The following is a 142,934-nucleotide window of genomic DNA, read 5'->3' as shown; positions in this document are numbered from 1 at the left end:
CTCTGGTCTGCAGCAGATGGACAATCATGTCTGTTATTAAGGCCTGAAATGATCAGTCAGAGCTGAAACCACACAAAATCATTTCACAGCCCGTCTTTGTGCATTAAGCCCATGTTTAGATTTTGTAAATGGCTTTAAACTTTAATCGGATTTAAGATCTTTAGACTCGCTGAACCGCAGCTCAGACTCACGCTTTCATTACGAGACGATCGCTGCGCTCCGGCTCTGATCGTGTAATCGCTCCGAGAGTCAGAAACTGCTGCGGTTATTGATCTGCGTCTCTCTCCATCTCCTCCTTCATTTCTGCTGTTCAATTGTTCAGAGAGCAGCACTTGTTGATCACCGCACAAGAGTCAAAGCTTTCAATATTCTTCATATAACTGCTGAAAGTGCTTCAACACGTCAGTCGCTCTCGATAACTGCTAAACTCAGAAAAACTGAAGAAGATCTTGTATAAGAGTGGTTCTGTGTGATCTGGTGATAGTGAGGATCTGTTCAGCGTTTGTCTCTGAAGAGTTACTGTGATGATTTATGATAAAGCATCATCAGCGTCTGAGATCTAAACAAAGGGACGCATGCTTGATCATTGAGCGATAACGAAGCAACCAAACAAACAATTTATCAGTCACTCTTTGGGCTGTTTGAAGTCATTTCCCTGCTGAAAAAACTGCTAAAACCAACCCAGGCTGGTCTTAGCAGGTTTTAGCTGGTGGTCTCCCGGCCTGACCAGCTAAGACCAGGCTGGGAAACTGGCCCAAACCCCTCTAAAACCAGCCTGCTGACCATCTAAAACCAGCCAACCAGCTTAGCCTGGTTTTAGCTGTTTTTTTCACCAGGGTTGGTTTTAAATGAATCTTCAGATGAGGGTCTCTTACCATTCGGTGGATTTTCTCCTCCATGTCCTGGTTTATTCTCTGTAGAGCTGCATAGCTGCTTTGAATCCTGCAGGAGAGATGATGAAGATGATGAAGTCAGACACACACACATTTGTCTGTCATGAGTTTATACTGGGAATGATAGTTTCTGGACTGGTGCAAAGGGGTGGAAAATCTCTGATACATTTCCAGAAACTTCCAAAAACTTTCTGGAAGGTTTCAGAAATTTACTGGAAATGTTCCGCTTTTTGCATTCAAGAATATTTTTTTTCTCCAGGTCTTTAGCTTTCATATTTTGTGCATCTGGTTAAGACTCATGGTGTTTCTGAGCATCATTAATTTAGACTCACATCTTAAAACATCGACACTGTTATTGAACTGAATTGAATCACACTGAACTGACCTACGCTAAATAACATTCTTGCCATTGGTGAACTGAACTCATTTCAAATTGATAAACACTCCTTAGCTTGCATTGACTCCATGAAGAACCATTGGTTTCCATTGAGCTTTATCATTTTAAAAAGGTTTTTAGATTATCAAAATGTTCTTCACAGTACGAAAAAAGTGTTTCTTTTCAGAACTGTTTACTGAAAGGTTGTTTGGGGATTGGTTGTTTCTCAGACCTGCGCAGTTTCTCAGTGAATTTGTCCAGTTCATCTTGAGCTCGTCTCAGCTCCGTCTCCAGATACTGACGCGTGGACTCGAACTCGCTCTGCAGCTGCTGCAGTTTGTGTGTGGTGCAGCCCAGACGTCTGCGCAGATCCTCCTTCTGCTCCTGCAGCGAACTACACACAGATCCTCATTTACTCCTCAACAACTGCTCTTCGACTCTCAGAACGATTGAATCTTCATTAAAACGGGTCACTCGCTCCACAGCAAACACACTCTGTGATCAAAAGCACTAAACATGATTTATACATGCGCTCGTGGAATATCCATGAATATGAAATATTGGAGTTATACTTTAATGACCCTCAAAAACATCAAATGAAAGAGAAATAATTATGATTGAGCCGTGTTCTCTCAGTCTGATTTCATTCCATTTATATCACATTCAACTGTATGTAAACGCTAAAAATATAATTGTTCTTTAAGAATCAACTTAAAGATAAGAGACTCTTTATTGCACATTTACCATGGTAAAATGAGGCCAAAAGAGAGCAAATAACAGGAATAGTGATGATGATGTGTTTCCTAAACTTGTGTTCTTCAACACGTGAACAAAACCCCATCGCAGGATCGGAATAGGATTCAGCCTTGCAGTTTCAGTTGAGGTAAATCTGATTTTCTATCATCTTTAATGCTGAGAATGGCGATACGCATCAGGAAACGGCTGTAACTGGATTTGAGCAGCGTTCACCTGCCTGATGGGATCGATCATGAGCGGGTCTGATGGGGTCTAATGGTTTCGGCCGTCAGAGAGAGAGCAGATGACATTTAGATGTAGAGCCTGATGGATGGACTGATGATTCAATGACTGTTCGATTTCAGACTCTTACCTCCTCTTCTGATGCTTACACCCATTTCTTGGTGCTTTTAGTGCTGTTTTCCCAATATAAATCTTTTTCATGTTTTCTCAGTGTGTCTCTGAGTGTTTCCTGCAGAGTCAGAGACAGACACACAGACGGCTGAACGAGTCAAGACAATTCAGTTTAACAGTCAGTTTTATAATCCTTACTATTTGTTAGTTTTAAAGCCCTCATTTAAATTTCAATTGAACAAATGCACTGCAGACAGATGTTTTGCTCCGTATTTAGTCTTGATTTTTAGTACAAATATATAAACGTTTTTTTAAATCAAAATACATTTACTTGCAAATGCAAGATGCAAATAACAGATAAGACTAGAAGTCTCTCTTGTTAAGGGTTATGCTTGATCTGAGCCTCTTTAGTTGTTGTCCTTGAAGTGTCATATATGAATATAAATATATATACACTACCGTTCAAAAGTTTGTGGTCAGTAAGACTTGTAATAGTCTTTAAAGAAATCTCTTCTGCTCATCAAGGCTGCATTTATTTGATTAAAGATACAGAAAATAAATAATAATGTAATATTGCAAAATGTTTTTACAATATAAAATAATGTTTTTTATTTTAACATACTTTAAAATAGAATTTATTCCTGTGATGAAAAGCTGAATTTTTATCAACTGTTACTCCAGTCTTCAGTGTCACATGATCCTTCAGAAATCATTCTAATATACTGATTTATTATTAGAATGATCAATGTTGGAGAATATCAACAGTTGTGCTGCCAAATATTTTTTGGAACCTGTGATTTTTTTTTTTCAAGATTCTTTCATGAATAACAAGTTTAAAAAGTACAGTGTTTATTCAAAATATAAATATTTTATAACAATGTAAATTATTTATTATTAACTTTTAATAAACTTTTAATTATTAACTTAATACATCCTTGGTGAATAAAAGTATTAATTTCTTAAAATAATTAAAAAAAAAAAAAAAAAAAAATGTACTGACCCCAAACTTTTGAATGGTAGTGTATATATATTCTTTTCAATGCTTTTTGATCATTATTAAATTTTTGCATTTATCATTTAAGTTTTTGATCATTTTATTTCATTTTAATAAGTGAATATTTTTGGATCCAAAATGACTTAGGAGGCCTGAGGGTTGAAACCAAACCAAGTAAAGTGGCACAGGTATAATGCTGAGCGTGTGACTGCATGTGTTTGCGGCGTCTCATTCAGGCGTGATAATGCTGTTGTATTTGCTCTGATGGGTCTAAAATAACAGTCAAGGAGTCGCAGTTACTGTGACTTTCACAAAAATGTCTCATTGACATTCAGACTCACGTGAATCACGTCATCAGATTCGCTCGCGGCGCTACAGAGACGTCATGCTGCATCGACGCTAGTGTCGCTACAGGAGATCAGAGAACCATCTGTCACATGACTAATGAGAAACGACACCCGCTGACACACACACACACACACACACACACACACACACACACACACACCAATAACACAAACTCCTTCCTTTTCAAGTCAAAAAATAGTCGTATCTCTGACAAATATTGTCCTATCCTAACAAACCACAAATCAAGTCAAGATTATTTATACACAAATCAATGGAATGCTTATTTATTTAGCTTTAGGACAATTTAAAAAAAATGTAACATTATGACCAATGTTGGGGAAAGTTACTTTTAAAATTAAATCATTACAATATTGAGTTACTATCTAAAAAAAACTACCTAATTACATTACTTAGTTACTTTTTATGGAAAGTAATGTGTTGCGTTTGTTTTTAAATCTGGGCAGGGCTTGCTTGTTTTTAATATAAAAAGTTATATTTTTGGAAAATGTAAAAACCCTCTCACACCAAAAGCTTCAGGCTTAGAGAAAAGTGAATTGACGTCTGTACAGTAGACCGCAGAAGAACAAATGTCAACTCTTCAGAAATAAAACAAAAACAAATGTTAGATTATCTTGAGTCATTTTTGTTTAGTCTGGATGAATTGGATCATCGAAGGTCGGCAGCAAAGACATCGGTTAATAAAATGGGATTAAACACATAAAGGATAGTTGTATTTAACATTTAATTATTGCAGGTTTTTATTCATTTTGAGGAACACTGTATCTGTTTTTTAGTGAGTGAGATGAATTAATGCATGTTCACATTTATTCTAGAACTAAAGTAACATCTTACTCACGATTTCTCTCAGCATGAGGACAGGAGAGCTTTTAATCAATAAATGGGGGAAAGTAACTGGCGTTACATATTTGAAAAAGTAACTCAGATATTTTCTTGTCAATTAAAAAGTAATGCGTTACTTTACTAGTTACTTGGAAAAAGCAATATTATTACGTAACCTGCGTTACTTGCAATGCTTTTCCCCCAACACTGATCATGACTGGTTTTGTGGTCCAGGGCCACATAATTCATACCAATGTGCTTTCAATTTATTTTCTTAAGGCACACTTTAAGTGCTTCTTTGCGCAGTGTTCACTGTATAATTAAATGTTTGTCAAAACTGTGTTTAGTTGTATGATTAGCATTAATGTCAGCCGCAGGTGTATATAGACTGCTGTCCCTTTAAGAACTCTTGCTCGGATCCAATACAATGATACACGTCTGGGTTCTTTCTCCGCTGTTTTTGTTCACTAAAGACATTAGTGACTGTGTTTATGAGGATGATTGCTAAGACATATTTTGATATAATTTGGTGTGTATGTCTGTTGAAGCTCATGTATACACCAAACTTCACTTCATGAATGATGATTTTGGACGAATGTTCAATTGAACCAACCCTTCCTGTGTCTGTAATGCTCACTTCCTGTCTGTCTGACACACTTGCGGTTCTTCAGTTTGTTCTTGAATATTTTAATTTTAAAAAAGGCCCGCAGCAGAAGAAGCTCTGAATTGTTTGCATCAGGTGTGTTTGTGTTTGTTGCTCTGGATCTTTGGATCATGTTTTTTTATTAGTGGCTTCACTCTTGTTTTTTTCTCTTGGTCTGTTTTCTCTCATTCTACACACGTCAGTGGAACACACACTTTAGATCTCGATCCCGACGGGTTTGTGAGCAGCTGGAATATCAAATCAACATGTAGTGCAGTTGAAGAGCAGCGATACGACAGACGCCGCTGTCAGAACGACTGTCTGATTCACATCAGAAATCAGCGCCGCTACAGGAAGCTCTCAGTGTGCTCAACAACAGATGGCATGATGGGAAATCACTACTCGCTGAAGGTCTTTCTCTAAAGCAAAAGCTTTCATTCAGGCAGGGAAACTCAACTAGAACCAGCAGCTTCAGATGAACACAAGATCCGCTTTTATTCCGACTGTCGATGGATGCAGATATTTACTTGCGTTTGATTTTTTGTCATAGTGAACATATTTGCATCCAAGAAAATGAAGCAACAGGCTATACAGAGGTGGTCACCACTCGTCTCAATCACCAAAAGCAATAGATTTTACATTAATTTAGGGATTCACAATCTATTATTTAGCTGCAAACATTTGCTGAAATTTTAAGGTAATATTTCAGTTATTTAACAACACATTTGCCTGTTCATGTTTCTCTGATTTCAGCCCTGGTGAAAAAACCAGCTAAAACCAGCTACTTCCCACTTAAACCAGCTATAGACAGCCAATCAGCCTAGGCTGGCATTATCTGTTTTTTTCAGCAGGGAGATGAATGCAAATAATTATCTCACAATAATATCTATGCCTTTAGTAAATAGACAGATTGAACCTTTATATAAAGCAAAACTATTGTTTTACATACAATTGCAATCGAAATTATTCAACCCCCCAGTGACTGCAGTACTTTACAAATACAAGCTTTTGTGAAGATCCAGGACTTTATAAAAATTGCATCTATAACAGATTACTGGTATATTAAAAGTGATAATGTCAATATATAATGTGATGTTTTTGAGTTCTAGGATTTTTTAATAACACAACTATGTCATAATTATTCAACCCCTGTTCAACATTGCTGTTTTTTGGTCAGTTATTTTTATGGTGAAGAACAAAATTGTCTTAAAACACAATAAAGCCTTTAAAAACACTATTAAAAACAGAATGAGCTTGAGCTGTTACACATACATACAGTTAGTCCATGCATATGCTGAAGCTGAGTAGCAAATACGGTAAAGTCAACAGAGCTCTCACAAAATCTATAGAGAAGAAATGGTTTTATTATAAAGTCTAAGGCTGTATGAAGATTTTCAAGAGATTTAAAAGTTCCTAGAGACACAGCTGGCAGCATTATTCTTTAGTTTAAAGTGTGTTGTATCAGAAAACCTTTGAGGGCGTTGAACAAAAAAGCACAATATCATAAAATGTTTGATCAGAGCAACTGAGAAAAACCTGCAATGTACAGCCAAAGACTTTCAAGATGACCCAACGAAAGGAGGAAAAACATTTCAATGCAGAGTATAAGATGAACACAAGACAAGTATGGCCTTCGTGTTGAGACATCTTGCTGAATAACACTCTTGACCAAGAAGAACAAAAAGAATATCCTAAAATTCATCTGGGTAGACCTGTGGAGTTCTGAAAGAATGTTTTTTGGAGTGATCTGACCAAACTGGAACTTTTTGGACCCATGGATCAGTGGTATGTCTGGTGCAAAAAAAAGGCAAAACTTGTAAGCAGAAGAACATCATCTCCATCGTCAAACATTGAGGTGGATCAGTCCTGTTATGGGGTTGTTTTACTTTAGCAGGAAGTGGAAAACATGACCGTATGAAGGACATCCTGGATTCTTTAAAGTATCAGACCATTTTGGCAAGAATTGTGATGCCTTTGGTGCAAAAACTGAAGCTGATGATCAGTGGACTTTCTTGCAGGACAGTCATCCCAAAGTAAACATCCAAATCTACTTAAGCTTGGTTCAGGGATCAGTGATTGAATGTTCTTGAGTGGCCTGTTCAGTCTCCAGATTTAATTCTCTGTTCAAATCACCAGATTTTACTTTTGGGGGTTAAATAATTTTGAACATGAACATTTAGAGCCAATTTAATTTTCTTTCATTAGTCATCAACTTACATTCTCAAAATTACTCAAATATGTATGAATAAACTTTCTCTACTAGTGTTCTGATGCCTTTGTTGAATTGTTTTCACAAAATTGTGTTCTCTGCAGCAAAATGTCTTGCAGGTCAAGGGGGTTGAATAATTTCGATTACAACTGTACATGCAGCAGATTAAATACCATTCACTCAACAAATAACAACACAAAACTGAGCCTGAAAACCGTCATTTGTTCATGCCGCAATGCATGCTGGGATTCAGATTTTCTCTTTTTTTAAGGACTTCAGTATTTGGGCTCCCGCTGAACTGCAGCTTTTAAAACTAGAGCCCATTCATCAGCGATGTGCACAGATTCTCTTTAAAGTCATGATGAAACGGAAACAGACAGGTCATTTATTTCATATGATGACAGAAACAGATTATTGAAAAAGATAAATGTAGGTTAGAGACTTGCCAGTTGTTGATTAGATGTTCAAATGTGGGCATGGCATTTAAAAATGGAGGCGGATCTGAATGCTTCGCAGTGGATTATAAGAAAGCCACGGATTTAAAGAGAGCTAATGTTTTGAGATTTGAGGAGATCTACAAACGACACAAATGAGAAGATTCACCGGAAGATTCAGTTATATAGTAATTTTCACAATAATGTCTATAACATGCATTTAAAAGGGTGATTTTTATTTCATGCCAGCATTAAAATAGAAATCTGCAGATTTGATTTACAGACTGTGCTGTAATATTTCAGTCTGTAAATCAAAATATGCTCCGTGAGCTGCATGAAGCGCCACGTGTTCCTGACGAAAAACATCATAAAAACAACCTGAAAATCCAAATCCTCAAAGTCTAATGAAGCCCCAGGCATTTCTGTTCTCCTGCATCTGAAACTCCCATTAGATGCTGCTCGCTGTGACACACGTGACACTGTTTACAAGAGCTGATGATGATCAAAAATGTGCTTAACTGTAGTGTGTGTGTTTGGTTGTGAGAAGGAAAAACTTTTGAAAATGTCCTCACAAAAAATAAACACAGTAAAACCGACTGAGAAAAGTGAAGAGAGAAGTCAGTCACGAGTCTTTCTGAGATATCATCAAACTCCATCAAATGAGAAGCATTTACTAGCAGAGATCACATTATAATGAAGCACAGAAATGCTACTATCAATGACAGCTGTGTTAACCTCAGAATAAGCCATCATCTGTCATTCTCCAGCAGTTCACCAGTGAAATCTCAGTCAGTAGAGCTGAGAGCAGAGAAACACAGACTGACATCTTAAACACAAACATGAAATCATGCAGCACCTCACACGCGTGTCACTCACCGTCTGTGAAGCTTGTCATGATCAGATGAGCGCGTGCACGCGTGTTCTACCTCTAAACACACGGCACCAGAACTGACTGAGACGCTACAGAGGATCCAGAGACAGACGGAGGAGGAGGGAGGAGGACAAACACGATCAACACAGAGGAGAAGAGAAGAGAACTGAAGAGAAGGAGCGTCTTTACCTGCTGCTGCTCGCGTCTCCATCAGAGACCTGAAGAAACATGAAGGACACTGACGATTATTCACATGATGGACAGCTGTCATCCACACATCACAGAAACCTTCTGCATTCAGGAGCCACTAATCACAGCTCGTTAATTAGACTTGCTCGTTTGAGACCAGCGCACCACATATTTGCATACGTTATGAAAGAAAGAACGTGCAGAGAGTAGCTATTAGAAACTAATTTAACACAGAAGCTTCATTCTGTATGATTTATAAGATGTTTTCCTCATGAGGACTAAAAAAAAGTCCCCACAAGGTACACATTTTTTAGTACTACTGTACTTGTGAGGACATTTGGTCGCCATAATGTAGGGAATACCAGTATACACACATACACTCACACACTGTTTCTCTGCAGTTTCAGTGTGTTCACACCTCGAGCAGCATTAATCTGAGACTAGCGTTGTTTACAAACCAAAACTGTCAAGTGGCAACAATCCACTATATTCACAAACACTGAGTAAACACCCGCTCACAGCTGAACGCCCATCATTCCCTGTCACACACTATTTCCTCACGGCATTTATTTTTGAGCAATAAAATCCCGTCACGCACACTGCCATCCACAAGATCTGAAAAACACATCTGCCCACCAGAGCTGATTCAACCCAGACTCACTATGCTTTGCTTCAGTCTGGTCTCGCTGCTCGTAATGCAAGAGGGAGATTATGATGAATTCTTCTATTCAGATGCACACAGTTGCTTTGGCAGTTACTCGATCTGCGATTCGTGTCGTTTCTATTGTTTTAGCACCGCACAGCCTTTATGACTGGCATTTGAGAAGGAGCACTTCCATAGCGAAAAGATCAAATGAATTATTAATACGGCTGCTGTTCCCCAGCAGATGAGAGAAGTGTGTCCAGACAGCGGCGGCTTCAGTGTGAATAATAGGAAACGCTGATGTATTTTTAATAAGTGCTGTCACAGAGCAGCGATGGACTCGATTACTCCTGCGACCTCAAAATAATCTTCGATAAGATGCCTTGTGCATTGTTTTAAAGAACGACATGTTTTAACTAGCGTTGGTGACTTGTCATTCCATACAGCAGGAAAACAAGTAAACAAAGAGTAACAGTATAAATATTCTAATCACTAGATTGTTAATGACTCCTAAATTTAGTTTAGCCACTATGGGTGCCAGGTCTTTTAGCGTTGTGGCTACCAGGTTGTTTCTTTCAAGAAGCTCTTAATACTACTCTTCAGCTCTTGGTCTGTGAACTGTCATTTGGTATGCAGATGCTACAACACAACAAACATGCAATAATGACTTCTATAGCTGTTGGTGTTGAGCCACTAAACAGAACAGTGTTGAGTCCTCAGTTCAAGAGGATTCATGGGTTACTCACCACGATGGCGCTCACAGTTGGTCTCGGGAGTGAGGTGGAGCGGTACGGTGGCCGTGGTGCTCCATCTGAGCGCTTCGAAGATTCTCCACTCAGCTGTAAAGTTCTCTTCTCCAAGTCTCGTGGAAGTGTGGAGCTCACTTCATCATCTCTCCTTACTCTGTCTATGTCCGTCTCTAGATAGGTTCTTCCTGAAGTTTCCATGATTGGCGGTTCTTGAGTTCTTCTAAGGGTCTCGCTGGCATCCAGTATCTTGCAGCTCGGCATGCACTTGGCCCACTTGTACACATTGTTGTCTCTGGAATCACAGGCAGAATCCCTACTGGAACCAAACCAAGGACTGGAAACTGGGGTCAAGTTTAGGCATTGGAGAGATGATGTTTGTGGACAAGTGACAGGCGACTCCTTCTGACGGACGGGCGCACCGAAGGCTTGCAGACACTCGGGGTTCAGGACCCTACACGTTACCTCATCAAGAAACTGAGAAAACTTGAGCTTCTCTTCAATCTTCTGCTCGAAATCCGATGACGCCGTTGAAGCTACGGAGGTGTCCTGACTCGACGACGAGTCCCTATGTCCCGCCACAACCTGCTCTGCTCCCTCCTGGCTCTCTGATCCCACCACACTGCCCTGATAGCTGTCAGAGTTCTGGTAGCCGGTCTCGGAATCGCTCGTACCCTCAGGTCGACTCGCCGAGCCGGCGCGCACCCGGAAAACCTCCTCGCTGTGCTGCTTAATGGTGCTCCGCAGTAGACAGGTGGCCCCTGAGCTCCAGCTGTTGGTGTCCCAGCTGTCGTCCTCACTGGAGCTGGCGCTGCGCTGACTGGAACTGGAGCTCCGGAGGCTTGGGGTGGAACTTCGCAGGCTGGAACTAGAGCTCTGCAGTTTCGAGGAGGTAGAAAAGCTCTTGAAGCTGGTCACCGAACCCTTTAGACTTGACAAGGAACCTTGCAAGCTGGAGACGGAGCCCTTCTTCAGATTGGAGGTGGAACCAGGCCTGTGCAGGGTGGGCGAGGAAAGGCTGGACGGACAGCGTGGCTGCGGATCTTCATCCAGGTCGCTCGGGCATCCAGAGAACACCGGACAAGAGACCGTGGAAGAACAGGAGCCGCGTTCCTGCCTGCTGGACGCCGTACTGGGCCTCGGCTGCCTCTTCAACGTGGACACCGCTCCGTTGACCGTAACCCCTCTTCCCGTTTTCGACGAGCCGTTCTGCATTTTCGCCTCCATTATTGGTGTGCGTAGAAAACTGGACCATGATGAGCTGGGCCGGCCTGATTTCGACAGCTTTCACGCCCCAAATGCATTTACCTCCCGTGACGAGGGCGACACAGTTTCTCAAACGCTCGCTCGGCTCGGCGGGGACAAACGCATACAGCTGTGAAAACATGCAGACTCACCCGTCATTATTATTAATATGGACACGCATTTCAAAAGTAAAAACACCATCTTTCTCAGTGGAGTCATAGCTAATAATCCCTCCATATGTGTTCTGGTAGAGCCTAACAAGAGTCCTGGTTAACTTTCCAGGTCAGTTGCTCTTTAGAGCAGGACATTGATCATGGTGCCACATGATGGACGGGATGTGGGGCAGAACTTGAGTTCCATAAATCGATTCCTCATTGGAGTTGTTGTTTAGAGTGTTAGAGCCGGCTCTGTGTGATCAGTATGGCTGGTTAATGTTGTCTCTCACTTTTAGATTAAACTATAGGCTGAAGGCTGTAGGCTGCTGTTAATGAAGCATCAGAACCTATTGCAGATGAACTAAAGTGAAGAAATGGAAAACATTCAAACTGATGATGTAAATGACTAACTGCAATATATATTCAGAGTAAACCAGAGACTAGCTAAAGGCAATGGGCTACCAGGTGTGGAAAAGTGATGTAAAGTGAAACTACAGTAATTAAAAAATGTAGATAGAAACTGTAGACACACTTTCCTTTCTCAAAACTCAAAACACATACACTCTTAAAACTAAAGGTTCTTTATTGGCATCAATGGTTCTATGAAGAAACATCCATGGAACCTTTCAAATGCAGAAAAGGTTCTTAATAGTCGAAAAGGTTTCTTTAGATTTTTATAAGGTTGTTCAAATGGTACTTTTATGAACTGCTCACTGAAAGTTTCTTTGGGAAACCAAAAATGGTTCTTCTGTAGCCTCACTGCAAAAACACCCTTTTGTAACCTTCATTTTTAAGAGTGTAAAGGAAAACTGATCCACTTGTGTTGAAGAGATTTTTAAGAGATCCTGGCTGGTATTTTTACATTTCCAAAAATGTCCAGGTTTTAGTTTTGTGCTCCTATTGTTTTAATACTTGCTGAAGGTAATGACTGAAAAGTAGTTCAACCAATAGGATGCAGGTATTCTACATAGTCAACCAATCATGGAATGGGAGAATGTGGGATCTGCAGAGAACAGGCAAAGCAAATGAAACCCATATAGACTATAGAGAGACCATCAATAGGAAAGCAAAGTCAAAACCTGTATTTAGACAATTTAGAAATCCCACCCAGGACATATCTGGGAAAATAAAGGACATGATCATTCAGTCATGATTTACTGTCCATCATGTTCTTCCAAACCTGTATATGCCTCTCTTTCTTCTGTGGAACATGAAGATATTTTAAAGAACACTGGGAACTAAAGAACTTTGGAGCCCACTGACTGCCATTGTATGGACAAAAAAAAAAACAGTGAGACATTCTGTGTTGCACAGAAGACAGAAAGTCATTCATGTTTGAGCGACATGAGTGTAAGTGAATGTTGACAGAATGATTTTTTGAGGTGAACAATCCCCTTAAGGTGGCTGGTTCAGTCTCTGATTAAAGGAAATGTACTGCGGTATCGACTGATAACAGCAAGCTATTGAATCAGTGACATCCTGAAGGCTGAAACTAAGAAACATCTGGCCTACCGGGCATCTAAAACATATATTTTGTGGTCTCTCAGGTCTTTGAGTGCCTATGGAGTCACATAAATTTAACAGGCAATTAAATGGAACATTGTTTAGAATGAGTGATGACTGAACTGTTGGAGTGAGAGCGGCTGGCGGATTCATCGATAGACGCGTCAATAGACCCTTAAGCAATATGCTGAGCAGCACATGGAGAGTTCAACACAAAAGAGTCTGTCTCACAAACGCAAACACTGAACATCTTGCTGAGGATGATCTCGGATGACGTCTGATCCGTGCTGCTGTTTGCAGATGCAAGGCATTAGTATGCAGAGTCAAACACCAACAGTGTGTATAAAACCTCTGTAGACGGAGAACATTAATATTACACTCATTTTACCTTTTTGAATAGTTGGGTTTATCTGAGCATACATAAGCTGTACATATAGTTTTCATTTGCATTGAGTGTCGTAGGGGAATATACATATTTTCATCTGCCGCTCAACTGTATAAATCGATAGGGATAAGAAAGATTAGCGTGTGATGGGCATAGTGTCATGCACAGTTTCCCCTTGTTTCTTTCATTTTTCTATCTTCTATGTAAAAGATTTTGAATCTCGAGGGAAATTCAGCTGCGGCGAGAGCGATCATTAAAGTCAATGGAGCAAAACCTCCTGTAGTGCGAGAAACGTACGCGCATGATTGCTGTTTGTTTTATGCTTTAGTGACGATCAATAACTGTCTTAAAGAAGCAAATGAAGAGATTCAGAAATCAGATACTCAGAAACCTCTGTGCATGTGTCTTATCTGAGTCTGAATCTGTACGATCATTGCAATGTACACGATCATAATTCTGTGAATATCTCCCATGTTATTGAGACTTCAGATGATTTGTCTCATCTCAATACCTCATTTATATTACATTTATGCATTTGGCAGATGGTTTTACCAAAGCAGCTCGGTTTGCAATGCAAGGTTGAATATTTGTTTCAGTTCAGTGCATTAATTGAAGAAATATACGCAATGTATGCTTGTATCCAGGCTTGTGCACAATTCAGAATTGAATTGAGAATGACTCCTAAATTCCAGTTCAATTCTTGAATTTGAACTGAATTTGAATTGATGTCAAAAACAGGATCTAGAATTACAATTCGAATTTGAATTAAAGGAAGCAGAATTGCAATTCAATACAAATTCAAAGAAATTCATATACATAAATGAAGTGTTTAACAATGAAGCTTTACAATATGTGTCAGATATGATTTCATTGCATATTCTATAAATGATATTAGTTTGAACTACTTTTACAGATTACATTGTGTTATTTGATTACTTTGACATGAAAGTAACATTTTGAACAAAACTAATCAAACATTGAGGGAGTAATTTATTTCAAGAATTTGATCATTATTTATATGTTGAAACAAAATGTATGCAGGGTTGAGGAGTGACTAGTTATGTGTAATGAAATTATGCTATTAAATTACAAAATTAATGTAACTGTATGTGAGATTCAACACATTCTTTCTGTTGTATGACTGTGTGGAATTGCCATGAATTTAATTCCACTTCCTGTCATTCCAACTCCAATTCAAATTCAACTTCCTGTGGGGCGGAGTCAATTCAATTCAAATTCCAACTCATGAATTGAATGGCGGCCGAATCTGAAATTCTGAATTGTGCACAAGCCTGCTTGTATCCAATGCAATTCTCTGAGTCAAACCCTACGACCTTGGCTCTGATTAACTTGAGTCTCTCGTCAGAATGTTTAAAATTCACTGATCATCTCTGGTATTAATGAGTTTTCATATGAGTTGTGCTGTCTCAGTTCTTCAGTGTCAGTGCTAACGTCATTGTGGAAATTACAAGACCACTGACTTAGAGAAAACTTTGGGAAAATGACAGTGCTGATATCAGGGCCGTCCTCCTTGATTTGAGTGTAACCTCAACACAGAGCCAGCGTTCAGTTGTACTGCAGTGACTCCAAACTTGGGAACAAACTTGAGAACTCATTAGTCACCTTGGCAAATGTGATATTGATAAATGTGCGTCTACCTGATCACAATCTCATTTCGTCATCCACAGCGACAACACAATCATACTAATATACTTTTAAAATCCGATTACTCTCGATTGAACACGATTGAAGCAGTCAATAAAACCACATTTTGGATGTCAGCTGGAAACTGATCAATCACATCTGAAATACTGAGTTAGTTTAGTTTGTGCACTTTCCCAATATTTATTGCATCAAAGCAGCTTTACAGAAAATAATGTGTAGTGACTGAGCCAAAGACAATTTTTATAATTGTTTTATTTTCTGCACTTTGATGTTTTATGTAAACATGCAACATTCAGGTGGCACAATATCAAGATCTCTTGCATTAATGAATCCAGTCCAGTTCTCTTTTGGGATAATGCTATGAAATGAAGTTGTTTAATGAAGGATCTGTGGGGGTTTATGACCTTTCACACACCTCTCATTTGCATATCTTAATAGAGACTGAACTTTTGTCAGTGTGTTTCAGTGTCCTCTAGTGGACCACAGTGAATCTGCTGCTGCTTTCTAAAAGGAGGTGGAGGTGAAGTGACCCATACTAGGAATTTGTGCTCTGCATTTAACCCATCCAAGTGCACACACACAGTAGTGAACACACACCCGGAGCAGTGGGTTAGCTGCGGCGCCCGGGGAGCAGTTGGGGGAACGGTGCCTTGCTCAAGGGACTCACCTCAGTCGTGGTATTGAGGGTGAAGAAGGTGGTTATTCACTCCCCCCACCTACAATCTCTGCCGGACCTGAGACTCGAACCTGCAACCTTTGGGTTACAAGTCCGACTCTCTAACCATTAGGCCACAGCTGCACTCTGATGTCATTATATATGTCACATCAGACACTCATTAAACCAGTTTGAGATCAGAATCCTGAATTTTGCTAAATTTGCACTTTCAGTTCTTCTTTTAGTTTCTGCATATTCAATGAAATGTGTGCACAGTTTCTGCTCCGCCTCATTCTCCTTATATGGCAGTGAGCACTGCACTTCCTCCTGAGCTGCACAGGTGCTTCATACACTGCTCTACTGTGGTTTGCATTTCAGAGCAAGAAAATGAATATGTTGATTGTTAATTGCTTTTGGAACTTGACAGCAGTTGTGCTGTGGCTCTCACAATATCTAACCATACATTTACATTTATAAGAGGCAGTCAGGGCCTATTTGGTACATATTTGCATTTGATCAGTTCTTGCTTTCTTATGACCTTGGTGTTACTAGCAGCATAATTTAATATTTGAGCCACAGGAACTCAGATAACAAGGAACACACTCAAAACTTTGGCATCGTTCTGGCAAGGTTCTCTAAATATTACGAACAAACATTCTTCTGATAATGTTAATAGAATGTTCATTCAAAGTTATTTATTCTTTAAATGTTTAAAAAATGTTACATTAAGAGAACAATGTAACTTTGTTACAATGTTTAAGAAAAAACATTCCATTAATGATATGCAAAAAACTTTTTTGAGAACATTATTATAAAGCTGGACGTTTTGAAAGTCCAGGGAACGTTCAGAAATAATGTTTTCATAACTAAATGCAAATGTAAGCAAAACGCACTTATTTTGTTTAGCTGGGTAGGCCATATCAGATGAGTGAGCCAGTCACTTCATGTACAAAACTTTATTTTTAATATCTGACAGTGTAAAATATAATCTCAATCTTTACACAGAGACACACAGTGATAAAGTCAGTGCTGACAGACATCATTGTATCTGCAGCAGTGTGATGTTATTATTGTTATTACAGTAAAACCCTGTGATTCTGTGTAACTGGTCAATCTCACAGGTGTCATGAAGCTTCGGGCAGGTTATGGACGTGTTCAGACACCTGTTATTAGATCATGTTCTTCATGAGATTGTGGGTCTTATTCTCTGTGATATATATCTGTACGTGTCTGAAAATAGAGCAGGAGAATGTGGTCGCTCCCTCTGTTGCCATGACAACCGCTGCCTGCATATGTTTAAAAACTGGCTCGTATCCACCAGGACCCAATTATTTTTCAGAGGAACGGCACACAAAAGAGATGCGCTGATGAGCAGAATACAGCCACAACAGATTCATGAGACCACCACACGCACACCGCCGCATGTCTCTGAGAATAGAGATCTTCTCGTAGATCTGAATGAGCTCGGAGGTGTAAAAACAGTAACCCAGGTGAATATTAAAAACAGGAGGTGTTTTCAGCTGCTGCAGCTTCTTACAGTGATCAGTCCCTGAGAGTTGAGCTGTTATAGACCCATCTGAAGACTATAGTGTGTGGTGGGAATGACAAACTGTGCTGAGATCAGTTACTGGATTTAATAATACCTGCATGTTTATATCTTACTTTCTTCTGCGCACAATCAGGTTGCACTACATTACCACTGTAAATACTCTTCTATTTACTATCTAGACACTTTACCGGGGAAATTCATGTTTGCACTTAACTAGCACACTGTAAATACTGTTACATTTCTATTCCTTAAATTTCTTTGCCTATTACTAAGTGCCTTTTTATTTTATACATTTATTTATTTTATAATTTTACTATGTTTACTATGTTTATCTGTACTGCTTTCTTGTTTTATTGCTGCTGGCCAAACAAATTTTGTTGTATAAATACAATGACAATAAAGTCTCTTTATCTTTATCTTTATCACACACACACACACACATTTTACCCATGTATTTAAATCCACTTAAAAGAAATCATTTACAGGGACATAAATAATACAGATGCAGTTAAATACATGTACAAAAAATCGTGGAACATTAGACATATATATGTAGTCGTTCAATAGCTGTCTATTCTTGGGCTATGGTAAGACGTCTATTAGACGTATATATGTAGTCGTTCAATAGTTGTCTATTCTTGGGCTATGGTTAGACGTCTATTAGACGTATATATGTAGTCGTTCAATAGCTGTCTATTCTTGGGCTATGGTTAGACGTCTATTAGACGTATATATGTAGTCGTTCAATAGCTGTCTATTCTTGGGCTATGGTTAGACGTCTATTAGATGTATATATGTAGTCGTTCAATAGCTGTCTATTCTTGGGCTATGGTTAGACGTCTATTAGACGTATATATGTAGTCGTTCAATAGCTGTCTATTCTTGGGCTATGGTTAGACGTCTATTAGATGTATATATGTAGTCGTTCAATAGCTGTCTATTCTTGGGCTATGGTTAGACGTCTATTAGACGTATATATGTAGTCGTTCAATAGCTGTCTATTCTTGGGCTAAGGTTAGACGTCTATTAGACGTATATATGTAGTCGTTCAATAGCTGTCTATTCTTGGGCTATGGTTAGACGTCTATTAGACGTATATATGTAGTCGTTCAATAGCTGTCTATTCTTGGGCTATGGTTAGACGTCTATTAGACGTATATATGTAGTCGTTCAATAGCTGTCTATTCTTGGGCTATGGTTAGACGTCTATTAGACGTATATATGTAGTCGTTCAATAGCTGTCTATTCTTGGGCTAAGGTTAGACGTCTATTAGACGTATATATGTAGTCGTTCAATAGCTGTCTATTCTTGGGCTATGGTTAGACGTCTATTAGACGTATATATGTAGTCGTTCAATAGCTGTCTATTCTTGGGCTAAGGTTAGACGTCTATTAGACGTATATATGTAGTCGTTCAATAGCTGTCTATTCTTGGGCTAAGGTTAGACGTCTATTAGACGTATATATGTAGTCGTTCAATAGCTGTCTATTCTTGGGCTATGGTTAGACGTCTATTAGACGTATATATGTAGTCGTTCAATAGTTGTCTATTCTTGGGCTATGGTTAGACGTCTATTAGACGTATATATGTAGTCGTTCAATAGCTGTCTATTCTTGGGCTATGGTTAGACGTCTATTAGATGTATATATGTAGTCGTTCAATAGCTGTCTATTCTTGGGCTAAGGTTAGACGTCTATTAGACGTATATATGTAGTCGTTCAATAGCTGTCTATTCTTGGGCTATGGTTAGACGTCTATTAGACGTATATATGTAGTCGTTCAATAGCTGTCTATTCTTGGGCTATGGTTAGACGTCTATTAGACGTATATATGTAGTCGTTCAATAGTTGTCTATTCTTGGGCTATGGTTAGACGTCTATTAGACGTATATATGTAGTCGTTCAATAGCTGTCTATTCTTGGGCTATGGTTAGACGTCTATTAGATGTATATATGTAGTCGTTCAATAGCTGTCTATTCTTGGGCTAAGGTTAGACGTCTATTAGACGTATATATGTAGTCGTTCAATAGCTGTCTATTCTTGGGCTATGGTTAGACGTCTATTAGACGTATATATGTAGTCGTTCAATAGCTGTCTATTCTTGGGCTAAGGTTAGACGTCTATTAGATGTATATATGTAGTCGTTCAATAGCTGTCTATTCTTGGGCTATGGTTAGACGTCTATTAGATGTATATATGTAGTCGTTCAATAGCTGTCTATTCTCGGGCTATGGTTAGACGTCTATTAGATGTATATATGTAGTCGTTCAATAGCTGTCTATTCTTGGGCTATGGTTAGACGTCTATTAGATGTATATATGTAGTCGTTCAATAGCTGTCTATTCTTGGGCTATGGTTAGACGTCTATTAGATGTATATATGTAGTCGTTCAATAGCTGTCTATTCTCGGGCTATGGTTAGACGTCTATTAGACGTATATATGTAGTCGTTCAATAGCTGTCTATTCTTGGGCTATGGTTAGACGTCTATTAGACGTATATATGTAGTCGTTCAATAGCTGTCTATTCTTGGGCTAAGGTTAGACGGCTATTAGACGTATATATGTAGTCGTTCAATAGCTGTCTATTCTTGGGCTAAGGTTAGACGTCTATTAGACGTATATATGTAGTCGTTCAATAGCTGTCTATTCTTGGGCTAAGGTTAGACGTCTATTAGATGTATATATGTAGTCGTTCAATAGCTGTCTATTCTTGGGCTAAGGTTAGACGTCTATTAGATGTATATATGTAGTCGTTCAATAGCTGTCTATTCTTGGGCTATGGTTAGACGTCTATTAGATGTATATATGTAGTCGTTCAATAGCTGTCTATTCTTGGGCTAAGGTTAGACGTCTATTAGATGTATATATGTAGTCGTTCAATAGCTGTCTATTCTTGGGCTATGGTTAGACGTCTATTAGATGTATATATGTAGTCGTTCAATAGCTGTCTATTCTTGGGCTAAGGTTAGACGTCTATTAGACGTATATATGTAGTCGTTCAATAGCTGTCTATTCTTGGGCTAAGGTTAGACGTCTATTAGACGTATATATGTAGTCGTTCAATAGCTGTCTATTCTTGGGCTAAGGTTAGACGTCTATTAGACGTATATATGTAGTCGTTCAATAGCTGTCTATTCTTGGGCTAAGGTTAGACGTCTATTAGACGTATATATGTAGTCGTTCAATAGCTGTCTATTCTTGGGCTAAGGTTAGACGTCTATTAGACGTATATATGTAGTCGTTCAATAGCTGTCTATTCTTGGGCTAAGGTTAGACGTCTATTAGACGTATATATGTAGTCGTTCAATAGCTGTCTATTCTTGGGCTAAGGTTAGACGTCTATTAGACGTATATATGTAGTCGTTCAATAGCTGTCTATTCTTGGGCTAAGGTTAGACGTCTATTAGACGTATATATGTAGTCGTTCAATAGCTGTCTATTCTTGGGCTAAGGTTAGACGTCTATTAGACGTATATATGTAGTCGTTCAATAGCTGTCTATTCTTGGGCTAAGGTTAGACGTCTATTAGACGTATATATGTAGTCGTTCAATAGCTGTCTATTCTTGGGCTAAGGTTAGACGTCTATTAGACGTATATATGTAGTCGTTCAATAGCTGTCTATTCTTGGGCTATGGTTAGACGTCTATTAGACGTATATATGTAGTCGTTCAATAGCTGTCTATTCTTGGGCTATGGTTAGACGTCTATTAGACGTATATATGTAGTCGTTCAATAGCTGTCTATTCTTGGGCTAAGGTTAGACGTCTATTAGATGTATATATGTAGTCGTTCAATAGTTGTCTATTCTTGGGCTAAGGTTAGACGTCTATTAGACGTATATATGTAGTCGTTCAATAGCTGTCTATTCTTGGGCTAAGGTTAGACGTCTATTAGATGTATATATGTAGTCGTTCAATAGTTGTCTATTCTTGGGCTAAGGTTAGACGTCTATTAGACGTATATATGTAGTCGTTCAATAGCTGTCTATTCTTGGGCTAAGGTTAGACGTCTATTAGACGTATATATGTAGTCGTTCAATAGCTGTCTATTCTTGGGCTAAGGTTAGACGTCTATTAGACGTATATATGTAGTCGTTCAATAGCTGTCTATTCTTGGGCTAAGGTTAGACGTCTATTAGACGTATATATGTAGTCGTTCAATAGCTGTCTATTCTTGGGCTAAGGTTAGACGTCTATTAGACGTATATATGTAGTCGTTCAATAGTTGTCTATTCTTGGGCTAAGGTTAGACGTCTATTAGACGTATATATGTAGTCGTTCAATAGCTGTCTATTCTTGGGCTAAGGTTAGACGTCTATTAGATGTATATATGTAGTCGTTCAATAGTTGTCTATTCTTGGGCTAAGGTTAGACGTCTATTAGACGTATATATGTAGTCGTTCAATAGCTGTCTATTCTTGGGCTAAGGTTAGACGTCTATTAGATGTATATATGTAGTCGTTCAATAGTTGTCTATTCTTGGGCTAAGGTTAGACGTCTATTAGACGTATATATGTAGTCGTTCAATAGCTGTCTATTCTTGGGCTAAGGTTAGACGTCTATTAGATGTATATATGTAGTCGTTCAATAGTTGTCTATTCTTGGGCTAAGGTTAGACGTCTATTAGACGTATATATGTAGTCGTTCAATAGTTGTCTATTCTTGGGCTAAGGTTAGACGTCTATTAGACGTATATATGTAGTCGTTCAATAGCTGTCTATTCTTGGGCTAAGGTTAGACGTCTATTAGACGTATATATGTAGTCGTTCAATAGCTGTCTATTCTTGGGCTAAGGTTAGACGTCTATTAGACGTATATATGTAGTCGTTCAATAGCTGTCTATTCTTGGGCTAAGGTTAGACGTCTATTAGATTTTCACTGACCGCCCAAAATTAGCCTCGATTTAGCCTAGACGTCTGGGCTGTGTTTAGACGGCTATTAGACGTCTATTACACGCGAAATTGCTTGCTGGGTGCGTGCATGTCCTAAGCTGCCAAATATGAACACAAACAGACGACATCGATAACCTCTAAAGTAGTATTTAAGAGTGGTTGGTATTTAATGACTTTGGTCATAAAAGCTTCCTCCATACTAGAGTCAAAGGTACATGCAACCTCCAAAAACAAACACCTCTCTACACTCCTCATGAATCACAACAATATCTGGTGTATTTGCAGACAAATGTGAAAACATTTCTGAGTTACTATTAAGACACTGAAACATAGATGATTTTACACAAGAATGTTTGTATGTTTTCACTAAAGGTGGTAAATGCTTTAGCATGTCTTTCACTATAAGATCCACTATTCTATCATGGCGCGCTATGTACATTCCCTTGTAAGTCAAGTCAAGTCAAGTCACCTTTATTTATATAGCGCCTTTTACAATACAGATTGTGTCAAAGCAACTGCACAGTATTTAAACAGCACAATAGTGTGCTGTAAGCATGGCAGCCATTCAAGATATGTGGTAATGTTTCAGTAATCTGTTCTGTAGTGTGATGAAAACAATAAGGAACCTGAGTTGTAGGAAACCAGATAGAAAGGTTGAGTCTAGTAGGAAGAACTTGTAATCTAGCTTTTACTGTAAAAATAACAATGTCCTCACTGAGTGCAGTATTCTTAAGAAATGAGTGTGAAACAGAATGATCAGCAGAAGAAAGACATGCAAGTTTTCCCTGAAGTTTCAGTCCAGTCCAATGTTGTTTTTGATAATATTGATGTAGATCCAAGAGAGCTCGCCGGGCACTTTCAGATGTCAACGAGTAACTATAACCACCGTATGGCATATTGCCTTGACATAAGTCCGGGGTCAGTAATAACATCCTCTGAAACTCTCACGATCTCAGAGTCAGACCGCACCCACTCCAATGATACTCCAGTTTGTACACAGAGATCGTTCAGGTCCGGCCAATCTGATCAGACACCAGAACCAGCAGAGTGACTGTCAAGTTTCCCAATGGGTTTTCTTTTGAAACCAAGGAAGTGGGATTCTGACTCCCTGGCCAGTGGCACCTTGCGTCTCCTTAGATCCAAAAACAAGGAAGATCGAGCCAATTCCCTTACATCTTTGTCGTCGCTATTCAGCATATTCAGAAGATAGGAAATCCGCATGCTGGTATAGACCCATGTCACATTTGGTGCCCCCAACCCTCCTTCCCATTGGGGATGAAAAATAATATCACGGGTACTGTGTGCATTAAGTCCAAACCACTTTCGCACTAAGCTCACCATTTTGCATCCAACTTAGATGTGAACTCTGACAAAATGATGTTTACTTGCTCTTTCCATTCTCCTGCAATATTAATTTTGTGTCCAAGATAGGTATATGTCTCATGAAGGGAATATACCCGTAAAGGTTTTGCTGCCACAGTAAACACTGGACACCCATCAGATTTTGAGCGGTACCACCTGTTCCCTCCACTCCTCCTCTCATAAAGAACAGCACATTTTGTATCCTTAATCTCCAGGCCTGACCATTCCAGAAAAGCATCCGTTCGGGCCAGCATTTTTTAAATTACACCCTCTTCTCTGGAGGCCATCTGGACATCATCTGCATAGTCCTGTACTGGAATAGGAGATATAACACCAGGGGAGGCACATTGGCACATCCACTTTAGCAATTATAAAATTAATTGCACTCCAATGGCAGCCAGTTTTAATACCTATCTGAAGTGATATTGAGTGAGTGAGTTGTTCTCCGCAGATTACTTCAATAAAGGAGCCTCTATATACATCTTTCACTATATCAATGAACAGTTGAGGTAGCTGTACTTCCTCCAATGATCTGATCATGACATTGTGAGGTAAAGTTCCAAATGCATCTCTAAAGTCCAGGAAGACTGAAAACAGTCTACATGACTCATGCCTAAAATCATCTATCCCTGTTTTAAGGCAAAATACATCAGGTTCATTCATACCTTGCCTTTTAACATATGCCTTTTGCTTGGTGAATAAGATGTCAGCCTCCACCAGCCATGGAAGCACTCTGGCCAGTATGCATTTCATGAACACCTTATAGATGGTAGGAAGGAGGGATATATCCCTCCATGTTGATGGATCATCAGGGATATTGTCTTTTTTATTTTGGAATATGATGAATTAATGCTCCTTTCCATGAGTCAGGTATTCTCTTATTTTCCAAACAGACATTAAAGATAGTTGTTAAAATCTGACACGACTGCATAAGTCTCATATGTCACGCCATCTTTACCAGTTGCTTTATTATTATGGAGATTATTTAAAACAGTCTCTACCTCCTGATGCGTGAGATGCGTTGTTTTCGCGAAAAAAAAGTTGGCTTCGGTGACAGAAAGTTCAAATACCAAGGCGGGGGTGAAAAATCTGCCTCACACCTCTGATTTGAACATTTATTTTCATAATAAGTTTGTATAACTGTAATGTCGCTAGAGCAGGGAGGAGGGTCGGGATACTCGTTGTTATTTAGGATGATTTGAATCGCTTTCGATCTTCTATTCTGCCACAAATATGCAAGTTTGTTTCTGCTCACCTTTCTGTTTCGCTGGCTGTGAGTCGCTCTTGTCCGCAGAGACGGCACAACGGCTTCCCTCAAATAACGCAGCTGTCCACAGATCAGCTATTGAAGCCAATGTTAAATCTTCAGGATATGATTGTGTCGCCGGGAACTTCTTTAAGACTCTGGCCGCATATTTCAGAAATTGTAATCCAAAAGGTTTACCACTGTGGCTTTCCGCTGTAAAAACTCCATTCTTAAAGAATATCCCATTTAGCAATGTAGCTAACTTTATCCACTGTCCTGGATCACCGGAGCAAACAAAGTTCTTTTCGCGCTGGCGTTTGGTGTTCAGACGGCTTCTATAGGTTTTTTCATGAGACTGAAAAGCCATCCACTGATCCTCCGACAACATACTGCTGGAAAACCGTAAGCTCTTCTCCCAGTAGATGGAAAGAATCATGAGGTAACAGCGGCTGTTCATAAACTCTCCCAGTGGGTAATGCTTGTTTGTATGCAAGCTTGATTGTTGCGATCAAGCACATCGTCCACAAAATTTGCCAATGCATCTTATCTGCACCTATTGCATTAACGATGGCAATTACGACGGGTGTGGTTGTTTAGCTTTACCAAACAACATTTTGGCGTTCACCTGCACCAACAAGTGGCCTACAGCCTGCCGCCATCTTGACACACACACAGAACAGTACTGTTGAACGTCAATCAGCATAATGGGTGCTTTATGAAGCGAGTAATTAAACGCTTTAAGGCTTTGAATTAATGATCATCACAGACTGTAAATGCAGCTGATATTGAGTGTGTTTGACGCTTTACTGTGGCTTTGATCGGGTTTTTCTTTGTGATCCTTTATAAACCGGAGCTCATGTTTCTCTGCAGATCAGATTCTCCTATAGTTTATAGTACAGTAGATGCAGTTAAACCGCTCTAATCAATCTCTTGTCCTACTTTGATCATCATTTCTAATGACATATTGATGGTGTTTCCTTTAATGAACAGATGCTGTTTTGGACCCCATTGACTTTGTATGAACAAAAACAGTTCTCTAAAACATCTTCTTTTGTGTTGCACAGAGGAAAGAAAGTCATACGAGTTTGAGGGAGAGTAAAGATGACAGAATGAAGATTTCTGTGTAAACTATACCTTTAATATTCTTGTGATCTTATGCAATTACTTACTAGTAAATGCTTTTACTCTTATTTAAAGCCATCATTCACACTTTAGTCATTATATCACTGAAGGGTTAGTTCACCCAAAAATGAAAATTAGCCCATTATTTACTCAACCTCCAGGCATCTTAGGTGTATATGACTTCCTTCCTTCTTTCAGACAAATCCAACTGGAGTTATATTAAAAGTTATCCTGGCATTTCCAAGCTTTATAATGGCAATAGACAGGTGTTTCTCTCCATCAGTCTAAAACTTAAGTCCAATAAAGTGCATCCATCCATAATAAAAAGTGCATCACACTGCTCCAGGGGGTGAATAAAGGCCTTCTGTAGCGAATCCATGCGTTTTTGTAAGAAAAATATCCATATTTAAAACATATTAATCACTTTAATCTAGCTTGCACCAACTGGTCAACATGGAAGCAGCTCTGTAGTTATTACCTTACTTACCCAGTTGATGGATTACATTGATAATTGCAAACATTTTTTGTATTACAAGTTTTCTAAAATGTAAGGTTTAAATATGACATATTAGAGTCAAATGTTCTTATAGAGGGGATTTTGGGAATTTTCCATAATTCAGAAAATGCTTAGAACAGGCAGAAAACAATATGACGTCACGCTAGTCGGTCTCAGTCTGATCAAATATTGCGTCTGTCATTCACTGAACAGGTGACTGTAAAAACAGGAGCACATACTGGGTAATTATCTCCCTGCATGAGATTGTGTCATTCATCGCCGCTTTAACACTAATGTTGTGTGTGTTAATGAAGTGAACACGAGAAGCGCTGACCCGACTCAATCTAACTGCTCATTGTTAAAAGCTTTAAGCGTCACGACACGTTCTGAAGTGTTATGTGACTGAAATCACTGAAATCCTCTAAAATAGCTCACAAACAATTGGTGTACAAATGAACTGATTAGCATTGGTCTTTTGTTTTAGGGTTCTGAGAGACAGACGGATTGAAATGAGGTGAAATGATTCATGCGTCTGGAGCTCCTGAAGATGCTGAATACTGATCATTCCAGCGTCTGCTTCTCTTCTCTCTGCACAAAACACTTTCCTGCTCACGATTTTTGTCTTGTTTTCCAGTATAAAACATTAACTTGAGAAGCAGATCGACATCAGATATTAAGTTTTAATTTCTGAAAATGGGTCAAAATGAACTGAGTTATGGTTAATCAAAATAATTGGCTCAGTAAACAAACGTTATTCAAACAGAAAACAGAAAAGTTCAACTATTATTAATATTTTAAGTGTTTATTCATGCAGACATTTAAGTTTATACTCACTTCATTTTGGGTTAGAGTTAATATCAGTTTTATTATATATTATATAATACCAGTAAAAGCCATATAATTCCAATTTTTATTCATATGAAAAGTAGCGCATGTTTGCGCTTTTTGAAATAAATGTAATAAATCAGTGATTGTGAATGTGATGATCTCCCTCATGTCATTTGTAATTATTGTGAAACTGTTTCCAGATCAGCTGACGGTTGCAGACGGATCCTGTGTGTCTCGCTGAGCTGTTCGGAGAGAGACAGACGGAAGGTGAGACGGATTCAGTCAAATCCTCCAGACGGATCAGAGCCCGAGAGAGACGTGCGTACAGACACAACACCCAAGATCATCTCACTTTATCTGCTAATGAATTCATCTGTTCAACTGTGATGTATCTTTTTGTTCTGATGAATCCTCAGGTTTGTGATTCTGCAGGTCAAGCTCAATTTCACACAGACAGATTTTTGAGCGATGGGTTTTTATCATCATTTGGTGCTTACAGCAAGGGAACTGACCTGGAATGAGAGAAATACAGATTAAACTTGTGCATCAGAACAGATGATGTTGAGCAAATCTTATGGGGAGACACTGCAGACAACAACACTTTTTTTGAGATTTTGGCCTTTTTGGTGTTTCATAAAGTTTTTTTTTTTTCAGACTAGTGGAAAGAAAACACCCAAAAGACACTGTTAAGTATTTCTTTTATAGCACTTTATCCATTTGTGTCAATAGATTTCAATTACAATACAGATTTTTAAAGGCCAAGAGTTTTTTCTCCTACACTGAGCCATAAATCTCCACTTCAGCAGCACTTACACACACCACACTTTACATTTTTATTCCTGTCTATATCCTGAAGGTTTTTACAGAGGGAATTGTTCTTATATAATGAACTTGATTTTATACAACATTTGATTTCCCTCAGAACTGTAAAATAATATATTGTTTTCTGCCTGTTCTAAGTATTTTCTGAATTATGGAGTGGCAAAATGAGACATTTGACTCTAATATGTCAACAAATCTAAACAAGAATTTCAAAACTGACTTCATCCAGTGTTTAGATTTTTCTACTAGAAATGCAAATGACTGCATTTTTCATAAAATAATGACCTGAATCTAACATTTCGGAAAACTTACAAAAAATGTTTGCAATTATCAATGTAATCAATCAGTAAGGTGATAACAATTAGTTCTTTTTTATTTACCCTATTCACCTGCAGTGTCTCGCCTTTTAAGTGCTTGATTGTTTATATTGCAAAATGTAATTCTATAATCATCCAGCTCTAATCTAAAAAATGCAACTATAAAGGTATAAAGATATTATAAACATTTACATCATGATTTTCTGTAAAGCTGCATTGGGGAATGAGCTGTAGAAACCAGTTTAACGTGACTTGATGTTTAGTCTAACACTAAGTGATATAATGCATCATCATCATCATCTTCATCATCAGCTCACACACATGGAGGCACCTGCAGGACTACGATATCATCATCCTCATCATCTTCATCCTCCTTTGTGCATCGTTCCCATGGCAACGCCACACGGATGGAAGCGGCGAACGGAGCCGCAGCAGCGCTTTGCCCTCGTTCTGTCGCTTTCGCTGCTGAATCCTGGTGCTTCATTACAATCTATCTGGAAACAAACACACGTCTCGCATGATGAATGAGAGCCGGCTTATGAAATTAAGTATGCCGTCACGGCGGCTGCGTTACAAACACACACACAAACACGCGCCGCATTCTGAAGTCCCTCCACAGGAAGCTCCTCTAGGGAACAAAATCAATAGCTTTATATTCCTGCAATCAATGAATCGGCCCGCGGGTCTGAATAACAGACGCAAACACACTCAACGGGAATTAGTTAAAGGGCAGCCGTGTTCAGACGGCAGACACGCTCGTACAAATACGAGATTGACAGATGTCTGAGGTCAAACACTTTCTATCATTAGGGGTTCATTCCATAGACGTAATGGTTTTTATACTGTGAAAACTTTATTTTCTATCCCCTAACCCTAAACCCTACACCTAACGCTTCAGTCTGTATGATTTATGAGCTTGTTTTTTCATGGAGGCCATCAAAGGTCAAAATATTATACTTCACTCTATTCTCTCACCCCTATACCTCACTCTTAAAAATAAAGGTGCTTTAAAAGGTTGTTGACAGCGATGCCATAGAAGAACCATTTTTGGTTCCACAAAGAACCATTCAGTCAAAGGTTCTTTAAAGAACCATCTCTTTCTTACCTTTTTATAATCTGAAGAACCTTCTTTCGTCACAAAGAACATTTTGTGAAACAGAAAGGTTCTTTAGATGTTAAAGGTTCTTTATGGAACCCTTTAAAAAAAAGTTCTTCTATGGCATCGCGAAGCACCTTTATTTTTAAGAGCGTAACACTTCATTCTGTATGATTTATGAGGCTGTTTCTTCATGGAGGCCAAAAAATGTCCCCACAAGGTCAGAATTGACTGTTATTATACTTGTGAGGACATTTGGACCCCATAATGTACTGAATACCAGCACACACACAGACAGAGAGAGAGAGAGAGAGAGACTGATGGCGTTCTGCAGAACAGCTTGAACAGGTTTTACTCATGTAAAGGTCACACTGAACCTGAGAAGAAGAACACAGTTACAGCGGCGTTCATTAAACATGAATGTACTGACTGTTTTACTCTCGTCATTCTGCATTTCTCCAGCTGAAGAACAGCGATGAAGCTTCTGCTGTTTCTCTGAATGATGTAAGACTACTGTAACTCCATCATATTTAAGGGACAATGTGAACAAGAGCCTCCTAAAAGACCTACGTCTCCTCCTTCCTCTAGTTAGATTTTCATTCCGAGTGAGTTTTTGTCGATGTGACATGCTAGGTTATTATTTCTGAGGTGTATTATTTCTGTCAGCAGCTCCGGTGGCATCATTTGCATTTGGCAGAGGCTTCATCCAAAGTGACTTGCACTGAATTCGAGATGTAAGTTTGATCACTTCATGCAGTCCCTGACAATCAAACCCAGGACTATAATGCCATGCTCTGTGTTTCAGCTTCAGGAACATGTTTATTACTGCATTTCTGCTCTGATTTGTTTCCTAGTCTAGCTTTCTGCTCACTATGAACACTCTTGGCTCTCAGACAAATTGCTTATGTTTCTATTGTATGTCATTTTGCATAGAAGTATCTTTTAAATACATAAATGGAAATGCTATTTAAAAGCCAAGGTTGCTATTTGTAAAAGAATCACCACAACACATGGACAACAATATTCCGATTTTAACGCGATTAAGACAATACTCTGATTAAGAAGCAACCATGTAAACTGGTATTTTTGATTAATTTAATCCGACTAAAGTCATAATCAGAGTAAACACAAATCGAATTTAGACAGGTGGAGTATTCCTATTTTAGTCGCATTATGGAAGACATGTACACACCTTAATCACACTATTCCCCTTGCGTAGGACTTTTTGCCACATTTTGCGACAGGATGCACACCAATGCTGCGTTCCAGGCAGGTTTTTGAGCTCGTAAATCACGTCTTCAAACCACGACTCAGGGCTTTGTAGCGTTCCAGGCAAGTCACGCCAAGCATTTATTATTTTTATATTATTAATAATTTGATTGCAACGTTATATTGTCCTAAACTCAATTTTTCCACCGTGTGCCACTTGCATAAACACCGCACCCATAGAGGCTTTATTGTTTCGCGGGCTATGTCACCTCAGAACTCGGAACTGGGAGTACATCAATCTAGTACGAGTTCACGGGTGGGAATTCACGGGTTTGAGTGCCTTTCCAGTGCACTTTCACGGGTAGAAGTTTGGAAAAACACGGGTAACGGGTAGCCTGGAACGCGGCATAACGCTCTCAGTTGGTCGCACGTGCATGCTTTGGTTTCATTTTTATTTATTTATTTTTTTTGCTACAACATGGTATTAATCAATGCTCATTGCTGATAAATAGTTTGTCTGTTATCATAATTTATAGTTTTATGGAAACGTAGTTAACATTCAACCCGTTCTTTTTCATTAGTATTATTTGTGATTTTAATTTTGTGAACGGGATTTCCGCTATTGGAATGTCTTAGGATGCTTTTCACTTTTACTTTCGAATTCATGATCTTGGTTTTGCTTACATATATAGGTTACACCTATAAAACTAGCTTACATAGCATCTATTAACAAAAACTAATAAGACGAGGCATGGACTCCATCACATGCTGTTATATGCCAACTAAACAATTTATTACAGGGCACTCAAACACTGAGCAATCAAATTAATTAATAAAAAATATAAATGAAAGCCTCCAAAGCGTAATGTGAGGTAAACGGCAAAGATATCAGGGTTTTCAAAATGAAAACAAACAAAAAAGTAAAACTAAACTTGCTTTCGGTGACTGTGCTTGCGTGTTTTTTTTGTGTGTGTTTTTTTCCTAAAAACTGACTGGCTCCGAAACTGTATGGATCAGACGCTTTGGAGCAGCACAGCACGCACTCGCACAAATGCGACCACGGCAACTTTTAACTCACACATTCTAAAATATTTGTTGCAAATGTCCAGAGCCACTTCAAGCTTTTGTAAAATTAAAACCGAAACATCCAAAAGTCTATAAGGAAGATGAACTGATAGCGTCGCATGTGGACCTAATGATGTGCCATTAATCGATCTATGTACTATAACATGTAAAACGGGAACATGAAAAGAATATTCTAAAAGCAACTCATGTAAACAGCTTAACTGACAGGTTTAGATTGTTCTTATAGTCTCATCTCTCTGTGATTACATCCATGTAAGCGTGTTCATCTGCACTCAGTGCTGTGTCCTGCCATGAAAATTGCGCTTTGATTTGGTGTTTTTGTGAAAATTGGATAAGATGGAGTTCACAGCCCTGCGCCTAATGTGTGTACAAATAGAGCCCAATGAGACTGTTCTCACGGCCGTGTGTCGGAAATCATGATCACTGGAGGATCTACTATTCACTGTAGTCTGAGAGTACACTGAATTGTTTTGTCAGATTCAAAAAAAAAATGTTTAGTTCTGCTAGAGAAAGTTAACACTCAAGAATAAAGAACATCCTTTATGTTGCCTGAGGAAAACACATTGATCTGCCCTGGACTCATTGAGCTGATTTAGTGAGTTTTTCCTGCAGCGTTTCAATGGTGAGCTTCAATGTTCTTCAGTGTTTGGGTCAGGCGTGAGCTCATTAAACAAACTCACTTAACAGGACTGCTATTGATACCCAAGAACTCATTTTCCCTTTAAGTGTTCTTGGAAGAGTCCATATCTCAAGCAAGAGAGGCATCTTTTGGCTGGAAAGCAGGACGTTTGTTAGAGGTCACGTGTGATGTTTGGTGATGGCTGTGAATCTGCTGCCATTGATTTTTCATCACTCAAACCGTCTGACCTGCTGTTTTCTCTTTTTTCGGCACACCTGTTGAAGATAAACCTGTAGATCTTTCCACTGGTTTCTTATGATGGATAAATATTAATTACAGTAGTTTAATTAACTGAAGTGAAAGTGAACCAATGAGACTCATCAAACTAAAATTAAGTGGCATTTGGGGACAAACCTAATTATCCGTGTCATGGGTTTGATCTTTTATTACAGGTGTTTTCAGAATCACTCCAGAGACCAGATCACAGATGTACAGCCTTTTCAGTGAAGGTGTGGATTCTGTGGAATAACTAACGATCCGTCCCACAGCAGCTGGTTATTAAGAACCCGGCTGTAAATCTCCAGCAGAGTCCATCAAAATGTCAAGACTGAATAGACCTCTTATTTTATATGCATGTCATTTGTTGTCATCTGTCTCTCTGCAGGTTGATTCAGTGAATAACACAGAGCTCATGCGCTCTTCTCAGTGCTCCTGCACTGGGTTTCTAAACAAATTTAGCATGGAAAATTCTCTAACATCATTAAGGCGCCTGTCCTGCTGAGTTATAATTACTCCAAATGAAGGCCAGAGAGGCCGAGAGTCACCTTCTGCAGCCGGAGCTCTCAGCGCCGCTGTTCATTTTCCCCGTTCCCGCCGTAATCAATCATCACTGAGTGACGGCCGCTTGTCCGTGGCTTCCCGTTGAGCCGGAGAGACCCTCGGGATGGAGAAAATAACAGATCTCGAATGATCAAAGTGTCGCAGATCAATGGCTGATCCCTGTCCTTTAATAAGCGGAATGAAAAGCTGTGCTGGTTATAAAACACACTCAAATGAAGTTGGATTTATTGCCTCTACGACAAGATTGAATTGTTTTTATAATCCCCTCATGGTTTCATCTTTATGTTTTGGAGCTTTTTCACAGACGGCTCTGTTTTTCCAGCGAGGGCGAGGTTATCTGTGTTTACATCCAGACGTGTGCCGGAGCCGCGCCGGTGATAAGAGATGCAGCACATGTAGGTCATTGCTGAGAATAGAGATGCGCTGCCCTGCGCTTGAAGACGTGTGCCAAGAAATCTTTCCTAGGACAGCGATTCCTTCGGTGAGAGTCGACGATTTAGAGGCCGAACTAACATTTAATTGGACCTTTGGGTATAGAGGTACAGCTGAAATACCCTCGTGTCGAGCTAGGGATCAAATCATTCATCAAAACATATCATGAGAAATCGTTTAGAACAAAAATTCTCTCCACTTTCCAAAAAGAGCATGAAAACTAAGGCTGTGCTCACAATAGCACACAAATTTTTCCACATGTACAGCACGAATACTGGGCTGCTGCTCATTTTCAGACATGTAGAGGTCAGACATGTTTGATATACAGCTGCTGTAGACGTTTAAAGACACAGCAGAAAAACAGCCTCTGTAATTGTCAGGATGGGAGAACAGGTAGATGCTCATGAAAAACTAAACCATGATTGACAGGAAAATTAAATTAGAAAATAGACCTGGATTATGAGCCTATGTTTAGAGCTCAGACGGATCAGAAGGTGTAACTCTACTAGTCTGGATACTAGTTTAAAATAGCTGTAGTTTAGTGATGAGTGATGCTTGTTAGATGATGGTGTTGATGGGTGGAGTTTAGTTCAGTGATGTTTGGTGTGTAGTTGATGGTGTTGATGGGTGGAGTTTAGTTCAGTGATGTTTGGTGTGTAGTTGATGGTGTTGATGGGTGGAGTTTAGTTCAGTGATGTTTGTGTGTGTAGTTGATGGTGTTGATGGGTGGAGTTTAGTTCAGTGATGTTTGGTGTGTAGTTGATGGTGTTGATGGGTGGAGTTTAGTTCAGTGATGTTTGTGTGTGTAGTTGATGGTGTTGATGGGTGGAGTTTAGTTCAGTGATGTTTGTGTGTGTAGTTGATGGTGTTGATGGGTGGAGTTTAGTTCAGTGATGTTTGGTGTGTAGTTGATGGTGTTGATGGGTGGAGTTTAGTTCAGTGATGTTTGGTGTGTAGTTGATGGTGTTGATGGGTGGAGTTTAGTTCAGTGATGTTTGGTGTGTAGTTGATGGTGTTGATGGGTGGAGTTTAGTTCAGTGATGTTTGTGTGTAGTTGATGGTGTTGATGGGTGGAGTTTAGTTCAGTGATGTTTGTGTGTAGTTGATGGTGTTGATGGGTGGAGTTTAGTTCAGTGATGTTTGTGTGTAGTTGATGGTGTTGATGGGTGGAGTTTAGTTCAGTGATGTTTGTGTGTAGTTGATGGTGTTGATGGGTGGAGTTTAGTTCAGTGATGTTTGGTGTGTAGTTGATGGTGTTGATGGGTGGAGTTTAGTTCAGTGATGTTTGTGTGTAGTTGATGGTGTTGATGGGTGGAGTTTAGTTCAGTGATGTTTGGTGTGTAGTTGATGGTGTTGATGGGTGGAGTTTAGTTCAGTGATGTTTGTGTGTAGTTGATGGTGTTGATGGGTGGAGTTTAGTTCAGTGATGTTTGTGTGTGTAGTTGATGGTGTTGATGGGTGGAGTTTAGTTCAGTGATGTTTGGTGTGTAGTTGATGGTGTTGATGGGTGGAGTTTAGTTCAGTGATGTTTGTGTGTGTAGTTGATGGTGTTGATGGGTGGAGTTTAGTTCAGTGATGTTTGTGTGTGTAGTTGATGGTGTTGATGGGTGGAGTTTAGTTCAGTGATGTTTGGTGTGTAGTTGATGGTGTTGATGGGTGGAGTTTAGTTCAGTGATGTTTGGTGTGTAGTTGATGGTGTTGATGGGTGGAGTTTAGTTCAGTGATGTTTGTGTGTAGTTGATGGTGTTGATGGGTGGAGTTTAGTTCAGTGATGTTTGTGTGTGTAGTTGATGGTGTTGATGGGTGGAGTTTAGTTCAGTGATGTTTGGTGTGTAGTTGATGATGTTGATGGGTGGAGTTTAGTTCAGTGATGTTTGGTGTGTAGTTGATGGTGTTGATGGGTGGAGTTTAGTTCAGTGATGTTTGTGTGTAGTTGATGGTGTTGATGGGTGGAGTTTAGTTCAGTGATGTTTGTGTGTAGTTGATGGTGTTGATGGGTGGAGTTTAGTTCAGTGATGTTTGTGTGTAGTTGATGGTGTTGATGGGTGGAGTTTAGTTCAGTGATGTTTGTGTGTAGTTGATGGTGTTGATGGGTGGAGTTTAGTTCAGTGATGTTTGGTGTGTAGTTGATGGTGTTGATGGGTGGAGTTTAGTTCAGTGATGTTTGTGTGTAGTTGATGGTGTTGATGGGTGGAGTTTAGTTCAGTGATGTTTGGTGTGTAGTTGATGGTGTTGATGGGTGGAGTTTAGTTCAGTGATGTTTGTGTGTAGTTGATGGTGTTGATGGGTGGAGTTTAGTTCAGTGATGTTTGTGTGTGTAGTTGATGGTGTTGATGGGTGGAGTTTAGTTCAGTGATGTTTGGTGTGTAGTTGATGGTGTTGATGGGTGGAGTTTAGTTCAGTGATGTTTGTGTGTGTAGTTGATGGTGTTGATGGGTGGAGTTTAGTTCAGTGATGTTTGTGTGTGTAGTTGATGGTGTTGATGGGTGGAGTTTAGTTCAGTGATGTTTGGTGTGTAGTTGATGGTGTTGATGGGTGGAGTTTAGTTCAGTGATGTTTGGTGTGTAGTTGATGGTGTTGATGGGTGGAGTTTAGTTCAGTGATGTTTGTGTGTAGTTGATGGTGTTGATGGGTGGAGTTTAGTTCAGTGATGTTTGTGTGTGTAGTTGATGGTGTTGATGGGTGGAGTTTAGTTCAGTGATGTTTGTGTGTGTAGTTGATGGTGTTGATGGGTGGAGTTTAGTTCAGTGATGTTTGCTGTGTAGTTGATGGTGTTGATGGGTGGAGTTTAGTTCAGTGATGTTTGTGTGTAGCTGATGGTGTTGATGGGTGGAGTTTAGTTCAGTGATGTTTGTGTGTAGCTGATGGTGTTGATGGGTGGAGTTTAGTTCAGTGATGTTTGTGTGTGTAGTTGATGGTGTTGATGGGTGGAGTTTAGTTCAGTGATGTTTGTGTGTAGTTGATGGTGTTGATGGGTGGAGTTTAGTTCAGTGATGTTTGTGTGTGTAGTTGATGGTGTTGATGGGTGGAGTTTAGTTCAGTGATGTTTGTGTGTGTAGTTGATGGTGTTGATGGGTGGAGTTTAGTTCAGTGATGTTTGGTGTGTAGTTGATGGTGTTGATGGGTGGAGTTTAGTTCAGTGATGTTTGTGTGTGTAGTTGATGGTGTTGATGGGTGGAGTTTAGTTCAGTGATGTTTGTGTGTGTAGTTGATGGTGTTGATGGGTGGAGTTTAGTTCAGTGATGTTTGTGTGTGTAGTTGATGGTGTTGATGGGTGGAGTTTAGTTCAGTGATGTTTGTGTGTGTAGTTGATGGTGTTGATGGGTGGAGTTTAGTTCAGTGATGTTTGTGTGTGTAGTTGATGGTGTTGATGGGTGGAGTTTAGTTCAGTGATGTTTGGTGTGTAGTTGATGGTGTTGATGGGTGGAGTTTAGTTCAGTGATGTTTGGTGTGTAGTTGATGGTGTTGATGGGTGGAGTTTAGTTCAGTGATGTTTGTGTGTGTAGTTGATGGTGTTGATGGGTGGAGTTTAGTTCAGTGATGTTTGGTGTGTAGTTGATGGTGTTGATGGGTGGAGTTTAGTTCAGTGATGTTTGTGTGTAGTTGATGGTGTTGATGGGTGGAGTTTAGTTCAGTGATGTTTGTGTGTGTAGTTGATGGTGTTGATGGGTGGAGTTTAGTTCAGTGATGTTTGTGTGTGTAGTTGATGGTGTTGATGGGTGGAGTTTAGTTCAGTGATGTTTGCTGTGTAGTTGATGGTGTTGATGGGTGGAGTTTAGTTCAGTGATGTTTGTGTGTAGCTGATGGTGTTGATGGGTGGAGTTTAGTTCAGTGATGTTTGTGTGTAGCTGATGGTGTTGATGGGTGGAGTTTAGTTCAGTGATGTTTGTGTGTGTAGTTGATGGTGTTGATGGGTGGAGTTTAGTTCAGTGATGTTTGTGTGTAGTTGATGGTGTTGATGGGTGGAGTTTAGTTCAGTGATGTTTGTGTGTGTAGTTGATGGTGTTGATGGGTGGAGTTTAGTTCAGTGATGTTTGTGTGTGTAGTTGATGGTGTTGATGGGTGGAGTTTAGTTCAGTGATGTTTGGTGTGTAGTTGATGGTGTTGATGGGTGGAGTTTAGTTCAGTGATGTTTGTGTGTGTAGTTGATGGTGTTGATGGGTGGAGTTTAGTTCAGTGATGTTTGTGTGTGTAGTTGATGGTGTTGATGGGTGGAGTTTAGTTCAGTGATGTTTGTGTGTGTAGTTGATGGTGTTGATGGGTGGAGTTTAGTTCAGTGATGTTTGTGTGTGTAGTTGATGGTGTTGATGGGTGGAGTTTAGTTCAGTGATGTTTGTGTGTGTAGTTGATGGTGTTGATGGGTGGAGTTTAGTTCAGTGATGTTTGGTGTGTAGTTGATGGTGTTGATGGGTGGAGTTTAGTTCAGTGATGTTTGGTGTGTAGTTGATGGTGTTGATGGGTGGAGTTTAGTTCAGTGATGTTTGTGTGTGTAGTTGATGGTGTTGATGGGTGGAGTTTAGTTCAGTGATGTTTGGTGTGTAGTTGATGGTGTTGATGGGTGGAGTTTAGTTCAGTGATGTTTGGTGTGTAGTTGATGGTGTTGATGGGTGGAGTTTAGTTCAGTGATGTTTGTGTGTGTAGTTGATGGTGTTGATGGGTGGAGTTTAGTTCAGTGATGTTTGGTGTGTAGTTGATGGTGTTGATGGGTGGAGTTTAGTTCAGTGATGTTTGGTGTGTAGTTGATGGTGTTGATGGGTGGAGTTTAGTTCAGTGATGTTTGTGTGTGTAGTTGATGGTGTTGATGGGTGGAGTTTAGTTCAGTGATGTTTGTGTGTGTAGTTGATGGTGTTGATGGGTGGAGTTTAGTTCAGTGATGTTTGTGTGTGTAGTTGATGGTGTTGATGGGTGGAGTTTAGTTCAGTGATGTTTGTGTGTGTAGTTGATGGTGTTGATGGGTGGAGTTTAGTTCAGTGATGTTTGGTGTGTAGTTGATGGTGTTGATGGGTGGAGTTTAGTTCAGTGATGTTTGGTGTGTAGTTGATGGTGTTGATGGGTGGAGTTTAGTTCAGTGATGTTTGTGTGTGTAGTTGATGGTGTTGATGGGTGGAGTTTAGTTCAGTGATGTTTGTGTGTAGTTGATGGTGTTGATGGGTGGAGTTTAGTTCAGTGATGTTTGGTGTGTAGTTGATGGTGTTGATGGGTGGAGTTTAGTTCAGTGATGTTTGTGTGTGTAGTTGATGGTGTTGATGGGTGGAGTTTAGTTCAGTGATGTTTGTGTGTGTAGTTGATGGTGTTGATGGGTGGAGTTTAGTTCAGTGATGTTTGGTGTGTAGTTGATGGTGTTGATGGGTGGAGTTTAGTTCAGTGATGTTTGTGTGTGTAGTTGATGGTGTTGATGGGTGGAGTTTAGTTCAGTGATGTTTGTGTGTAGCTGATGGTGTTGATGGGTGGAGTTTAGTTCAGTGATGTTTGTGTGTGTAGTTGATGGTGTTGATGGGTGGAGTTTAGTTCAGTGATGTTTGGTGTGTAGTTGATGGTGTTGATGGGTGGAGTTTAGTTCAGTGATGTTTGTGTGTGTAGTTGATGGTGTTGATGGGTGGAGTTTAGTTCAGTGATGTTTGTGTGTGTAGTTGATGGTGTTGATGGGTGGAGTTTAGTTCAGTGATGTTTGGTGTGTAGCTGATGGTGTTGATGGGTGGAGTTTAGTTCAGTGATGTTTGTGTGTAGTTGATGGTGTTGATGGGTGGAGTTTAGTTCAGTGATGTTTGTGTGTGTAGTTGATGGTGTTGATGGGTGGAGTTTAGTTCAGTGATGTTTGTGTGTGTAGTTGATGGTGTTGATGGGTGGAGTTTAGTTCAGTGATGTTTGTGTGTGTAGCTGATGGTGTTGATGGGTGGAGTTTAGTTCAGTGATGTTTGTGTGTGTAGTTGATGGTGTTGATGGGTGGAGTTTAGTTCAGTGATGTTTGTGTGTGTAGTTGATGGTGTTGATGGGTGGAGTTTAGTTCAGTGATGTTTGTGTGTGTAGTTGATGGTGTTGATGGGTGGAGTTTAGTTCAGTGATGTTTGTGTGTGTAGTTGATGGTGTTGATGGGTGGAGTTTAGTTCAGTGATGTTTGTGTGTGTAGTTGATGGTGTTGATGGGTGGAGTTTAGTTCAGTGATGTTTGGTGTGTAGCTGATGGTGTTGATGGGTGGAGTTTAGTTCAGTGATGTTTGGTGTGTAGTTGATGGTGTTGATGGGTGGAGTTTAGTTCAGTGATGTTTGGTGTGTAGTTGATGGTGTTGATGGGTGGAGTTTAGTTCAGTGATGTTTGTGTGTGTAGTTGATGGTGTTGATGGGTGGAGTTTAGTTCAGTGATGTTTGTGTGTAGCTGATGGTGTTGATGGGTGGAGTTTAGTTCAGTGATGTTTGTGTGTGTAGTTGATGGTGTTGATGGGTGGAGTTTAGTTCAGTGATGTTTGGTGTGTATAGTTAGGTGATGGGTGGAGTTTAGTTCAGTGATGTTTGTGTGTGTAGTTAGGTGATGGGTGGAGTTTAGTTCCGTGTGTCAGACTAAAGCAGCAGTAGCTCTCAGAGCTTCATTCGGATTCAGCGCTCAAACTGGCTTTGTCCGTAGCGGAGTTTCTCAGAAGAGTTTCAGTGTTTCCAGCGCGTGTGTTTTGACTCTGAGTTCGGCGGCTAGAGAGGAGTAGTTTAGTGATGTCCTGCTCGTGCACTCAGCGGTAAGTGTGAGTGATGATGTGAACGCGATTATTAGCGGAGGATCGAGGATCGAGCTGCGGGAGGATGAATGTATTTCTCCGGCTCGGATTCTCATTTCTGCTGCTCTTCTGCGCGCCTGTTTCAGCTCCAGGTGAAATATTGATATTAATATCTACACTATATCGCTCTTATTTGACTGATTTACTGACGCGGATCAGCAGTATCTGTTGCGTTCCTGCTGCTGTCAGTCAACTTCATGTGTTAAAGTTGTGTGATATGATATATAAGAGACTCCGGACAGGCAAGTGTTTATTCATCAGTAATGTGTGTGTGTTTAGATCCAGAATGTGGAGCTGGATGTCATCACGGGTTCTGTGAGCAGTCTGGAGAATGCAGGTGTGTGTGTGTCATTAACCTTTTTAGAAACAATTGAACAATTAAATGCTGTCAGTGTGTGAGAGATTTTAATCTATCAATGGGATTCTCCAGAGACTCACGTGTGTTTTATGGATGTTCTGAGAAGCTGTTAAAGGTCAGTGACACATTAGGATGGTCGTGTGTGTTATGGTGTGAATTACAGGTGCAGAGCAGGTTGGCGAGGCGCGGTGTGCGATCAGTGCGTTCCTTCACCTGACTGTGTTCACGGAACGTGTGAAGAACCGGGGCAGTGCGTCTGTGAACGCGGCTGGACGGGCGCGCGCTGTGATCGAGGTCCAGCGTCTTACAGCACCTTATAAAGGACTATGAGCAGAGATGAACTTGCAGGGCCAGAATTCTTTTAAATACATTGATTTAATTTAGCATACTGTGATCTTTCCTCAAGATTCACCTTTGATGGCTCAATATTCTCAGAGAGAAGTGCTTTAGTATGAGGCAGCAGCTGTGTCTGTGAGGTGGAGGTGTTTCTGTCACAGTAACTGTGTGAATCTGTTGTTTTCTCTCAGAGGTTCGCCAGTGTTCATCAAAGCCCTGCTCAGGAAACTCTACCTGTGTGGAGACTGGAGGAGGAGGAGGACATGTCTGTCTTTGTTCTCCAGGATACACAGGGGAAAACTGCCAGCTGAAGAAAGAACTGTGTTCAGTAAACGGGTAACACTGATTCTCGTTAAAGCAGAGACAGAGACCATTCTCTCTGTTAAACGTTTGTGGAGTGAAAATCTAGTTCTCCCTCTCATAATGCTGCTATTGACCTGAGATCATCCAGCGATGCCATTCATTATTGATCACATTGATCATCCTTATTTGACCTTTACAAAGATATCGAATGCTCACTCATGAAGCCAGATCAACTGATCAAGTGTGCGCACCTCTGATTAGATTAGACAAACGAATAGACAGAATCTTTACTTTACAATAAGATCTATCTGAATTTTACTGCATTAGATGCAAAATATCAAACCAAGTGAGATCTGAGCTCAAATGATGCTTGAGCTGTTTTCATCTTCATTTTAATTTAATCTGGATCTGGAAGTGGTTTTTAATGGATATTTGACATCAGTTCTCCTCACATGAACAAATTAACTTGTTACACAAAGTTTGGCGTCCAACCAGAAGGTCAAGTCACCTTTATTTCTATAGTGTTTATTAAAATACAGATTGTTTCAAAGCAGAAGCTTCACAGTACACTCTTAAAAATAAAGGTGCTTTACGAAGCCATAGGAGAACATTTTTTGTCTAAATGGTTTTATAAAGAACCTTTAACATCTGAATAACCTTTCTGTTTCACAAAAGGTTCTTTGTGGTAAAAGAAGGTTCTTCAGACTATAGAAATGTAAGAAAGAGATGACTGAATGGTTCTTTGTGGAACCAGAAATGGTTCTTCTATGGCATCGCTAAGAAGAACCTTTTAAAGCACCTTTATTTTTGAAGTGATGCCACAGAAGAACCATTTTTGGCTCCCCAAAGAACCTTTTAGTGAACATTCTTAAATGAACCTTTTTGAAGAACTATTTTCAAATCTAAAGAACCTTTTTGGACAATGAAAACCTTTTCTGCATTTAAAAGGTTGCATGGATGTTCAAGGTTCTTCATGGATCCATCGATACCAATAAAGAACCTTTTTTTTTAAAGTGTAAACAGGAAAATACTGGAATCGGTGATGTAAACGTCATCAAATATAGGACAAACTCAAATTCAGCTCTACAGAAGACAATAGAATCATTATTCAGTGCAACTGAGTTCAAATTTAGTTCTTGAACTGATTTTATGAACAATATGTTTCTTGCTTCATGTTTATTTAGTGAAATATTTGAATTAAAAAGCATCAGTTTTGATATTTTGCTCTATAATGCACAGTAATTCATTAGTGGAGGTCAGAGTGTCCAAATGAAGCTAAAGTAAGAGAATGGTTGGAGTTGTGCAACTATTTCTCTGTCCGTCTGAAGTGTTTGCATGAAGCGTCAGAAAGTGTTTGTCGGTGAAACTGGCGTGTTTCCTCTCATCCGCAGCTCTGGCTGTCAGAACGGAGGAACCTGCGTGAACACGAGTGACTCTGACAGCCGCTCCTCCTGCCTCTGTCCACCTGGATTCACCGGCGCCGTCTGTGAGATCCGGCCTGACGTCTGCGAGCCCAATCCGTGCGTAAACGGAGGCAGCTGCGTTCGTCGGGACCTGACCTACACCTGCGTCTGTCCTCCGCTCTTCTCCGGCCCGGTTTGCAACGTCAGTCTCTCTGTGTGTTCCAGCGATCGCTGCGTGAACGGAGGCACCTGCTTCAACGACACACACGGCGGGATCCGCTGCACCTGTCCGCCCAGATTCACCGGCCCGTCCTGCGAACTCCACATCAGCAAGCTCAAGCCCAAAGCCAGAGTGAAAGCGTCAGGACCGGGTCACTACGCCGTACCGGCTCACGCCTTCCACAAGCTGCTGCGTCCCCCCGAGCGAGAGCCGCTCCGGCCGTCCGGTGCGCTGGTCACCCGCAGCCAGGTCATCTGCTTCGCCGTTCTGGGTCTCCTCACCTGTCTGGTGGTCCTGGTCACGACGGGCATCATCTTTTTTAACCGCTGTGAGACGTGGATGGCCAACGCCAAGTACAGCCAGCTGGTGCGGCAGCAGAGGGATTTCCTCCTGAGAGCGTCTGACCGCGAGGAGCATTCGGTCAACATCATCCTGCCGGAGAAAATCAAGCTCAGCAACTACGGGAGGCATTACACATCCATATGAAGATGATCCGTGACGGATGCTGTGCGTCTGGAACGAGGGATGTGGTGCTTTAGTCTCTCGTGTGAAGAAGAAGCTGCTGGATTTCATGGTTGCTGTTGTTGGAATACATGCATATATCAAAGTGTACAGCGAACAACACTCACGGCTCTCTCTCTTTCAGAAGGAGGAGAAATAAGGTTTTCAGTTGTCTCTAGTTATCATCAGTGCGTGAGGTCAGTGATTGTGATATTGAGTCAGCACTAGTGCATGAAGTAACCTGGTTTAAAGGTTAGGGATAAACAGATGAACCACGGCGTGTTGCAACTCGAGAAGAGCCGGCCATTACCTTCATGTTCTTCATGAACCATCACTTGAGCATTTTGTAAACGTTCATTTTCATGCACTTATTTACATGTGAACAAATGATTAATGTAGCACTGAATAAACCATTCTTTTTAACTCCGTGAACAATGCAGGCTATTAATACTCATTCTGAAGTGATGGATTGCTCATGCTGTCTTGGCAATATTGTTTTGCATCTTGTTTAGTTTTTTTGTGATATCTGTTTTCTGCAGGCCTTAAAGTCTTCATTGACTCTAACACAAATTAAGGCCTTAACCTTTAAATCAAAGCAGAAAGTCTTAAAGTGGTGGCATTAAATATTAAATGCACTGCAAAAAATTAATCCTCTTCTCAGTTTTATTGTTTTCTCAATACGAATATTTAAACATTCTTAAATCATACATTTACTGCAAATGCAAAATGTCTTGAAAAAAATTAACAAAAGTTTATGCTTAAAACAACAAATATCTGTCAATGATTGGGGAATGAAAACTTGTTTTCTTTTTGAATTATGTTGATTTTTTTGAGCCTAATGAAGCTTGAAAACAAGACATCTTCTGTCACTTTGCTTCTCAAGTAAATGAATTTTGATTTAAGAATCTTAGACATTTGCACTAAAACAAACAAGACAAAAACATTTTTGCAGTGTGATCAGAAGATCCAGTAAAAGGTGCTATTCAAGCCTCTTTTTTATTAAAACATAATGGTGATCTGTTTGAAGTTGTATTTTCAAAATTTGAGGTTTTGCTAATGTAAGATATTTAGATTCAGAGACCATATTACCATATTGTGTTGTCTTTTAATTATTTTTTTTTATTTCTTTACTTGGTCTTAAAAAGTCTTACATCTTCCTTTTATAAAACCCACAAAAACCCTGCATTTGGTCCTATAAATGAAACAAATAATGGCCTTTACAATATCTCACATTCAACCTGAATTCTTGTCAGTATCTATGTTTATTAATCATGGATTGTGTCTGAAATGCTCATGTATTTTATTCCTGGGCTGCATATGATCAGGTGACGGTCTTTGCTGCCATCTATAGGTTATATTCGGAATAACGTTGAGGACAGTGTTTCACATTCACTTTCCATGGGTGTTTTCGTCCCTCCTCTAAACGTTAAATAGTTCGGAATCAAATAAAGATGTTGGTCGTGGCTATATCAAGAATATATTTTAATACTTCTTTCAATCCTCTGCCGTTGTCGTCCTGCATCACGTGACGCGTCAGTGGTATTGGCGCTGATTCTCCAGCAGGCGGCAGCAGCGCGAGCGAAATCCGTCTCCGAGCAGCAAACACCGGCAGCAGGTGAGAGATGAATGATTGTTTTGACCATCCAGAATGTGTTTTATGACATTAGAGTGCTGAGATGTGTCAGTAGTGAGCTACAGCATGTGATGGACGGGTCGTCGGTTCTTGATTCAGTCGCGTGTTTCAATCAAACTGCAGGTGTTGAATTGACTCAGATTTACAGCAGCGTTTACACTCACCAGAGACGCGTTGTGTAGAGTATTTCCTTGTTTTATATGAAAGATCTAACGACTAAATTTTACATCTAGCCAATAATTGTTATTCTGAACGCGTGTCACTGTTTATTTCGCATAGGTGTTTAGAGTTTGATGACTAGGTTTGTATCTATCGGTGCCTTCATAGACATTTCATAGCCATATCATTTTCTAGTAACCCTTTTCGGATTCAGTAGGGCTTGTTGGATATAGTTTGAACAACATATTCGAGGAAAAAATAAATAAATATATATATATATATATATATATATATATATATATATATATTATATTATATTATATTATATTAAGGCCTTAAAAACCTTTAAATCAAAGCAGAAATCAAAGCAGAAAGTCTTAAAGTGGTGGCATTAAATATTAAATGCACTGCAAAAAATGAATCCTCTTCTCAGTATTATTGTTTTCTCAATACGAATATTTAAACATTCTTAAATCAAGATACATTTACTGCAAATGCAAAATGTCTTGGAAAAATTGAACAAAACTTTCTGCTTAAAACAACAAATATCTTTCGATGATTGGGGAATGAAAACTTGTTTTCTTTTTATACTGACATATTCTTATAAAATACAATTTAAAATATATTTTGGTATGTAGTTAAATCTAAATACATTTTCAATTAAAAAAATATTTAATTGAGCTTCACTGTTTACAACATAGATTTAACACATAATCAAAGTACATTTTGGACTCCTCATACGTTTCATGATCTTTCGTGTGCAAATATCAAATAAACCCTGACCTCATGATGCTTCACGCATTTATATTCACACTGGCCATTGACCGTTTTCTCTTCTGTTTTGAGCAATATAAATGCAATTCTACATTAGATGAGGAGTTTAACCAGCAGCTGCTGCTCAGTAGTTCATTGTGGACAGACATTAAATGTCTTTAACAGAGAGTTTAACCCTAACCCAGTGATATTAACACTCAGCAATAGAGACATTTCTTCAGTTTGGGTGTCATTCTGAAACAGAAGCTGCCTTCCTGCTCTTTGATTTGCAGTGTGTTTCCGTAAAGCGTCTTGAACGGGGCGTTTCGTGATGCTTTAGGGTGACGTCCTGATGAAGCGTAGAAAGATCAGAGGACCAGCTGAAAATAGCTGTAAACTCATTGACCCCTGTGTAGAAAAAATATTACACCTTTGTGTCAGGCTTCAGCGAATTTCCAGGAATTAAACAGCAGCGACACCATTCTGAATGTGTCTTTTGTTCCTCTGGAAATCCCTCCATGTTCTGCTTGCATAAAAACACACTGTTTTTAGGATTTATACTGTATATAATCATAATGAAGTGATTTTTACAATGTAAATCACACTAAAAGTCCTTAACCATAATGTTTTTTCATTGCTTCTGAGGATCTGGGATATTAGATTGATCAGAGGGAGCTGACAGTAATGCAGGATAGAAGCCATATTTATAAACAGTGTTGAATATGATTTACAGTTAAGAGGCTAATCCATCACCATTAGAGAGCTGTCAGAGCCTGTTAGAGTCATTTGTGAAGTGAGTTGCATGCACTAATCTTTCTGGGCAGCTCTGAAGTCATTGCCTGCACGATGACGGCGTTTAGAACTCAAAGCCATCGTTTCTCGTCTGTGGTTGTTCAGTGCTGCTTACCAGCGGATAGTGTCCAGTGTTTGTCTCAATCAGTCAGCCCAAATTCTGAGTCTATTGAGAGAAAGACCTGCAGATTAGTTCATAAAGCTTTCTATATCACCTGAGGAGAATCATTGAAAAGCGTTCCTCCAGTGTGTTTGGTTTCCTCATAGGGCTGGGCGATTTGGCCTAAAATCAAAATCTCGATTAATTGAACATTTTAACTCGATTACGATTAATGAATGATTATTTTATTTATTAATAAATTATATTTATATAATATTTATGTAATATTTATTTTTTTGCCCTCATAGTTCACTGACAAGTTTTGTACAGTAAATATACGCACATATTACAAGTGAGAGATTTTTGAATGAAGGGTGCATTACTTGATTTTAAAATAATTGAAGGAAACACACACTATCTACTATCTATGATTATTTATTGAACATCAGTGTTGAACAACTGAAATTCAAGTACTCATTGCTCATTGCTGACTCCACACGCGGTAGTGTTTTTAAAGGGAAAGTAATCGAAATAATCTACCTGGAAAAATTTGATCGATTATAGGTTCTGAATGTCGATTTCGATTACTTTTCGATTAATCGCCCAGCCCTATTTCCTCACGTTAAAGCCTTTTACGTTTGTACTTGGTCTCTGATTAACCTAGAAAATCATTTGTGTCTGCCTTCATCTTTTGACAAAACCACAGCTGAATGCTTCAATCTGTGTGTGTCCTGCAGGCCGTTTATGAAACATCTCCATGAATAAGTGTCCACATGCTTAATGACGTTAATTCTTCAAACGCCTTTCTGGTCCAGTTCTAGCAGATCAGCAAGGAACAGTTTACTCAAAAAGGAAAATGTTTTCACCCTCAGACCATCCAAGATTAGGATGAGTTTGTTTATTACTCACATTTGGAGAATTGTGTCACTCCATCATTATCTCACCAATGGATCCTCTGGAGTGAATGGGTGCCGTCAGAATGAGAGTCCAAACAGCTGATAAAAACATCACAATAATCACAATAATCACAAAACCACTCCAGTCCATCAGTTAACATCTCGAGAAGACAAAAGCTGAAACAAATCCAACAAGACATTTTTAACTAAAATACCAGTCCATATAATGCTTCTCCAGTGAAAAAGTCCATCTCCTGTTGTCTCTCACATCAAAATAAAGCCATATTTGTTTAGAACTGTTTGTCTGTGCAGATTTCTCTCCTGATTCAGACCAGACCACTTTTTCACTGGAGGCAGCGTTATTCTGGATTATAGACTCGTACTTGAGTTAAAACAAAACTTGATGGATTTTATTCAGCTTTTGTCTTCTCAAGATGTTAACTGATGGACTGGAGTGGTGTGGATAATTTCATTTATATTTTATCAGCTGTTTGGACTCTCATTTTGACAGCACTCATGTACTTCAGAGGATCCATTAGTGAGAAAAGCTTAGAAAGTTAAAGTGTGAAGGTTTGATCCAAACTCACTCAAATGAATGTAGCTCTTTGATTGTAAATGTTTTAAATGCAGCTGCTTCAGTCACAGATGTGTGATTTTTAATGCGACCCTCAGGGGTTTGATTTCACTGAAAACCTGCTCGTGATAAACAACCAAGGCTTTATTTTTATATAAGTGATGAAATACAGATAGACAAGATGACTGAACTGAATCAGGTGTTTTACAGTAGATCTCCCCTGAAACGCCTGATGGTATAATTGTAGGCAGATCTCATATCGACACAATGGTTTTATTTAGTATTTCGTTCACAAACATCAGAACACGACACGAGTTTAGCTCCGTCATTACACGAGCTTCCAGTGTTTGTTCAGATCGGATAATGACTTTGTTAAATAAATTTCGTCTCTCAGATCATTTCATGTACGAGTGTTGACGAATGTTCAACTACAGACTCGAGAAAGACCGTGTTATTTCTCTGTTACTGCTTATTTAGAATTAACATTAAGACGCAGTGACTCTTGAATAAAAACCCAAGAAAATAATATATATATATATATATATATATATAGCCTATATATATATCAGATTGGTACGAACACTGTGTTTGAGCAGAGACTCGTTCAGAGGAATAGCTTCATAACAGCATTGTTTCAAACAGAGTCAGTGAAGTGTTCAAAGTTGTGAAGAGGAGGAATTAACATACAGTTTTAGACGCACAGAAACCATCGGCACATGCACATCATCATATTAAAGAGCGACTGGAATCATGTTCAACCAGCTGTATTTGTAAGAACAAGAGCTGAACATGAACAGAGATGTGTGTTCGTGAGCTAATATTTCACATCCTTTTTGTCTGCGTTTGTAACGCGATCGACGGAGCGTCAGTGATGATCTGGAGCAGATGGAGAGACTCCTGCGGAGAATCACATTACAGACAACAGACACTTCACGATCTTCACAACACAGCAGATTGAGTCTGATCCTCTTCATCTGTCACATCGGGTCATGACTGTTCTGGTAGGGTCAAGCTCTGGGTTCGGTTCGGTCTGTAGTATGGATATTATGTCATTCAAATATACACACAAGTCTATTAATTGAGCAAATATCGTGTTTTGCACTGGCTTCTGTCGGGATTATTTTATTGGTCTGTTAGGATATAAAACATATTATTAAACTGACAAAAACAATGACAGCCTATGAGATGAACTCATATTTAGAGAAACAAACGTGTGTGAGATGAGATCACACTTTAGCCAATCGATCTATCCAGATAAAACGAATGCTACTATTCTTAATATTTTTATTTCAGATTATTCAAATATTTCAAACCACCGTCGTGTGCTTTTGCTGAGAGTCTTGCGTTCAGCACGAACTAAAGCCATCAGTAGGCCAACTAAAAACAGAAAAAACCTCTTTGGATTCCTGGGATTTTCTTCTAATTAGATTCTCTGTTATGATGTAGTTTCTCAAGTCTAGCGGTCTGACTATATATATATATATGCATATCCTGCTTTATCCGTTTATACACCAATATATATATAGCACATCTCAACAGCTTCATTGTTTATATCGCAAAATGCAACTGTATGATCGTCCAGCTCTAATATGATAAACACAACAAAAAGGCATGAAAATAATATAGCCTGACAAACATTAACAATATGATTTTCTGTAAATCTGTTTTGTAACGGTGTATCATGAAAAGAGCTGTGAAATGAATGTGACTTGCATTTTACATGCATATAAAGCGAGGGTTGGTTTGTCCTTATTCGACCTCAGAGCTTTGCGCATGCGCCTCGACCGTCTGTGTCTCACTGCTCAAACCTGTCTCACTGAGAGACACCATAGCGCTGAGAGTTTATTACAGAGGATCGAGCCAATCACACACACACACACACACACACACACACACACACACACACACACACACACACACGGTTTGATTGCATAAGCAGCACATAATAAAGCTGCTCATTTCCTCTGAAAATGAAAACGCTGATTTGCTGGAGAGACAGACTGGACTTGATCTCCCATGGCAACCGACATGTGACCAAATATCAGACACACTTCACCTGCACTAATGTTCTGACCAGCGTTGATCAACACAGAAATACATGTTAGTTAATATTACAAAGACTGAAAACACATTAGTTTGACCAGAATACAGTTCTGAATCATCAGTCATTCCGTCTGCACTTCTGATGCGGATTGTGTTACTCATGATGCTGATCAGTGAGTGCACTTCATAGGGCACACATATTAGCCTTTGACCTCCTGGAATCTGAAAGATGTTTGGCAGTGTGTTTGATGGAAACTCGTCCAAGTATTTTTAAAATATCTGAAACGTACATCCAGACATTTGACTTTAGCTGGAGAAGATGAGGTGTGTCACGATGTCATGGAGAAACACATGCTCCGTCATAAACATCTCTGTCTGAACTTACACAGATGATTTCTGGTCTAATTGTTATTATAGGCTCAAGTATGGAAAGTGACCAGTGTTGAGGAAAGTTATTAAAGTAATGCATTACAATATTCAGTTACTCCCTAAAAACCTGACTAATTATGTTACTTTTTATGGAAAGTAATGCGTTACGTTACTTTTGCGTTACCTTCTGAATCTGGGCAGGGCTTGTTTGTTTTTAATATAAAAAGTTGTATTTTTGTCAAATGTAAAAGCCTTTTCACACCAAAAGCCTCAGGCTTAAAGAAAAGTAAATTGATGTCTGTTCAGTCGACCGCAGAAGAACAAATGTCAACTCTTCAGCAACAAAATAAAAAACAAATGTTAGATTATCTTAAGTAATTTTTGCTTATTAGTCTGGATGAATTGGATCAGCGAAGGTTGGCAGCAAAGACATCGGTTAATAAAATGGGATTAAATACATAACGGATATTTGTATTATTTAACATTTAATTATTGCAGGTTTGCGTTGAATTTCAGTGCTTTTATTCATTGTGAAGAACACTGTATCTGTTTTTTAGTGAGTGAGATGAATTAATGCATGTTCACATTTATTCTAGAACTAAAGGAACATCTTACTCACGATTTCTCTCAACATGGGGACAGGAGAGCTTTTAATCAATAAATGGGGGAAAAGTAACTCAGATATTTCTTGTCAATTAAAAGGTAATGTGTTACGTTACTAGTTACTTGGAAAAAGTAATATTTTTACGTAACTCGCGTTATTTGTAATGCGTTACCCCCAAAACTGAAAGTGAGCGTATGAATCTGAAGGAGACACAGTGGCAATTGCTTTATAAGAGCATTAAGTCATTAGGAGCTGCTAGAATGTGAATGCGTGTGGCTTCTGTGAGGCGTGTTTACTGGCTCTCCGGCTTCACGTTGCTTGTATTAATATCCTGCGGTTGGAAGCGGATTGCAGTGGTGTTATATTTGCATTCCAGACGCGGTGAGAAACTCCACGATCACAGGGTTGCTTTGAAAGAGAATTTCACTGCTGTCTTCGTGAGGGACCCTTCAGAGAACATCACTCTACTGTGTCACAGCTAAACACACAAACCCAGCCCAAACACAACACACTGATGTCTGCTGTGGGATTGACTGGGCAATGATTTTCACTCAGAAATTGCTAGTGATTTATTTGACTGTAAAACAAGATCCAATGCCAGTGTGTTGTTCAGCGATATTGTTTCATTCTGTCGTGTCTGTTCCGAAAGCCTTCGGTCCGATTCCTGATTCAGTCTAGATTCAGCCGTGTGTGAGACGAGGGTCATGATAGACTGTACAGCAAATGTAAATACAGTCTGACAGTGAAGTAATCAGAATGAGATTGAACAGAACAGGTCTCTGCTGGAGCCGCTGGCACAGACACGCGTGCAGATGGACACGCCATCATCTCACATAACGCTCCCCTTCCTTCAGTTCCTCACATCTTCAGGCCTTTTGATATCAGTACAGAGAAGAAACACACCAGTAGTTTGGTCTCATAAAGGATTGGACATTACAGATGGAATGTGATGTGTTTGTTTCAGGGTCATGATGGAAATACTGTAAATACTGTGTGGAGGATATGATGCACCAAATTCTGCTTCTTACTAAACTGTAAATAACTTACATTATATAGCCCGAGCCCTTTTCAGCGCTGCTTTAAACATTACAACGCTCATGATCACTTTCCTAAACTCAACAATAAGGAAATCCACTTCAGCAGCTAGAGTTCATCTTCCACACGATGCTATAATAGACTAATACAATCACATACAACAATCATTTCCCTAATATTTATTACATTATACTGACAAATGTGAGATTGAGTTGAATGGTATGAGATGACTGGATGCTTTCAGCTGATTTCCTATTAAACTGTCAGCAACTGAACTGCAGCTCAAACTATTTCAAATCTAGTGAATTAAGCTACAAACTCCATCATAATGCACAATGTGAACATCTGACATGTGTTTGAGCTGCAGCTGGTCATATTAATGGAGTGATTCAGTAGTTAGCAGTAAACCGCTTACCTCTCCTCAATATGTTCACAGATTTGTGTTGAATGTTATCTTTGAATGGAAATATGGATATTTTATTTGTAAACATTATACTTGTTTGGCTTATATCAGTCAATGTCATTAAACTGTGTCGTGTAAACATGGCTGAAGATGCGAAAAGAGGAAGAACAGACAATCCGATTCAATTGAGTGAGGAACCGCTCAGATTGATTCAAACTCATGACTTCATGATTCAGTTGAAGCGATTCACTAGCAAAAACCAGATCAAATGAAAAGAGCAATTCAATTTCAGATTTCAACATGTTTGTAAAAAGCACATATAGTGATGGGTGAAATGGAGCTTTTCAAAACTCAGAATCAGTTAAACCGTTGTGTAGCAAAATGATTCACAGTTTCGAAGAGCTACAATTGGATTGAATATCATGAATCGTTTCCGATTGGGTCTTCAAATGATGGATTGTGTATCATTTGATTGAGATTGGGACTTCAGAGTGATTTGTTTGGAATGATTCGTAATCTACACTCCTATTCCTCATCTGAAATGATGGTTCACAAATCATCATTTACATCGGGACTTTGGAGCATGGATCACTTTGCATGTGCTTCGCTTTATTTTTGTCATTTTCTTATATTAGTATATTTATCTTTTTAGAATTTTAAAGATCAGGCATTGTTTGATAAGTAAGAGCTCTGTTTGAAGTTCAAAAAAATTAAAAAGTAGTGCTTGAAAAGTCCTTGAAAGTTCTGGATTTTTTTTTTACAGTATCTATATGAATCCTGTCAATGAAATGAAATGTACTTTATTGTAGTTTGATAATGCTCTTTATTTATCATTTTGTATTTTTAGGGGAATTTATGGTATTAAACATGTTTTACTCTAAAACTGCAAGAAAGTCAAAGCCATAAATGTAAACAGGTTGTGTTCCAAATTTGAGGTTGATATCTCAAAATAAGAGCATTCAATATGATTTTGTTTGAGTGCAGTACTAAACGTTTCCGCTAGATGACATTTACTTTCCATTTGTTTCCAGTGCATCATTTTTGACCACAAAAAACACAAGTCCATTTTTTGGACTAAACCCAAAAATATTAATGCTGGAGATCATTTGAGCAATTATGATTATTCTAACAGAAACATGTACCATCTAGCGCTTCAGTCCCTAACAATCATCATAGTGTTGTGTTGTTTTTCTGTCTAGACTCTTTAGTCAAAATGTGATTATGATGCAAGCCTGTAATTAGGAGTATGACTGAGACAGAGTGTTTCGTCCAGCTGGTTAATGCAAGATTATTCAAATGTTTCCGCAGGAAATTAAAGGCTTTGATTGTTTTGTGCTGAAAATCCGCTTACAGAGTTTGAGCTTCTGAACATCGGGCCCCAAAATGCTGAGTTTTCATCTGAACCTTACAAATAACAGTCATGAGGAAAATTAAAGAAACCACTCTGAAAGATGATTATTTACATATTTAGATCAGATCACTTCCAAACAATTCAGTCTCAGTATTACTCTCTCAGAAGTCTGTTTATTCATATCAGTTTATGACATTTAATAAGTGCTATATAAGCGATGTGCTCATTTGAAAATGTTTTCATGAGGGAAGAATGTAGATAGTCAATGTGACACAAATAAATCAGTGCAAATCTCCGGTCTGAGTGTTAGTAGCAGTCTTTCATTTCGGGAAAAACAATAAAAGCTGATGAGACTGAAATGACGGGTTACAGGCCTTTCATTCCAGCGCTCTGAGCTCGTAAAATCACGCAAAGCTCTTAAACAGAAGACGGATATAATCGCTCCTGCCTCATATAATCTATAAAAGTTTTGTTGTATGTGTCATCAAATTCGCATGAACTGAGATTATTTACTACTTTGCATTGTATTTTATCATGAACTGGTGCTGTCTTCAATACTGTTTCAAAACTCTTTCAGGATTTGAGTTGTTTCTATTCATAATTCTTAAAACTTTGCATTTATGCATTTACCAGATGCTTTATCCTTAAGAGCCAACAATAGTACTGTAGTAATGCACAATGGCAGATTCATTAGACAACTAGATGAGGAGGAGAGCTAGAGAAGAGCACAAATGCAGGGAAGAGTTTATTTCTGTTTTTATGTGAAAGTGGTTGAAGGGTGTGCACGCATAAATCCTGTTTGCATCCCATACTGCACTCATCACACAGCGTATAAACTGGCATACGAGAGTGACATATTTGACAGAAACGTGTGCATCTTTGTACGATTCACAGCCATTGAGTTGAGAGAAAAATGCACTGAGATCAAAGAGCCTCGTGACTGTGGGATTATCAGATGAGCGGCCGATAACACGCCGTCCTTTGTGACCGTGTTGCTGAGAAACGGCGGCCGGCGGGTAGTTCATGTGAGTCGAGCGGGAGCTGAGCGAGGGACGCTGGGAATCAAAGTCTGTTTATGAAATAGCGCACGAGTGACGCGTCTGCAGGATGAATCGGCGCGATGACAGTTATCGGTGACGGCCTTCATCGCGTTTCCTGAGCGCTGGACGTGAGCCACCTCAGTAAGCCTGCGGATCGCACTGGGTGATTTTCCAGCTCGCTGTCCTCGGATGAACCGAGCGCCGCTGCCAACATTCAGCTCGGTTTATAGAAGGTAACTGGGTTACGAGCCAACCGGCACAACAGAGAGATAGAGGCCCAGAGAATAAATCAATCAGTGCTGAAGAAACACACGCATGAGCACACGCTCCACTCACAGATCAGACCTAAAACTCCAGATCTGGATGGTGTTTGCTTCGTGCGCTGCCAAACCCGGCCGTGAAATCCTCACAGTCACCAAACGCACGACGAGAGCTGCTGCTCGGCGCCTGACGACCGGAGATCCCAGAAAAGTCCTCAGATGACATCCGCGGGAACAAAGGGCCGCAGTCAAGAGGAAGATGACGTGCTTCTCATTTCGCACTGATGTTTCTGTTTCAGACTCTTTTTGGAACAGCTAACCTTCTGACTCTTAAATTGAGTGAAGAAACCAAGTTAAGCAACACGCATTCACCAGAAGGAACTCATGACTGTCAGAAGAACAGAGAGACGCGGCGGCGGCGGAGAAGAAGCTGCTTCCATGGAAACGCCATAATCCGGTTTACAAAGAGACTTTCATCTGTAGACCGAGACGGCGGTCCTCGAGTGCCTCATCTAGACATGCAGTCCTGGTCCTCTGACATGATTATTTCACGTGTGATGCGTTCACTTCATCCTGAAGAATAACAGCTGATTTCACAAAGAATAGTCTAAGAAATCTTAAATATTGAGTATTCTTTGTATGTATGAACCTTTAAACTGCTTAAGAATTATAAACCAAACAAACAGTTATTTTCTTCTGACAGAGTCTTCAGAGTTTCATCATCCTCTGAATGCTCTGTTTGTCTCTTTTCAGCAGTTTATTCTGCGTTTGAGGTTACAGCTGTACATTCTGAAAGGGTTTTACACACAAAACAAAACTCCAAATGATTGAATAACAAAAGCTGCCACTGCTCAGTTCAGTTCAGATGCTCACCTCAGCCGGTTTTCATAAACGTAGAGTTTAAAGGAGTAGTTCACTTTCAGAACAAAAATGTTCAGATAATGTACTCATCCAAGATGTTCATGTCTTTCTTTCTGCAGTCGAATAGAAATTGTGTTTTTTGAGTAAAACATTTCAGGATTTCTCTCCATATAGTGGACTTCTATGGCGTCTCAAGTTTGAACTTCCAAAATGCAGCTTCAAAGGATTCTAAATGATCTCAGCGAAACGATGTTTATTTTCTAAAATCATTTACAACTTGTATATTTTTTTATCTCAAATGCTCGTCTTGCCAAGCTAGACAAGACGAGCATTTGAGGTTAAAAAATATGTAAATTGTCATTTTTTTTAAGAAAATAACCCATCGTTTTGCTAGATAACACCCTTCTTCCTCAACTGGGATCATTTAGAGTTCTTTGAAGCTGCATTTTGGAAGTTCAAACTCGGGGGCACCATAGAAGACCACTATATGGAGAGAAATCCTGAAATGTTTTACTCAAAAAACATCATTTCTTTTCGACTGAAGAAATAAAGACATGAACATCTTGGATGACAAGGGGGTGAGTACGTTATCTGTACATTTTTGTTCTGATAGTGAACTACTCCTTTAAGTGCACATTTACGAGAGATCGAATGTAATGCGTGACGTAAGGCGGCGTCCGAAGCCGTTTCTCCTTCACCGGTATCCGTCACAGACGTGCTCCTGCGCATATTCACATGTAACGTACACCGCTGATGTGAACGCTCCCTCTGTCTGTATTAATGGTGAGGCCTATTTTCGTCAGTCTAAATGTTGTTCGAACATAACAGAAAGCATTCTGAACTTATGAACTGAACTTGTGACATGTTTAAAGTGCAATACGATACGGTGTGCAGAATCCTACATATTTAGCTTGAAAGGTGATACAGTAATGCAGGGCTGTCACGTAAAGCAATGGCTGTTTTTAGATTAGCGCCTGATCGTATGTGAGACAATAACCACTGTGAAGTAGATTCTTATTCAAATAAGTAATGCAGAAGCACTGATTCGTTTAAAGAAGGAAACAAGTGACTGCCTTTATGAGTGAGTCATTTGAGTCATTCATTCAACCGGTTTCTTCAAAAATGTTGATTTACTGAATCTCAAATTCACAAGCTATTGATTCGATTTGATGCTGTTTTTTGAACACAGCACACGGGTTTAGAAGGACGGACAACACTTATATATTGTTACATAAACTTTTAGGGCAGCACCTCATACATAAATCATCTGGAATAACTACAGAGCTACTGAAGAACACAACTAAATCTGAAGTCTAAATGAAATGAACTTCTTGAAAGCACACTTCATGTATGTGTCAGCCTCCTCGAATTGAATAACCATTTGCTGTGCTACAGCTGTACTGCTGTAAAGTTGTCCCAAATTACAAACTATATAATGTATAATATATATTCTGTCTATTTTATAGGGTTATTTTGTCATCCAGCATTGGAGTGTTACAGACCCTCCCTACAGCTGAAAGTGTATGAACAGTTTAAAGTCCACTCTTCATTTTTCGGTTTAATAAAGCTGCTTTACACAGCTAAGTTAAGACTGTTCTGTGCTGCTCATGAATATGTGTAAAGACACAATGCAGCATAAAGCCAGACCACCTCAGCCCCAGTATCAAAGTACTGGATAAAGGTGTTTCAACAGCATGTCTGCATCAAGACACCCAAATGCACTTCAGAAACACTTCTGTGCTACTTTTACAGTGTACATTTATACTGCGCTTTTTCGTTTCTGAATTTTCAGTGTGAAAACACTCCTGAATGGGGGAGATGTACAGTCGTGGCCAAAAGTTTTGAGAATGACACAAATATTAGTTTTCACAAAGTTTGCTGCTCAACTGCTTTTAGATCTTTGTTTCAGTTGTTTCTGTGATGTACTGAAATATAATTACAAGCACTTCATACGTTTCAAAGGCTTTTAGCGACAATTACATGACATTTATGCAAAGAGTCAGTATTTGCAGTGTTGGCCCTTCTTTTTCAGGACCTCTGCAATTGGACTGGGCATGCTCTCAATCAACTTCTGGGCCAAATCCTGACTGATAGCAACCCATTCTTTCATAATCACTTCTTGGAGTTTGTCAGAATTAGTGGGTTTTTGTTTGTCCACCCGCCTCTTGAGGTTTGACCACAAGTTCTCAATGGGATTAAGATCTGGGGAGTTTCCAGGCCATGGACCCAAATTTCAACGTTTTGGTCCCCGAGCCACTTAGTTATCACTTTTGCCTTATGGCACGGTGCTCCATCGTGCTGGAAAATGCATTGTTCTTCACCAAACTGTTGTTGGATTGTTGGAAGAAGTTGCTGTTGGAGGGTGTTTTGGTACCATTCTTTATTCATGGCTGTGTTTTTGGGCAAAATTGTGAGTGAGCCCACTCCCTTGGATGAGAAGCAACCCCACACATGAATGGTCTCAGGATGCTTTACTGTTGGCATGACACAGGACTGATGGTAGCGCTCACATTTTCTTCTCCGGACAAGCCTTTTTCCAGATGCCCCAAACAATCGGAAAGAGGCTTCATCCGAGAATATGACTTTGCCCCAGTCCTCAGCAGTCCATTCGCCATACTTTCTGCAGAAGATGAATCTGTCCCAGATGTTTATTTTGGAGAGAAGTGGCTTCTTTGCTGCCCTTCTTGACACCAGGCCATCTTCCAAAAGTCTTGTCCTCACTGTGTGTTCAGATGCGCTCACACCTGCCTGCTGCCATTCCTGAGCAAGCTCTGCACTGGTGGCACTCCGATCCCGCAGCTCAATCCTCTTTAGGAGACCATCCTGGCGCTTACTGGACTTTTTTGGACGCCCTGAAGCCTTCTTAACAAGAATTGAACCTCTTTCCTTGAAGTTCTTGATGATCCTATAAATTGTTGATTTAGGTGCAATCTTAGTAGCCACAATATCCTTGCCTGTGAAGCCATTTTTATGCAACGCAATGATGGCTTCACGCATTTCTTTGCAGGTCACCATGGTTAACAATGGAAGAACAATGATTTCAAGCATCACCCTCCTTTTAACATGTCAAGTCTGCCATTCTAACCCAATCAGCCTGACATAATGATCTCCAGCCTTGTGCTGGTCAACATTCTCACCTGAGTTAACAAGACGATTTCTGAAATGATCTCAGCAGCTCCTTTAATGACAGCAATGAAATGCAGTGGAAAGTTTTTTTTTGGAATTAAGTTCATTTTCATGGCAAAGAAGGACTATGCAATTCATCTGATCACTCTTCATAACATTCTGGAGTATACGCAAATTGCTATTATAAAAACTTAAGCAGCAACTTTTCCAATTTTCAATATTTATGTAATTCTCAAAACTTTTGGCCACGACTGTAGTTTTGTCGCATCACTTTGCAGTACAGAAATATGAAAGCCTGTTTCTGTCAGTGAATAAGAAGTAAAAAATTTAAATGTGACTTATCTCACAATTCTGACTTTTTTTCTCAGAGCTGTTAGATATAAATGGACAATTGCGAGTTATAAAGTCAGAGTTGCTAGATATAAACTTAAACTCGCAATTCTGATTTTTTTCTCGCTATTGCGACTTTGTATTTCGCAGTTCAGATTTTTTTTTTACAAATGCGACTTTGTATTTTGCAATTCTGACTTTTTTTCAGAATTGTGAGATATAAACTTGCAATTGCGAGTTATAAAGTCCAGTTCTGAGGAGAAAAAAGACTGATATGTTCACGGAATTGTAAGTTTATATCTCACAATTGCTACTTTATTTATCAGAAATCCAAGTTTGTATCACGCAATTCTGAGAAAAAAGTCGCTATGACTTTTTTCTATTTTTAATTTTTTTTTTATTCAGAGGGGGAAATGACCTTCCATACAGAAACGGTTAGTTCCATTGAGTTGAAAAGCTTTCTCACTTAATGCCTGAAACTTTTTTCATTTCAGTCAACAGAATTCATCAATTACCTTAATTAGTGCAGGACTGAAATGCGCGACAGTGAATGCGCAATGATTTGTGTGATTTTGCGGCTCAGAGTTTGATCCCGATCCCGGATGATGATCAGAGTCTCGAGCGCCGCCTGCTGTCTCAGATGATGATCGACAGATTCACATGATCGACTCTCAGCGACTCAATCACTTCAGATCAGAGGAACTTTAGCAGCGCGTGCGGACACACATCCGTCTGCTGTTACAGGACTGAACACAACTTCTGAAGCCATCAAGAGTTTTAATGTCAACAGGAGACGCTTAGATTTGTGCTGCGCTATATTCCTCGACGGAGTGGCATGATGAGCAGGAGCGTGAGTGATGTGCCTCTGTCTGTCCGTGGTTTATTCCAGCATGTGTTTGGAGGCGGAGTGACTGACTGACATTCATTCATCATATAAAAGGCAAGTTGAGCCGCCGAGCATCACAAACTCTTGTGGGTTCGCCGGTATCGATCATGAATACGGCGAAGGCGCTGAAGAACGCGCTCGTGTGTTTGGTCATTCTGCCGCGGTTTCTCGTCGCCGCGTTCATGCTGTGGTGTCTCGATTTTCTGTGCGTGAGAAAAAGAGTTTTGTTCCGATTGAGGGACGAGGAAGACGACGAGGAGGAGGACGAAGACCCTCCGCTGTGCATCTCCGACAACAACCGCATGTTCAGCTGGGAGTCGCTCAAAGCGGTGTTCCACGGACACAAGCTGGACTGGATGAAATCGGCGCGCCTCGGCCACGACGCGCCCAACAGTGAAGTGGTTCCGCTCGCGGAGCCCAAGCGCAAACGCGTGCTGGACTTCGCGCGCGCCCAGAGGCCGCTGGTGCTGAATTTCGGGAGCTGCAGCTGACCGCCGTTCATGAAGCGTCTCAAGGCGTTCCAGCGGCTGGTGCTCCAGTACTCGGACATCGCCGACGCGCTGGTCATTTACATCGAGGAGGCGCATCCGTCCGACGGCTGGATCAGTTCCGACGCGCCGTATCAGATCCGCCAGCACCAGAGTCTGGAGGAGAGACTGAACGCGGCGCGGCTGATGGCGCTGGAGGCTCCGGGCTGCGCGATAGTGGCCGACAGCATGGAGAACTCGTCCAACAGCGCGTACGGAGCTTATTTCGACAGACTTTACATCGTCCAGGACGGGAAGGTGGTCTATCAGGGCGGCAGGGGACCGGAGGGCTACCGGATCTCCGAGCTCCGACACTGGCTGGATCAGTACCGAAAGCGGATGCGCGACGCCGTCATAAGCGTGTAAAAGTGAAGCGACTTTCACAGAGATCAGGGTGCGAATTACACCGGGGTTGGTCTCAGTAAATAAGGCTTGATTTCAACCCGATGGACTTCAAAACTAGACGGAGCGGCTCGGATAGAAAGTAGCCTGCGCGTAATGTCAAGATTCAAATGTGAAGGTTCTGTTAACTCTGACTGTGAATTGTGAATTTGTCTGGAATCAGTCGCACTGGCATCGCCTGAGAACATTCGCTCGCTCATGGACGCGCGTTTGTTGCTTGGACGGAGCAGGAACACCCAAGTGTCCAAATGCATGTGCGCAGTTCAGATGAGTGATAAAGTTTACCCTCTTTAACTTCATGCTGTTGAACTTAATATACGAATCAAGCGAGATTAACAACAAACACTGAAATAAAAAGCGCGCGGTTTATCTGTCAATCAGATGCGCGTGAACGTGGATATAACAACCCCCGCGCGCTTTCCTTCAGATGATGTTTTCTGTTTTAATTTCTCTGTTCGTTATATGAAATAATGTATAGTTATGAACTAACATTGTGTCAAATGAATACAATTTTAAATTAACATCACAAATATCAATGTTTTTGTATTGTCTTGAGTTTACCCATCAACCCCGCGGTGTAATTCGCGCCCTGTCAGAGCTGCTAGTGTTCGGGGAACAGCGGAGTTTCCAGGACTGAGTTCGTCTTCATTCGTGTCTCGAGGGCATCTTCGTGTGCTCGTGCTCGTGCTCGTCCATGTGTCCGTTCTGTAGAAAGGATGTTGTTGTGCGTCAATGGTCATTCTCTTTCCCTCCTGTATTTTTTGTGAAGGTCGATTTTTAAAAGGTTCTCAACCAGAAGATCGACACTGATGTCTAAAGTACAGGACGAATACATGTAAATTATTCCTTTTTATCATTTTGTAATAAAACATTTGAGCCGGAGTTAGGCGTGTGGAGGATATCTGTTGTGTATAAATGAGGAGATTGATCACATTCACACTTCATCTAATGCTTTAGATATAATAGTGGAGCTGCACATACAATATTTAACATATTTTTCTGTCAATTTTCTGTTCTTGAATTTTCTGATTCATTTTTAGGGTTTACTCTTAAAGATAAAATTTCAAAAAAAAAAATTTGGTTCTCTAAAGAACCTTTTAGTTGTAAAAGAAACGTCTTACAAGTTTTATTAATCTCAAGAAGCTTTACCACTGTAAAGAACCTTTTGTGAAATGGAAAGCTGCAATGCATGTTAAAGGTTCTTCATGAACACATTGCTGCCAGTATTTTCTTCATTTTGAAGAGTGTGCTCGTCTGTATGCAGTATCATCTCCATCAGCAGACAAATCACTTGTTTTGATGATTCATTAAGAGCTAGACAAATATAACAGTTAAACACAAGCATATTGACTATAACTGACACTGATTTACAGTAATAGACTTCAGTCAGTGCACACAACATTTATTAAAATCTGTTTATGTTTGTGTCTCTACAGTGAAGAAATGATCAGTGTTGCTATCTTAATATCAGCAATTAATGCAAACAAACACAGTAAACAAGGCTAAATTGCTATTTGTGCAAAACAATGTGTTCAATAAAAAATAATACAGATATTTCACATAAATGACTGTCCATCTCTCACACAGCAGTGAGCAACCAGAAAACAAGACCATATTCTGAAACACCATCTGAGACTGGCCATATTCACATGATTATGTGGAAATGTGTCATCATTTACTCGCCCTCCTGTTTTTCAAACCTGTATGAGGGTCTTTCTTCTGTTGAACACAAAAAAAGGCATTTTGATGAACGTGAGACACACAACTATTGCTGCTGGCCATTGACTTGTATAGTATTTTTTCCCCTATAATGTTGAAGTCAATGGGGTCCAGCAACTGTTTAATGGCCAACATTCTTCAAAATGTCTTCTTTTGTGTAAATGACAGATTTTTTTTTCTTTTTTTTTTTTTTTTTTTCTCTGAACTATCCCTCTAATAACTGGACGTGTCAAAGCAGGGCTCTGAAATGCAGGTGAAACATGATCTTCACGACGGCCTTTCGTGAAAAACTCACAGTTTGAACACACGTGGAGAACACAATCGGAAGGATTGTTTTAGTTTATGGAAAACAAACAGAGATGATTTGACTGCTTTGCCTCACATGACCTGCCGAAGCTGATTCTCGCTGAAGCCGCGTTTGACTGTGGTGCAGTTCAATAAAAAGCAAGTTTTTTTTCTCGCCATCAAAGGCAAAAAGTCTTTTCCAGTTGCTTGGTTACTGTTTTCCATGCAAAACTGTACAGATTTTTTGACTTGCTTGTTCTTTTATTGGAGGAACAGTTTCTGAGCTGAGAGAAATTACAAAGAGCAATGAATGATTGAGTTTGATCTTCGGTGCAGTTTGAGTTCTTGTATTGTCACATGTAAGAGATTTCAGGAGCTGAATGTTGTTATTGACTTGATGAATCCGTCTGGATGACCTGAAATCAACCCTGATCACACACACACACACACACACACACACACACACACACACTTCCACATAAGTTCTCGCCAAATCTACTTTCCAGCAGATCGTGACATCTGCCCATCAATCCATTATGTGTGAAATCTACATATTTTTTTTAGATAATCATCCACTTCCAAAAGAAAAAGACAGAGTTTAATACAGACCATCTGGAAGATCCCGCAGCACTTTATATTCAGGGTTTGTGGTCAGACGTGATCAGCGCTGCCAGGGAACCGCTTCAGCGTTTTAACATATTACTCCCATCATGCACTTCTCCGGTGAGAATTAGCATGAGTGCTACAGCCGTGCTCCGGCGTCATCGTTGCTTCCACATTATTAAACATGGACTATCTGAGAACCAGCTCTGCCAACAGACGCCCACTTTATGAAAACAAAATGAAAGGCGTGACGTTGATGTGACGTTAAAACGGCATAATCTGATCATCTGTTCCACATGAGCTGCCCTGCTGGAAATGTTGGACTTTAAAACTTGAAAAGTGCACTCAATCATTTTCCCCCATTAAAATGTCACATACAGAGAAAAATGTAGCTTTTGGAAAACGTGTTGAATCTCCAGACGTGTAAATGTGGGTCGTCTCCGGGAGGTCGACCTGCCGAACGTTACTCGATGTTTCTCAGCGGAACAAAAGAATCATGTTTAATTATTAATTCTTTGGATTTCAGACTTGTTCTTCAGATTTGGAGAAATGCATCACTGTCTCACCAATGGATCCTCTGCAGTGAACGGGTGCCGTCAGAATGAGAGTCCAAACAGCTGATAAAAACATCACAATAATCCACAAAACCACTCCAGTCCATCAGTTCACATCTGGAGGAGACAAAAGCTAAAACAAATCCGTCATTAAGATGTTTTTAACTCAAATACGAATCCATGATGCAAAATAACGCTTCCTCCAGTGAAAAAGTGGTCCGGTCTGAATCAGGAGAGAAATCTGCACAGATCAAGCACCGTCACAACAGCTCTAAACTTTAACACTTTTGTCTTCTCAAGATGTTCACTGATGGACTGGAGTGGTGTGGATTATTGAGATGTTTTTATCAGCTGTTTGGACTCGTTCTGACGGCACCCATTCACTCCAGAGGATCCATTGGTGAGACAGTGATGGAGTGACACATTTCTACAAATCTGATGAAGAAACTCATCCTAATCTGGGATGTCGGGTTGCACATCTTCATTTTTGGGTGAGCACCGATAGTATCCAGGTACTTGTTTCCAGAGTAAAGACCAGTAGCAGTCAAAACTAATCTACAGAATCTAACTAATCTACTGTCTGTCTGTTTTCCGGTTTGAGACTCTAAAGACTAATCAGAACAGCAGCACATGTTGTTTTTGTGGAGTAGGTCTGTCTGTGGGTCAGATGTAAGTTTAAGTATAAAGTGTGTTCACACAGGGACGCGTCTCCATTAGATTAGTGTCCTGCGGCCGCGGGCGGCTTTCCTCTTCCGCTCTCCACCGACAGCAGCGCCTCCTGCAGACACAAACTCTTCAGCTCATGTGAGCTTCATCCAGGTGTCAGCTTACAAAAAACACAGAAAAACACTGAGATGCATTCATCAGAAACATCGATCGAGATGCTGTTGGTAAGTGTGGGCTGTCCGCCATCAAAAACAGTCATGCATTTATTTATTATACACTGAAAAAAATATTTTATTGATAACTGGTGTATGTTTAACAAAAAAAATATCACTTTCAGCTTTTCTACTTCAAAATCATTGTTTCTTAGTCATTTCAGCGAAACCAAAATTTCTTCAGTGTGCATTTCTGAAGATTAGAACAAGAAAAGGCTAGAAATAGAAATGTTTCTTTCTCTCTGATGCCAGAACTAATGAAATTAGAATTATTAATTGCACAGATTCCCCAGTGTTTAGAGACAGAAGAAAGAGTTACTTCCCAAGACCAAGATTTATCCGAATGATTGGCGCAGAAACACGTCCACGTAGAGCAGATGTCTCCAAACTCGGTTCAGCTCCATCTCGCCTCGACGCACCTGTGTGGAAGTGTGTGGTGTGCCCAGTAAGAGCTCGATGAGCTGTTTCAGGTGTGTTTAATTGGGGTCGGAGCTAAACTCCGCAGGACGCCGGCCCTCCAGGACACCCCTGATGTAGAGAATGTGGCGTCTTCCATCCCGGGTGTGATTTCTGCTGTCACGCTTTACATAAAAACCCAAACAAAGTCCAGAAGGGTCTTCATTTAAAGTGTGAAATTAAATTTCTAAAATGTTCCTCTCAGTCGACTAGAAAGTGTTTTTCCCAGTGACTTCATAAGAATGCGTGAAAGAAAGAAACGGACCTGCTGTTTTCTCGCTCGCAAATGAGTGAGCCACTTCAATCAAATAATTGAATTATTCTTGGAATCATTCTTTCAAAAGTACAACGCTGTTTTGTATTTGGTACGAGGGTAATATTTCCCGGCCGGAGGGAGATAGTGCTTCTTTTCACTGGTTGAGCGTTTGGCAGCGGCCTGCGCTCCGGTTGGCCTCGCTTTCTCTCGTTCGGACCGCCGCTGGACGTCAGCGCGTTTCTGAGGTCAGAGGTCGCGCCCAATTAAGCGGGGATTTGCCCGAGCCGTTCATCTTCAGAGAACACGACGACCTCGCGGTGACACGCTCATCCCTGACGACGGTCGCCGAGGTTCGTCACAAACGACCTCCGGAGGCCGGGGTCACGGGACAGACGATCACCAGCGCGTCGGTGTGTTCGGTGCTTTCGTGTGATCTGTTTACTCCGGTTTTCCAGGCACACAATCAGCTTTCTGTGGATGCATTCTTCTGGGCATCCAGCCCTTTTTCCACTGAGGACTCAATCTGCCGTGGGATGTTTGTAGAGATCAGACGAGGTCACCTCATTGATATGTGCTCTCGTGTTGAACGGGTCACTGACAGGAACACGACACACGGGCATCTGAATCAGAATCACAGGAACAGGAAATTCTAAATTGCTATTCAAAGGAAGATCAAATGTGTCTTCAAGTAAATTTCTTTGAATTGCATTTCTACTTTTACTGTACATCCAATTCAAAGTTAAACTGCAGTTCAATTTATTTTCTCTGAAGATCAGTGTATATGAAGATCATTGAGATTATATGTGCCCCTGGACCACAAAACCAGTCATAAGAGTCCATTTTTTAAAATTGAGATGCATACATCATCTGAAAGCTGAATAAATAAGTTTGTTAGGAAAAAACAATATTTGGCCGAGATGCAACTATTTGAAAATCTGGAATCTGAGGGCGCAAAAAAATCTAAATATTGTCCAAATGAAGTTCTTAGCAATGCAAATTACTAATCAAAAATTTAGATAGATTTATGGTAGGAAATTTACTAAATATCTTCATGGAACGTGGCCTTTACTTAATATCCTAATGATTTTTGGCAAAAAAGAAAAATTGATCAATTGATCATCCAATGTATTTCTGGCTATTGCTACAAACATACCTGTGCTACTTAAATCTGGTTTTGTGCTCCAGGGTCACATATATGAGCATTAACATATAGCTACAGACATAAACATTTATTAAAATGTCTGTTAAAAAAGAGACATTTTTTATTAAAATTATAGTTAAAGTGTTAATAATTATTTATTTTTTATTTATTTATACATTTTTTCTTTTAAATTACAGAGCAACATGACTTTTAGTACATTGCTTAACTGAATAAAAAGGACCATTAGCTGAGATAAAATAAGTAAAAATATCTTTATTTAAATAAAGTTTATTTTATTTCAAATAACAAAAGTTTTTTATGGTTTTAGTTTACTGTAATAACACGGCTGAGGATGCAGAACAGGCTTTGGATGGATTAATGATCAGAAGTGACTGATTAATGTGTGAATCTCAGCAGCTCCAGCGGATGAAGAGCGGCGCTCAGATGAAGGACCTCAGCGTCTCGTTTGCGAAGCTCCTACCTCAGATGACCAAACGTGACCCACTTACGGCTCCGAGACGAGCGCGTGGGAGGAACCAGAGGATCATGGGTAACTAATCCATGACTTTGATGCTTCCAGGTCAGAGCACATTAAAACGAGCGCATCTAAAGCAGATCAGCGCTTCCCTTCATTTCCTCCACAGAAACCAGTCAGAATGAAGCTCATCTGTCAGCTTCTCATTTACAATCTGCTCTCTGGCTTTTACTGCATCTGTCCTGCCGGATGTGAAGAAATGGCAGCTTTTTGTGATATTTCTTGTCAGTTTGTTTTAAAAGCATGTTTTGTCTTATCACTGGCACAAGCTTTTGATTTGATGCAGTTGCAGAAACTAAAAGTCAATGGAGCTGCACTTTTATAATCGGAGTGTCACGCTCGAGGCAATGAAGACGTGAGGATCTAAATGCAGCACAATTTATTAACAAAACTAATAAAAGGATCCAAACAGGGCAAAAACAAGGCGGAGAAATCCAGACAGAAACCAACACGCAACAGTTGAAATAAAGTCAAACAACAGCCGACAAACAAAGACTAACACAGGGGTATAAATACACAGGAAACAAGACAAGAGGATGGAGATGAGCAAACCAGACAACTGGAAATAAACACAGGAAACTAACATTGAAACAATGGGAACAGAAAAAAAGATGGAGGAAAACAAGACAGGACCATAACATGGAGGCAAGGTTTATTAAATGTCATTACATGTGTGAAGTTATGATACACAGGATTACTGGTTATCTTAAATGGGAAAATGTTTGGGTATTATCCCTCTCTCTATGTGGATATAGATTTTTAAATATAATCTTTGGTCATTTAAAGTTTGATGAGACTGAGCTTTTGACATATAAGAGGTCTTTGTACCATTAAACCATCCTGCAGGTAGACTGAAGTTATTTAAAAGGGTCCTATTATGCTTTTTTACAAAGTCTATATTTTGTTTTGCGGGTCACTAGAACATGCTCTCATGTTTGGTTGTTCGAAAAACATTATTTTTCACATAATTTACATTATTACAATAGCTTTCTCCCCAGGCTGGCACAAATGCTCCATCAGTTTTGGGTTTGATGAAGGTCTGCCTTCCGAAAAACCAAATGTGTTGTGATTGGTTAGCAGTCCCACTGCGTTGTGATTGGCCAACAGCTTAGACAGCGTTTCAGTCCTGCCACGCCCCTTCCCAAAGCAACAACATCAGTGTACAACTGTTAGCACAAGCTAGATAAAAGTGATTCTTACATTTAAATATGGAGATTTTTCTTACAACACATCAAAATGCTAAAGGAGGCTTTTACTGACCCCTCTGGAGCCACGTATGGCACTATTTTTTATGGATCGATGCACTTTATAGGACTTGTTTTGGACTGATGGAGAGAAACACCAGTCTATGCCGTTCTAAATCTTGGGAGTGCCAGAATTATTTTAATATAACTTGGATTTGTCTGAAAGAAGGAAGTCATATACACCCAGGATGCATGGAAGGTGAGTCATTATTTTGCTACAGTAGTGTTGGTCCTATCATCAGCCTGCGAGATCGCCCATACATGATATTATCATTATTTGATTATTTACATGCTGAAAACAGCTCCAGCATAAGGCTAGTGAAGCTATCTACACTGTATGATGAATAAATCTGTCACCACACACTGCGCACGTCTACGGCACGACTCCAGCACAGCTACCGGAGCAGTTCGCGGACACTTTAGTCAATGCTTGCGTTTATACCAAAGCATCCCAGAAGCGGCTGTCCAAGCTACATCGCTAAAGTTAGGCGAATCCCCCTCGTCTTTCCCCACCTGCCAATGATTCAAATTTCCGTAGGCGGGATTTATTTGAATGATATTCTAATGGACCACGTTGTGAAATCATAGCATCCAGAAAACAAATGCTGTAGTCCAAAGGAGCCGTTCGTTGTAGTAATTAAAAAAAAAAAAAAACTTTAAGATTTGTAACTTTGTAGATGTTTTTATGCCCAAACATACACACCACACACTGACTAAAACTCAAAAAGTGAAAAATAGGACCCCTATAATTTAGCTCCAAAGAAGTTCTACTATTTGCATATGAACGCCAAAAGAAGTAGACATGGACCAATCGCCTTACATTATAGCACCATTAGCCCCGCCCACTGGAGTTAAGTAGCTAACTGTTGACACCAAACACGAACAGAGCCAATTATAATCAGTGCAGATGCTGGTTCATTCTGTTCACATTCAACATCAACAAATAGCAGTAAAGAGCTAGCTCTGTTTAAACAGCTCGTGTGCGGTCTCCAGAAAGATCCCAGCATCAGGAACAGGTGGATGAGCTTTTATATTAATGGCGTGGGAGGATTATATGTTTGTCTGGATCTGACAGCAGCTGCAACACAAACCGTAAGTAAATGATTTGATAGTGTTTGTCAGTAAACGAGGGTTTTATATGGAGAATGTTGTCCAAACACGTGCAACAGTGAGTGGGCTTTGATACTGGTTCAATCCCTTCCGCCAATCAGTTCAGTTCAAGCCTTAAAGCACCCACACCTTAAAAACTAAAAAATTAAAAGTGCAGTTTTTTTGTATAATTATTTTTGGATTGATGTATTATTATTTTTATTTTTCTCTATTTTCAAACCCCATGTCTGTCAGCTCTGCGGTAATGCTGTTCTGGGTTCTGTCAGATGGAGTGATTTAATGTGTCTGTAAAGGCAACAGATGAAGGGCTGTAATGATGTTTCATTAAGTGCTCTGATGCCAGACAGGAAGTAATCCATCAGGCACGTGGAAACTGAAAGGATTTTTTTTTATTTTTTTTATAGAAGTCAGGCTTGTTTCTGAAACCCATCAGTCATTTTAGGCATTAGACTCCAGATCTGACAGAAAAAACTGCAATAAATCACTCTATTGATGTCTGAATGTTTTTGACATATTAAAGGGAGAGTTTGGTTTAGTTACCAACATTCTTCAAAATATCTTCTTTTGTGTTCAACAGAAGAAAGGAACTCATACAGGTTTGGAACGACGTGAAGGTGAGTAAATGACTTTCTCTGTAAAAATCCTGAACATCGCTGACACAGAATGAAGTGATTAAAGTGCTTCTGTGTGTTTCTCATCGGTTCAGCTGTAAGAGACTGTAGTTTAGTCTGAGATCAGGGTTTATAGTTTAATTATGAGGAGATGAAGTCCTCTAGTGGTCAAACCTGGTTTGGACTACTGAACTAATAAATCCATGTTAATGTTAGAATGATTTAAGATCATGCAAAAATAAGTATAATCATACAGATCAACTAATAAACTAGATTCACAAATGCACACAGAGATTGACACGATGATCCGCATCCACAAGATGTTTCTCTAATGTTAGTTTTCATCACTGTACATCAGACACTAAAGATTCCAATATAAATCCACATGATCTTTATTGTTCTCTATGGTCATACAACATTTAATTTCAACACTAACAAATAAAATCTAGTGAAGAAAATGTACAGCGATATCAGAATGTCAAAATTTTACAAATTGATAGAAAAGATTTTCAGAAATGGAACATTAAATCAATCTGTAATTGTTTTATTCTGTACATATATATTGTTAACAGACTATATAAACTATATGAGTGCACTACAGCAGCAAATGAAATGCTTGTATATTCTAAACAAACGGAGAACACGTGATCACTCACCGTCATGTTCAGCCAATAGAAATATAACGTGAAATAATTCTGCTCTTCTCATTCAGTCGTTTGTTTCAACAGCAACACAACAAACATAAACTGTTGGTCTGAGTGTGTGAGTGTGTTTGGAAAAGAAGCAGAGACCAAAACGTATTTTATACATCAACATTTATATACTCACATACTCGATGAATTATTATAGGTGAGAAAAGAAATGAATAAAATGCAGCGATTAAACATACAGGAGTTCAAACAACGGTACGGAAATGACTGTAAGCATGCGACTGATTCTCTCTCTCACACACACACACACACACACACACACACACACACACACACACACACAATCACACACACACAATCACACACACACACACACACACACACACACACACACACACACACACACACACACACACACACACACACACAATCACACACACACACACACACACACACACACACAATCACACACACACACACACACACACACACACACACACACACACACACACACACACACAATCACACACACACACACACACACACACACACACACACACACACAGTAGAGTTTTCAAGTTTTCAGGAAGTGCTTCTAGGTAGTTCAATAAAGTAAGAGGAAAACATCCAGATGGAAATGAACAATCGAAGCGTCGGCGTCACCGCTGCGTTTGGGTCTGGATTCATCCGAATGGACCGCAGTCGCTGAAAGGCACCGAGATCCTTCCGCAGATCAGAAGAGCTTCCCGTCGGATCCCAGAGCTCCGTGTCGGATGAATCGATCCGGGAACGTTGGTGACATTCAGCCGTCGCACGCCACACCGTTCGCTCCAGACGCCGCTGAAACGGTACCGTTGTTTGAACCGGTAAAACAGATTCCGCCAGAGACACGTGTTCAACTAAACTGTCAGAGTTGATTATGGCACAGAAGTGAACTAACTCGGTTACTAACTCAAAGTCATCCGATCTGAGCGACACACAAAGAGAACGCGTGACATACGTGCTTTAGTCTGAAACACCACATTAGCTCAAGCGATAAACATACAAATAAAACTATGGAAGCTAATCAACATGACCGTATTGGCACTGGCAACCGTCCCTGAAAATAAACACAAATCTCAAACGCAAAGAAAGCTTTCCGCTCGCGCCGTAGAGTTTCAGCTTCGGCCGTCGTCTCGTCCGTCCGGACCGACGGTGAGGTACGAACGACAGGAAGAAGAGTCCAGAAAACGCCTCCCGAACCGACAGCCGAGCGTCGCTAGTGTCCGTCGTTGTTGGTCAGCATGTCGTCGGCGCGCCGGTGCGTCTCCAAGGCTTTCGTGGTGAACGAGTCCTGAGGCAGATCAGATTTACGCCTGACCAGCGGCCGCTCCTTCCTCTGCTCCCTCGACATCTACAAACACACAAACACACACCTGAGTCACACAAACACACACCTGAGTCACACAAACACACACCTGAGTCACACAAACACACACCTGAGTCACACAAACACACACCTGAGTCACACACACTATCCTCTCCGATTCTAGCTCCGTCATTCTGTGACAACTCAACCATATGGAAGTTTCCGCCACTGAATAAAAAAGGCAACTTTTACCTCACAATTATGACTGCATCATATTAACTCACAATTCAGATTTCTTTTCTCCGAACTGTCAGATTTAAATTCTCAATTTTGAGCTGTAAAGTCAGAATTGCAAGATAAACGTGCAATTTTCTGACTTTTTCTTGCAATTGCATCTCGCAATTCTGACTTTATATCTAGCAATTCAAAATTTTGACTTTGCAACTCAAAATTGTGTATTTTTTTTCAGTGGAACGGGCTTCTATATAGTTGAGTCGTCACAGAATGACAGAGCTGTTCTAGAAATCAATTCTGTCTTTTTTTCGCAGAACTATGAGTCATAAAGTTAGAATTAAGGGATATAAACTCACAATTGCAAGTTATAAAGTCCAGTTTTGAGGAGAAAAAAAAAAAAGATATGTTCACAGAATTGCGAGTTTATTTCTCACAATTCTGAGAAAAAAGAATTGTGAGAAATTGCAATAACCGAAGTTGCGGGCTTCCATACCAGTCGTCTTTTTTCTGGTCAATTAAATACATAAATAATAAAACCAAAATATCTAATGCTATGGATGAATATTTACTGATTAATCCATTGTTTTGTAGAAAGGTTAAAACGACAATCTCTATCTTAGATTTTGAGGAGAAAATGACTTGAGAAAGCTGGCAGCATCATCAGATGTTATTTTTACGCAGACATTGGTAACTCTGTTTGTGAAATATGGTGACTTTAGCCGTCTTTGTAGCATTATATGCCATCAGTGACCATTCAAAAATAGGAAAAATGCACTTTTTGCAGATTTTACCTTAAGTTTTTATACTCAAGAAAATATTACATTTATCTTAATATCCTGTTAGGTTCTTAACTAACTTCTTTTAGAGGCTGTATATAGTTCAGTCCCAGAGATATAGGGATTTCAGTGCGGCTCCATTGGTAAATTGTACATTTTCAGGGGTTAGAAACCAAATGTGGGTTTTTTTTTGTCTTTTTAAAGAGGAATGAGTGGAGAACAAATAATGTTGGAAATGGAAATCTACCTTGATTCCCTCTGTCAGAACAGTTGCTTAGAACAGACCTGAGTCCCAAAAACGTCCTTTTTCCAATGTTTGTGTGTCTTTAACTCAAGATGCCTTAAAGATACCTCTTCTCTCCTTTTAGATGCTGGTTCTTAAACTTTTCGTTTGTAATCATAATTTGTAAGGGCCTACATGTTTGCTATGTGTGCAGATTGTTGAATTTGACCCATTTTGATGGTCGACAACCAGCACTTCTTGACTTACAGACATGGAAATAAGAGTTATTTTTTTCCCATTTTTGAACTGTCACTATTGCCATAGTTAGGCTACAATCAAACAAACAAGAAGCCGATCAAACTCTTCAGGATCTCTTGACAAACATCACAGGCTGGGTTTGCTGAAGCAGGTTGGAGATGACATTCGCAGGACGGTGACAATTGTTTTGACCACTTTCTACAAAATAGTGTATAACTAAGTAAATATTCATCCATGGCATTTCAAATTACAAACCTTAGCTGAGGACATTTCTGAAATGTGGTTGATTTAACTCCGCTAATATACAAACATGTCGACTGAATATAAGCAGACAGCTGTCAGGTTAAACACATGAATCGATTCTCCAGCTTCTAGTGGCCCATATGGAAAGGATTTCTATCTCATAACAACAGAAAGTGCTGATGTTCAGGGGATTTGGAAGAGAAATGATCTGAACACGCATGACGTGGATTGTATGTTTTCCATATGGGCGTCTCTGCCACGCCTGACCATGATGAAGATGAAGATGATGATGAAGCTCTGTTCGATTCTCTGAATTACCTGAATGGCTCTGGCCTGCACTGTGTTTTTTAACATCTGAACATCTTCTATAAAGGGACCATCAGTCTCCATTTCTACAGGACTGTTTAGTCCAGACGGATCAACACACAAAACGTACTAGTGGAAAAGAATATAACAGAAACACAGACAGAAACATGAATGTTAAAGACAGCCATCAGCAGTGACTGAAGAACAGAATGAAACAGACGGAGGGCAGTAGAAACGTGAACAGACTCGGGGACGTGGTTAAGAGCGTAAATCGGGACACGAGACTGACGGGAGGAGCTGGAGATCGAGCTAAAACTGAGCCGGCTTCGGTTCGGGTGAGACTCACCTGCGGGTTTGACTTGGCCAGACTCTCGATCTTCATCCAGGCCTCTTCTCTCTCCTTCAGCTTGGCTTTCTCTCTGGAAACAGAAACATCAGTGTTTTCATCACTCCTGAATCCGTCTGGCGTGAAACCACAGCTTTGTTTGCGGCTCGACTCACTTGTTCTTCTCGGCTCTGAACTGTTGCGTGCAGTCGTCGAACAGCTTCTGGTTCATCTCCATGAAGAGCTTCAGAGCGTTGTAGATCAAACCGTGAATGGTCCTGCAGTCATTTCACAAACACAGGAGAGAGATGAAGAGTCATGCATTCAGACAGAACAGATCCTCACTGCATCTTCACAGTTTGTGTGTTTGAGCGAGCGAGAGCTGGTCGCCGTTCAATCCGTCCAGTAAAGCGCGACACCGGCTCCTAACAGCATTAAACGGGAGTCTTACTTGTTCCAGTGGCTCTTGGAGTTGCGGTACAGCGCCGGGAACATGATGGGTAAGATCTTGGCTGCGTTGTCGCTGATGAGACTCATGATGTACTCGTTATTCCAGTAATAAAGCGCTCGCTCCGCCACCTGTTGGAGAAACACGTTTGCACACATTTACACTATTGAAAAGCTAATAATTAAATCACAAAAATGTAAAATTAAAATAAATCTTTTTAAAATGACAACAAAATAAAATGCTTTATAAAAATATGAAATATTATACCTGTTTACCTGTATGTCTTACAGTAGTTACTTTTTTGGAACGTAATGCATTGTTTCTTTTGCATAATTTTTTTTTGTCATCTGGACTGGGCTTACTTGTTTGCTTTTTAATAACAAAAACCCCCAAAATTATATTTTTGGCAACTGTAAAGGCCCTTTCACACGAAAAGTAATTACAGTGAAAGCATTCCTTTGCTAGTTACTTGGGAAAGTAATCTGATAACAGAATGTGTGCCACCACCGACACTGATGCAATCAATACAAAAAGTCTAAGTTTTATAATGTAATATAATCTAATTACAAGTACTCAATTTTTGGAATCTGATTACACAATCCAGATTACACGTAAACATTTCACTACTTTAGATCACATGAACCGTTCCTTGCGAAATTATTCATTCCCCTTCATTTTTTTTCACATTTTCTTATGTTGCAGCATTATGTTAAACTACTTTAAATTACTTTTTTCTCACATCAATCTACACTCCCTACTCCATAATGGCAAAGCAAAAAATTGTTTTTTAACATTTGTGCAAATTTATTAGAAATAAACTGAAGAGATCCCATTGCATTTTCTGGGACACTGGAAATGTATCTCAGGAGCATTCATATTGCTTCTAGATGTTCCTACACTTGGAGTGGAGTTAAACTGTGGCAAATTCATTTGAATGAGTCTGATTTAGAAAGACACACACCTCTCAGAAAAGGTCTAACAGCTGAAAATGCAGATCAGAGCAAAAACCAAGATAACTGCCTGTAGAGCTCAGTGACAGACTTGCGTTAAGGCGATGATCTAGAGAAGAGTTCAGAAACAAATCTGCTGCATTGAAGGTTGACAGAAGCATTCTCCATAATGGAAGACGACTGGAACAACTAGGACTCTAGAAAATGTCCAAGCTGACAGAGATGGAGAGGTGAAAAGGTGAGGCAAAGAATGGCAGATAATTGCCAAATGCAGATGTGCAAAGATGCTCACATCAGACCCAGAAACACTTGAGGCTGTAAAGCTGCTTCAACTATGGACTGAGTTAAGGGGATGAATACTTATGCAATATACTTATTTCAGGGTTTTATTTTTAATAAATTTAGCAAATCTGGTTTTTGCTTTGTCATTATTATGGCGTATGGAGTGTAGATTGATGTGGGGAAAACTAATTTAAAGCAGTTTAACATAATGCTGCAACAAAACAAAATGTGACAAATGAATACTTTTGCAAGGCACTGTATGTAATCTGTAGGTTAAGAATCTTCTTCAAAATCAGACAAACGTGTGTTTCTCTGGCGACCGGCCGCAGCTCTTCTCCGCTTCTCTCACCTGAAAGTGAGGACTGGACACACACTTGGCCAGCTGACGGAAGAGCGGCTCCATGACCTTCACGAACTCGGACGGCTCGATCACGTCCAGGATCTCCTCCAGCTCGTTGAGGAACATCACCTCCTTCGGACTGTGAGTCTTGGGCCAGTACTTGAGAAGAGCCATGACCACCTGCACAGCAGCAGCAAAGCCTCATGGGTCTTTAATGCTGCACTCGGATCAATCCCATCATGCACTGAACGGTGTCTGATAATCTGAAGTCTTACCGGTTCGGTGAGCGTGCTGTCCTTCTCCAGGAACTGAACCACACAGTACGCCAGCTGGAGCGAGACGAGACACGGTTAGTGACACTAAATCTCTATCATCAGGGTGTGTTAGCGGCGATGACGGCTAGCGTGCGACTGACCTGCGGATGGTAGACGCTCAGAGACTTCACTTTGTGCAGCGGCAATAAAACCTTCAGCAGGAAGATCTTGTGCTCTTCTTTTAAAGGTAAAGCGAAGCCGTTGATGATGCTGTCGGACAGAAGAAACACAGCTATCAGCAATCTGAAGATTTCCCAGCATGCACAGAGACGGCTGACGTTTTACCTTCCCAGGATCTCCAGTAATTCGGCGATTCCGTTGTGATGCTCCGTCTCATAAATAAACCTGCAAGTGCACACAAAACACAAAATGATGTTTACAAACAAACCTACTTTTCAAACTAAGACTGCAATATTACAAAACTGGGAAACGAACGAGGCATTGCTCACCTGTAAAATATGTTATTGATTTGCTTTCTAATATAAGCCCGCAGCCCAAGAAACTTTCCATAGATTCGGTGCAGGGTGGTTTTCAGGAAATCTCTCTCTCGTGGATCTTCACTGTCAAACAACTCCAGAAGCTGGAATTCAGTTCAGAAACAGCATCTCACACCGCTGAACGAATACTCAAACTGCCATTATGCAGAGTGAAAATAAACATCTGCGTACCTGCATCACAAATTTCTGGTCGATGTATTTCTTTGCGATGTTCGGCTGAAAGTCCGGCGACTCTAAAAACCGCAGGAAGAACTCGTACACCAGCTGAGAGAAACAGAAAGATGCTGTAGTGAGCAACAAGTCAAACAAGCAAAAGTTATTAATTCACACCACATCCTACATATATGTGCATCTGAGATTTACCACAACATATTCTGTCTATCATGTGGTTTCTGTGGCACATTAAACTTCTCATCACTGATATGGTCAAAATATGTTTTTAATCAGTTAATCTGATTATCTATGTTTGGAAACAGTGCTGCCCAATAACTGTGGAAACGATGCATTTTATTTTTCAGGATTCACAGATGACTAGAAAGTTCAAAAGAACAGCATTTATTTGAAATAGAAATCTTTCTTCACTGTCACTTTTGATCAATTTAATGCATCCTTGATAAATAAAATATTATTTTTTAAATGACTTTTACCGAACATTTTCAAATGGTAGTGTATCACAGCACAACTGTTGTCAACATTGGTAATCAGAAGAAGTGTTTGTTGAGCAGCAAATCAGTATATTAGAATGATTTCTGAAGGATCATGTGACACTGAAGACTGCATTAATGATGCTGAAAATTCAACTGCGCATCACAGCAATCAATTACAGTTTAACAGATATTCACATAGAAAACAGCTGTTTTAAATTGTAATAATATTTCACTGTTTTTACTTTTTCTGATCAAATAAATGCAGCCTCTGTGAGCATAACAAAGTAAAACATTAAAAATGTTTATTATTCTGTTTATTTATCTCAAACATGTGAGCTGTTGTGTAGCTGGTTATGTGGTGATATAACAGAAGCTGTCAGGTACGCCGTGAATGATGACGTCAACAGGAAGTGTGCGGCGGCACCTGTAGATGAGGCCACGCCGCTTCAAGAGTGGGTTCATCCTCCTCCGGGTCGAATTCTGCTCCCGTTGGGTTGGATGAAGGCGGCAGAGCCCTGAACATGTTCACCGCGAACTGCAACACAAACACAAGCCGCATGTGAGCCGTCAACAGGCCTCACGTCTTCCTGACACTCGAACACTGACCAAAGCTAAGATCCCAAACCTCATCAGACGACTATTCAAGCTGAGAAACATTATAGAAGCGCTGTGGCATTCTAGGACTTTTGTAGACATCTGCAAACATCTGCTGAAAACACTGCATCACAAGTAAATATATATTTTTTTCCATCAGAACTACTCTTCTGCATGAGTCTGGTGGTACTGTTATATACCAATATAAGAAATAGCAAAAAATAAGGCAAAGCATGCAATGATGTTGACTTGAGAACAAAAAGAGAAATAACGCACATAAGACTTAAAACGGACTGTTACTCTGGCAGCAACAGCTGTGATACCAGTTTAAAATATATAGTATACATAGTTGTCCACATTGATTGATTTTGTCATTGGTGGGGACGTAAGGACAGATCATCATTACTGCTAGGGTCAGTTCAGTAGTGAAATCATAACAAGCGATGTCTGACTTTGGAAACTATAGCCTGAAGAATATTGTTTCAGACTCCAGAGTGATAACGCTTCTTTAATGCTGTAAATAGAAAAGCATGTGAAGTCGGTGTCGATAAAGCAGAAGAACGACCGCGGCCGACTCTAAACGGGAAACAGAAGCGTCATTGTGCGGAGCTCCGAGATCAAACGAGCGGCTCCTGTGAGAGCGAGGGCCGCCGCAAGGGCCCCACTCACCATGTGCACCACCTCCGGGTAAATGGGCTCCGTGATGACGTTGCGATTGTGGGTGATGTACTCCACCATCTCGCTCAGCGCCGCCCGCTTCACCTCCTTCCATTTCAGGTCGCTCAGCGGATCGGACAGGAAGTCGAACAGAACGCAGCACTGACGCAGCTTCTGGATGAAGAGCTTCTCCTGTTCGGCCGGAGCCACATCTGGAAGCACAGGAAGATCAGAGTCATCAGACGACAGCTGTGTGTCGATCACTGTGATCATGATTATTACCGCACAACCACAGAACCACAAAACAGTCATTTCCCTTCTGCTGCCGATGCAGATGTTCAAAGCGGCTTCACACAAATAAACAGCGTTAATATCAGACTCAGGAATACACGTTATTCAGCATCTGCACACTATAAAGCTTAAACGGCTTCATTTTTTTGCGATCACTTTGTATATTTTCTTTCAAAAGACTTTTCCCTTTTTCAATTTACCTGCTGCATCATTAGTTACTGAACTGAATCAAATCAACATTGAACTGATTCAATCTGAATAATGACTCTACTGTCTTCTGTAGAGCTGAAATTGAACTGATGAACTGTTATTGACGCTGTTCATGAAATGAACTGAACTGATCTGAATTATGACTCTATTGTGTTTTAGAGCTGCTTTAGCAGAATCTGATCTGTTTCCATAATACTGTTATTTAATGTGAAGCGGCCTTGACGTGATCTGTAGTGCTATAGAAATAAATGTGTTGTGCGTTTAATCAATATCACAAAGAAGCATCAACTCAGAGCAGCTGAAATGATCCTGTAGTTTTATGTAGAATTAATTCTGTCACATATATATTGTTTTGGAGATCCAGACCCTCAAACCTCCATCACCTGGACACATTAAACCGAATGGCTGTTCAGACAAAGAGAGAGAGGTTAACCAGTCCCTAACCAGTTGTCATTAGCTCTTATAATCTAACATTAGAAATGGTTTGAGATCAGATTCTACACTAACATCCACAAGACCCCTGATCTGAGCCGGACTGACCCTTCACACGAACAACATCCAGTTAAAACACAGACAGTGAATGAGCTCTTCTATTATTCATCACACAGCATCCAGAGAGATTCACGTCTATTACTATTATTATTATTATCATTATTATTATTATTATTATTATTTCAGTGTCACATGCTCGAGATCTGTCTCCAGGAGGAGGTTGAGTTCATCTGCTGCTCCTCAGACATGAGACTCTTATCTGATCCAAACGCCCCAAATGACAGGCCAGCATCTGACGCTCATGCACACGCCTGCGTTAGTAGACTTTACCACACGCTCAGGGTTCATACAGATACTGTCAAATTTAATTTCAGGATTTTTAAGGACTTTTCAAGCACTACTTTTTCGATTTTCAAGGACTGAGATCTCACTTGTCAAACAAAGCCTTCCAGATTCTAAAAAACATAAATAGATAAATATACTAATATAACAAAATGGCAAAAATAAAGCAAAGCACATGGAAAGCATGCAATGATTTTGACTTGAGAACAAAAAGAGAAATAACGCACATAAGATTTAAAACGGACTGTTATTCTGGCAGCAACAGCTGTGATACCAGTTTAAAAGATATATATAGTTGATTTTGTCATTGGTGGGGACATAAGGACAGATCATCATTACTGCTAGGGTCAGTTCAGTAGTGTGTGATATTGGTAGGGACATGTCATAGCGTCTCTACTAAATTATACACCCTTGAAATCATAACAAGCGATGTCTGACTTTGGAAACTATAGTTCTCTCCTTAAATATGAAGAGATCAGATTGATCCAAATTCTTCTAAAGTTCACAAAAAGCTTATGGACGTGATTCTAATATAAGTCAGACATTGATGTGAGTTGCTGTTTTTGTCTCTTCTGAGGAAGATTCATTCACTTGTTTGCCAATAAACCACACACAGACATTTTGATCAGATTTTATGTTCATCTGATCTCATTTTGTAAATGGTATTTTTTACTGTTTTGTTTGACTACTCAAAATTAAATATAAGGAAATATAACTTCATTAATCTGTGTTTACATTCAAGCTAGCTAAATATGTGATTGTATTAGTCTGTTATGGCATCGTGTGGACGATGAATTCTAGCTGGTGAAGTGGATTTACTTAATGTTGAGTTTAGGAAAGTGATCATGAGCGTTGGAATGTTTAAGTAAGGGATAATGTATAATCGCGAAATAAGCCCCTTCAGTGTGATACAAGACCCTCCGCTTCGCGTCGGGTCCTGATCACACTGTCGGGGCTTATTTCTGCGATAACTACCGGCTGCCTGTACATTATCCCGCTTATTACACGGCTACTTGCCACATAAGGAAAAAAACTGGACATGAATATGAATTTGAAACCTTTTATTGGCATATTTGTTTTAAATTAACATTTTTATCCTTCCGCGAAACGATATAGTACCACGTGACTAACATTCAAACTGTGTACGTTAGTAAGACAATTTAAATAGATTAATGTCGAAATTTTCCATTGTTAATTGTGGTTGTCCAGTGTTTGTCACAAGATGGCGCCAAACGGTAATCTTTGTTGGCACGGAGGGATTTTAAACATACAAGTAGTACCGGCTATGCGTTATTACTTTGGAGCGGTGATTATTTGAAAAGAACGAACCTGCAAATGTCTCAACTGACCAATCAGAATCAAGCATTCCAAAGAGCCGTGTGTAATAAAGCTCAACATCAGACGGACTGCAGCTTTCATTTAGTGTCAAAATGTGCTTATTGAAAAAATTAAACCATTCATTCATAGATACACTGTCTTTCAAAAATTCAAGCACTTTTCAGGTTCCTCTTCAGGAATATTGCTTTTGTCAAGGGTTATCCAAAAAAGTTAAATATGAACTACTTCAAGCACTTTAACTGTGAGATGCTGGATGTGTCTAATACACAGATGATTAATGAGCGCAAAAGGATTTTCATTCTTTGAACTGAACTTACAGACATTGATGTACAAACACTTTCATATATTTAAAATCTGAAACACCTTTATAATTAAGCACTAATCAAACATTTCAGATGATGGTCATAGTAAAATAAAAAGTGAATTATCAAAGATTTTTTTTATCATTACAGTAAACGGTATCAAATGATCATTTTGTCATCGTTTACACCCTAATGCCGTTCCAAACCTGTATGACCTTTTTTCTTCAGTGGAACATAATGAAAGGAAAGGAGGTGAAGTGAGGCCAAGTATGGTGACCCATACTAGGAATTTGTGCTCTGCATTTAACCCATCCAAGTGCACACACACACACACACACACACACACACACACACACACACACACACACACACACACACACACACACACACCCGGAGCAGTGGGCAGCCATTGGGGAGCAGTTGGGGATCGGTGCCTTGCTCAAGGGACTCACCTCAGTCGTGGTGTTGAGGGTGGAGAGAGTGCTGGTTATTCACCTTCCCCACCAACAATCCCTGCCGGACCTGAGACTCGAACCTGCAACCTTTGGGTTACAAGTCCGACTCTCTAACCATTAGGCCACGGCTAATATTCTGATATTTTGCTGTTATTTCATTTCACAGAATATCTTCTTTTATGTTTGTAATCATATGAGGGAGAGATAATGATGACAGAATGAAGGTTTTGTCAACCGGCTCATGATCATGAATAACGCCGGCGGTCCATCACAGCTTTACTAACGAACACTGACGGAAAAATAAACACACAGAGTAATGGGAAAATAAACTTCCTGGTAAAAACAAACACATTCTGATTTATTGATGCCAAACGGTTGAAAAAGCCCAATGCACTACAGTTCTCATCAAAGCAGATCTGTCATTCACAATGCTGATCAATAAACTAAATAAGGTTACACTTTATTTGAAGATGTCCTAGTTACAGTGTAATTACACACTTAATTACTGACTAATATTAATTAACTGCATGTACTTACTATATGGTTAGGGTTAGGGTTACTTGCATGTAATTATGCAAAATAAACAATTAGCAGATTAATCTAAAGCAGCTTTACTGAAACTAGTTCTTCTGTAACGAGAACACCTGACACTCGAGGAGAAACAGGAAAGAGAAGAGGACAGAACCGTCACGTTTAACAGAGAAATTCAATAAACTAACCGATAATAACTGGTTAAAGTTGACTTCAGCTGTGATTCATATTTGACTCATTAAATCACTTCTGAACCGTCAAACATTTCAAACCATATAAACTACATAATGGTCAATGTTTCAATTATTAAATAATCAAAACAAATCCTGACATTGAACACAATCTCTCTGTGATGAGCTAAAACTTCACTCTTGTTTAATCAAATTAAAAATCAATGTGTTAGTATGGTATGACATTTAAGAATCATCTTAACTATCACTAACTTGACCATAACCAACCCTTACCCAAATCTAACCCTAACAATAAACCCTTGCAGTTAAATAACAATGGCTATTATTATTATTATTATTATTATTATTATTATTATACACACACACAGGAGTTGCACAAGCCCCAATGATATATTATTGATAAATCCTCATATGTGACCCTGGACCACAAAACCAGTCTTAAGTAGCACTTAAGTACACTGCATGGGTCAAAATGACCATTTTTTCTTTTATGACAAAAATCATATTAAATAAAGATCATGTTCCATGAAGATATTTTGTACATTTACTACCGCAAATATATCTGCATTTTTGATTAGTGATATGCATTGCTAAGAACTTCATTTGGACAACTTTAAAGGAGATTTTCTCAATATTTGGATTTTTTTGCACCCTCAGATTCCAGATTCCACTTGTATCTCTGCCAAATATTGTCCGATCCTATCAAACCATACACCAATGGAAAGCCTATTTATTCAGATTTCAGATGATTTATAAATCTCAATTTAAAAAAATTGACCCATATGACTGGTTTTGTGGTCCAGGGTCACATATATGAATGAAGATTACAGTACACTGACGTAAGACTATTTTTCTCTGGTAATATTTCAGCAAAAGTCCTGTGTGTTTCTATCAGCTGTTTATAATGCTGTACATCAGCTAACCTTTATAAACACAGCTGACCATTTAACATGAGAGCAAACCTTCCTGATCAACACACATCTCAAATCAGCAGATCAATCAGAAATCAGCTGACAACACTCGACCTGTCTCTGCTGCTCTCTCTCTCTCTCTCTCTCTCTCTCTCTCTCTCTCTCTCTCACACGTCTGACCCTTCACTCACATCTGAGCAGGGTTTTCTCTCTCTGACATTGTATTTCCATTATCTGCCAGTCAGAATGAGAGAAATGCTCTTAAACAGCATAACACACACAACACCCTTCCTTCAGCCGTGACCTCACTTCCTGTGACATCACTGCTGGAGTGGGGGGGATGGGCAGGAGACACTAACTAAAGCTTCAATGACACGCAACGATCCCCGTAAACGAGCCCAGAGACCCTCAGGACGGTTCAGCGGAGCGGCGGCGGCGAGCGGTACGGCGAGGAGAACGAACGTCCGGATCACTCACCTCTGAAGTGCATTAGAGCCACAGGCGGGAACGGCCCGTTGGAATTTGGAGCGTCTACGACCATCCTGCCTCAGATGAGCTGCATGTCAGCGCACGCCGCAGCTAAAACACAGAAGCTCCTACAGCGAGAGAGCAGCCTCCATTTTAACACAAAAGCTGAGCAGAAAATGAAGCTGTGTGCTGGAGGAACCGACTGCTGCTGATGTCAGAGGGAGCGGCCACACGATTGGTCCGTTGCACACAAGAGCCGTGACATCAGCAGACTGCCCCTGCAGGTGCGACCCTATTGGTCAGGACGAGGAGGAGGCCGGACTTAGGGGCCCCTCCAGCGGGATATAAAGCCGTCACGCCTCATTACTGTGTGTGTGTGTGTGTGTGTGTGTGTGAGAGAGAGAGAGAGAGAGAGAGAGAGAGTGATCTACAGCAGTGGCGCGGCACACAAACCACTGCTGAAGCCTGAGAAAACAAACAGAGAGACCCTCACACTTATACTGTCAAATATATCTGTGTAACTAATACTGAAGCAACAAACACTCCGCAACACATTGAGCTCTTCTGGACCACACCTCTTCTTGGCTAGAACACAGGACAGACAGATGTGAACCGCTTCTCATCCACCGGCTCCTTTTCAACACAAAATGTCATATTAACTACTAGCTTTGTTATGTTTTGCTGTATTACAGAAACAGGTAAATAAACTGAAAAATATCAGTGTTAAAGAATTACTCCACTTTCAGAATCAAAAATGTCCTGAACATTTACAAACAAGATGTTCCTGCGTTTCTTCAGTCGCAAAGAAATTTAAGTTTTTTAAAGAAAACATTGCATTTTTCTTAATATAGTGGACTTCAATGGTGCTCAACAGATTAAAGGGTTTTATCTAGCAAAACAATCTGTCATTTTCTTTAAAAAATTAATATTTATACACTTTTTAACCACAATTGCTTGTCTAGAGTATGTCAAAAAAGTCCCATCTCATTTTCTCTCAACTTCAAAATCGTCTTACATCACTGTTTTACCTTTTTTGTAAAGGGCGTTTGATCTTCTTTGCACGTTCACTTTGTAAACACTGGGTCTGTTCTTCTGCAGCGATGGAGGACGATTTTGAAAATGAAATGGGAGTTTACTGACATACCCTAACTGTCTCGAACCGGAGAACACCGAGTATGCATGCGCACAGAGCTAGTGTATAAAAATATTTTTTATTAGAAAATGACTAATTGTTTCGCTAGATGAGACCCTTATTCCTCAGCTGGGATTGTTTAGAGCCCTTTTAAACTGCATTTTTAACCTTGAATCTGTTGAGCACCATTGAAGTCCACTATATGGAGAAAAATCCTGAAATGTTTTCCTCAAAAAACTACTTTTTTTGCGACTAAAGAAAGAAAAGCATGAACATCTTGGATGACATAGGGATGAGTAAATCATCAGGAAATTTTTATTTTGGAAGTGTTTAATGTTGCAAAGTTCATAAAATATTCAAAAATTCAAATTCCGCTTCAAAGATTTGAAGCAGCTGTACAGAAGACAACCGAGTCATTATTAAACAGACAGGATTGTGTCTACATTTATAACAGAATCTCTGTATGATTGCACTGAACGAGACTCCAAACACTTTCACGTCTCTGCTTTGAGTGATATATATAACATGTACAGTGTTCAATAAAATCTAAAGGAACAAGACTAACACTAAATTCAAAGTGGAAACATTTATGGATGCAGTTCAACGGGGCATTTGATCTCTGACAATATTTCATCTGGTTTTAGATTCTGTGAATACAATCCAAATGCAAAGTCATTTTCTGCCAATCTTCTTTAAAATGAGATGGATTTGGAAAAGCGACACAAATAAATGTAGCCTGCCTTGTCTGTATGTGGAAAGGCATCAGGTCACCTTCATGTGTTTCTGTTAGAGATTCAGACTCCGATAAAACAGCACATGATATCATATTTATAGCTTTCATTTATTTTTTTGGCTTGTTTAGCTGGGGTCTGAGAGACATTTTTGTAATTTCTTGATATGATCACAGTGACTGACAGCATCAGATGAGAAAACTTAAACTGAATTAAGTCAGGTGATGTGTCATTGTCAACTGAATCCGAATGGACTGCTTAGTTGTTATTTTCCTGTTTATTACTGTTTGACTCAATCTGGATCGTATAGAGCGCTATAGAAATAAAGCTGACTAGAATTGAGAGCATGTTTCTACTGATGTCAGTGTCAGAAAAGCATGTCTTTGACAGAAGCGTGACACACAGAGTCAGCGGGTGTCTTGTAGATGAACTGGAAGATAGCGCGTCATTGAGATGCGGGGTCAACAATCATGAGCATCCGCTGAGATCTAAATTATGCATCACGCTACATCCTGCTCATTAAGAGAAAGACCAGAATCCACGTGGAGCATCAATTCTTAATATAAGGTCTGTGCGGCTGATTAGGACGGACAGATCTGATCTAGTGGAGATCATCACCTCACTTATAGATCTATGTTCTTATAGACATCAGCTTGATCTGCTGCGGCTGTGTTTGTGACACTTCTCTGTTTCGAGGGTTTGTGGATGTCAGACCCTGAATCGAGCTCCATCACGAACACTCAAGAGTTAATGCCGTGATGCTCTCTCTCTCTGAATCCCATCAGTACCTGTCAGTGCGTCCAGCGGCAGCAGTTCTCTGTTGAGGCTGACGGGGAAACACGAGGCACTCAGTCTGCGGTGTTTCTTCAGGGCGTTCTGGCCGTTCGGCTGTTTGGAGCGCAGCAGCTGAGCGCTGGGAGGTTTTCTGGAGCCGCCGCTCTTATTCTGAAACCAGAGTCACACACGACAGGTTCCCGTTACAACCCTGATTTCCTGCTGGAGGATGCTGGGATCATTTATCCACAGATCTGTGTTATATTCCCACCTGAATGAGACTGTGCTGAATTCAGAACCACGCAGTACAGTACTACTGGTAGTATTTTGACAGTATGGTTCTAATGTAGAGATAGTAGTATGATAGTGTGCAGTTCATAATTCAGCAGCCGTCTTTTGTTCTGTCAGCTCTCTGTTAAATGTTATTGTATAATGTAAATATTTGTTTCATTTCACTAGCATGATGCTGGAATAGATTATAAAAATGTGATTTTATGTGTACTGATGATCACAACTCATGTTAAATTTAGAGACAACAATCAAACCGAACAAAAACAATGTTTGTAAAGTGTGACTGGAAAGGTGGAACAACTGATAAAATCCTGGAAACTTTAGTCACTGTGCTTTAATAAAAATCTAACATGAGATGATACGAAGTCAAATCTTCTGAAAGTTTAGCGCTTTTTATTCTAATCATCAATATTTACCTCATTTTCAGAGTCCTGATCAACTTCATGCTGTTTGCTTCCCCTTCTGCTGGATCTCACTGACTGAAAACACATAATGATCATTTAGATTTATATGACAGAACCAGACAGACAGATAAAAAGTTAACTGAGTTAATTTACCTACAAGATTACATAGAAATCTAAAAGTTAATCTATCAGAGAACTTCTCAAGTGTTACCTTGTCTTTCTTTGACTTGTGCGGCATCATGCGTGACAGGATCTGTGCGCGCGCTCGGTATTAATATCAACACATGCGCGCGCGCGGCCGCTGATTGGCAGCTACTAATCACGTGATAGCAGTCGCTCATGTACAGTTCAAGTCAGTGTAGGTTTATAGTCAGTTAATGTAAATTATCATTAAGGTTGATTTAGTGAAAGTGCAAGTCAATAAGAACTATGGTTTAGAAAGTAAGAGATAACACACCTGTGTTATAATATTACCTCAAATGTTTCTGTCTTTGTGTTGCTTCCTAAAAAATCTCATCAGTCCGTCACTTCATAAGGATAATTCTGTGATTAAAAGACATGGCCTGTTAAAGCATATCAGTTGATATAAGACTAATATCATTTTGGATACCCATAAAACATTATTTCCATGTGTGATGTTTATTCATTTTATTATTATTTTGTGTTGCATATCATGTCATCGGGTGTGATAAACGCTTCATTGCAGCAGAGACGCGCTGACGCGAGCGCGTGTGACGCTTGTCGGCTGTGTGGGATTTGTAGTTCTACTGTCACGATCACTCATTCGCTCCGCGAGTGGAAAAACTACATATCACAGACATCCGCGAAACAATAAAGTTTGCCGACGCGCGGGGCGCTGGTCATTCCGGTGATGTGTCAGAGTCCGTGATACAGCGCGATCTCTCTCACAGCTCAATCATCGGCTCTTTGCGTTTCATCGCGTCGGGAAATGTCTGACAGTGGCGGAGGAGAGGACGGCGGCGGCGGGATGGAGGTTTCTGCGGCCGTGCAAACGGTGGCGGACCCGTCTGTTCTGCAGAAACACATCCGTAAGCTCGTGCCGCTGCTGCTGGAAGATGGCGGCGACGCGCCCGCTTCTCTCGAGAGCGCGCTGGAGGAGAAGAGCGCGCTCGAGCAGATGAGAAAGTTCCTCTCAGATCCTCAGATTCACTCGATTCTGGTGGAACGAAGCGCGCTGAAAGGTTAAAAGTCGCACGACACGATCATCCATTAAACGCACATTAAGGGGTTAAAGGCGTTCACGTGTATGATTAAGATCAGGATTACATACATTCATCTCTCAGTGTCTGGGTGCGGTTTTGCTGTGATTGTCGTCGATGTGATTATTGTTTATTGTATATGATTGTAGCAGGGTTTGTGTAGCCCCGCCCTGTTTGAGCCGCTACTGTCAAATGTCAAAATTAAAGTTCACCCATATGTACATTTCAGAAACAGTGGTGTAAAGAGACCGTAAAGCTGCTCGAATCTGTGGGAAATGTCAATAATAAATGATCGATGCGCGTTCAGGGCGTGTTTGCTGCACTGCAGATCAGTGACATCACGATCGACGCCATCTGAGATCAGCTACTAACCCTGAGCATTAGAAACAATTACATTTACATTTACATTTATTCATTTAGCCGACAATCAATTACGATGATTACAGTCATTTATCCTCGCAGTGATGACAATGAAGCGCTTTGAACGAGACACAGCGATGCTCTGTGCTCTATTTAGTGTGAATATGTTCTTGTTTTAACTGTAGTGCTGTTGTGTTTGTGTTGTGACTCCAGGCAATATCACACAAACACCAGCTACTGACTATATTTATCTATATTTATCTGCTGCTGTCACAGTCACATGCTTAGATTGTTCTGTTGGGTTCACATCAGATGATGTGTTGAATGCTCATTTATCTCAAACGGTTGTTTGTTTGTAACGAGATGCTGTCGTTGATTGGCAGAGGATGTTGGTGATGAAGGTGAGGAAGAGCGTGAGTGCATTTCCTACAGCGTCAGCATCGACATCCATTACGGCCTCAAATCAAACAGGTGACGGTCGACAGCTCATTAAACATTTGGTTGCTCTGTATGTTTGGTTTTGTCATGTTCTGATTGGAAATGCTTGCTCTTTCAGTCTGGCCCTGATCAAGCGGACGGGAGTGATCGACGCGGACAAACCCATCTCCACTCAGGTGCGAGTTCTGACTTTAAGCGAAGATTCTCCGTACGAGACGCTGCACTCCTTCATCAGCAATGCCGTATCTCCGTACTTCAAGTCCTACATCCGAGAGTCCGGCAAAGCCGACAGGTAACGTCCGCTCTGAGCTCCAGAGAGAGTAACAGATCTCATTTTCAGACTAAACACGTCGTTGTTTCTGTGTGTCTGCTCAGGGATGGAGATAAAATGGCCCCATCGGTGGAGAAGAAGATTGCGGAGCTGGAGATGGGCTTACTGCACCTGCAGCAGAACATCGAGATCCCTGAGATCAGTCTGCTCATCCACGCCAACATCACCAACGTGGCCAAGCAGTGCTATGAGCGCGGAGAGAAGCCCAAGGTCACTGACTTCGGCGATAAAGTGGAGGATCCCAGCTTCCTGAACCAGCTGCAGTCTGGAGTCAACCGCTGGATCCGGGAAATACAGAAGGTTTGAGACTCGTGTCCTTCAGATGATGCTACATCATTCATACTGTATTAGGGGTGGGGGAAAAAACGATTTTCTAGTTAATATAATGACGAATGGTCCTGCTCCAGATCCTGAGCACCACTGACAAACATCTAATCTTGTGAAATGTGTGGTAAGTACTATCGTAAATCCAAACTGAAAGTAAAAAGCGAGCTTTATCAGGAAGATAATGGTTATTAGGAAACACTTATTTCTTGAGTCAGGACTACCCATACTATAGACTGGTGTGTTTTTGTATAAAAACGCTGGTGCATTTGATGTCCATTGTGCACAAAACATATGATGAAAAAATGTGAATCGTGATTAAAAACTGAATAGATTTTTAGGCACCTAAAGATACCCACCCCTAATAAATATCACAATATAAACTAGGTCTGGTCATCACCAAATACTTTGCCTGATAGTGTATGGTGTGGAGAACGTCTGAATCTGCAGAATCTGTGTTTGTCTTATGAGAGTCTGTGTCTCACCGAAGAGCATAGACAGCACTGAGAAATGCTGATTTATCTCATTTACACAACCTGCATATTTATATAAGTATAATTTATATAAGCAGGAAAATATCAATGAAATGTAATTAAAATGTCAAGAGTTGCAGTGTTTTGTAGTTTAGCGGGGTTAATGCAGGCATGTAAAAATCCTGATACGGTTTGCTCACAGTTTCAACTTTTCCCACGAGACGCTGCAGAACATGGAGAAAAAACACGAAGCCTAAGAATTAAAGTTTGATTCAAAGCTTTATTCTTTCTAGGTGAAGAAAACAGCAGATCTTTTACTGAAGTGACCTTTAACAAGTTTTTTTCCAATGACAGTTAAATGGAAATCTAAACAAAAGGCTTAAAGATATGGTTCACCCAAAAATGAAAAATTCTGTCATTAATTACTCACCCTCATGTTGTTCCAAACCTGCGAGACCTTTGTTCATCTTCGACACAAAGTCTGAGAGCTCTTTGGCCCTCCATAGACAGCAAGGGTACCACAGTTAAGGTACAAAAACGTAGTAAAGACATCGTAATTTGATAATTAAAAGCTGTTATGAAGATCTATTTGCATAATGATTAGAATTTCATCTTACTTTTTGTCCATGTCAATATCAGCATCTGTGCTGAGTCTCTGAATAAAACTGAGCAGTTCTTTCCTCCATATTCTCACTATATCAGACTATAAGAGCCATAAATGCCTCATGGATTTAATGTGATGCAAACAAAGCACATGTATGTTTGACTTTTTTTTCTTTTATTTCTATTTTCATTTAGATTTTGTCTAACGGTTTAATGAATTGTTTAATTCTTAGCCCTGATAATTAGCCTATCAGGACAGCCTTCATTTGTGATGTTTTTTTGGACACTTCTCTAGTCTGGCCTACAGTTGATCAGGATTTCAGGTTTGTGCTGCGGTTTCTTTCAGGTGACTAAACTGGACCGAGACCCGGCGTCTGGAACGGCTCTGCAGGAGATCAGCTTCTGGCTGAACCTGGAGCGCGCCCTCAACCGCATTCAGGAGAAGAGAGAGAGTCCGGAGGTGCTGCTCACGCTGGACATCCTCAAACACGGCAAACGCTTCCACGCCACGGTCAGCTTCGACACCGACACAGGTGACCCATCCGTTAGTGATTTATCTTACGGTGTTATTCCACGACGGTCCACATTTCTGACGTTTGTCAATGTTCTCGTGTTTTTCTCAGGCCTGAAGCAGGCTGTGGAGACGGTGAACGACTACAACCCTCTGATGAAGGACTTTCCCCTCAACGATCTCCTGTCCGCCACCGAACTCGACAAGATCCGTCAGGCGCTGGTGGCCATTTTCACTCACCTTCGCAAGATCAGAAACACCAAATACCCCATCCAGCGTGCGCTGCGTCTGGTGGAGGCCATCTCCAGAGACCTGAGCTCTCAGCTGCTCAAAGTCCTGGGCACCCGCAAGCTCATGCACGTGGCGTATGAGGAGTTTGAGAAGGTACGACTGATCTAACTTCACTCCTTCCTCCTGCAGAGACAAACACAGCTCACGCCTCACGCTCTCCTTCCTCCACAGGTGATGGTGGCGTGTTTCGAAGTCTTCCAGACGTGGGAGGACGAGTACGAGAAGCTGCAGGTGCTCCTGAGGGACATCGTGAAGAGGAAGAGGGAGGAGAACCTGAAGATGGTGTGGCGTCTCAGTCCGGCCCACCGCAAGCTCCAGGCCCGATTGGACCACATGCGGCGCTTCAGACGACAGCACGAGCAGCTGAGAGCCGTCATCGTTCGCGTGCTGAGACCTCAGGTACCGAATCTGACGCCGCCTGGCTGTTGTGTGAAGGGAAGCATTGTTCTGATGCTTTGAAATGAAATTCTGATCCTTCATCGTCCTGGACCACAAAACCAGTTATAAGTTTCAGTTTTCAAAATTGAGAGTTAAATCATCTGAAAGCTGAATAAATAAACTCTATTGATGTATGGTTTGTTAGGATAGGACCGTATGTGGGCCGTATGTTTTCAACTATTTGAAAGTCTGGAATCTGAGGGTGCAAAAAAATCTAATTATTGAGAATGACCTTTATATAGTTGTCCACGTGAAGTTCTGAGCAATGCATATTACTGATCAGAAATTAAGTTTTGATACATTTTCTGTAGGAAACGTACAAAATATCTTCATGGAACATGATCTTTACTTAATATCCTAATGATTAATCATTTTGACCCATACAACGAATTTTTGGTTTTTGCTACAAATATACATGTGCTACTTCAGACTGGTTTGTGCTCCAGGGTCACATATGAGCATTAACATGAAGCTACATTCACACTGTCTGTTCATATCTAACCATTTGTGCATCCGATTGGAACTTGCAATCGTACAGGCATAAAAATTATTTGTGCCTGACGTATAAAAAGTCTGGATTTATTAAAGCTAATAATGTGAGTTAAAAGACTTTGACTCTCACCAGGTGTCTGCCGTAACCCAGCACGCTCAGGGAAAGACGGCCGAACCCGACGACATGAAGGTGACCGAGGTGCTCTTCGACGCCGCGGATGTCAACGCCATCGAGGAAGTCAATCTGGCCTACGAAAACGTAAAGGAAGTGGATGGACTGGACGTCTCGAAGGAGGGAATGGAGGCCTGGGAGGCGGCCATGAAGCGCTACGACGAGCGCATCGACCGCGTGGAGACTCGGATCACGGCACGCCTGCGCGACCAGCTGGGCACCGCCAAGAACGCCAACGAGATGTTCCGCATATTCTCCCGCTTCAACGCCCTGTTCGTGCGGCCGCACATCCGCGGAGCCATCCGAGAGTACCAGACGCAGCTCATCCAGCGCGTCAAAGACGACATCGAGGCTCTGCACGACAAGTTCAAGGTGCAGTATCCTCAGAGCCAGTCCTGCAAGATGAGCCACGTGCGAGACCTCCCTCCGGTCTCCGGCTCCATCATCTGGGCCAAACAGATCGACCGGCAGCTGACGGCCTACATGAAGCGCGTGGAGGACGTTCTGGGGAAGGGCTGGGAGAACCACGTGGAGGGTCTGAAGCTCAAGCAGGACGGCGACAGCTTCCGCGCCAAACTCAACACGCAGGAGATCTTCGACGACTGGGCTCGAAAGGTGCAGCAGCGCAACCTGGGCGTGTCCGGCCGCATCTTCACCATCGAGAACACGCGCGCCCGCGGACGCACCGGCACCGTCCTGAAGCTCAAGGTCAACTTCCTGCCCGAGATCATCACGCTCTCCAAGGAGGTGCGCAACCTGAAGTGGCTGAGCTTCCGCGTGCCGCTGGCCATCGTCAACAAAGCCCATCAGGCCAATCAGCTGTATCCCTTCGCCATCTCGCTCATCGAGAGCGTCCGCACCTACGAGCGCACCTGCGAGAAAGTGGAGGAGAGGATGTCCATCTCGCTGCTCGTGGCCGGCCTCAAGAAGGAGGTGCAGGCGCTCGTCACCGAGGGCATCTCTCTGGTCTGGGAGTCCTACAAACTCGACCCTTACGTCCAGCGTCTGGCCGAAACCGTCTTCAACTTTCAAGAAAAGGTGACTAACCCAAGACCAGTCAAACTACAGTACCAACTGTGTGTGTCCATAACTCTGTTGGTGTTGTGTAGTGTTTAGCGTCAGGATGAAAAGACGTGATTGTCATTAATTTGTGTCTATTTCACTCTTAGGTGGATGATCTTCTTCTGATCGAGGAGAAGATCGATCTGGAGGTTCGCTCACTTGAAACCTGCATGTACGAGAACAAGATGTTCACCGAGATCCTCAACCGCATCCAGAAGGCCGTGGACGACCTGAACCTGCACTCGTACTCCAATCTGCCCATCTGGGTCAATAAACTGGACATCGAGGTGAGTTCAGCCGGACGTGAGCGCGGAGGACACGTCTGTCCGTAGAGTCCCGTTTACTCAAATGCCATCGTGTTTCCTCCGTAGATCGAGCGCATCCTCGGGGTGCGACTGCAGGCGGGTCTCAAAGCCTGGACGCAGGTTCTCAGGGGACAGATGGAGGACAAGGCTGATGTGGACATGGACACCGAGGCTCCTCAAGTCAGTCACAAGCCCGGAGGAGAACCGAAGATTAAGGCAAGCGTCGTCGTGTAGTTTTGAGCCCGTCTGCGTCGATGAATCGTAACCGTACGCTGAACTGTTTTCTTCATCCGAACAGAACGTCATCCATGAATTGAGGATCACAAACCAGGTCATCTATCTGAACCCGCCGATCGAAGACTGCCGCTACAGGCTTTACCAGGAGATGTTTGCTTGGAAGATGGTCATTCTGTCTCTACCCAGAATCCAGAGTCAGAGATATCAGGTCTGTATGTTTGATTTCCACAGTATGCTAAAAAGGTCAACGGCTGCCAGCAACTGTCTGGTTATTATTGTAGGGACTCTCTTTAACGTTTGCTCTTTACGCAGGTTGGTGTTCACTACGAGTTATCGGAAGAGGAGAAGTTCTACAGGAACGCTCTGACCAGAATGCCCGACGGTCCGTCTGCGCTGGAAGAAGCGTACAATGCTGTGAAGGAGATCGTCTCAGAGGTGGAGCAGTACGTGAAGGTAACGTCTACTCTTTGAGCGAGCGAGTGAACCGTATTCAGACGCGAGCGGCTGGATTGACTGCGTTTGGTCTTTCAGGTGTGGCTCCAGTACCAGTGTCTGTGGGACATGCAGCCCGAGAACATCTATAACCGTCTGGGAGAAGACCTCAACAAGTGGCAGGCGCTGCTGGTGCAGATCCGCAAAGCCAGAGGCACGTTTGACAACGCGGAAACCAGGAAGGACTTCGGACCGGTCATCATAGACTACGGCAAGGTCAGGAGGAAACCGCTCATGGTTTGGTCATGATGATGTTTCTCTCCGTGAGTGATCATGCTGAAGTGTCTGTTTTAACGTGTGTCGTTTAGGTTCAGTCCAAGGTGAATCTGAAGTACGACTCGTGGCATAAGGAGGTGCTCAGTAAGTTTGGACAGATGTTGGGCAACAACATGCAGGACTTCCACTCGCAGATCTCCAAGGTTTGAGCTCTCGCCGACGGGACGTGTCGTGTTTGCTTGCTGAAGCGAACGTGTCTGAACTGTTCTGTGATCCTCTTCTAGTCTCGTCAAGAGCTGGAGCAGCATTCGGTGGACACGGCGAGCACGTCTGACGCGGTGACCTTCATCACGTACGTGCAGGCGCTCAAACGCAAGATCAAACAATTCGAGAAGCAAGTGGATGTGAGTACGATCTACCTGGTTCAGAGTCTTAAACATGATTCTGTGGAGGAGGCGTTATTGAAGTCTCTCTTCTCGTGCAGATGTTCCGCAACGGCCAGCGTCTGCTGGAGAAGCAGCGGTTCCAGTTCCCGCCGTCGTGGCTGTACATCGATAACATCGAGGGCGAGTGGGGCGCCTTCAGCGACATCATGAAACGCAAAGACACGGCCATCCAGCAGCAGGTGGCCAACCTACAGATGAAGATCGTGCAGGAGGACCGCGCCGTGGAGAACCGCACCACCGATCTGCTGTCCGACTGGGAGAAGACCAAACCCGTAGCAGTACGTATCTGGAAACGGTCTGAGAGCGGAGGACTCTGTCTGTCGGTCTCTTTCAGTGTTTGTCTCTTGTTGTCGCTGTAGGGGAGTCTGCGACCGGAGGAGGCGCTGCAGTCGCTCACCATCTACGAGGGCAAATTCGGGCGTCTGAAGGATGACAGAGAGAAGTGTGCGAAGGCCAAAGAGGCGCTGGAGCTGACGGACACCGGTCTGTTGAGCAGCAGCGAGGAGCGAGTGCAGGTGCGACACTACTGAGATTCTGTTCTTTAGATGTATCTCTGTTAGAAACGTGTTGATAAGGGCTTGTATTTTGTCCAGTGGAGTGTTTTAAACACATTAACCAACTAACAATCACGAAATTCAGTTTCAGCTGTCAATGAACTTATTTACAGGCATTTCACAATAACCTAACTAATAAACATCACTAATCGCAGGACATTAAGTTGGTTGTTTTGCATTACAAGTTTTCTAAAATAGTTTTAATTTGCAAACGAGGCATTAATCTAGTATATGTGCTAGTATGCAGAAATATGGACATTTGGATATTCAGAGTTTTGTTTGATTTTAGAGTTAAAGGTTTTTTTTAAAGGGATTTTTTTTTTACTCAATAATTCAGAAAATACTGTCAACAGACCAAAAAAAAAAAAAAACACATTTTCACCATGTTTTAGGTGCAGATGTCACGTAAATCAGTGTGAATGAAATTGGACATTTTCTTTCCATTAGCCTGAAAGATGTGATATGGAAGCAAAATGGATCTCAAAACTGACCAGTGCATGAAAACACACTGGTTCAGTTTTCTCACATTACATTTTGAGTTCAGACTTTGTCAAAGACCCTGTTCTGCTCGTAGCGCTCCCGTTAACGTGTCTCATGTCTGTGCGCGCTTCGTCAGGTGGCTCTGGAGGAGCTGCAGGATCTGAAGGGCGTTTGGTCGGAGCTGTCGAAGGTCTGGGAGCAGATCGATCAGATGAAGGAGCAGCCGTGGGTCTCTGTGCAGCCGCGTAAGGTAAGAGACGCGCCCGCCGTAACGTGACTCGTACCCGAATGTGGCTTTCAATGAGTCTGTGGTGTTCTTCTGTACAGCTGCGCCAGAGTTTGGACGCTCTTCTGAACCAGCTGAAGAACTTCCCCGCACGTCTGCGGCAGTACGCCTCCTACGAGTTCGTGCAGAGACTGCTCAAAGGATACATGAAGGTGAGCCGCTCCGACACGTGACGGGGGACCCGTAGGATGCTGGGATAGAGCCAGAGAAACGCTTTAACCGTTACCCGTGTTGATCTCCAGGTGAACATGCTGGTGATCGAGCTGAAGTCGGAGGCGCTGAAGGACCGTCACTGGAAGCAGCTGATGAAGCGTCTGCACGTGAACTGGGTTCTGTCGGAGCTGAGTCTGGGTCAGATCTGGGACGTGGATCTGCAGAAGAACGAGATGGTGGTGAAGGACGTGCTGCTGGTGGCGCAGGGAGAGATGGCTCTCGAGGAGTTCCTCAAACAGGTCAGCAGACCGTCACACACCTGTGTGTGTGTGTGTGTGTGTTAAAGATGTGTGTTTACACACCGTTTCCTTCTCACTGCAGATTCGTGAAGTGTGGAACTCGTACGAGCTCGACCTCGTCAACTATCAGAATAAGTGTCGCCTGATTCGCGGATGGGACGATCTGTTCAACAAAGTCAAGGAGCACATCAACAGTGTGTCTGCCATGAAACTCTCGCCCTACTACAAGGTACCGAACAGAACCAGAGAAACTATATGTTAGAGAGAAACATTATAAGGCAGTTCCTCCGTTACACGTCTCTGTTCTCGGCAGGTGTTCGAGGAAGACGCTCTGAGCTGGGAGGACAAACTCAACCGAATCATGGCTCTGTTTGACGTCTGGATCGACGTTCAGCGCCGATGGGTTTACCTGGAGGGCATTTTCACAGGAAGCGCAGACATCAAACACCTGCTTCCAGTGGAGACGCAGCGCTTCCAGAGGTCAGTGGCTGGTTCGATCACGTGAATGTGCTGAAGAACGCAAGCTTTGAACCTGAACGTGTGACTCGTTTGTTTCCACAGCATCAGCACAGAGTTTCTGGCCTTGATGAAGAAGGTGACCAAGTCTCCTCTGGTCATGGACGTCCTGAACATTCAGGGGGTTCAGAGGTCACTGGAGAGACTTGCTGATCTGCTGGGAAAGATCCAGAAAGCGCTGGGAGAATATCTGGAGAGAGAGCGTTCGTCGTTCCCCAGGTCAGACGTAGTTTTGGTCTTGTTCAGATTTCTCTTAACCCTTTCATATGATTTAGTAACCAAAAAAAAAGCTGTCAAATTTGAGCATTTTAATCGTTTTTGGAAGATTTGCAGTTTTTGCAGTGGTGTATTGAAATGATTTTAACAATCTGCCAAACATGTTGGTTGTGTTTAGTTGGTAAAATAATTGCAGGCCTTATCTCAGCGTTCGTGATCACGGTTGTCTAAATGCTGAAGACTCGACCTCGTTTCCGTTTGCCTCAGGTTCTACTTCGTTGGTGATGAAGATTTGCTGGAGATCATTGGCAACAGTAAGAATGTGGCCAAACTGCAGAAACACTTCAAGAAAATGTTTGCTGGAGTTTCAAGCATCCTGCTGAACGAGGACAACACCGAGGTGCTGGGCATCTCGTCCCGAGAGGGAGAGGAGGTACGGCTCGTCCTGAGAGACACATCTGCAACACATTTTTATTTTTATTTTTTAATGCAAACATCTAATAGGAGACTCGTTCAGTTTTACAGAAGACACTAATGACATGTATTCAGTTCAAGTGTTTATCTTCTGTGATAGCGCCAGTGCGGTTAAGTTGAGAATATGAGTGAATAGGGCTGGGCGATTTGGCCTAAAATCAAAATCTCGATTAATTGAACATTTTAACTCGATTACGATTAATGAACGATTATTTTATTTATTAATAAAATTATATTTAATTATATTTATATAATATTTATTTTTTTGCCCTCATAGTTCACTGACAAGTAGGGATGCACCGAAATTAAAATTCTTGGCCGAAACTGAAAACCGAAAAAGAGGGAACCAAGGCCGAAAACCGAAACCCCGAAAGAATTATGCCAATTATTAGTACCATTCCTTTTATGGCTATGACTGTGTACTAATCTTACTAGAATCAAGGCATTGCAATTGCATACATTAATATTAAAGTTTCAAAGAATAAATCCAATTATATTAATTTAAACAATTATTATCAATCAAGTATTTTATTACTTGACATATACATATATTTTACTGCCTTTGTTTAAATTGTTTAATCGTTTACATTTTTATAACATTGTCTTCTGGATCCATCACATCATAGACTGTAAAAAAAATTCACATTTACAAGTCTACGCGTTTCTCTTCCAGCAGGAGGCGCTGTCAGACTGGTATACAAAGCAGCGCAACAAATGACTTTGAAACGTGCAGCGCTCAGATTTATTCAATGGATAGCCTTTTGAAGTTTCATCATTTCTTGTCTTTCAGTCCCCACATTTAACGCCTGAAATCATAATTAATACTTTCTTAACCCCTAATAACACTGCAGTTTTCAATTAAAATTAAGAGCTTTATTTCAAGAACCGATTTTCTGAAACAAACCTTGCACAATATACGTTTCTTTTTATACGTTTCCCACCATGTTCAGGGCACAAGGAAAATATTAGGGGACTAAATTAATATCAGCATATGAAGTATAATCGTCTCTCATTGTCTCTGAGAGAATGCACGTCAGATGCTGAAAATCCGTTTTCACTTTCATTTTAACATTGCGCAGTTTTCACGTTGCTTGTGTGATATCCATTGGCTCACCTCCATGGTTTAAAACATAAATATTAATAAAAATACAGTATGAAAAGACATATCTTTAAAATATTGTGACGTAACACCAACGTAAAGCTAATGTTTTTCACTCACTGAAAGCTACATCTATCTCGATCTCTGCTCTTATCACTGCACACACGACTGCAGACACAACCCCTCTGGAAATTTCGGCAAAACAAGTTTTGCAAATCGCTATCCGTGGGTCTTTCCATACGTCCACACCGCAGACGTGTTGCTTCAGACAAGCACGTGCAGGCTGCGGTTTCTGTTTGTGTCAACATACTGTTTCGGCCGTGTTGTTTCGGTGATAAAAGTCTTTCGGCCGAAAACCGAAAATGCACTTTCAAAGTAGAAAATAAGCACTGTCTTCTAAACAAAATTACTTTTGTATATCCTGTAAATTTTTTAAGCTCTCCATGGACATGTCGGCGGAATAACGTAATGTAACGGAGCGGGGTCACGTGACTCCACACGCGGTACTGTTTTTAAAGGGAAAGTAATCGAAATAATCGACCTGGAAACATTTGATCGATTATAGGTTCTGAATGTCGATTTCGATTATTTTTCGATTAATCGCCCAGCCCTATGAGTGAATATTAACGCACTGTTGTTTTCAGGTGCTCTACAAAACGCCGGTGTCCATCACGGAGCATCCGAAGATCAACGAGTGGCTGACGCTGGTGGAGCGCGAGATGCGGGTGACGCTGGCCAAACTGCTGGCCGAATCCGTCACGGAGGTGGGCGCCTTCAACAAGGGCACCGGCATCGACCTGAGCACCTACATCGACTGGATCGACCGATACCAGGTGACCCGTCCTCCCAGATTAAACCAGCATCTGTACGTTAACGTGAATGCTTAACCTCCTTCTCCGCTGCGTTCAGGCCCAGCTGGTGGTTCTGTCCACCCAGATCGACTGGTCCGAGAACGTGGAGAACGCTCTGAACACCATCGCCGGAGGGGACGACATGGGTCCGCTGCAGGGTGTGCTGGTCAACGTGCAGGCGACGCTCAACCTGCTGGCCGACACCGTTCTGATGGAGCAGCCGCCGCTGCGCAGGAGGAAGCTGGAGCACCTGGTGAGGACATCAGAAGCTCATGTAGATGTCTGCTGATCATGTGTGAATGTGGAGATTAATGCAGCTTGAGTTGGCATTCATGCTGCTGAAAACCACGACTTGCTTATAGCTTCTGTTCATCGCATTTGTTTTGTTTTTGACTCGTATGTGAGCACTCTGACACCACGAAACAAGCAAAAACAGCAATGCCAGGCTTTTTAGTTGGTTTTAAAATCTGAAACCTTGAGTAGAAAGTCTTCAAATCAAAAATCATTAGTTAATTAAGTGGTTTCTCTAAGCTACTTACACATTTTGTTTATTTCTTAAATTGGTCTTTAAAAGGTTTGATCGTCTTAAATTTACCTTGTAAAACCTGCTCAGTACGATGCTCATCCTTCTGATGCACAGAGATGCAGAGTCTGTGAAGCGTTAGTAAGACAACTCTTCGTGAGCCCTGTCTGATCATCCGGAGCTGCAGATGTGTGCGTGAGGACGTTTATGAGTTGTGAGATGCATGATTTATTTATTTATTTTTTTGGTTCCCATAGATCACAGAGTTGGTTCATCAGAGAGACGTGACCAGAAATCTGATGAAGAACAAGATCGACAACCCCAAATCCTTCGAGTGGCTCAGCCAGATGCGCTTCTACTTCGACCCCAAGCAGACGGACGTCCTCCAGCAGCTGTCCATTCAGATGGCCAACGCCAAGTTCAACTACGGCTTCGAGTACCTGGGCGTGCAGGATAAGCTGGTGCAGACGCCGCTGACCGACCGCTGCTACCTGACCATGACGCAGGCGCTGGAGGCCCGTCTGGGAGGATCGCCCTTCGGTCAGTCTGTCCATATCGCCTTTCCTCCCAGAGTCCAGCACATAGATGTCTACACTAGGGGTAGTCCCCGAATAATCAAAGAGTCAATATGAGGAGCCTGATTCAACTACTCCCAATAAGTTAAAGAAGATCACATCCAGAACAAAAATTTACAGATAATTTACTCTCAGTTTTTAATCAAGATGTTCATGTCTTTCTTTATTTAGTTGTAAAGAAATAGTTTTTTGAGAAAACATTTCAGGGATGTTCCACAAATACTGGAGTTTGAACTTCCAAATTGCAGTTTAAACACCGCTTCAAAAGACTCTAAACGACCAGAGATGAGGAAGAACGGTCTTATCTAGCAAAACAATTGGTGAATTTCAAAAAAAAAAATCTATTTATGTCCTTTTTAACCTTAAAGCTCGTCTTGTCACCTGGTTTAAGACAGTCAGGGTATGTCGAAAAACTCCCATCTCATTTTCTCCAACTTCAAAATCGTCCTACATCGCTGCAGAAGTACTGACCCAGTGTATGCAAAGATCAAACACCTTTTAGAAAAAAGGTAAAACAGTGATGAAACTGCATTTTGGAAGTTCAAACTTGAGGGCATCATATCCATTATATAGAGAAACATCCTGAAAAGTTTTCCTCAAAAACAATTTTTTTTTTTACAACTGAAGAAAAACAGACATGAACATCTTGGATGGCAAGGGGCTGAGTAAATGACCTGTAAATTTGTTGTTTGACCTGAACTACTCCTTTAACTGTATTCAAAACATTATTTATCCCGTTTGCATCTGTGAGTTGTCCATTACACATTTTCCCGTTTGTGTTAACGTCAATATTTATGACTGCTGAATGTCTGACTACTTGACTTTTGGTAATGTATTTTGCCCCCAAACATACGATTCGACTATCAGCGAGATTTGGCTATTCTGATTCGACTGTGAAAATCCTGAATGTGGTGTATGCGGTGATGATGGATATTCTTGTTGTGTAGGTCCTGCTGGAACCGGAAAGACCGAGTCCGTCAAAGCTCTGGGTCACCAGCTGGGCCGCTTCGTCCTGGTCTTCAACTGCGACGAGACCTTCGACTTCCAGGTACGATCGGTGTCACGGGACGGGTGTCGGGGTCAATAACGGGTCTTTAACCGCAGGTTTGTCTGGTCTTGCAGGCGATGGGCCGCATCTTTGTGGGTCTGTGTCAGGTGGGCGCCTGGGGCTGTTTCGACGAGTTCAACCGTCTGGAGGAGCGCATGCTGTCTGCCGTTTCTCAGCAGGTTCAGTTCATCCAGGTGGCCTTGAGAGAACACAGCAACCCCAACCGAGACCGCAGTGCGTACATGAAATAGATCAGAACGTCATCGACAAAACTGAATTAAACGCAGATGACGACCCCATGTGATCAATCTTTGCTCTGGTGTGTTCAGGTGTGCCCGTCACCACGGAGCTGCTGAACAAACAGGTGAAGGTGAGTCCGGAGATGGCCATCTTCATCACCATGAACCCCGGTTACGCCGGACGCTCCAACCTGCCCGATAACCTCAAGAAGCTCTTCAGGAGTCTGGCCATGACCAAACCCGACCGCCAGCTGATCGCTCAGGTCATGCTGTACTCGCAGGGCTTCCGCACCGCTGAGATTCTCGCCAAGAAGATCGTCCCGTTCTTCAAGTACGCTCGTGTCTGGATGAGGACACCGGTTCAGCTTGTTGTTGTACTTGTATGAAGTCATAATGTAACCTGGCTTTTGTCTGTCGTCGCAGGTTGTGTGACGAGCAGCTGTCGTCTCAGTCTCACTACGACTTCGGTCTGCGAGCGCTCAAAAGCGTACTGATCAGCGCCGGAAACGTCAAGAGAGAACGCATCCAGAAAATCAAACGAGAGAAGGGCGAGCGCGGTGAGGACGTGGATGAGAACGAGATCGCGGAGAACCTTCCGGAGCAGGAGGTGAGTTGAGCGAACGGAAGAACAGCTCGTCATGTGAGTCAGTAGAGCGAACCCACGGCTTGTGGTTGTTATTGCTGTGATAGCTGACCGCGTTCGTGTGCTCGATCGTCAGATTCTGATCCAGAGCGTGTGTGAGACCATGGTGCCGAAGCTGGTGGCCGAGGACATCCCGCTGCTCTTCAGTCTGCTGTCGGACGTGTTTCCCGGCGTTCAGTACATGCGAGGAGAGATGACGGCGCTGCGAGAGGAGCTGAAGAAGGTCTGCGCCGAGATGTACCTCACGTACGGAGACGGAGACGACGTGGGCAGCATGTGGGTGGAGAAGGTAAGATGCGTTTCTTAGCTCATCTGTTCCTGAGAAACCGGTCAGTCGTGAGCCTTAACCTGTTTGCTTCTCCTCTTCTTCCTCAGGTCCTGCAGCTGTATCAGATCACTCAGATCAATCACGGCCTGATGATGGTCGGTCCGTCGGGCAGCGGGAAGACCATGGCCTGGAGAGTTCTGCTCAAAGCGCTGGAGAGGCTGGAGGGTTTGGAGGGCGTCGCTCACATCATCGACCCCAAAGCCATCAGCAAAGACCACCTGTACGGCACTCTGGACCCCAACACTCGCGAGTGGACCGACGGCCTCTTCACGCACGTGCTCAGGAAGTGAGTCGTCGTCTTTCGTCGCAGCTCTGATTGTGATTTTTGGGTTGGTTCAGATGTTTGTCATCATGTGCTGTGTTTGAAGGATCATCGATAACGTTCGTGGAGAGCTGCAGAAGCGTCAGTGGATCATCTTCGACGGTGACGTGGATCCCGAATGGGTGGAGAATCTGAACTCTGTGCTGGACGACAACAAACTCCTGACTCTTCCCAACGGAGAGCGTCTCAGCCTGCCGCCCAACGTACGGACCAGCTGATCTAATGATTGAGTCTGATGATGATGATGATGATGATGATGATGTCACTGCTCTCGTCACACAGGTGCGCATCATGTTTGAGGTGCAGGACCTGAAGTACGCCACGCTGGCCACCGTGTCTCGCTGCGGGATGGTCTGGTTCAGTGAGGATGTTCTCAGCACCGACATGATCTTCAACAACTTCCTGGCACGTCTGCGGAGCATCCCACTGGATGAGGGTGAGGATGAGGCCCAGCGCATGAGGAAGGCCACAGAGGATGAGAGTGAGGAGGCCGCCTCACCTATGCTGCAGGTACGCCAGCCTGAGACTGAAGAGTAACGACACACAAAACCATAAGAAATTATCGAAATATCACTGGTCGCTCTATATAATAATGATGATAATAATAATAATAATAATAATAATATGTCTTGGTAAGATGAGATTGAAATGATCCAAACATATAATGCAACGCAATCCAATGATGATTGAGAGACAAACAAACGTTCCTCAAAAGATGCGAGATGTTTTGGAGGCTTGGGAAGATCATTCCTCCACTGAGGAACAGAGAAAGGAAACTTTCTGGAAACAAACGTTCCTCAAGATTCTGATGATCAGATTTGAGATTATGGAGAGTCAAGTATAGCCAAGCTGCTTCAGTCCAGTCCTGTTTCAGCACGGGCCGGATAACCAATAGTCCCGATCCGTGTCCTTCATGCTTATACTTCCTCTTGTGTTTAATCCACAGATCCAGAGAGACGCTGTTGCGGTTCTGCAGCCGTATTTCACCTCCACCGGTCTGGTCATCAAGGCTCTGGAACACGCGTCCAAGATGGAGCACATCATGGACTTCACGCGGCTGCGCTCGCTCAGTTCGCTCTTCTCCATGCTGCATCAGGCCTGCCGCAACGTGGCCCTCTACAACAACAACCACCCCGACTTCCCCATGCCCATCGACCAGCTGGAGAAATACATGCAGGTGCGGCGGACGTGAACGAGCCGGTTCGAGCGTTTACGTGCTAGAATAAACGACAGATGCGTGCTAACCTTTACCTGTGTCGTGCAGAAATATCTGATCTACGCGGTGCTGTGGTCCTTCTCGGGCGACAGCAGGCTGAAGATGCGAGCGGAGCTGGGTGAATACATTCGCCGCATCACCACCGTGTCGCTCCCGTCTGCGCCCAACGTGCCGATCATCGACTACGAGGTGAGTCTCAGATTGAGTGTGAATGTTTGAGGTGAGCGTGTGACACTAACGCTGCTCTGAATCCGTCAGGTGTCCATCACGGGCGAGTGGCAGTCCTGGCAGGGTAAGGTGCCTCAGATCGAGGTGGAGACGCACAAGGTGGCGTCGCCGGACGTGGTGGTGCCCACTCTGGATACGGTGCGTCACGAAGCTCTTCTCTACACCTGGCTGGCCGAACACAAGCCTCTGGTGCTCTGTGGGCCGCCGGGCTCCGGAAAGACCATGACCCTCTTCAGCGCCCTGAGAGCCCTGCCCGACATGGAGGTGAGCGGCACTCGACATTCACTGGACGCTTCGGAGGATTACGTTTGGAAAACCAGAGTTTCTTTGTACAGATTACCCCATTTCAAATGCAGATCCACTGGCACAGCTGTTAGGTACGCTAGTTTGACAGTTTATGGAAAATGTGTTTTTCCCCAGGTGGTGGGTTTGAACTTCTCCAGCGCTACGACCCCAGAGCTGCTGCTGAAGACGTTCGATCATTACTGTGAGTACCGCAGGACTCCTAACGGCGTGGTTCTGGCTCCCGTGCAGCTGGGCAAATGGCTGGTGCTCTTCTGCGACGAGATCAATCTGCCCGACATGGACAAGTACGGCACGCAGAGAGTCATTTCCTTCATCAGACAGGTGCGTTGTGAGCGTGCGACTGTCTGTGTTCGGCTGCTGCTGTTGTGTTTGTGTGGGGTGTAACCGGTGGTGTGTTGCTTTCAGATGGTGGAACACGGCGGCTTCTACCGCACCTCAGACCAGACCTGGGTGAAGCTGGAGCGGATCCAGTTCGTCGGTGCCTGTAATCCTCCCACAGACCCTGGCAGGAAGCCGCTCTCTTACAGGTTCGCCCGTTGGCATCCTCACTAATAAAGGCAGAGATGTGTTGGGCGACGTCATGAGCTAACCCGTGTGACCGTTCGCAGGTTCTTGCGTCACGTGCCGGTGGTGTACGTGGACTATCCCGGCCCCGCCTCGCTCACGCAGATCTACGGCACCTTCAACAGAGCCATGCTCAGACTCATCCCGTCGCTGCGGACCTTTGCTGAGCCGCTCACGGCCGCCATGGTGGAGTTCTACACGATGTCTCAGGTTCGTGATTTAAACGCTTGACGCTCGTGGCCGAGCTGATGAACGCTGTTCTCGGCTGCTTTGGCTTGAACTGTATGGTGTGTTTGAACAGGAGCGGTTCACTCAGGACACGCAGCCGCACTACATCTACTCTCCCAGAGAGATGACCCGCTGGGTTAGAGGCATCTTTGAGGCTCTGCGGCCGCTGGAGACGCTGCCTGTGGAGGGTCTGATTCGCATCTGGGCTCACGAAGCGCTGCGACTCTTCCAGGACAGGTGAGTTCAAGGCTCTGCTCAGACCTGTAGAACACTTTGCAACATTGTTCCAAAACGGGAAGCAAAATGGTAACATTTTCTTCTAATTGTGTTACATTTCAAAGCGTACCAAAACGTATAAGAATGTGGTTCATTGTTGTGAAATTGCTCACTGATTCTCCTGACAGATTGGTGGAGGATGAGGAGAGACGCTGGACGGATGAGAACATCGACACGGTCGCCCTCAAACACTTTCCCAACATCGAACGTGAAAAAGCCCTCAACAGACCCATCCTGTACAGCAACTGGCTCTCCAAGGTGAGTGACCGGCTGAACTCCTCCAGACCTCACCGCAGACTCTGAGACGACTGACCGCTTCTGGTGTTCTCCTCTAGGACTACGTTCCCGTGGAGCAAGAGGAGCTGCGCGACTATGTGAAGGCCAGACTGAAGGTGTTCTACGAGGAGGAGCTGGACGTTCCTCTGGTGCTCTTCAACGAGGTCCTGGATCACGTGCTGAGGATCGACAGGTACGGAGAGCCCGTCAACACAGCTGTTAATGTCACCCCGCTGACGCTTCAGTAACGTCACGATGATGTTCTCTCTCCAGAATCTTCCGTCAGCCGCAGGGTCACCTGCTCCTGATCGGCGTCAGCGGCGCTGGAAAGACGACGCTCTCCCGCTTCGTGGCCTGGATGAATGGACTGAGTGTCTATCAGATCAAGGTTGGAGCAAACAGACGTTTGATTGCGTGTCAGATGTAGTTTGTTTAAGGCTCGTGTAACTCCGACGGTGTCCACGCAGGTCCACAGGAAATACACCGGCGAGGACTTTGACGAAGACTTGCGCACGGTCCTCCGCCGCTCCGGCTGCAAGAACGAGAAGATCGCCTTCATCATGGACGAGTCGAACGTGCTGGACTCTGGCTTCCTGGAGCGCATGAACACGCTGCTGGCCAACGGAGAGGTGCGAACGTGAACGAAGAACCGCTGTCCGTCTCCGTCTCGTCACGTGTTCTGATCGCTCTGTGCCGTTGCAGGTGCCCGGTCTGTTCGAGGGAGACGAATACGCCACACTGATGACGCAGTGCAAGGAAGGAGCGCAGAAGGAGGGCTTGATGTTGGACACTCATGAGGAGCTGTACAAATGGTTCACCAGTCAGGTGATCAGGAACCTTCACGTGGTGTTCACCATGAACCCGTCATCAGAGGGTCTGAAGGACCGTGCGGCCACCTCTCCTGCCCTCTTCAACAGGTCCGTATGTGTGTTTGCCACGATCTACTGTTTGAACAGGAAAGCAGGACATTTTGCTCTTGATGTCTCCTAAATAAGGAACAGTTAGTGTTTGCTCATGGACCACAGTGGGGAAGATGTAGGATTGTGTGTAGGATGGGTGTCACGTGTTTGCTGTGATGCGTTTCTCCTCAGGTGTGTGCTCAACTGGTTTGGCGATTGGTCCACTGAAGCGCTTTATCAGGTGGGGAAAGAGTTCACCAGCAAGATGGATCTGGAGAAGCCCAACTACAAAGTGCCCGACTACATGCCTATCGTATACGACAAACTGCCGCAGCCGCCCACACACCGTGAGGCCATCGTCAACGGCTGCGTGTTTGTCCATCAGACGCTGCACCAGGTCAGAGAGCGTCTCCATCACCGTCTGATCAGATTCACATTGGCAACTTCAATGCATGCTGTGACACTGTATCTCTCTCTCTGTGTGTGTCTGTGTGTGTGTGTGTGTGTGTGTGTGTGTGTGTGTGTGTGTGTGTGTGTCTGTGTGTGTTAGGCTAACAATCGTCTGGCGAAGCGTGGCGGCCGCACTATGGCCATCACCCCGCGCCACTACCTGGACTTCATCAACCACTACGCCAACCTGTTCAACGAGAAGCGCAGCGAACTGGAGGAGCAGCAGATGCATCTTAATGTGGGTCTGCGCAAAATCAAAGAGACCGTCGATCAGGTGCGTGCTTCACACCACATCACGCGTACAGATGCAGACACGCACACTCGTTTAGCGTTATTAACCGTACAATGCCTCAGGTGGAGGAGCTGCGGCGTGACCTGAGGATCAAGAGTCAGGAGCTGGAGGTCAAAAACGCTGCTGCCAATGACAAGCTGAAGAAGATGGTGAAGGACCAGCAGGAGGCAGAGAAGAAGAAGGCAAGAGTCTTCGTTCAGCGCATCGCTTCAGTCCTCTCGAGTGGCTTCTCTCGTAACCCCCGGCTGTCGTTTTCTTTAACAGGTCATGAGTCAGGAGATACAGGAAGCGGTTTACAAACAGCAGGAAGTGATTAAAGACAAGCAGCTGAGTGTGAAGCAGGATTTGGACCAGGTGGAGCCGGCCGTCATCGAGGCTCAGAACGGTACGGTTCTCTCCGCTCTCCTCTGCTCTTCACGGCTGGTGTTGCTGTTTGTCCAGATTTAGATGTTGAGAGAATCTGCTCACGTTAAATACAGTGTCAGTTTGAAATAGTTTTCCTGATCCACAAAGGAAATATTCACTGCTGCATGCCCCAAATGATGCTCCATGTTTGAGAAATATTTGGCCAGTGCCCAGAATGACTTTACATTTGCTCAGAAGCGCCACCTAGTGGCCGGCAGCAAGGTTATTTTCGTAAACTAAAACTAAGACAAACTCTTGATCAGAAAACATTTTCGTAAACTGACATAAAATAAAAACGAAAAAATAAATGAAAAACTAGAACAAAACGAAACTAACAACTTTTATTGATAAACTAACTGAAATAAAATAATAATTATCAAAAATAAATAATCGTTTTCGTAATCATTACGTTCTCACCCCATGGTGAAAAATGAAGACTGCGACCTCAATAGCATGCGCATTGAATCTAGGCTACTGCATCAGTTTCTATTGATGTACGTTATATAACACAAGCGATCAAACCAATATACTAGAGCTGCTTTATCGTTAAAGGATAGAGATTTAAACACCCACAGGATCTCATTTCTAAATGACAATGATTCCCCATGTCTATTAAACCTTTGAAAAGTCTTACAGGAACATTTAAATCTGTATTCGCACTGACAGAGAGAGCAGTCATCATGTTAATGTAAAAAAAAAAAACGGCTTCACAAATAGTCTTTTCAAATACCCATCATTCATATTATCACAGCAATAGTCTGATTAAAGGTCATAGTTTGGATATAAACACTGAAGTCTATGGTAGAGATCAAAACAGAGCAGTCATCTTTTGAAAGTAACTGGCGCTTGTTTGTGTCGATTGCATTGTTTGGCCACTAGATAGAAACAAGCAACTGTTAAAAAAAATATTTATCAATGAATAGAGATTGATAAAAAAAAAACGCAGATTCATCCAGTAATGTTTTTGTGAGCAAGTCATTTATTTATTCAAACAACTTTTTCATAAATTTAATATAAAAAAATGGTGTTTTAAATATTCTATTTTAAATACAAATATTATGTATTAAATTATTAATAATTCATTTAAATAAATTAAACACTTTTAAATAGACTGAAGCAATTCATATTTTGTCTCACATTATTTTGCTTACTTTAGAATTTCCAGGAAATCGTGATCTAAAACTATATAAAAACTAAATAGAAATGTGTTCACAAAATAGAAACTAAACTAATACTAACAAAATTGTTAATGAAACTAATAAAAAATAAACTAGATTTTATTCCAAATTTGTAAACTATATTAAATTAAAAGGAATTGAAAATAGCAAAACTAAATTAACCTTAGCCGGCAGTGATCGTGTTCGTTTCCAGAGGCATCAGTGGATATTTCCTTCCGTTCTTTCTGCTTTCAGCTCTTTCTTGTGTGTGTTTGCCAGCGGTGTTTGGTGTTCTTTTCACTGCGCTAACCTCTTCCTGTCTTCACTCTTTCCTCTGCTCACGGCTTGTGGCTCGTTTAGCTGTTAAATCGATTAAGAAGCAGCACTTAGTGGAGGTGCGATCGATGGCCAACCCTCCGGCGGCAGTCAAGCTGGCTCTGGAGTCCATCTGTCTGCTGCTGGGCGAGAGCACCACCGACTGGAAGCAGATTCGCTCCATCATAATGCGCGAGAACTTCATCCCCACTATTGTGAACTTTTCTGCCGATGAGATCAGGTGAATGGCTGCTGGGTGCGGAGCGGCGGCCGTAGCGTCCAAAGAGGACCACCGTGATCCGCGTCTCTGCGTGAGACACAAACTCCTGATCAAATGAAGCGCCGGCCCAGAACGGGTCGCGCCGGTTCCGATTGGCCCGTCTGGTGACACGGTTCCTCTTTCCGGCGCCGCGGCCGCTCCGCTCCCCCCGCGTGAACACGCACGTGTCCTCATTTGTCCCCATTCCCTCTCTAGCGGTCAGCTCGATTAAGAAGCAGCATCTCGTTGAGGTTCGCGCTATGGCCAACCCTCCGGCAGCCGTTAAACTGGCTCTAGAGTCGATCTGCCTCTTGCTGGGGGAGGAAACTAATGACTGGAAAAAGATCAGACAAGTTATTATCAGAGACAATTTCATCTCCAGCATAGTCAACTTTGTCTCTGAGGACATGAGGTATTATCATCCTTCATACATCTTCCTCTCAGGTATGAGACGGATTTTGTCTAATGTCATTCAGACGCCACTGCGTGGATCCCCAAACCGGGGTTCATGAGTTGGTGATGATTACTAAATCATAAATGTAATCAAGTAAACAGTCAAATTGAACATTTAAAAATAATTAAAATATTCTACCATGAGACCATTAACTGACTGTCAACATGTGAACGTCTTAAGTCATAATTAATGTCTAATTTCAATAAATTAGGGCTGTCAAGAGATTAAAACATAATGAGATTTGCCGAATAATTAATGGCACTTTAATTTGCACATTAATTTGTGCTGATCAATCAATTACCCCCCAATAGGTGAGATGAGAAGAGCATTCAATAGACCACAAAAAAAGTAGCCCTAGAAAGTAATGTTTTGATTCAAAAGTCATGGAATCATTCATTTTTAAACAGCTGATCCATTTAGAAATGAAACACAGTAGTTCTGATATTAAGTCTAAAATATGACCTTCTTTATTGAACTGTTGTATAAATATCACATTTGAGTTTGAAGAAAATCTTGTTGCTCAAAGGGTTAGGCTGACAAAAAAAGTTTGTAAATCCCAGAGATCATTTGTGTAGATGTTCATCCTCATTCTGTGATGAAGTCCCAGTCAGCTTCATTCTAACACACTTCATTTGTCCTAGTGACTCCATCCGTGAGAAGATGAAGAAGAACTACATGTCCAACCCCAGCTATAACTACGAGCAGGTCAACCGGGCGTCTCTGGCCTGCGGGCCGATGGTCAAATGGGCCGTCGCTCAGGTACGTCACCGACCGTCGAAGCCGTGCGCGAGTGTGTCGACTCCGGTGCTGATCTCTGGCTTTGTGTTCAGCTCAATTACGCAGACATGTTGAAGCGGGTGGAGCCCCTGAGGAACGAGCTGCAGAAACTGGAGGACGACGCTACAGACAACAAGACCAAGGCCGAGGAGGTGGAGCAGATGATCCGGGATCTGGAGGCCAGTATCGCGCGCTATAAGGAGGAGTACGCCGTCCTCATCTCTGAAGCTCAGGCCATCAAAGCGGATCTGGCCGCTGTGGAGGCGAAGGTACGACTACAACCCTCACGCTCACATGAACGCATTTCATTGGGCTCTTGGTTTTTCTGCTCCTGTTGATGCCATTTGAAAAGGTTTTAATTCAAGTCAATTCAAATTTTGAATATATATATATATATATATATATAAGGGCCGGGACTCGATTAAAAAAATTAATCTAATTAATTAGAGGCTTTGTAATTAATTAATCGAAATTAATCGCATTTTAATCGCATATAAATATTTGACCTGAGAACAGTGAGAAGTAAGTTTTTTCATATGGATTTTTAGTACACCATTGAATAATGACTGAATACATAAACTGAAGCAACAAAATATTGTTTATTTTTGTTCAACCAAGTCCAACAGACCAGTGCGATATTGCCATTAACTGTAGCTATAGGATACAGCGTTTCCCATAACGAAAACATTTATTTCAGTGAAAAAATAAATCCAAAACTCTCTATTTTAACATTTTGAACAATAGGGCTTTACAATCTTTTGCTATTTTTTATTTTTTTTTTTATATAAATTCTTGTGTTTTAATTTTTCTCATAATCAAATGAAAGCATAAACATGTATTTTATTTTTAATCAAATGAAAAATAAACCTTTTTAATTTTTGGCAAACAAACAGAGGTTTGCTGTTAAAATCAATAAATAATAATAATCATAGTATTTTTTTTCTACAATTAAGTGGTTAATCTTGTTATATTAATTTTTTATCATATATATTGTTTTTTGTCAATTATTTAAATATTCAATTATTTGAATATTGTTCTGTTTCATGTTAAACCGTACTTTTATTTTGACAGGTTGCCGTGAAGTTTCTGTGTGTAAAGTATGATATGATGCTAGTTTTCTCAAATGAAACGGTAAAAGTGACACTAACAGTAGCTTTGGAGATTGAGTCTCTGTTCACGTGAGATGAAAATGGCAAAAATTAACGGGAGCATCACGCGTGCAGTGTAAAAAAAATGCGTCTCTGCCATTCTGACATACAGAGGCAAACGGTAAATGCAGGATTCATATTAAAACGGTCTATTTGCATTTCGGTTTTCACAGACACTAGTCCATATCGCGATCTGAATTAAGTGACAGACCAACTTTTGATTTAACAATCCAAAAATCGACGAATTTACGTGGCATTCCGCGCTATAGTAAATTCGTTTTTTATGAATGGAGTCCGCGATCCAGTCCGTGTCCGTGGGGAAACACTGGGATATTTAGAAATATACTAGCCTTCATTTCAGAAATTCAGGTACCCTATAGGTAGGTAGACCTTCTGTAAAAGCATTGAGGTGATACCTGAGGCTCGATGTGCTGCGGTGATATGCGTATTCCTTTGTCTAAACGCTAGTTGGTGCTCCAGTATAATCGGTCCGCCGCTGAAACTCATCCAGTGAGAAACGTTCCGCGGTGCAAAATTAAGTGCGATTAAAATGCGTTAAAAAAAATGTACGCGTTATTTTTGTGTAATTAATTAATCTAAATTAACGCGTTAAAGTCCCGGCCCTAATATATATATATAAATATTATTATTATAAATTTTTTTTTTACTCTGTTTTAAGTCAAAACGGGCAGATAAGATATTTTCATGATGAAATTAGCCGATAGTTCTCTGCATTTCAGTGGTTTCTCATTTGAAAGTCACTTTGCATAAACTCATCTGTTAAATGAATAAATGGAAACGCAGGACAGGAGAGACCATGAAATGCTCCTTTTTTGGGTTCACTGCAGAAAATGCTTTTCTTACTTAGATTTTTTTTGTCTTGTTTCTAGCCAAAACATCTAACAAATCTTAAATCAAGAAGGGTTTTCTAAACAAGTAAAAATTATTTTCCTGTTTTCTGAAAAACCAAGTCAAAATGAAGTGAGTTTTTGCTTACAAGCAAAATAGCCTGCCAATGGCATGAGCAAACCAGATTATTTTTCTTATCCTATTAGCAGATTATTTTGCTTGTTTCAAGCAAAAACGCACTTAATTTTGACTTGATTTTTTCTGAAAACAAGACAATTTTTACTCGTCTAGAAAATCCTTCTTGATTTAATATTTTTTAGATATTTTGGCTGGAAACAAGACAAAAAATCTAAGAAAATAATTTTTGCAGTGTTCAGTTTGCAGAACTGATTAAACAGATTGACGGCATCAACATTTAAATTTCAATTTTGAGTCTTTAAAATCAAATCCAAAATCAAGAACATGAAGTCCTCTTGAAATATGTTCACCACAGAGCTTATTTGACGGAAAACCACTGTTCTACAAAGCCATTAAAAGTTCCTGAGGGAGATCTAGTCTTCCAGCTAGTTGTAATTGTCTTTAAACGGCGTGCTGAAGCTCAGTCGGTTAACCAGTCTTCAAATGTCTTGGATGTGTTCAGGTGAACCGCAGCACAGCTCTGCTGAAGAGTTTATCTGCTGAGAGGGAGAGATGGGAAAAGACCAGCGAGACCTTCAAGAACCAGATGTCCACCATCGCCGGAGACTGTCTGCTGTCCGCTGCCTTCATCGCTTACGCTGGTTACTTTGATCAGCAGATGAGACAGAACCTCTTCACCACCTGGTCCCATCATCTCCAGCAGGCCAACGTTCAGGTGCAGATAATGTCGTGGAGTAATAACACACAGCGTTCATCCCTTTAAATCCTTTCTGTTTGAATGAAACCTGCTCTTTCTCCCGTCCAGTTCCGCACAGACATCGCCAGGACGGAGTATCTGTCAAACGCGGACGAGAGGCTTCGCTGGCAGGCCAACTCACTGCCGGCGGACGACCTGTGCACCGAGAACGCCATCATGCTGAAGAGATTCAACCGGTGAGAGTCTGCATTTGTGCATCCGCCTGCCTGGATTATTGAAGGACTCTTGCTGATTCTCACTCTTGTGGTGTCCCGCAGGTATCCGCTGATCATCGACCCGTCGGGTCAGGCCACAGAGTTCATCATGAACGAATATAAAGACAAAAAGATCACCCGCACCAGCTTCTTGGACGATGCCTTCAGGAAGAATCTGGAGAGCGCTCTGAGATTCGGCAACCCTCTGTTGGTGCAGGTACGAGTCCGTCCGCAGTTCTCTCGTGTGACGGTACAAACGGCGTCAGGGTCAGGACGTTTGCTCATTCAAGCCTTCGTTTCCCTGTTTCTCTGTTTCTCTGTCAGGATGTGGAGAGCTATGACCCCATACTGAACCCGGTGCTCAACAGAGAGGTGCGCAGGACCGGCGGCAGAGTGCTCATCACCCTCGGAGATCAGGACATCGATCTGTCGCCTTCCTTCGTCATCTTCCTCTCCACACGAGACCCGACGGTACGTGTTCTCATCGCCCAGATCTCATCTGCTTTACGCAGAGCGAGCAAAACAAATAGGGCTGCATTAGTTCCCATAATGTTGTCATTCTAAGTCAGTAGAATTTACTTTACTTTTATGTGTTGGGAGGGCAGCTGCATTATCATATGTTTTATTTAAATGAAAACATCTGAACAGGTGAATAGAGCGCACGGTGCAGTTACTGGAGCAAACGCCAAACTTTGCCACAGTATTGGTGCTCTCATGTTGCTATGGTAACTGTCAATCACACAGAACTGTCATTTCAGCTGATTCACTGTTGCATTTAAATGTGTTTCTTGTAGCAGTATAAAGAAAAATAGTTTAAATGGGTTGAATACAGAAAACGGGCAGAGAGCCCCCATTATAATGACTGCAGCTGTCAATCACTGACAGAAATCACTCTCGCCAAAGCTCCCGTTAGAATCGATGAAGCTGATGACGCTGCACCGTGAGACTCTCAGTTTATATTGCATTTGGCCTTTGGGTTATGATGATGATGATGATGATGATGATGATGATGATGACTCTGTTTTAATCATTTTTTAGTCATTTAACTGATATATTTTGCTGATTAATGAACTCACAGGTGGACGACGGTTGAATTGTGATGTGTCTTTGCAGGTTGAGTTCCCTCCTGACCTTTGCTCGCGTGTGACCTTCGTGAACTTCACCGTGACCCGCAGCAGTCTGCAGAGCCAGTGTCTCAACGAGGTCCTGAAGGCCGAACGCCCCGACGTGGACGAGAAACGGTCGGATCTCCTGAAACTGCAAGGTGAGAGACGGAGAATGCGACAGGACGTCCCGTTGTCTCCTTAAGGAAGTGCTAAAGTGGTTTTGTTGAATCCGCTCAGGTGAGTTCCAGCTGCGTCTGCGTCAACTGGAGAAATCGCTCCTGCAGGCCCTGAACGAGGTCAAGGGTCGCATCCTGGACGACGACACCATCATCACCACCCTGGAGAACCTGAAGAAGGAGGCGGCGGAGGTGACCAGGAAAGTGGAGGAAACGGACATCGTCATGCAGGAAGTGGAGACGGTGTCTCAGCAGTACCTGTCTCTGTCCACAGCCTGCAGCAGCATCTACTTCACCATGGAGTCTCTGAACCAGGTCTCGCTCTGCAGCGCTCCTCATCTTAGACTCTCTCTGTGTCTGTGTGTGAACTCTGGCTCATGCGGCTCTGTCTCTTTCACAGATGCACTTCCTGTATCAGTACTCGCTGCAGTTCTTCCTGGACATCTACCACACTGTGCTATACGAGAACTCCAACCTGAAGAGCGTGAGCGACCACACGCAGCGCCTGTCTCTCATCACCAAAGACCTGTTCCAGGTGAGGAAGGCTGCGTCTGAGCACCGAAGGCCTTTCACACCAAACGCAAACGTTTAGCACATAGGAATACTTCAATCTGAGGCAGACTCCTGTCTCTCTGTCTCTGTTCAGTTAATAAAAACACAGTGAAATATAAAAACCTCATTTAATGTGAACCTGCAATCATTAAATGATGCAGATACTATCTGACCATTGTTTTTGCTGCTGAATTTTAACCCATTTAACAAGTAACCGCAGAGCAGTTAAAGAGAAGGTTCACCCAAAAACTAAAGTTCTGTCAGTGATTACTCACCCTCTTGTCGTTCCAAACCCGTAAGACCTTCGTTCATCTGAAGTGTTTGAATTTTTTGATTACTGAAATTTTTGCATCGCCGTTGCGAAGGGTCTTTATTCAGGAAATATTCAGTAACGTATGGTGGTTTTTCTGTTCAGGTGGCGTTCAACCGAGTCGCTCGAGGAATGTTGCATCAGGATCACATCACGTTTGCCATGTTGCTCACGCGCATCAACCTGAAGGCCTTGACCAGGTACAAACATCAAGAAACGCATGCAGTTAGACTCCACTTAAGTTCAATTATATCTTTCTTTAAACTATTGTATTGACATGACTTTACAAATCTATGTTTGTGTGTGAATGCATAGCATCAGTGAGAAAAAGAATCTCACACATTCTCCACATCCTTTTTTATTAGTAACTAGTTTCAAAGTGAACCTTGGTGTGTTCAGATGAGATGAGAGCAGGACAGTGATTACAGAAAGAGCAGAATCTGATTTCTGGCCTTTAGAGCTTTAACTCTGTCTGAGAGCTGTGGTCTGTCTCGATCTGGGGCCAGTTGCATAAAAGGTTTAGACAGACTTAAAAGTTAGTCATTCATTTTTTTTCTTTAAGACTGGTCAAATTTTTTAAAATTTGGTTACATAAAAACTTAGATTAGTCTAAGTTGGATCCAAAATATAAGACTGACTACCCCTTAGTTATCTGCTAGCTGGTCAAACGAGTTCTTAAGACACTGTCTTAACATAGAGACTAAGTTTATGCAACTGACCCCAGCTGAGATCAGAGCTGTTTGTTTTCTGAGGATGTGCAGCTCAGATGTTTCTCTCGTCTTTCCCAGCGAGCCGTCATTCGACACAGAGTTCCAGCACTTTCTGCGTAGTAAAGAGATCGTGTTGAGCGGGACGGCCGTGCCGAAAGTGAAGGGTTTGACCGGGGAGCAGTCGGAGGCCATGGTGCGCCTCAGCCGCCTGCCTGCGTTTAAAGACCTGGTGGCTAAAGTCCAGGCCGACGAGGTGAGCGTCTCTCCGTCCTGAACGTGTCCGTTCTTCACCGCCAGAGCGTCTAAAAGTGCAATGCTTTCTGTCCTCCAGCAATTCTTCATGTGGATCGAGAGCAACTCACCGGAGCTGTCAGTGCCGTACCTGTGGACCGAAGAGAAGGCGTCCAGTGAGTCCGGTGCATTTCACAAGTGTTTTCACACGCCCTGCGAGAGTCTGCGGGACTGACTCCTGTGTGTTGTTTGTCCTCAGCTCCGATCGGTCAGGCCGTCCACCAGCTGCTGCTGATCCAGGCGTTCAGACCCGATCGTCTGCTGGCCATGTCACACATCTTTGTGTCTAAAATCTTGGGAGAGACCTTCATGGCCATCATCGAACAGCCGCTGGACCTGGCCAACATCGTGGACAGTGAGGTGAGGCGCGTGTCTGGTGTGCTGACGCTACTGCCGTGATGCAGAAGCCGCATTAATGCTGTTGTGTGCAGGTGAAGCCGGGGACGCCGGTGCTGATGTGCTCCGTACCCGGATACGACGCCAGCGGTTTGGTGCGAGATCTCGCTGCTGAGCAGAACAAACACATCACCTCCATTTCCATCGGTAAGAACCTTCAGTAATTACACCAGTGTTGGGGTTCAGAGTGTTTGTTGGTTGTTTATCAGGTTCTTAGCCTAACCAGGGACAAGTTCTGCAAATTAGCTACCACAGGTCTGACCAACCCTGATCCTGGAGATCTACCTTCCTGCTCTAACCCTGTGATCAAACACACCTGGACCAACTAATTAGGATCTGAAGGAGCACTTGATAATTACAGACAGCTGTGTTTGATCAGGGTTGAAGCTGAACTCTGCAGGAAGGTAGATCTCCAGGAACAGGGTTGGGCTGATCTACCAGCTGCAAGTACATCTAGAGCAAGAGAGAGGATCTGCTGCTCAGTACTGTGTGTGCAGTGTTATATTGTTGTGGATTGCTCCTGTTTAAACTAGTGAAGTAACACACGTTGTCCATCTTCAGGTTCTGCCGAAGGCTTCAATAAGGCCGACAGAGACATCAACACAGCGGTGAAGTCCGGCAGGTGAGAGGAGATCAGCTGACCCTTCACGCTCTCGTCGGTGGGACTGCGATCGGCTCGTCACACGATCTGACGTGGGTTTGTGTTTCAGGTGGGTGATGTTGGAGAACGTTCATCTGGCTCCCGGTTGGCTGATGCAGCTGGAGAAGAAGCTTCACTCCATGCAGCCGCACGCCAGTTTCCGGCTCTTCCTCACCATGGAGATCAACCCCAAGGTCACGCATCGCTTCCTGTGCTCGTTCTGTGCCGCCGTGTCGTAACTATTGCCTCGTCTGACTGTTGACCGTATCTCCCTCAGGTCCCCGTGAACCTGCTGCGAGCCGGACGCATCTTTGTGTTCGAGCCTCCTCCCGGTATGAAGGCCAACATGCTGCGCACGTTCAGCAGTATTCCTGTGGCGCGCATGTGTAAGGTGAGAGACAGCCGTGACCCCGTGGATTCAGAGAACAGAGTTTAGCGTTGGGAATGAACGAGCAGCGTCTCTATCCTGATTGTGTTAGTCTCCAGTGCACTCAATCTGATTCAGATTTACTTGATTTGTGAGACATTTCATCGTAAGGACCATTATTTTTCTTACTGTGCTATGTGTCGTAAGAATACAGCGATATACAGTCATATCCACTGTCAGTGTTTCCTCTTCACCATTAATTCTGAATCGGCAGCATTTTACTGAATGTTGACAGATGTTCATTTCAGAATAATCCTCTGCTAATGGGCTTCTCTTCTGTCATTCGCTGTGGTTTACTCTTCGCTCATGATGTCTGTCTTCTCTCTCAGTCTCCAAACGAAAGAGCTCGCTTGTACTTCCTCCTGGCCTGGTTCCACGCCGTCATCCAGGAGCGTCTGCGTTACGCTCCGCTGGGCTGGTCTAAGAAGTACGAGTTCGGGGAGTCGGATCTGCGCTCGGCCTGCGACACGGTGGACACGTGGCTGGACGATACGGCCAAGGTCTGAGTCCGTTCCTCACGCTCGTTCTCCCGTGTCTGCGGTCGAGCGTCTCTGAGCGTCTGTTCTCGTCCGCAGGGTCGGCAGAACATCTCTCCGGATAAGATCCCGTGGGCGGCGCTGAAGACCCTGATGGCCCAGTCCATCTACGGAGGACGAATCGACAACGAGTTCGACCAGCGGCTCCTCAACACCTTCCTGGATCGCCTCTTCACCACCAGCAGCTTCGACAGCGAGTTCAAGCTGGCGCTCAAAGTGGACGGACACAAGGACATCAAGATGCCCGACGGGATTCGGTCAGCGTGAACCCGATTCAGTTTAAATAGGGTTCTGTGTGTTCTGTGTTGTTGTGTTCAGCTTTACAGACAATGCTAAGATAAAGAAGCACAATTGATTCATTGTCTGTTGGGAATGGAGTTGTGATGAATGAAGCACGGCTCAAACAAACGTCACCATTGTGAATTCACATCAGAAAAATCCATATAACAGCAAATGTGACGCATCCCTAGTGAACATTGAGTCTGTGTCTGATTCACTCTCATGACCTACAGCTGGAAAAAATAGTTCACAATTCATCAATTATCAAACTGTTATTATCCTGTGAATCTGAATCTAACCCTGAACGTGTCTGTGTTTGTGGCTCAGGCGGGAGGAGTTCATCCATTGGGTGGAGATGCTGCCGGACACTCAGACTCCGGCGTGGTTGGGTTTGCCGAGTAACGCGGAGAAGGTCCTGCTCACTACTCAGGGTACGGACGTGAAGACGGTGTTTACTCCTGAACTCTGACCCTTCTCGTCTTCATCTCTCTCTGTCTGTCTCGAGGTCATTCTGTCAGTTTCCACAGGCGTTCATCATTGGGTTCTTCTTCATCTGTGTTTCTCAGGCAGAGCACACCTCCTCGACTGCGTACGCTAGGCGTCTTTAGCGCTGTACGCAGTGGAGCCGGTGTCCTTCTGTCTCCTCAGCCTCCAGTAGCTGTATTTCACTGCCGTCATGTCAGCGGCCCAGTGTCGTGTTTCTGGCTTTGTTTTGATGCTGTTTTCTCCTCCACAGTTCAGTTCAGTTCAGTCCTGCTCTAATGCATGTTTTCCTTATTCCCTCGTGAACAGCAGATGCTGCACTTGCCACGATGCCGTCGCTTTCACTTTATTTCAATCTACTGAACGCTAATAAGCGGTTTGATCTGATTAGGGCTAGTTTTACTATAAATGAAACAAAAATAAAGCGGCATTAGATTAAACTGTCGACCACTGAAACTCGACCAACACATCAAACAAAACTCTTCATTAGGAGACGACACATCATTTAAGTCTATTCTGTTTGGCTTCCTTTATAATGTTTTCCCGATTCGCAGCGAGCGTTAGCCGTATCTGACCGTGGCAAGCCTTCGACTAAATCCTTGTCAGGTTTTAAGCACCTGAACCTCCTTATTAACACAGTGCCTGAATGTTCAAGTTTGTCCAGCTGTTAATTTGATCTCCCTCCTTCACTTCCTGTGGGCGTCTCCCTCCCGTACCTCACTTCCTCCTCCCGCGGCCGCTCCTTCCTCCCGCTGTCCCCCGCTCAGGCATTGACATGATGGGAAAGCTGTTGAAAATGCAGATGTTGGAGGATGAGGACGATCTGGCCTACGAGACGGAGAAGAAGCAGCGCACCACTTCCTCTTCTGACGCGCAGCCGGCCTGGATGAGGACCCTTCACACCACGGCCCGCAACTGGCTGCAGCTCATCCCCGAATCCGTCAACCCCCTCAAGCGCACCGTGGAGAACATCAAGGTACGACCCGCAGCTCATCCTGAGTGTTTCATTCAAGGTTAGGTTGGATCAGTTCACGCTCATCCCGCTCTGACTTTGAGAAACGCTGTTCAGAATGGCTAAAATGGTGCATAAAGGCTTTGTTTAGAGAATGTGGTGATAAACGGTTACAAATCATGATTGAAAAGTCATAAACACCTTTGATGGCAGATCAGATTGTGTGCATCATAGAAACGGATTGAACGCTCAGTTTTTGTGTTTGCTCTTCCCAGGATCCTCTGTTCCGGTTCTTCGAGCGCGAGGTGAAGATGGGCGCGCGGATGCTGCAGGACGTGCGTCAGGATCTCACAGACGTGGTGCAGGTGTGCGAGGGCAAGAAGAAGCAAACCAACGATTTGCGCACGCTCATCAACGACCTCGTCAAAGGTTAGTGATCGAAGCGACCTTTGACCCTTCAAACAGGTGTCCGTCCGCGGTCGCTAATGGGTGTGGTGTGCTCCGCAGGCATTCTGCCCCGCAGCTGGAGCCGCTACACCGTCCCGGCGTCCATGACCGTCATCCAGTGGATCGCCGACTTCAGCGAGAGAATCAAGCAGCTGCAGCAGATCTCACAGGGAGCGGCCAGCGGCGGCGCTAAAGAGCTCAAGGTGCGGTAACACAACCGTTAGAGCGGATCTAGAAAACAACAACTCACCCGGTTCAGTCACAGCAGAACATCTCAATAGAGATCACTAAACTCCAGCTCATTTGGGAAAACTAAACTAAACGCAACCAGCAAAGCGACCGTTGTCAAATCACCTTTAATTCTATAGCGCTTTAGACAAAACAGATCATTTCAAAGCAGCTTTACAGTGATAAACTAGACAATAGGGATCATTGATGCAAACAACTATTAATTCTGCTGTTTAGCAGCTCTGAAAAATAATAAACGGTCATTATTTAGTTAAAGTGCAGTGACCGTCTCAACCTCATTTGATCTCCAGCTTTCTAAGTGTTTTAACCGGCTCTTCTGGTTCTCCTTCAGAACATCCACGTGAACCTGGGCAGCCTGTTCGTGCCGGAGGCCTACATCACGGCCACGCGTCAGTACGTGGCTCAGGCCAACAGCTGGTCTCTGGAGGAGCTGTATCTGGAGGTCAACGTGACGTCTGCTCAGGGTGCCGCTCTGGACGCCTGCAGCTTCGGCATCAAGGGTGAGAGCGGCGGTCCGAGAGAGACGTGAACGGTTTCTGTGGTCTGCTGTGATTTCAGTGTGTTCTGTCTGTCTGTCCGCAGGTCTGAAGCTGCAGGGAGCCACGTGCGGCAACAACAAGCTCTCTCTGTCTGCCACCATCTCCACAGAACTGCCGCTGACGCAGCTGCGCTGGATGAAGCAGAACAGCACCGAGAAGAGGAACATGGTCAGTCCGACGAACGCTCAACGCTGCTCTGATCTTCTGCTTTCCCTCACCATTCACAGTCTTTCTCTGTGTTCCGTCCGCAGGTCACGCTGCCCGTCTATCTCAACTTCACGCGCTCCGATCTCATCTTCACCGTCGATTTTGACATCGCCACCAAGGAAGACCCGCATCACTTCTACGAGCGCGGAGTCGCCGTCCTCTGCACCGAGTAGAAGCTGCTTAACCAATGACCGCTCAAACCCTATCTTTATTATTCGTTCCTATTAGTGTAGTTTACAGAGTATGTAGGTAAATCATAGCTTTGTGTGTCGTGTTTAACTGGGAAGAGCTTGGAGAGTCGGACGCAGGTTGACGATGGATGGTTTCTGAGAACAGATGTTTTAGTAGAACAGATGAGGATTGTGTGTTTTAGATGGAGAAATGAAAGTTGATTTGAAGTTTTGCACGTTTGGTGGTTTTCAATAAAGCTCAATTAGATGAAGTGTTCCTCATGTCTGTATTCATTCATTTGCACCTGTAGGATCCTCAATTAATCTGACACCTGTCTGAAGAATGCTTCTCCAGAAACCTTCATTAAAGGGTCAAAATATACAGGGTTCTGATCAAATTTGACCGTTCATTTGCAAAATTATGCAATAATTGTCATTCTAATGTGAAAATGCAGTCAGTGCTTTTGCTGTTCAAAAGCAATCCTCCTGCTGGAGCCGCAGTGACCGTCCGCCTTCAGCGCCACCTCGTGTCCGGATCCAGCACTGCATCAGGAATAACATCCGGCTTCACTCGCTTCCAGAACAGCAGAAACACTCCAGAATCAGTCTGAGGCGGATCTGATTCTGACATCTACTGATAGTGATTATAGGTTCAAATAAAGCTCTGCTGTGATGTTCACATCCTCTTATAAAACACACAATACAGAGAAATGCAGACTTTATTTTCACCTCACGATGAGTAAACATGACAAGACCTGTGCAATTAATGAAGGGAAGAAGTCAAACTGACACTGAACTTGAATTTTTGCCTCAGACGGAGTCATAATGCTGACCAAACAAGTCAAATGAAAAACAGTATATGAACATAATGGTCTACAAACATCAACTTCACTAAATAGCAGCTCTTTAAATGTTCTCTCTTTGGAAGAAAATAAAACAAATCTCTCCACTGCACCACATATTGAGAAAATAAACAATGTCCAGAAAACTGGCCTGTTTTCTCCAGATATTTTTCATCGTCATGACATCAGCTTTGAGAAATCTCTATATTACTCTCGTCATCTCCAAACAGCTGCTGCTATGTGTGTTTGTTCACTGTGCATAAAGACAACCTCATTGAGAACAGCTCCAGATGAAACACATGAGCATTTTACTCAAATCATGAATTAAGGTTAGGTTTATTAGTTTTTATTTATTACTGAAATAAACATCAGTGTTGAAGCAGTCGTCAGAGAAAGAACAACTCTTATCTTCTCATTGATCTGCACTTCAGACCTCTTCTTCTGTTATTAGAGCGTCTCCATTTCCAACTGACTAAACAGAAAAAACAACCAACAGTGAGATCCTTCAGTTGGCAGTGAATCTGACGTCTGTGTTCAAGTGCTGTCGTCTCATCCTGACCTCAGAACGCCACGCTTTCCACCTCCATATCGCTGACGCACTGCCTCTTCCTCTGCATGCCGTCGTCCACGTCGCCCGACGGAGGAAAGAACTTCCTCTTTGAAAACGCAGCGTGGAAAGCAGGGCTGTCCGGAGATCCGGTCTGGATCCTCCTGTGGGACGGGTCGGCGGCGTGGAGGCGCGTGTCTGGGCCGGACGGCGCCGCGGGAGAGTTCAGAGAGGATCTGGTGTTGAACCCGGAGTCGGAGAGATCCGCTTTGACGGCCGTTAGGGTCTTACAGAGAGGCCAGAAGCCCTGGTTTGGCGTCTCCGGCTCAGAGTCGCTGGATGACCTCATCTGGACGTCGACACGATGAAGATCTGCGGCATCCGTCCGTATCCCACTCCTCCTCGTGTCTCTGAGAGAGGATGAAGAGTTGAGGGCCGATCTACGGCTCGTCCCTTTCGTCCGAAACCCGCCGGCCCTTTCCTTCTTTGAACCTTTAGTAGAAGAACCAGAGTCTTCAGAACTTCCGTCGTAGGGATCCAGACCCTGAAAACAATCACATCCACGTGTCAGACGTTCAGGAAAAACAAACAATTGATTTTGCAGCGATTAATGATCACTTAGAGACGTGTTTTGTAACTAAAGACATGAATCAGGCCTCTTGGTGTTTACCTGTTGATAGTTTTGTCCACTGAAACGCAGGAGTTTCTCAGGAGCTTCTGGAGTGCTGCTTTCACAGCCCTGACGTGAGGCGAGAGATCATGCGGTTCGTGTCAAATGTTTAGCTTGGGTCACTTTTGAGTGTTTGAGATCTTCATTAGAAATACCTTGCTGCTGACATCAGACCATCTTGGGTTTGACTCTGACTCAGAGTCTGAACTGGAATCTACTTTACACATCTCCTGACAGAAAACCACAGACTGCATTAAACACTCACTGATCAAGACACATCAGAAAGACAAACAAGAAATGGACAAAGTCTTACCATGTATTTGAATGCCAGTCTACCAACAACATCGGACTGGCCTGTTCTTCTATTGATCAGTTCCTCCATTCCAGATCACTCTGAGTCAATCTCATCCATCACTCACTTCAGTCTGCTTTTATACATGATCAGAGCCAATCCTGTCATGTTAGTGTGTGTGTGTGTGTGTGTGTGTGTGTGTGTGTGTGTGTGTGTGTGTGTGTGTGTGTGTGTGTGTGTGTGTGTGTGTGTGTGTGTGTGTGTGTGTGTGTTCATGTGCTCAGGCTTCAGTCGAGGCCTTTTCTTTAGATCTGAAGCCAATTAAACATTAAACCACTGAAGATCACTGAATCAAGAGCAATCTGGGGTTTAATTGGATTGTGTTTGGCCAGAGAAACTATCCACAGTAAACTGTTCATAATATCGACATATCCGCCTTTGCTCACTTTATTATTTGATGTGTCATCATCTTATTGTCCTTTTGTGTAATTGTGCATGTTCTGTCACTAATGATTATGTCTTGTAAAGTTACTGTTTAAATCACGCAGATAAACACATATTTTCGATTTTTGATTCATTAGTCTATAACAAATGAAAAACGGCAGTTTATCCAAAGCCAATTCAAAGATACGGACTCTATCATGGCCTTTGCTTTGTAGGGAAGTTTCTGAGGTGACGGTGGCCCAAAAAAAATGCAAATTCGTCGCAAACGTCTCTGGACTGAGCGTCTGATCGCTCAGGTGTGTAGCGCGCATGCGTGGCGCGTCAGATCCGGCCCTGCGGAAGGATGAATGTAAATGTCAAAGATGGCGGCGGAGGGAGGAGGGAAGGAGATGAACGAGATCAAGAGTCAGTTCAGCACGCGGGAAGGCGCGTATAAACTCCTCACGCACTCCGAATACAGTCGGCCGAACCGCGTGCCCTTCAACTCTCAGGGCTCGAACCCCGTCCGAGTCTCGTTCGTCAACGTCAATGACCAGTCCGGTAACGGCGACCGAATCTGCTTCAATGTGGGCCGGGAGCTTTACTTCTACATCTATAAAGGCGTCAGGAAGGTGAGAACCACACACGTTTATCTGCGCTTTTGTCAAATAGCTGTTATTTCACATCACGGGTGACGGCGACGTGAATGTCACACGCACGCGCACGCACACGGCCGCTCTTTCACTGCTGACGCGCAGATCAAAGTGAGCCGTTTGTTTGTTTATTTGTGTGTGTGTGTGTGTGTGTGTGTGTGTGTGTGTGTGTGTGTGTGTGTGTGTGTGTGTGTGTGTGTGTTTTGACAGGAGTGTGTTTGCTGTTAATCAGTGAGTGTGAAGATCATTGATCTGCTGTTTGTGTGCTTCATAAGTTCAGAGGTTCATATGACCCGCTGTTAAACATGTGAGTCATATGTTCAGCTCTTCATGTGTTCATTAGTGGTTCATGTAGTGTTTTCTTCAGCTGACCTGCATTAGTAGATTCACAGCTGTGTTGTTGTGTTCTGATGTGATTTGTGTGTTCATGGATGTTTTGATGGTCAGTGTTTTTTGTTGTTTTTACACTATTTGTCTCTTGGACAAATCTCTTCTGCTTGCTCTAGTCTCATTTGTGAGCTGCTATTGGATGCTGAATGAACACATGTCCGTGTTGTGCTCGTGTGGGTCACGCGGATGATGATGATGATGATGATGATGATGATGATGATGATGATGATGATGAAGGGCCACATTGAGGTCCAGATGTGACTGGTCAGAGATCAGCTGTTTTCACGCTCGTTTCAGTGGTTAAACGCTGGTGAGCCGGCAAACCTGAACTGAGGATCAATATGGCCGATATCAACAGGATGTTTTGTTTTCAGATAATTAATACAGTTGTATAAGTGTGTGTTTGTCCAGTGTTGTACTGCGGATGTGAAGTCCAGTGTGTTTTGGTGCAGTAGATGAAACAACCGCACTAACTAAAATAGACACACAGTCCCCCGCGCCGTCATTTGTGTTGAGTGTGTATCAGTGATGATGATGATGATGATGATGATGATGATGATGCGCAGGACACACCTGTATCACAGAGGTTTGTGTTTGGGACGCACCTGTCGCAGGGGTTCTTGAACAGGTCGAAGTGTTGAAGTGCTGCAGGTGTTCAGTCGCGCTCTCTGTGTGTCGCCCGCAGGCCGCTGACCTGAGCAAGCCCATAGACAAGAGGATATACAAGGGAACGCAGCCCACCTGCCACGACTTCAACCACCTGACGGCGACGGCGGAGAGCGTGTCTCTGCTGGTGGGATTCTCTGCCGGACAGGTGCAGCTCATCGACCCCATCAAGAAGGAGACCAGCAAACTCTTCAATGAAGAAGTGAGTGACTTGATTTAATGCACAATTATTATTCAACAAATTTGCTGTTTCTTTTGTTTATTGGCAAACAAACTGCTGCACAACACAAATTGTGTAATATTTCTTAATGTAGTTCATTAAAACTTTAATTTATTATTATTATTGTAAGAAGTTCATGCTGCTGTATTAGTAATATGCATTGCTAAGGACTTCATTTGGCAATTTTTTTTTGCACTCAGATTTTCAAATGGATGTATCTCAGCCTAATATTGTTCTATCCTAAACAAACCATATATCAATGGAAAGTTTATGATGTGTAAATGAAAATTTTGAAGAATTGACACTTCTGACCAGGGTCACATATTTGTAATTGAAATGCTGGATAGAGTGATTACGATCGTAACCCGTGTCCTCTCTGTCTTGTGTTTTCTCCTCCATTATCTCCTGAATCGCTCAGAGACTCATAGACAAATCCCGGGTGACGTGCGTGAAGTGGGTCCCGGGCTCCGAGAGCCTGTTCCTCGTGGCTCATTCCAGCGGAAACATGTACCTGTACAACGTGGAGCACACCTGCGGCACCACGGCGCCTCACTACCAGCTGCTGAAGCAGGGCGAGAACTACGCCGTTCACACCTGCAAGAGCAAGTCGACGCGCAACCCTCTGCTCAAGTGGACGGTGGGCGAAGGGGCGCTGAACGAGTTCGCCTTCTCGCCCGACGGGAAGTTCCTGGCCTGCGTGAGTCAGGACGGCTTCCTGCGGGTCTTCAACTTCGACGCGGTGGAGCTGCACGGGACCATGAAGAGCTACTTCGGGGGCCTTCTGTGCGTCTGCTGGAGCCCCGACGGGAAGTACATCGTGGCGGGCGGCGAGGACGACCTGGTGACCGTGTGGTCGTTCGCGGACTGTCGGGTGATCGCGCGCGGACACGGCCACAAGTCTTGGGTGAGCGTGGTGGCGTTCGACCACTACACCACCAGCGTGGAGGAGAGCGACCCCATGGAGTTCAGCGGCAGCGACGAGGACTTCCAGGATCAGATCCACTTCGGCCGCGACAGGGCCAACAGCACGCAGTCTCGTCTGTCCAAACGCAACTCCACGGACAGCCGGCCGGTCAGCGTGACGTACCGCTTCGGCTCCGTGGGGCAGGACACTCAGCTGTGCCTGTGGGACCTGACGGAGGACATCCTGTTCCCGCACCTCCCGCTGTCCCGGACGAGGACGCACACCAACGTCATGAACGCCAGCTGCCCGCCGGCCTCGGGAAGCGGAGGAAGCGGCGGCGCAGTCATCACTACCACCACCACCACCACCGCCGCCTCCAACAACCCCAGCGCCAACGGCAGCAACGGCGGCGGCTCCTCGAACCCGCCCGCCAACTCCCTGCCCGCGCCGCTCCCGCGCTCCAACAGTCTCCCGCACTCGGCCGCCGGCACCGCCAACAGCAAGAGCGGAGCGACGGACAACCCCATCGCCACCGGCGTCAGCAAATTCGCCACGCTCTCGCTGCACGACCGCAAAGACCGGCATCCAGAGAAAGACCACAAACGCAACCACAGCATGGGCCACATCAGCAGCAAGAGCAGCGATAAACTCAACCTGCTCACCAAAACCAAAACGGACCCCGCCAAGACTCTGGGCACGCAGCTGTGTCCGCGCATGGAGGACGTGCCCTTGCTCGAACCGCTCATCTGTAAAAAGATAGCGCACGAGAGACTCACCGTGCTCATCTTTCTAGAGGACTGTATAGTCACCGCGTGTCAGGAGGGATTTATTTGCACATGGGCCAGACCCGGCAAAGTGGTGAGTTCCTTTACGCTCTCTGCCAGCGGGTTCGCTTCAGCCGCTCCTACAGACAGCGCTTCTCCGCCGGCGGGTGTTAGCGCAGGTCCTGCCGCGGCGCTGTTAGTTTCATCTCACTGCAGCTGATGATTCGCATCTATGCGTTACAATATAGAGAAACGTGCAGCGCTCTGGATCCACAGGAATAGCAACTTCTGGGGCCTCTATGTTCAGTTTTAAGGACTAGTTTGATCAACTAGCAGTCCTACTTTTCTGAAGTTGGGCCAGTCTACCTTTTTGTAACTGACTTACGACGAGTCTTGAAGAAAACTAATTAGATGACTAACTAGTCTAAGCGGTGTATGCATTCGTCCTCTGGTCTAGATGTATTTAGTATTCAGCATTAGGATCCAAACTTTCCCAAAGTCCTGCAGTCAGCATAGACGTTCACTTTGAAATGCTATAAGCCTCAGATGCTCTAGAGCCGGGGTCCTCAACTGGCGGACCGTAAGATGCGTCCATGCGGGCCGTGAAAGCTTTTGACATAATTAAATAAAAAAATGCAAAACGCTATTTCTAATAAATAAATTTATATCAAGCACACTAGGGTCAGCGTTTGGGTGCAATCTTCCGTGCAGTGAGGAGAGATCGGCAGACAGATGTAGCTTTCAGTGAGTGAAAAACATTGATGGAAAACGCATTATGTTAGGGTTACGTCGCAAAATATTGTAAATATATCTTTTTATACTGTATTTTTATACATATTTATGTTTTAAACCACGACGGCGAGCCAATGGATATCACACAAGCAACGTGAAAACTGCGCAATATGTTAAAGTGAAAGTAAAAACAGCGCTTTCAGCATCTAACATGCACATTCTCTAAGAGACAATGATAGATGAATATACTTCATATGCTGATATTAATTTACTTCCCTAATATTTCTCTTGTGCACCGAACACAGTGGGGAAAAAATAAAAAGAAACGTATTTAGGCTAAGGGTTGTTTTTGAAAGTCGGTTCTTGAAATAAAGCTCTTAATTTTCATTGATGACTGTAGTGTTATTAGGGGTTAAGAAAGTCTTAATTATGATTTCAGGTGGTCTTAAATGTGGGACTGAAAGGCAAGAATTGCGATGAAACTTAAGGTTATCCATTGAATTAATATGTGCGCTGCGCGTTTCAAAGTCAGCTGCGGCGCTGCTTTTCGTACCGTTCTGATAGCGCCTCCTGCTGGAAGACAATGATCTGACATTTTTAATCAGCTTGTAGTACGTCTGCTGTTGTCAAAAAGACCAATGTAAACAAATCAGTCCATGGTTTTAAGCAGCAAACAAGTAGAGTTGTAAATGTGAACTGATGGATCGACAAGATCATGTGTTATACAAATTTAAACAATTAAGACAATAAAATATATGTTAATATAATACTTGATTGACAATTGTTTCAATTAATATAAGAATTGATACTTTTGACTCTTGAAGGCTGGAATGTGAATTTGTGAATGTGTCATTTTAATAATTTATTTATTTTTTGTTCAGGTCTTTAAAAAGGTATTTAAATGTCTAGAATTTAAGATCAAATATGCTGCAGATACCCTGGTCTCGCAAAAAAACATAAATAGTTTTTTATATATAATTGTCCGGACCTCGGCTGGTGCGCAGGGTTCATTACTGGACCTCGAGCCGTTTTAGTTGAAGACCCCTGCTCTAGAGAGATGTTTGAGAGTATTTTTATGATTAGAGTCTCTTGTTGACATCAGTTTTGTATTTGTATGATGCTGTGCTCAACCCTGTTCCTGGAGATCTACCTACCTGCAGACTTTAGTTCCAGCCCTGCTCCAGCACAGCGGTCTGTCATTATCAAGTGCTACCTAAGAGATGAATCAGCTGCTTCAGGTGTGTTTGATCAGGGATGGAGCTGAACTTTGTAGGATGGTAGATCTCCAGGAACAGGGTTGGGTGAGGACAGAAGGGGGCAGGTGTAGTTGAGTAGTCTTTGGAACGGAGCTTGTTGTGTGCTGCGGTGTGGGTGAACACTCTGTGAATGCTGTATGTGTTTGTCCTGCAGCGCTAGCGAAGGAGACCGGTATCGGTGCGAGTTCATCGTGACTGTGATCTGTCCGTGTGGTCAGATGTTTTTCCTCCTGTGTATGGCTTTGTTCAAATGTGTTTTCTTCCTTTTTTCCAGGGGTTGTTGTCATCCCAAAACCAAGCCAACTCTCCCAGTGGAACAGTAGTATAGCCACAATATTTCTGCTGCTATGAGATCCGCATCACGAGGAGGCCGCGCCGTCGTCTCCGCTCAGAAAACATTGGTTTTCTTCCTGTCCTTCTCCTTTCTGTTCTCCTGTCTGTCGTTCCGGAGGCCCGTGTCCGCAGTGAACGTGCTGAATCTGTGCATCCGTGCAAAGGCTGTACCGCGGCCACGGGGTTCCTTTGACTTCTTCTGTTCTCACAGAGTATTTATTTCAATTGTTTTGTTGGTTTCACTCTCCAATGCATCTCACTGTGTTATTTTTTTTTCTCTCGTGTATTTCAAGCTTGCCTAAGGTGTGGGAAATCATTTAATCCAGGGTGGAAAAGCAGTCGGCTTGAACTCAGTTTGTTGAGAAAGTGGTCCAAACCGCTCCAGACTCGCTTCCATCCCAGATCCTTTTATTCTGAGCTTTTATTTTCACCCTCTTTCGTATGGAACAGATTCGACCCCCGTTGTTGAAAACTTTGCACTGATTTTATTTTGGTTCAGTTTTTTTTTTTTGGTAACTACTATAAAGGATCAAAAAAGACAAAAAAGAAAGAAATAGATGTTTGGGGAAGGCCTTGATGCACTTGGCTTTAATATCCTCTGTCTTGAAATCTGAATCTGAAAAGCTGGATGCTGCAATCATAGTTTTTTAAAGAAAATTTGTTTGCACTTAATAGTTTATTAGAAGAGAATGGCTTTACATTTTTGTGTGCAAGGACTCACAGACCGGTATAATGTGGAGAATTATGATTAAAACTTTGTATCTATTGAGCATTTATTTTAATATTGTTTCAGATAAAAATCTGCTTTGTATTATATGTATAATATTGTAATTCCGTGATTTATTGGGGCAAAAGCAAATGATCAGTAACTCTAGTGGACGTTTGTCATCATTACAGGAAATAGTGACATTTCTAAAGCAGAAAAATAGACATAATAATATTAAAAATAATCTAAAATATGCAGGTTTCTGTTTGTTTCGTTTGGTTTTCCTTGTCTCTTGTACAGAAGTCACCCAGATGTATTTTGATATAGGAGATTTACGTATGAGAAGCGCTCATCTATTGTTAGGGATTCACAAACGTCGCCGTCTGACGGCGGATCAAATGTATGAAGCTCAGGAAGTCTAGCAGACGAAGAAAACAAACCTTACGAAAGAGTTTCCAGAGTTCATATTTTGCTTACCGACGGCAAACCTATTCTATGTACTACTACTACTACTACGAGAAAACAAGACAAAGCCACTCGAGCGACTCGGTTTGAAGTCGGTCAGTAGAATCTCACAGTGTGACACTATTAAACGTTTAACCAACCCTCTTCTGTGACTACCAATCATTGTTCATGAGATATACACTAACCGGGAAGAGGAGGAAGTGCTCATATTTTTGATTCATGTGGTTAACATTTTGCATTTCACATTTTGTTCTTCATTAAAAAAACTCCATGGATGTTTGGTCTGGTGTGTATCGTCCTTGGCTGTGATGTTCTGTGTACTAGTTCCTCCTTTAACCAGCTAGACCACATACTAGTGCTGAGCTGATGCTTTCATTACAGGGTTTGTGCCTTTTCATGCTGGTCCAGTAGAACTTAATAACTGATTTGAAAAAAAAATCTGCAAGAACACTCATGTAAATGAAGATTTTATGGTAAATTTCATAATGCATTTTCCTGCATTCATGTAAAATCATCAAATGGACGGTTACAGATCCGTTTGTGGTAAATGTGCATCTGTATACAGTAGCGACGGTTGAGAGATCAAAGCAACACAAATGTCTACAGTGTGCTGTCAAAACATGGCAATCTGCAACAAGTGTACAGGAAACCCCTTTATTACAGACTATAAAGTCCACTTGTGGAGACGGTGTCACAGTGGCGCTGCAGACGATCCCCTTTAGCTTTAATCCCATCGCATTCATGAGACTCTGTGAGCCGGTGACATCTGTGCAAATATAAAATGTGTAATAACACCGGGAACAAACGGCAGAGAGATCTTAAAGAAAGGAATGGCACTTGCTGTCTCTGCCGTGAGATCCGTCTCGTTTAGAGATTCGTGGGTCGAGCGGCAGACTTTCGTTAAATCCATTTTTATACAATCTGCTTTCAACAATCTATAACAAATAAAATGCAGGTACGTCAGAATATCAGCTCGTGTTGGTTTAAAAACTGCAGTTTTCTGTGTGTAAAGATGTTTATTCTGTAGTGTGAAATGTTTATTTTTTGAGCGTGTTGACCAGCGTACGGGAACCAAACACCTGCTGCAGTCAGATGTTCGTTGCGTTGATCCTCGGGTCCAGTGGCGTCAGCTGCTAGTCGTCGGGCGTCAGTACTCGTCCGGATTGCGCTCCAGCGGAGGCATGTAGTAGCTCTTCAAACGGTGTGGCTCTTCCTTGGGCTTCTCAAATCAGAACAGAAGAGATTCAGATGACAGATTACAGACAGGACGCTCTAGATCTCGTGATAGCTAGTGTAGTGCGCCATTACTTTGGTCAGACGCGAGTGGCACTTTTTAGAGATGGCAGGCAGAGAGCCGCGGTGTGAGACGCTCAGAGCCGGGAAGGTGGACGTCGGGTACGGGATTTTTGGAGTCGGGACCACCACGTTCAGTTTTGGGAGCTCCAGAGGGAAATGCGAGGCGTTTCGTCTGCTGAGCGGGTCTCCGGCGTGTTTGAGATGCTGCAGAGAGGAATATAACTTTTCAATGAAAGAAGTGAAATTAAATAATATTCAAACATTTAATGTATTCATTGAAATAACACTATAGAGACACAATACTGTGCATTCTTTGTTTTCATTCTTCATGGTCTGTTTCTGTTCATTGTAATGGAAAGAGCAAGTTCACAACCTCATCATGTGTGTTCAAGTTCATTCATCCATTCGTGTTATTCTGTGCAAATGTAAGTTCTAAAATGACATTTATGTCGTGCGTGTGATTCGTCTCTTCAGCTTTAGTTCGTTCAGGTCGATCTCTGACGTCACGACCGCATTATTGAATTAGCGGAGCTTTTCTTCTAAAAACATGGTTAGTGCATTGTTAATATTCAGCAAAAGGAATTTAATTTGGCATATTTAAGAGAAGTGAGGTGTGAAACAGTACCTGTCGTCTTCCCTGCCGGGCGATACGCCACAGCTGATCCACGGATGCGGGAACGCCGCTCGATTCTCCCTCCGCAGCTCCGATGGCCTTCCGCAGACTCGCCGCTTTCCTCTCCGCCATCCTACAGGAAAACACCACAGAACGAGCTCAAGCACCGCTGGACAGGTACACGTCTACAGGTGAGTCTGTACTTCTACTGTCAGACAGTCGCACTGAAGTTCACTCAGTCATTCTGATGCTGTGTTTGACAGATAAAGGCTTGAATTTGAAACGAACGGCCATCAGACTGGATTCAGCTTCACGCAAAAGCCTCGGGTTACCGATCTTACGGATGCTGAAGCCGTCGTCCGTCATTGATTCTGAAAGCCAATGGCAGTTAGTGTTAATAAAGACTGTGCTTATGTCACATCACTGAAAACTTGAATTTAGGGGTAAAATGATTTGAAGAGCAAACAATGCCTGAGAGCATCTTTAAGTGAAACTGTTCTGCACTCTGCCGTAATGCTTAGTTTAGTCTGAACGTGACAGAGCCGTGTTCGTACCGCAGTTCTCTGAAGCAGGGGTGCTGCAGTGCCGCTCTGGCGCCGATGCGCTCGTCGGGGTCGTAGGTCAACATCTGGTGCAGGAGAGACAGAGCGGCCGCGGAGCAGTGAGGAATCAGCTGAGAAATCCCACAGCCTTTACGAGGAGGAAAATCGAAACGCATCGCTCGAGACCTTCGACACACAAACACACGTCACATGAGCACAGGAGATCACACCGCTCCACCATCTCTGATAAACACCAGAGCATTATCAGAATGACCTGGACACATTATTACACGCATTATAAAAGACTCTCTGCTTGTCGAGTCGTGAACACTGTTTCTGGGTCCAATCCTCATCGGATGTTTATAATCACTTTTTTTGTTTTTTTGCACCCCGTAAGCTAAGCTGTAAAAACAGACAGTGTTCACGGCAGACTGACAGCCTTGAGCCGGTTTACTGTGTAAGGCCTGGTCTGTTCTGTGTTTGAGTCTCTGCTGGTTTGGTGTCTTCAGTCCAGAGGGACGTCTGAAAGAACATTATGAGTTTGTCCTCACTGTTTGAACTTCTGCAGCAGCGTGCCGTCCGGTGTGCCCAGAACATCGTGGATCTTGTTGACCTGGTCTAACTCGTTGCGTCCAGGGAATAAAGGGCTCAAACTAGAGGACGAGGAAACGACCGATTAGACTGAGACATCGAGTCCAGAAACGAACGCTACACGGATCACGGCGGGACGGAAGTACCTGAGGATTTCGAAGAAGACGCATCCGGCGCTCCACAGGTCCATCTTCTGCGAGTAGTGTCCGTCTGTCAGCAAACACTCGGGCGCTCGGTACCAGCGGGTGGAGATGTACTCGGTGTGAGGAGGTTTGGAGTAGATGCTCCTGCAGGAGCCGAAGTCCGCCAGCTTCAGCACATCGTTCTGTGAGCGACAGACAAAGTCTCATTCTCATTTGCTCACCTTCATGTGCACAAACAACTAATGATTCAACAATATGGGAATGTAAAATCCCGATCTGGACGTCCTCACTCTGATCAAGATGTTCTCCGGCTTCACGTCTCTGTGGAAGATGCCGTGGCTGGGGATCAGAAGGAACAGATAAACATCAGTAACGTCGCTCGCGGTGAGGCTGAGAGCGTGTGAATGTTCAGGAGCGTCACCTGTGCATGTGATCCAGAGAGCGGCAGAGCTGGAACATGTAGTGCTTGACTTTACTCTCCGCTAAAGGACACTGACGGCCTGGAAGAACAGCACAAACACACTGACTCCTGGCTGATTCACATCAAACATCACAGCAAACGCACCGTACCCTACCTTTAATAAACTCGTATATGTTCATCTCCATCAGCTCACATATGAGCGACAGCGTTCCCGTGTCTTTATCGCTGTAAACGAGAGTCTGATCAGTTCAGCACGTATTAATATTCTGTCATTCAGAATAGAGTTGTTCACAGATACTCACTAAATGAGCTCCTGGAGCTGGAGGATGTTGGGATGGGGACTCAAACGCTTCATGGCTTGAACCTCCCTGAGACTGTGAGCCTGATCCACACTGACAATCACCACAATCACCACAATCACCACAATCACCACAATCATCACAATCACCACAATCAGCATTACAGCATTGCAGAAAACAGGTGCTCATTTACAGCTCACATGAACAAACAGTGCATTTATCACACACACACGTCTGGTTTGCTGATCTTGTTGGGACTGTCCTTAGGTGTAATGGTTTTTCTACTCTAACCCTAACCCTCACAGAAAGCTTTCTGCAGTTTTACATTCTCAGAAAAGCTCATTCTGTATGATCTGTAAGCTTGTTTACCCATGAGGACCTCAGTTTAGGTCCCCACAGTGATACGAGTCCCCATGAGTTGGTGTGTATTCAGGTTTAAGGATAGAAACACACACATTTGAACTAGAGATGTAGAACAGAGATGATCGATCATGAAAACGATGATCGTGGTATATATATATATATAGTGATTGATTGGTTGTAGCAGCACTATGGGTGGCACCCTGAGCTCTGATCGTTTAGCACACACACCAAAATATGACTTGAATAGAGAGAACACACACACAAACACATAAACACACTCTAAAGGGTTAAACACGTGACCTGAAGGTCGGGGCCAGTGGCTCGTGACGTCATACCTCTCGATGGTTTGTTTCATGGTTTTACAGGCGTAATATTTGCCGTCCTTTAAACTCTGGACCTTCATCACCTCAGAAAACGTCCCCTCTCCGATCTTCTTGATGGTTCTGTAATCTACAGCAAATCAAGTTGAAATACGCGAAATTGGAACAACATCGGGAAACAGCGAATGCGTCTTACTGTTCATTCCTCGGACGCTGCCGTCGCATGTCAGCTTTATTTTACGTTTTAACGGAACAAACGCGAGCTTTGATTCAGGCGTTCGTTTCACACAAATTCGTTAAATCGATCGGTGAATCTTCAGCGCGAGTCCCGCAGCCGCCGCCGGTCTCCATGGCAACGGCGTGCGCTTGAACTCTGACCTGCAGCCAGAGGTCGCGCTCCTCACCGATCGCTGTTATGAACTTTAGTTGGTCGCTATTAATATTACATTGATCTGATCGATATCAAAGATGCTCACCTCTGTGTGACAATGAACGAGTCTTGCGCTCCATCGCGCGCTCCGCTCGAGTGTTTTCCCGCTCCAGACTCATTTCAGCACATTCACACACATTTAATATTTTAACTAAAGGCGTTTAGTGTCGAATGAAGCCCGAATAAACGCCAGAATGAATCTAACGTTAAATGGCCTCATGAATAAACCGCCCGTTGGCTGAACACCTTTCTCGGTCCCTCTTGGTCCAAATACAGCTGTCGTTACATCTGTGTTATTTTTGTGATCGCTATGATTATTATGATCGGGTTAAAATGTCGTTCTATTTGATTTCTTTTCAATCGTGTAATATTATTACTGTATTTACTGCTCGCTCCGGTAAAAACGCAAACGGGCTTCCGTACTCAGGCAGATGCGCATGCGCACAACCAGCGCCGAACCCGTCTCGTGTCAGATGTGGAACTCAAGAGTTTGTGATCATAATCCACAAAAACAATCATGAAGAGCAGGTTCAGTACAGTGGACATTAGGGCAGTGATCGCAGAAATCAATGCGAAGTAAGGAATATTCAAAGCTTCAGAGATGTGATTGTTGTGATCAGGTTTATCTGCTGTCTGTCTGTCATCTGCTGTTATTGTGAGTCTGACTAATAGATCATCTGTGTTCATGTGTGCAGCTGCGTCGGCATGAGAGTCAACAACATCTATGACATCGACACTAAAACATACCTGATCAAGCTGCAGAAGTGAGTGACACTGACACACACTGAACTCACTATTGACACACACACACACACACACACACACACACACACACACACACACACACACACACACACACACACACACACACACACACACACACACACTGAACTCACTATTGACACACACAGACACACACACTTGTGTGATTTGTAAATGTGTGATGAAACACAACAGAATATTGCTTTATTGTGATATTAAAGATGATGTAAATGTGATTTATTGTACATAATTTGTTTTTAAATCTGTTTTTTTTTTCAGGCCTGACTGTAAATCAGTTCTGTTGATTGAGTCTGGCATCAGGATTCACTGCACTGAGTTTGACTGGCCCAAGAACATCATGCCATCTGGATTCGCCATGAAAGTACAGAATCATGCTGCAGATTGTATTATAATTATCATTAATCCATGAACCCATAACTGAGATTACTGTGTGTGTGTGTGTGTGTGTGTGTGTGTGTGTGTGTGTGTGTGTGTGTGTGTGTGTGTCAGTGCCGGAAGCATCTGAAGTCCAGGCGTCTGGTTCACGTGAAGCAGCTGGGTGTGGACAGAATCGTGGACATTCAATTCGGATCGGACGAGGCGGCGTATCATCTGATTCTGGAGCTGTATGACCGAGTAAGAACTTCATTAACATCATTAACACTGTCATTAAAGGTGCCATAGAATGGAAAACGGTGTTTACCTTGGCATAGTTGAATAATAACAGTTGTGTGCATGGACATGACGTACCATGAGTCTCAAACACCATTGTTTCCTCCTCCTTATATAAATCTGGTGTTTGCAAAAGACCACTGAAAAATAGTCTAATCCTAACATAACGGCAACTATTACGTAAGAGTCGGATCATTAATAGTTAGGCCCCCAACATTTGCATCGCCCAATCATCAGACGTTCTGCAGGTAGGCTATTGTGAAAAATACAAAGCGAGGACAATAAGGAAAATGGCGAAAATTTCCGGTGGAAATGCAAAGCTACGAGTTTCTAGGCTGATAAGATTAGGAACTACACTCCCATTCCGGCGCAATAGTCTAGAAAGTTTGCTGCCGTAATATGGCCGAAGCAGGCGGAGTATTATCAGAAATGAGTTCCCAGCTAGTTTAGCATTTGCACATGTGCTGCGTGGTATTACTGCTCCTGCTTCAGCCTTATTATGGCAGCAAACTTCCTTGACTATTACGCCAGAATGGGAGTATAGTTCCTAATCTTATCAGCCTAGAAAATTGAAGCTTTGCATTTCCACCGGTCTTAGTACATGATATAACTACAGAAGAGTCAAGTTTTAAATAGGACAAATATGGAAACTCGTTGGTCATTTTTGAATGTGATGCTATTGGTCTAATAGGATTCAATGATCTATGCTAAGCTATGCTAAAAGTGATATTGCCAGAACAGGAGAACGGCTGAATGGGTTTCAAAACG

At 42.3% G+C, this 142,934-nt stretch overlaps 8 protein-coding genes across 11 annotated transcripts in view; 5 read left to right on the top strand and 3 right to left on the bottom strand.

The window, feature by feature from the left end:
- The window catches only part of begain (brain-enriched guanylate kinase-associated), a 19,508-nt gene extending 10,274 nt beyond the window's left edge, over positions 1-9,234 (bottom strand). The window contains exons 1-4 of the mRNA XM_073827492.1: positions 9,212-9,234; positions 8,703-8,915; positions 1,502-1,663; positions 876-942 (exon numbers count right to left, since the gene is read on the bottom strand). Coding sequence (XP_073683593.1) covers positions 876-942; positions 1,502-1,663; positions 8,703-8,915; positions 9,212-9,234 — 465 coding nt within the window. The remainder of the gene's footprint in view (positions 1-875; positions 943-1,501; positions 1,664-8,702; positions 8,916-9,211) is intronic.
- A 31,144-nt stretch (positions 9,235-40,378) lies between these two features.
- On the top strand, positions 40,379-44,214 carry dlk1 (delta like non-canonical Notch ligand 1). Its single transcript, XM_073827415.1, has 5 exons — positions 40,379-40,656; positions 40,844-40,901; positions 41,086-41,216; positions 41,450-41,594; positions 42,953-44,214. The coding sequence occupies exons 1-5, from the start codon at positions 40,590-40,592 to the stop codon at positions 43,668-43,670; spliced, it is 1,119 nt and encodes a 372-aa protein (XP_073683516.1). The 5' UTR covers positions 40,379-40,589; the 3' UTR covers positions 43,671-44,214.
- A 16,492-nt stretch (positions 44,215-60,706) lies between these two features.
- On the top strand, positions 60,707-63,383 carry dio3a (iodothyronine deiodinase 3a). Its single transcript, XM_073827269.1, has one exon. The coding sequence runs from the start codon at positions 61,008-61,010 to the stop codon at positions 61,791-61,793; it is 786 nt and encodes a 261-aa protein (XP_073683370.1). The 5' UTR covers positions 60,707-61,007; the 3' UTR covers positions 61,794-63,383.
- An 8,214-nt stretch (positions 63,384-71,597) lies between these two features.
- On the bottom strand, positions 71,598-88,435 carry ppp2r5ca (protein phosphatase 2, regulatory subunit B', gamma a). 2 transcript variants are annotated; one of them, XM_073826483.1, is made up of 14 exons: positions 85,854-88,435; positions 80,326-80,525; positions 79,487-79,597; positions 78,587-78,679; positions 78,368-78,498; positions 78,204-78,263; positions 78,020-78,128; positions 77,880-77,933; positions 77,614-77,784; positions 76,036-76,163; positions 75,761-75,862; positions 75,606-75,678; positions 75,272-75,388; positions 71,598-73,264 (listed from the first exon to the last, which is right to left on the bottom strand). In XM_073826483.1, exons 1-14 carry the CDS (start codon positions 85,915-85,917, stop codon positions 73,130-73,132), a joined length of 1,548 nt encoding a protein of 515 aa, XP_073682584.1. In that variant the 5' UTR covers positions 85,918-88,435; the 3' UTR covers positions 71,598-73,129. The 2 variants fall into 2 exon arrangements, with proteins under 2 accessions (XP_073682584.1, XP_073682583.1); XM_073826482.1 differs by lacking the exon at positions 75,272-75,388 and having other exon boundaries at positions 85,854-88,422.
- A 1,606-nt stretch (positions 88,436-90,041) lies between these two features.
- Positions 90,042-126,128, top strand: dync1h1 (dynein, cytoplasmic 1, heavy chain 1). 2 transcript variants are annotated; one of them, XM_073826995.1, is made up of 78 exons: positions 90,042-90,378; positions 91,140-91,227; positions 91,313-91,486; positions 91,570-91,825; positions 93,272-93,458; positions 93,549-93,820; positions 93,899-94,126; positions 94,791-95,867; positions 95,999-96,178; positions 96,263-96,412; positions 96,495-96,641; positions 96,746-96,886; positions 96,965-97,141; positions 97,234-97,344; positions 97,426-97,545; positions 97,626-97,865; positions 97,947-98,102; positions 98,758-98,871; positions 98,949-99,059; positions 99,150-99,359; positions 99,442-99,588; positions 99,673-99,839; positions 99,921-100,094; positions 100,359-100,524; positions 102,309-102,497; positions 102,574-102,768; positions 103,296-103,578; positions 104,561-104,661; positions 104,736-104,895; positions 104,991-105,231; positions 105,324-105,507; positions 105,620-105,832; positions 105,919-106,157; positions 106,240-106,396; positions 106,476-106,703; positions 107,140-107,370; positions 107,458-107,598; positions 107,668-107,901; positions 108,058-108,264; positions 108,349-108,470; positions 108,552-108,717; positions 108,809-108,972; positions 109,140-109,269; positions 109,347-109,480; positions 109,561-109,675; positions 109,755-109,916; positions 109,990-110,204; positions 110,379-110,583; positions 110,737-110,910; positions 110,991-111,110; positions 111,193-111,313; positions 113,281-113,476; positions 114,160-114,277; positions 114,349-114,564; positions 116,933-117,145; positions 117,236-117,363; positions 117,445-117,598; positions 117,706-117,852; positions 118,495-118,645; positions 118,725-118,978; positions 119,064-119,198; positions 119,631-119,725; positions 120,314-120,488; positions 120,567-120,642; positions 120,726-120,886; positions 120,958-121,069; positions 121,484-121,544; positions 121,633-121,756; positions 121,840-121,953; positions 122,319-122,489; positions 122,565-122,782; positions 123,132-123,235; positions 124,055-124,263; positions 124,515-124,668; positions 124,747-124,889; positions 125,267-125,435; positions 125,518-125,642; positions 125,726-126,128. In XM_073826995.1, exons 1-78 carry the CDS (start codon positions 90,126-90,128, stop codon positions 125,852-125,854), a joined length of 13,929 nt encoding a protein of 4,642 aa, XP_073683096.1. In that variant the 5' UTR covers positions 90,042-90,125; the 3' UTR covers positions 125,855-126,128. The 2 variants fall into 2 exon arrangements, with proteins under 2 accessions (XP_073683096.1, XP_073683095.1); XM_073826994.1 differs by lacking the exon at positions 113,281-113,476 and adding an exon at positions 112,851-113,046.
- Positions 126,129-128,989: 2,861 nt separating this feature from the next.
- On the top strand, positions 128,990-135,502 carry wdr20a (WD repeat domain 20a). The gene is made up of 4 exons (XM_073827219.1): positions 128,990-129,257; positions 130,354-130,536; positions 130,973-132,316; positions 134,485-135,502. The coding sequence occupies exons 1-4, from the start codon at positions 129,000-129,002 to the stop codon at positions 134,536-134,538; spliced, it is 1,839 nt and encodes a 612-aa protein (XP_073683320.1). The 5' UTR covers positions 128,990-128,999; the 3' UTR covers positions 134,539-135,502.
- A 672-nt stretch (positions 135,503-136,174) lies between these two features.
- Positions 136,175-140,911, bottom strand: LOC141295836 (MAPK/MAK/MRK overlapping kinase-like). 2 transcript variants are annotated; one of them, XM_073827111.1, is made up of 12 exons: positions 140,779-140,911; positions 140,318-140,432; positions 139,623-139,712; positions 139,475-139,545; positions 139,321-139,399; positions 139,190-139,238; positions 138,903-139,081; positions 138,717-138,818; positions 138,178-138,351; positions 137,636-137,756; positions 137,023-137,214; positions 136,175-136,936 (listed from the first exon to the last, which is right to left on the bottom strand). In XM_073827111.1, the coding sequence occupies exons 1-12, from the start codon at positions 140,849-140,851 to the stop codon at positions 136,862-136,864; spliced, it is 1,320 nt and encodes a 439-aa protein (XP_073683212.1). In that variant the 5' UTR covers positions 140,852-140,911; the 3' UTR covers positions 136,175-136,861. The 2 variants fall into 2 exon arrangements, with proteins under 2 accessions (XP_073683212.1, XP_073683213.1); XM_073827112.1 differs by having other exon boundaries at positions 136,175-136,933.
- Positions 140,912-141,119: 208 nt separating this feature from the next.
- Positions 141,120-142,934, top strand: part of LOC141295834 (ribosome quality control complex subunit NEMF) — a 13,478-nt gene continuing 11,663 nt past the window's right edge. Inside the window, exons 1-4 of the mRNA XM_073827109.1 lie at positions 141,120-141,308; positions 141,428-141,496; positions 141,774-141,876; positions 142,005-142,130. Of these exons, the coding sequence (XP_073683210.1) occupies positions 141,250-141,308; positions 141,428-141,496; positions 141,774-141,876; positions 142,005-142,130 (357 nt within the window). The 5' untranslated portion in view covers positions 141,120-141,249. The remainder of the gene's footprint in view (positions 141,309-141,427; positions 141,497-141,773; positions 141,877-142,004; positions 142,131-142,934) is intronic.

Source organism: Garra rufa, chromosome 21, assembly GCF_049309525.1.
Source record: "Garra rufa chromosome 21, GarRuf1.0, whole genome shotgun sequence".
Classification (NCBI taxonomy): domain Eukaryota; kingdom Metazoa; phylum Chordata; class Actinopteri; order Cypriniformes; family Cyprinidae; genus Garra; species Garra rufa.
The sequence above is the reverse complement of the archived record's forward strand: the minus strand, read 5'-3'. Positions and strand labels throughout refer to the sequence as shown.

Excerpts from the sequence above, each read along its gene's own strand:
- dlk1 (XM_073827415.1), top strand. The coding sequence starts at position 40,590 with ATGAATGTATTTCTCCGGCTCGGATTCTCATTTCTGCTGCTCTTCTGC. Across the intron at positions 40,902-41,085 it reads GAGCAGTCTGGAGAATGCAG|GTGCAGAGCAGGTTGGCGAG; the intron begins GTGTGTGTGTGT and ends TGTGAATTACAG. Across the intron at positions 41,595-42,952 it reads GAACTGTGTTCAGTAAACGG|CTCTGGCTGTCAGAACGGAG; the intron begins GTAACACTGATT and ends TCTCATCCGCAG.
- ppp2r5ca (XM_073826483.1), bottom strand. The coding sequence starts at position 85,917 with ATGGTCGTAGACGCTCCAAATTCCAACGGGCCGTTCCCGCCTGTGGCT. Across the intron at positions 78,129-78,203 it reads TTACTGGAGATCCTGGGAAG|CATCATCAACGGCTTCGCTT; the intron begins GTAAAACGTCAG and ends TCTGTCCGACAG. Across the intron at positions 75,389-75,605 it reads TGGCCAAGTCAAACCCGCAG|TACGTTTTGTGTGTTGATCC; the intron begins GTGAGTCTCACC and ends CTTTTCCACTAG.
- dync1h1 (XM_073826995.1), top strand. The coding sequence starts at position 90,126 with ATGTCTGACAGTGGCGGAGGAGAGGACGGCGGCGGCGGGATGGAGGTT. Across the intron at positions 90,379-91,139 it reads GGAACGAAGCGCGCTGAAAG|AGGATGTTGGTGATGAAGGT; the intron begins GTTAAAAGTCGC and ends GTTGATTGGCAG. Across the intron at positions 121,757-121,839 it reads CCATGGAGATCAACCCCAAG|GTCCCCGTGAACCTGCTGCG; the intron begins GTCACGCATCGC and ends TATCTCCCTCAG.
- wdr20a (XM_073827219.1), top strand. The coding sequence starts at position 129,000 with ATGTCAAAGATGGCGGCGGAGGGAGGAGGGAAGGAGATGAACGAGATC. Across the intron at positions 129,258-130,353 it reads TCTATAAAGGCGTCAGGAAG|GCCGCTGACCTGAGCAAGCC; the intron begins GTGAGAACCACA and ends TGTCGCCCGCAG. Across the intron at positions 130,537-130,972 it reads GCAAACTCTTCAATGAAGAA|AGACTCATAGACAAATCCCG; the intron begins GTGAGTGACTTG and ends TGAATCGCTCAG.
- LOC141295836 (XM_073827111.1), bottom strand. The coding sequence starts at position 140,851 with ATGAGTCTGGAGCGGGAAAACACTCGAGCGGAGCGCGCGATGGAGCGC. Across the intron at positions 139,546-139,622 it reads CAGCTCCAGGAGCTCATTTA|CGATAAAGACACGGGAACGC; the intron begins GTGAGTATCTGT and ends TCTCGTTTACAG. Across the intron at positions 139,239-139,320 it reads TCTCTGGATCACATGCACAG|CCACGGCATCTTCCACAGAG; the intron begins GTGACGCTCCTG and ends TCTGATCCCCAG.